The sequence below is a fragment of the Passer montanus genome, unplaced genomic scaffold (genome assembly GCF_014805655.1).
Source record: "Passer montanus isolate IOZ18808 unplaced genomic scaffold, ASM1480565v1 scaffold113, whole genome shotgun sequence".
NCBI classification, from domain to species: Eukaryota; Metazoa; Chordata; class Aves; order Passeriformes; family Passeridae; genus Passer; species Passer montanus.
Genome location: NW_024357947.1, coordinates 1 through 141,672, shown reverse-complemented (window position 1 = coordinate 141,672; position 141,672 = coordinate 1). Strand labels below are relative to the sequence as shown.

The following is a 141,672-nucleotide window of genomic DNA, read 5'->3' as shown; positions in this document are numbered from 1 at the left end:
AAGCCACACGACAGCTGCGGCACTGGCGGGAGGCGGCCACGCTGCTGCTGGCGGCGGGCACGCCGGGCCGGCCGCCGCGCTCGCCGCTCGGCCCCTTCGACTACGAGCTGCTGCTGCTGCGCCGGAGCTCCCGCAGCGGCTTCATGCCCGGCGCCCACGTGTTCCCGGGCGGGCTGGCGGAACCGGCGGATTTCTCCGCCGAGTGGCTGGGGCTGCTGCCCGCCTCGCCGCACTGCGGGCTGGGCGCCGTGAAGCCGCCGCCGCCCGGCGGCAGCCGCGCCCCGCTCTTCGCCACCGACCGGGAGAGCCTGGGCTCGCAGCTGCCGGGGGAAGTCGCCTTCCGCATCTGCGCTCTCAGGGAGACCTTCGAGGAGGCGGGGATCCTGCTGCTGGTGCCGGGGCACGGGCCGGCCCCGCCGCTGCCCGCCGAGCGCCTGCCGCCCGCCGCCGAGCTCGGCGAGTGGCGGCGCCGGGTGCGGGAGGACGCGTCCTGCTTCCTGCGGCTGTGCCGGCAGCTGGGCTGCGCGCCCAACATCTGGGCGCTGCACGAGTGGAGCAACTGGCTGACGCCCGTGGGCAGGGCCGGCCGCGGCGGCCGCCGCTATGACACGGCTTTCTACCTGTGCTGCCTGCGGGAGCGGCCGCCACACGTCTCGCAGGACGACCAGGAGGTGACAGCCGTCCTGGTAAGAGGGGCCGGGGTGCCCGGGATGCAGCACAGCCCGGCCGGGCGGGTGTCGAGACGGGAGCGGCCGCTCCTGCCCGGCTCCTGGCTCCGCCGAGACTGTGCCCCCACACTTCGAGCAGGCGTAGAATCATAGAATGGTAGGGGTTGGAATGGACCTTAAAGCCCCTCTAGTCCCACCCCCGCCATGGGCAGGACACCTTCCATGAGAACAGGTTGCTCCAGGCCCCAATGTCCAAGCTGGCCTCGCACACTTCCAGGGATCCTGGGGCATCCACAGCTTCTCTGGGTACCCTTTGCAGGGTCTCACCACCCTTATAGTAAAAAAAACCTGCCTTCTAATATCTAATCTGAAAGTCCTCTCTTTCGATTTGTACCCATTGCACTCGTGCAGGGTCTCACTACCCTTACAGTAAAAAAACCTGCCTTCTAATATCTAATCTGGTAGTCTCCTCTTTCGATTTGTACCCATTGCACTCCTTGTCCTGTCACCACAGTTCCTGACAAAGAGTCCCTTTCCAGCTTCCCTGCAATTCCTTTCAGATACTGGAAGGTGCTGTGAGGTCTCCACACAGCTGTCTCTTCTCCAGATCAATCCAAGCCCTCCTGATAAAGCTCCTTGAGACGTGAGGAAAGGGAAGGGAGCCTTTACCTGCGCTGTGCCCATCTGCCCTGCACACCTGGAGCTGCCACCGTCACCAGCGGTGCAGCCGCAGCAGCTGTCAGAGGGTTTTTGTGAGGTTGTTGTACATGATCCGTGTCACATCAGATCCCTTTCACCGTGAATTACTGTCGCTTTCAAAGGCAGTTGACAAATTCTTTACATTCATTCCTGCATATAGCAGGGTTGTCATACCTCCTCAGTATGCTGGGAGAGATCCATGTGCTATATCCAGGTATATTCTAGGACTGCATGAGATGCTAGTAATTTTTTTTTGGAGTTACTTGGAATATTTTAAGTAATATGCAAACTTGTTGAAATAATATAGTAAAAATTTTGATTTTTTACTTTTTTAACCTTTTTTTTTAATTGAGTGTATAAAAGTAACAAAGTTCATGAAGAAGCTCTAAGAGAGCTCAAGGTCGGATACATTAGGGTCCTTAAGTCTTTCTAGCATTTTTAAAAGTTTGATTGCAAGTTAGAAGTAGATGAGAAACAGTTCTGTAAAAGCCTACTTAAAATGTTGGTATTACTGATGCTACTATATTTATTTGTTTAATAAATATAGTAGCATCAGTAATTTAAAAGTACCTGAAACCTTACTTTCAAGAGCTCATGTTGTAATTTTGTTAATAGTAGCATAAATCTACTGCAAACAATTATGCATATATTATTAAATTCAACATGTGAGATGAAATCAAGATTACCTATAGTTTAAATATGCAGAATTATGATGAATAGCTGGGTGTTCATGCTCTGAAAACTGCTTCTAAGAAGCAGATATTTAGAGGTACTTTTAAATCTCAAAGCATCAGTGGCAACCTCTGGTAATAGTGAGTTTAATGTTTTCTCTTGGTTTCAGTAAACTTTCAGTCATGCCCCTAAAACAAATGTTAGTATGGACTCCCTTGCTAAATGATTTTTCAGTTTATTCAGACTTTCTGTCTGCTCCTCAAACTATTATTTCAAGACTTGTTTTCATCTTCTAGTGGTCCTCACCTCCTGAAGCCATTGAACGCTTTAAGTCTCAGGAGATCTGGTTTCCTCCACCTCAGTTTTATGAATTCTGCAGGCTGTGCAACTTCTCTTCCCTGGAGGAGCTGCAGCAGTTCAGCTCTGCACGTGCTCTGGAGGGCTGTGAGCGCTGGATGCCCGTGATGCTGAGTGCTGCAGATGGATTCATCCAGCTGCTGCCAGGTAAGGACAGCTGGAGGCTTCTCCCAATACACAGCATCTCCTGAATGCTGTGCGCTGAAGCCACACGACATAAACCATCCTTAACTGAAAGGGAAATACTCTTCTAAGTCAAGTTACTGCATGCTGTTTCCACCTTGTTTGCTGCAGTTGTGACATGGCTGCAGCAGAGACAAGCCAGGCATCAGACAGCATGGTTATTTCTTAGTTACTCATAATCTCCTGTCTTACCATTGTCATCATATGTGTATTTGTGAAGAAATTCCAGCATTTCAGCTTTTTGTAACCTGAAGGATGTTTTAGAGCTCCTTCCTTTTAGTCCTTTTCAGTGGGAAGTCTCCTTTACTTCAGGTATCACTGTGAGGAGAAGGGAATCAAGCACAGCTGCAGTGTCACACCTCCCAGCTGCAGTGATAAGGCACTGGACTAAAACCATACACTCAGCCATCTTCCTCCTGCCCTTTCTCCTACTTAAGTCTCTCTCATTTCATAATTGTGTACATGCAGCATTAAGAAAAATTGTGTATACTATTTATTCTTTTCTGCTTTTCTTAGTTTTTCATTTTGCATGCTTTCCTTTTTTTTTTTTTGGTCACAATTGGCCTCTAGGATTTCTGTATTTGGGGTTTATTATCAGTCTTGCACAAGAGTATAAGGCCTTGATATAGCTCCTTTTTTTTTTCTTCTGGTTACAATTGACCTCTAGAATTTCTGTATTTGGGGTTTATTATATTTATTATTTATAAGTCTTGCACAAGAGTATAATGCCTTGATATAGGAAAATAATTATTTACTTTAACAAAATAGAACAAAATAAATTTCTTAGTCCTGTCTTTATACACGTGTGCTTATGCTGTGCCACACGTGTTATATACACTCCTGTCTGCTCAGGCTGTCATTACAGCATATTAACAGCATATTATCAGGAGCTCTGGAACATTCAATGTGCACTGCAGTGTCACTGACATACTTCAGAAATGTATGGTTCTGTCTTTAAATCTGAAGATGTTTAGAGGCAATTTACTTTGCATTGCAAAATACATTTCCACTGATTTACATAAACTGATAAATCCTAAAAAGTTGCCTGTGAAAAGGCTGAAAAATAAGGTTGGCTATCTATAACAAAATCTTTTTTTCTACCCCCAGGGGATGAGTTATATCCGGAAGATCCAGATTATACTGGAGAAAAGAAAATTACTATGTCAACAGATAAGAAGGTTGAAGATCTCATGAAAGAGGGTGGGATATTTCACAGGATAGTAATAAAAGACATCAACAATCTTGCTGTCTATGTTAACATTCAAGCAAAATATAAGCATATAAATCCACTGATGATAAAGTGTGATAATTCAGATTACAATAGCAGATTATAATACATCTTTTGTTTAAATCTAGAATATTTTTAATTGCATATATGCTCACTGTGGTTTTGGTGCTTTTTAACTGTTGCCAAATAGTCATGAAAATATTTCTCTGTCCTGCCAAAGCATCATGTCTCTGTGTATGCGTGGTGGCACATCTATGTGTATCTAATCTCTTGAGTCTTTAAAAGCAAAGCAGTTGTGCCACTGTAGGGTCACCAAGGTCCTCTTCTCACTGAAAATTTATATATATATTATGTTCAGAACAAGCAGAGAAGAGTTGAAGGATTCCTTTACTGTGCTTCCCAAAGTTACCCACTAGATAACTGCAATGTGTGTCTAGAAATGAATAAAATCTCTCGTTACATATTTGTTGATATTTCCCACTCTATTCTCTCTTTCTTTTTGGGAATAAGCAATGTATGTATAGATATAGATATATATATAAATTAACTATAATGCACTTTTTAAAGAATATTATAAAGTTAATTTTTATATTTGATACACTTAAATTCTTTCTACGAATGGTAATAATTCAAAACTATAATTTTCAAAGATAGACTTAATTTAAAAGAAAGTCTTCCATGGAATTGAGTGCATTCTTTTTATCAATATATTTTTTTATCTTCAAGTTGTAAGCAATTAAAAAAATAAAAAGTTTAAATTTTTAGCTCCAAAAAGATACCAACTACTTAAGGGAATAATATTCCTCCTTGAAATACTCGCTTTCATATTCTAACATCCCACTTTTTGCTTCTTAACTACTTTACTAATATAACTGAGATTTAAGAACTTCAGAGGAAAGATTGCTGCTTAATTTTTGGTTTGGATTTGTCTTTTGTGCAATAAGTGGAGTCAGTGGAGCAGTTTTGTAAATTATCTGGAAGGAGAATGAATGATGACTTCAGATTAGTGAGTAAAGTTGTTCAGAAAGCTTTGTTCCAGCTTTTGTTCTGTGTTTCAATTAAAACCTGTTGCTACAATTACATTAAATTGGTTTGTAGCATTCATTTGGATTAAAAAAAATACTGGAAAAAAAAGGTGTGTCTTTTTCTTCTCCCTCAGAACATACCCAGGCTGGTGCTGGCTTTGCAGACCTTGTTGAGGTTTGTAAACCTGTGCTGAACAATGACCACGTAAGCAGAGCACTGTGTATTGTGCAGTAGTACACCTGAATTTTTTGTCTAGGTGTGACATTCCCTTTTCTCCAGTCACTGAAGACTTCACGTGCCTGCCCTGACTTCTCAAATGCAATGGAGAGTGCCCTAGGACCCACCCTTGCTAGTTCCCTCAGAACCCTGGGCTGCATCTCATCAAGTCCCAAGGACTTGTCTGTGTTCAGGCTTCTCAGATGGCCTCGAACTTGGTTTTCTCCTACAATGAAAAGTACTTTATTTCCTCACCTTGAAGTTCAGGGACGTGGGAAATGTGGGAAGCATGACTGCAGCAAAAACTGAGCCAAAAAAAATGTCAAAGAAACCCTGTCAGCCCTCCATGTGGATTATCCCTGAAGTATTGGGGGTGGGGGTGTATATTTGTTTAAGTTCTCCTTTTCTAATCAATATACCTCTAGGAGATCTTTATAAATTTTTTTTCCAGATCTCTTGCCACATTCAGCTGCAGCTGAGCCTTAGCTTTCCTGATCCCACTCCTATACACCCAAACACCATCCCTATATTCTCCCCTATGGGTACATACTCCTGCTTCCAGTGCCTGTGCATTTCTTTCTTGCACTTCAGTCAGACCAGAATGGTCTTACTCAGCTTCATTAGTCTCCTGCCTCGTCTGATTTCTTACATGTGAGAATCAAGAGGTTTTGTGTTTCAAGGAAAAGATGCTTAAAGAGCTGCCAGCTTTCTTTTCTCCTGCTCCTTTATCCTTTATCCTCGAGAGCAGTTTCCAGGAGTTCTCATCCAGTAATGCCTTCAACAAGTGACAGTGTGCTCTCCTAAAAGTTTTTTTATTAAACTGGACCATATCCCTTGAGGTGACAAATTCAAATACACAAAAGATCTCTTGTATTGTTCTGCCTTTTATGGTTATTCTACCAGTTTACTTTTATGGTAGAAAGTAAGTATTATGAGAAAATATTTTTGATACATCATTTAGCACCTGGGCACAGCAGGAGTGTGGATATGGGAATGTGGGCCGGGGAGGCATGCAGGGGTGATGCCAGGTGTGTGGAAAAATGCAGTTTTGGCACTTGTGTTAGGTGAGGGTTCTCCCTCTGTCTGGCTGGGGTTTTATCTTCCTGCAGAGCTAGGAACTACACCAAGGATTTACACTAAGTTATTTCAGCACTTCCACAGTGGCAGATCCCTATGAACTCTTTCCACTTGTCCATTTACTTCTTGGTGCTACACCTGTTGTCCCTGTGTTAGTTAAGAACTACCAGTGTTTCCAAAGAACTACCACTATTTCACCATTGCCTCTGCTACAGCGACCTTAAACCTGAAATAAATTCCAAATCCCAAAGATTCATTGTAATAATTTCCCTCAAGTCCCAGTAGACTGTTCTTGATTTCAAGTTGTTTGCAGTAACAAAGGCTTTTATTCTTTCAGTACGAGTTTGGTTTCCATTTTATACAAAAAGCAAGACGATGAACTTCCCTGCGCTTTGTGAGATTTCCTGCAGTGTTTGAGGTGTTTTTTGCACCTATGAACAGTTGGCCGTGCCATGGGCCCCAGCCCGCTCCTGAGGGGCCGGGCGGGGCCGTCCTGGGCTGCGGCCCGCCCCGGGGCGGCTCTGGGGCCGCAGCGCTGGGGCTTCTGGAAGGGTCCGCGGGCAGCGCCTTCTGGAAGCTTCTGCGGGAGGGCGGTGTGTGGAGCTTGGAGCCTGGCAGCGCCGGAGAACGAGGTCAGTGGGCTCGTTTCTACGGGAAACAGCGTGGAGCTGTGGCAGGACAGGGGGAAATGGGGACTGGGGAGAGAGAGTAAAGTGAAGCAAGTGGTTTTTCAGGGCGCTGTGCCGCTCTTCCCTCGCTCGGCGCCCCGGGTGAGCAGGGCTAGGTGGGGCACGGCTGGGCAGGGGGTAACGAGCTGTGTGTGCCGGAGTGTCTGCACACACCGGGAGCGCCGCAGAGGCTCCTTCTGCCTTCTCTCGGTCTGTGTTAATGCAGCGGGCTGGGCGAGGGTTTAGCGATGTACAGCATTTTTACCGGTTGAGTACTGTATAATGGTGGGTGTGGGATTTGAGCGAGCGTTTGTTTCTCGTTCCTAACAAAGCGGGAATGTTACTTGCAGCGGGGTGGGAGAGCTGGTCCTGTGTGTGAGCGTGCTTCATCCATCCACGTTGATGGGCCATTTACTGGGGTTGCATTCATTAACTTGAGACTTCAGCTGAAGTTCCTCACGCCCCTCACGTGTTACTGCTGAAAGAAAACTCCGCTTTAAGTGTTCAAAGCAGCGCTGCTGATCTCTTGGTGCAGTATAACGGTGCAGGGTAAGAAACCGAGTGTGTAACTCCGGAGCCTTCTTTTTGTTAAATGTTCTTGGGTGAAGCTTCTGCAGTCGTTCCAGCTGTTCCATTCTCATGTTAAACTGGGAATGATCACTTACAGCGTGTCGCCGTTCTCGCCCTGTGTCACCTCAGGGTAGCTCTGTTGCTGCTGAACTCTGGCTTGTTCAGCAGTAGCTTTGGAAATGGAAGGACAATGTCTTGATTTTCCTTTTCTGAGATATTTAATTGGGCATCTACTTTAAGTGTTAATTTTCTAAGTTAAGCTAGACCCTGCGGTGATGATACCACGATGTGATTTCGTTTTGTGTCAAAAATGAAATGCCAATTACTTGCTAGAAGTTTCAATTTTCTGTTGTAACTCCTAGGTCTGGTATGTGCCATTGCAGACAGATTTGATACTAATAAAAATGACGTTAAACTTGTTTGCTAAGTCAGGGATTCGTCTTTTGTATGAGGCTGAGGGATTTTTAAAAGTTGTAAATATTCTGCTCTGGTGTTTCTGTTCATTTGATCATGTAGGTAGGTTGTAGCAGCCCTTGTCTGTGATCAGCCTATTTTTGCTGGCCTTTGAATGGAAAAGATGCTGCATGAATGGGAAATCCTAATTAGGCTTTAATGTAGTCCCTCATTAAGAAAGCTGGTTTGAACTCTTTGAAACATGTAAATGATAAGTAATAAGTTGCTTAAACTAGTACTCCTGAAATGAGCAGTAAAAATCTATAGGCTTGCTTTAGGTGTGTGTTCTGCAAATAGGCTTTGAAACAAATGGTGGGGATCAAAATGGTTTATCATATATTTTTCTTTTACAGTAGTGATTAGGGAGACACGGGAGATAAACATGGAAGTCGTGGTATTAAAGGTATGCTGCTTTTTTTTATATCTGAAGGATTGATGTCTGTTGCCATGTGACTTTCTTGAGGTCACATTTACAAAAAATGTTGCCTGTGTATTTCTGTTCACCAGCATTTCTTTGCACTTGTGGAGTCATATTTGGGTTATATATATTTTGTTCATTTTAGGTTTTATTTTATTGTTTTTATTGTAAAATAGGTGAGAAGGTGTGTGAATTAACACAGGCAGGCAGCCAGAAAAATCACAAAACCACAGCTGAAATAAAGGGAGTACATTTATTTAGTTGCCTGGCTAACTGGAGAATTAGGGGCACACTTGGGTGGACACTGGCAGGCTCAGCCCATCCAAGCAGGATTGATCAAGAACCCTGTGAGCTCCCCTGTGCTTTTTATGATCTCTGTGCTTTGATCTTTCTCCTAACACAGAGCTCAGCATGTCCATGAGAGTGCCTCCAGGCCTCTCCAAACACCTGTATTACCTGCACACAAATTCTGCTTCTCAAAACAGAGGATTAACAGCAGTAGGTGTAATAGATGGAATTTCCTACTCTGATGTTCTCCAGGCCTTGGCATTCCCAGCTGGGAGGTCACTTGAGCTATTGTACCACCTTCCTCACCATTTTTACACTTCTAATTCCTTCTTCTCCTGCAGTAGGGATGCAGCTAAAATCTAAAATGGAGGATGTGCAACACACATGTGTTAAATAATGTGTAGTATAGTACTAGATGATCCTGAATTTCACAGGAGATGGTAGAAAATGCAGAATACAGCCAGGACAGGTGACTGAGGGGATATTCCATACTACATGATGTCATGCTGAGCAGTAAAAGCTGCAGGTATGTCTCTGTTCAGCAGCCCTGTGTGTGATGAAGCTCTGTGTTCTGGAAATGGCCGAGCAGCTGCCAGTGGGGAGCAGTGAATCCATTCCTTGTGTTGCTTTGGTTGCACCTGCAGCTCTTGCTTTGCCTAGTCAGCTGCTCTAATGTCAGCCTGTGAGTTTTCTCACCTCTGTCCTTCAGATTGTCTGGTCCTCCTGCTGCAGGGATGTGACCAGGGAGCAGCTGTGTGGGGTTTAGCTGCCTACTGGGATTAAACCACAACAGCTGGGGACCCACATCAGCTGGAGCACTGGAATGGGACAGTTTACAAAGGCTTAGCAGAAAGCTGTCACCCTGTTGTAAAGAAACTGGTTGTCATGCTGACACTCTGAGCAGAAAGAAAAGCCCCTTGGTGAGATTTATCATGTTTTTAGGGTTTTTTTATGTACTTCCTGATGGACTTCATCTGGAAGTAAAAAGCTTTGTCTTTGCACTTTGCCCACTGTTTGGTTTAACCAACTTTCTGGATAATGCTGCTCCCTTCTAGACCCCACATGGTGTTTGTTGCAGTGCTAAAGAGACTTGGAAACTGAGAAGCCATTTCTTGAACTAATGCAGTGAAGGTGAAAGATGTTTCATGTGTTAACATTCTGTGTATCAGTGTCAGTCACCATAATTTTGAAGGTGCCCTGTATAAATCAAGTTTTACATCTACTGTTCAGATACTCTTAAAAGCCAGTAGTGTTTATTCTCTATTCCTTGGCCTAGGTTGAGGATCCAAGTTGCTTTTGGATTGCTGTGAAAGAATGTGTGCCTGGTGTAGTCGGTGAAACTGTGTATGAAAACATGAATGCTGAAATGGACCAGTTTTATAGCAGTTCTAAAGATGCAGAGGAAGTGAAACAAGAGGAGATAAAAAAAGGCCAGGTAAGGTCATTGCTTTACATAGAAATAATCTATTATTTGAATCTGTTTGAGGTGAAGTATCAAATATGTGTTGTTGTTTTATTTTTTTAATTTTACACAGAAAAACAAATAACAGCATCTCTGTGAGTTGTGTTTCCTCATCTGTAAGCCTCCTAACTGTGTAAGCTATAAGGCTTGCATTTTGCAAAGCAAATGGAAAGCTGTGTAATAAATATTGTGTCCTTACCTTTGAAAAGCCTTTGAGTGTAATTGGGGCCATTTGAGGGAACCTGCTGTCTTGTTCTTTGTCGCTTGCTCAGGTTTACGGGGTGTTCAGCGAGGAGCTGAAGTGCTGGTGCAGGGCTCAGGTGGAGTCAGTGCGGTGCCAGGCGGATGGTTACCAGCTCGGCTGTTTCCTCGTGGATTATGCCAAGTACTGCTCTGTTCCAGCAGAGAAGTATGTGCCTTTGTTACTGTGATGGATTTGTTAGTGCATTACATATAACACATTTGTTAATAGATACAGATGCTGTTGATATTTATTTCATCAGTGCTTTGGTTTAATTGAGGTGTAGATTGTGTCCACAAGAAGCTGCTAACCAAATTATACACTTGAAAGAACCTGAGTGCAAAGCAGTCCTTATTTTGTGATAAAGATGCTTTCCATTTTAGGTTTTGCTTTTTTAAAGATTCAGAATAGAAATAATAGTCTGTTGTGATTGAGACGTGTGATTGCCAGTTAAAACTTAACCTTTATATTCTTTTCTTCTTTAATAATTTGGTATATACTAAAAAAATTACGGCCAGTGAAGTTCAGGCACAAAAATCATCTATAGAAGCAGGGTTTCGCTTGCTACAGCAGGTTTTTAGGTCTAAACAGAAATATGTGGGGGTTTTCCCACTGCAGTTGACCAACTTGTTTACTAGGAGCTGCAGTTTGTCTTGTCTTGGTGTCAAAAAAAGGTCCATTTTCACAGGTTCTGAATTCTTGATGAAATGAGTGTAAAACCTTGTGGTTTTAAAATCTTGAAAAATATGTTCTTATGTTTTGGAGCAAGTCAGTCCAGCTCTTAAAGTTTGTCTATTAAAGTATGCAACTTGTAGCACAAGAAACTTCACCATATTGGTTTTGGTAGTATTCCGCAGAATTAGAACTTACTTAAAGTATTTTAAAATAAATAATGTTTTAAGTTGACTGTTGCTTTGTTGGAAAAATGGGTTAAATACCATGAAGATATTTAGAAGATGAGTAGCAAGATGACTTGAAACTGCAGTGGCAAAGGATCAGAAAGATTCCAGTGACTAGGACGTGTATTGATACTAAATGGATAGAACAGCTCTGTCCTGGTCACCAGCTGGTCCTGATGGCACCTCTTAGAGTAAGACAGTGGTTTCAGAGTGGGAGCCAGTGGGATCCAAACTCCTGGAAGAACCGTGTTGTCAAATTCAGGGTAACAGGAGGTAGTTTGTGAGGCCAGTGACTTGTGGAGAAGAAATTCTGCCCTGTAAACTGAGAATTTCTACGTTGTTTTGCAGCATTCGAGTTTTAGCAGGAGCATTTGCAAAGATCCCAGACAGAGCAAAGAAGTGTCGGCTGCACTGCACAAGGCCACTGACACTGCATATTGACTACTGTGAAAACACTGCCAAAATAGGGTAAGGAGAGCTAGTAAATACATTCTGTTTATGCATTTCTGAAGTGTGAGAGTTTAATGTAGAATTTTTTAGAAGGGATTATTATATTTCAAGAAGAAACCTGCAGTATTCAAATAGTGAATGTGGAACACAGAACTGTACCCGTGACTAAGAGGAAAATCAGCTCTATTCCAGCTGAGAGGACAAAGCTCCCCAGGGAAGTGGTGGAGTCCATCCCATCCCTGGAGGGAGCTAAGAGATGCATAGATGTGGCACTAAGGGACATCGTTGAGTGGTGGCCTTGGCAGTAATGAGTTAGGAGGTGTACTCAATGATCATGTGTTTTTCTCCAACATAAATGATTCTATGGTTTCTTCATATTTTATATTTGGTGCAAGCCACGATACCGTGACAAAACATCTTTTAATTTTGATCAGTTGATGATATTGGTGAACTGTAACAATATTACCGAACTAATGTGCTGAGTAATCAGATTCTGCTGGTTTATCTAGTTGGGCACTTCGTAAGAATTTGCATGATTTAGAGCTTTGTGCTTGTATAGAATTTTTTTTTAAACTACCATTTACACATTTGATGAACTGGTTGTGTTTTTTTTCGTAGACCAGCCAAAAGATGGGATACTGCTGCTATCCATCATTTTCGAAAGCTTCTTGAAGGTAAAGCACTTTAGTTTTGGGAAAAAAAAATTATTGGAGAAATGTAGTACTTATGTACAAGTTCATCATACTTGAGTATACCTGATTATATTTATTAATGCTGTTTGTTAAAAACTGTGAGAAAGGAGCTGCCTAAGTATGGAGTGACTAAGGCACAAGTATTTTGGGAGCTGTATTTTCAGTACGCTGGGCTTCCATGCTGCATACATTTTGGTAGTTAAATAGATTGTGTTTAGGCTGGATTAGGCTTACTGAGGGAGCATTTGTGTCACATTAATTTTGAACACTGGAACCATTCTGTGTATTCTGCATGAGACTCTGAATCAGCATCTCTGCTGTCCTGCATTAGCATGAGCAGAGGTGCTTCAGGACTTGGATTGGCTGTTTGCCCAAATGAAAAGTGTAACAAAGCTGTACAGATGTGCAAATACAACTCCTTTCAAGAAAAGGAAATGTCTCACTTGGAAAGCATATGCTGGTGCCCCAAACTGTCAGAGCCCAAGAGAAAATCAAGACTTTCAGTGTAGAACTAAGAGTGGTTTGTCTCAAGGCGTTGTTCATCTGTTTCAGCTCTGTCCTCCTCCAAAAACTAAGGACAGGTTCCTTTTTGGAGCTTTGAAGTTTTTATTGTTAAATTCTTTGTTTCACTTAGGTGAAATAACAAGTGTTACACATTTTTAATTGTGATGCCTGTTTTTGTCTCTCAGTCCAAGTGAAGAATGCTGACAGTGTGATAAGGGTTTAATCGTTTTTCTTGTGTTTCTTACTACATTTAGAGGCTACCGAGGTTAAAGCCACAATACAGACAGTAGAAGATAAAGTGTTAGAGGTGTTTCTTTTTGTGACTATAAGAGATGAAAAGGTAAGATACTTTCATATTTCCAGCTCTATTAATGTATTTTGCTGTTACTTTAAGGTGGAAAGCACGACTCGCAAGTTTTGTAATTTCAATCAGATATAGTAGGAGCTAAATCATTAACTTATTAGAGGTGTTTGTTACAGTGCTGTTCATTGTAAATGTCTGGAGAAATTCCAAGAGGCAGAACTTATATTTTTCTCTGCATGAACTTTTTTTTCTTTTTCATTACTGACAAGCAAGTGAAGTCCAGGCAGTATTTAAGTGGATAACTATATGCATTATTTGGTGTACGTCTTGTGGTATCATATTTGAAGATGTTTCAGTAAGGCAGCTGCATAATACTGTAAAAATAACTAAAATTTCACACTCTTGCATGCAGATGAGTCCTCGAGGAGCTGGAAAAACCATCCAGTCTAGTTCCACTTGCCAAAGTGTGTAACTTGTGTGAAATTTCTTGTGTGAAAGCTACTGCCACACATAAGCAGCTGTATAGTAGATAGAAGAAGTTTTAGGCCTAATACTGTTCTTTTTTTTCTGTCAGATTTTGGTGTATGCTGAATCCAAAAGAAATAAAGAGGCTTCACTGGATTAGAGGGTTCTTTTAGATGTGTAGGGCTCCTAGAAGCAGTTAATTCAGTACAGAATTTTGGCCAGAAACATGGAACTCACTAATTAACAGCTGTTGAAAGAACATGCACGAAGATAGAACTTTTCTTTTTTTAGACTTAATACTTGAATACAGAAAGCATTAATACAAAAAGCATTCACTGGTATTTCTTATGTCTGATATTCTTTTTGGTTGGATTTTGTTTGGGTTTTTTTTATAATTTATAAAAGCACTGCTTTTGTTCAAAGCTTCACATAAATTTTAAGCAAGTATGTGCTGGTGTAGCTTATTGCTTGTTGACACTGGTCAAAAAATATCTTGTTTGGGTTTTTTTATAGATCTGTGTTAATGATGATCTGGTTGCAAAGCACTTTGCTCGTTACAAGGAGGATGAAGGGACAGCAGGGAGTTCTTCAGATGTTTCTGATGATGAAGTGTCCTTCAATGCTGAGTGTGTTCCAGTGGAGTTTGTTGGTCCTACATTTCTTGCCAGGCCAAAACTGCCCTTTGGGGAGGAGGTGTCACCACATCTTGGGCCAGGTGGGACCCACGAGTGGGGAAGACAGTCCTACATGCAGCACTTTGTATGTTTAGTTGGATATGTGGAGTGGGAATGTCCTGTCTTGGGGTGGATCCCAGTGACTGGGACACGTGGTGTCCATCTCTGGCTTTTTATGTGTTCAGATAATCAGAAATTGGTAGCTTCATTTCATTTACCTTTTTAGGTCTTGCTGGTTGTAATTCTGTTCTTGAAAAGCCATCCCGAAGGTCTCATACAGATCTAAATGACAATACTGTGCCTGTAAGTATTACATTTTATATTAAATTGTGAAATACAAGCTAACAAAAACATACATAGGCCAGATTAGAAGTGCTGTAGTCACCCAGCTTGTTGTTCTCAGACAGTTTTCTGAAGCTTGTTTTATCAAAATCATTGCCTTAGTCAAAGAAACTTCGCATTTATAAAAAAATGCTGCAGAATATTTGGAGAATCCCACAGCTGGGTAAGAAAACTACTTTCAACTTTGTGTTTTAAATACTGCTTTTGAACAGTACTTTAGTGCTTAAAATGTATTTTCTTTCCAGGTGGTCAGCATGGTGCCAGGTTTGCCTCCCAAGGAAGATAAAGCAGTTCAGACAGAGAGGTGTGGTGCAGTATGTTAAATATTCAGAATGATTCTGTCATCAGACAGTTGGGAGCTCTAGTGTGTTTGCAGTTCTGTTCTTAGGCCTCTGAAGGGCAGAGGGAAAGGGAAGCCACATGCACATGCTTCTGGGGAAGGAGGGACTTCAAAGCTGCTGATAGTTACCCTGGAAAAATACCAGTTATTTCTAAACAGTAACTTTACCACAGGGGTGTGGTGGGCAGGTGTTTTTCTGCACAATAAGTGTGTTAATTTGCTTTATTTTATTTCTAGTGTGATTGATAAAGTTTTCAGATTTAATGAAATATGACTGGGTCAATTTGTGCAATGCTTTCACTGTGCTGCAGGTCAGTTGATGCATATGTAGTAAACCTCAGGAGTATTTCTTCTTTCAGTTTCTAACTGATACGAAGATGAGTTGTTTTATGTTTTGGAACATTAAAAAGCCTTTTTTTCTGCAGTCCAGTCTATTTTTCTTCTAATGTCAGGGAATTTACCAACTAACTTTGAAAAATATTCTGAAATACTATTTTCAGTAAATTTTGCTGTTCAGGCGGTGGATTTTTATTTCTCCTTTTGTATTGAGGGTTTTTCTCATTGGCATAGATAGATATGTTAGAAATACTTAATTGCTTCATAACACTTGGGAAATACTGGTGGTATTTATAAATGACGTTCTTTTGCATTTATGTTGGATTTAATATCTCTGTTTCTCAGGCTTCCACAGTTCTTAAATTCTAATTTCCTTCAGGCACACACAGTTGAAGATGACCAACAGGTATTTCAAACGTTAATTTCAATTTAACTTCTCTTGTGCAAACATTTTGATTTTGGTAGCATTGGGTCTTTGTGGAAGGAGGTCAGGGATTGACTGCTCCTGCATTGGCCTCTGCAGAGCTGAGCCAGCCAAGTTGGGGATGCCTCTCTGAGTTTAAGAAAGGGCAAAAACACAGGCAAGGGAATAAAAAAAAAGTGAGAAACAGGCAATGCCAGGGTCAGAGGAGTAGAAGGAGCTCCATGCAGGTGTTTCTGAGGGGCTGCAGTCTGTGGAGGACCTGCACTGGAGCAGGGGAGAGAGAAGGAGCGATGGACAGAAATTGCCAGCTGCATTGTGACTGCAGTCCTGCTGCTCCTTGTGGGACTCACTGCCAGCTGTTCACAGAGTATCCACTGCATCTCTTCAGGGGTTTAAGACAGTTAAGACCATCTTTGAAAATCTTTCTTCAGGAACAGCAATAAAGAGTTTTTATCTCGCCCTTGGTCTGTGTAACCTGTAATGTGTAACTCTATGTATGAATTATATTTAAAGTGAATTTAGAATTTGATGCATTTACATCAAAATGCCATTTTTTAAAATACAGTGAATGCTTCTGAGTTTTGTGCAAGCTAAACCTCTTTTGTTAAGCATTGCCATTATCATCTATTTGTCTCATGCTTTCAGACTTTACAGAATGTTGGGAAAGAAAAAAACTTTGTGTTCCTGAGCAAGAAAATTGAACCATCATCACTTTTGGAAACAGCACCTCTTTTTGATGGTCTGAAAAAGGTAGAGGTGATGATACTACATTGATTATCATTTTAAGACAAGTTCCATACCTCAATTTACCACAGTAAATATTACAGTAATACCTCAGTTTGTTTGAGGAATGTGTACAAGGTTGTTCATATAATTGAGTAAATGAAGCTTTGGAGAAGTGCTGTAAGAATTTTACACTTTTTTTGTGGTATATTAGCCACTGCTACAAGTGGATTTGAATTTGAATACAGTAATTTAACAGCTGAGCCCAGAAGGTGGTTTTTCATATTTCCTGTTAAGGACATTTGTTATGTAGTGGGTCACAAGCTTTTAAATCACTCATTGTTATGCATTGTCTTGTTTTGTTGGTGTTCAAGTATGCGGATTTAATGGGAAACTCTTATTTCTGTTTCTGTAGGAACTTGCTTGGAATAAGTTTTCAGGCCCTACCTTCACCCAGTCCTACTGTTGGCCACCAGTAGCTGGGGGATGTGATGTCGTTGCCATCTCCCATCAGGGAAATGATCCCTTATTATATATTCCACCAGTTCTTACCCTTTTGCAGGAAAGTGACTATGAAGCCTTGCCCAGCATGAGTGGGGTATGTATATATGGGACCAGAGAACCTGTTACTGCTCTGAATGTTTGGAATGTATACATTAATGTCATCTCAATGTATCTTCATGATGCCTGCCAGTTTCTCTAAGGCCTCTGCTTAGAGGACTTGGATGGACTCTGAATGGGGCGAATCCCAAACTTAGTTTAAAGCAATCCCTGACAAGTGGTTTATGCCCTGGCACTTAAGAGATACAATGGAGCTTTGTTTCTGCATGAGCAGTATGTACTTAATTAAACTAAATTGGGTATTAACTGTTTCAAATACCACATTGCATTTTCTAGCTTCTATTAGATCATATAATTACTGAGGTTGTAAGGGACCTCTGAAAATGGCCCAGTACAACCTTAGTAAGACAGGATTCTTAAGGTTCTGTACTTCTGTCTAACACATGTTGTTAATTTTTGTACCTGTGTATGTATGTAGCCACTAGCACTGATTTTATGTCCTGGATGGAAGAAGGCACAACTTGTTTTTGACCTGCTGAAAACATACAGGAAAGGCTGCAGACACCTTCATCCAATGCTGATAATCCTTGGGCAGAACAAGGAAGCAGCCAGCCAGATGGAAATCCGAGGTTGTAAGACTACTTTGTCATCTTAGTTGTGCCTCAGGGCAGTGTGGGCTGCCTTGATTGCAGGAGCATGTGAAAGAACAATTTCTGCTTCTCATGTTCTTGGTTTATTTGTTTAAATGGTGATTTACAATTTGCTGTTACAATAAATGCTCAGTACTTTGTGCATCTAACTCAGTAACATGCAGGGGCTGCTCCATAGAGAAGCAGCATAGAAGTAATAAAAAAGCTGTTGGGAGACTTGCCTTGCTTAGATGTATGTACTTTAAACATTTAGGTGTGTTCTGGTTTGATGCCTTTGTTTGCTACCTGCATTTTCAAAAGTGGCTTTTGTTGTGCCAAGGGAGTAAGGACTATGGATAAAACTATGAGGAGTGTGTAAAACTCCATTTCAGCAGTTGGTATTTTTTCATCCATTGTTCATGTTTGAGACTGGTGGGTGAATTCAGACCTTTAAGCAGCAGAGCTGTTGGTTATTTGCAGCAGTGAAGATTGGTGTGGTTTTATTTCTATGTGTAGATAGATACACGTGCACACAGGTCTGAGTAAATTCCTAAGCTACAATGTGTGCTTTTTTCCACTGTTGAAACTCAACTTTCCTGAAATTGCTCTTCATAAATATTTATAAATATTTCCCTTCTGGCTATTTGCTTCTGAAGTTGTTATCTCTGCTTCCAGTACCTTTCTGGAAAATGAGATGACATCCTTCTTTGTAAGCTTGCTAACCTTCAGATATTTCACTGGATTTTAAAATACAAGAACCTCACCCACTTATGTCTTGGAAAACTTGCAGGAGTAGAAAAATACAAACTCCCCAGCTTCGAGTTGATGAATCTGAAATACAAGTGTGACCCTTTTTAAGAGAGCTACTACCGTGTCCTTTGCTGTCACAGTAATTCTCTTCCAAGCAGTAAGTTAATGGTAACAGTATTTGCTTCCATCTTGTAGGTGAAGTAGTAGTGACTACACCACACAACCTCCTGAGGCTGCTGGAACATAACACTGGGCTCTTGTGTAGGCTTTGCCATCTTGTTCTTGATGAGGTCGATGTGCTGTTCTCTGACACTTGTGAGCAGGTAAGTGGCTTCCACACTCACTTGGTAAAATGCTGCTCCAGTTGTGCATGTGTCTGAAACAGTGGCACATGCTGAGGAAAAAACACTGGAAGTGGGTTTATGATGAATGGCCTCTTTTTTTTCCTTCCTTAATTTTTGTTTTTGTGTTTGCAGATTACTGTGTTGGCAGGTTGGGCTTGTTTTCTAGTTATCACCTAGGTTTTGCTGAATGCCTCTGCCCTCTCAGATCTGCTTTGTCTAGGCTTTTTATATTGCAGATTTGAAGAGATCTTTTTCCTGAGATTTCCATCTTCTCTGGACCGAATCCTGCATGCACATGTATATGCTGTTGAATGGCCTCTTTTTTTTCCTTCCTTAATTTTTGTTTTTGTGTTTGCAGATTACTGTGTTGGCAGGTTGGGCTTGTTTTCTAGTTATCACCTAGGTTTTGCTGAATGCCTCTGCCCTCTCAGATCTGCTTTGTTTAGGCTTTTTATATTGCAGATTTAAGAGGTCTGTTTCCTGAGATTTCCATCTTCTCTGGACAGAATCCTGCATGCACATGTATATGCTGCCCTCTTGCTTTCTCTTGCTTCAGAAGTCATGCAAAGAATAGGATAAAAGTGTGCATACCAAACTGTTCTTTTGGGGGGTGAAACTTGTAGTTTGCTGTGGTAGTGGCTTTGTGGCTGGAAAAAACATTGTTCTCAACTCAGTATTTTTCTGAGTTGTCATGAGCTTGCTGGAATATGATGAGAGGAGAGAAAAAACCATATTTTCTTCCTAGGTGTTTACTATACTGGATTGTTACAAGAAAGCCACTGCTCAGGCACAGGGGAATCTACCACATCAGATCATTGCTGTGGGAACTCAGTGGAATAAACATATCACACCCTTGATAAAGGAGTTCATGCATGATCCTCACATTGTGATAACTGTTATTGAAGAAGCTGCCATCTTTGGAAATGTGCAACAGGTAAAACTTTGGAAACTATGTCACTGCTTGGATATGTGGTTGCTGCTGGTTTACTGGAAGCAGGTGGTGCTGCACTGCTGCCTCCCAGTGTGAGCTGAAGTTAGAAATCATGTGCAAGTGAGTCGCTGAAGGAGCTGGAGGTCTCTAACTTTCTTCTGTAGGATTGAGATGAAGACAGTCTCTTGACTATCTCATGGTTAGTGCAAATGAGTCTAAATTTGATGGGATGTATTTGCAAACAATACAGTTCTTGACCAGAATGTTTTTGCAGTTGTTAGCTGTGACTGGGAGAACTATAAGGTAAGCAGTGCCAAGGCAAATCAAGTAAAGCATTTGGTTTGCTGCTTTCACACAGTACCAGACTTTTGACCTCAGATTTCTAGAAGGCCTATTACATATTTTCAGGTATCTTTTCACTTAATTTCCAGTCAATGTAGTATAGTTCTGAGGAATAACACAAAATGGTTTGATTTTAATTACACTGTGTCTCAGTATGGAGTTGTTTCTATGGATTTTAAGTGTTGAGAAATCTCCTAAAGTAGGTACTCTGAGCGTGTAAGGAAACTGAAAAGCCACAAGTTTTTGTGAGAAGCCTTAATGATTGAGCAGAACTGAAAGTGTAAATGTGTGGACACATCAAGGTTAGGATTAGGAAGAATTATATAGTAAAATATGTATGGGTTACATGAATTTCCAGCTCTCTGTTTCATATTTGCTTTTAGGTCGTGCAACCCTGCATGAACAGCAACAGAACTGCTGAGTTACTCAAAATCCTGGACTTCACCCAGAGGAATCATCAGAAAGTGCTGGTTTTTACTGACTCAGCAACTGAAGTAGAGATGATTCATAAGGTAAGAAAGTCTTTAAACTTAGATAAACAGGGTTTTTTGTTTTTTTTTTTAAGTCACAACAAACTAAAATATCTTGGCTTCTGAAAATAAAGGAGGAATGTGAACTTGGAAGTTAATCTTTCCTGCTGAAAATAACCCCAGACTGACTGCCAGTAAATAACTGGCATAGATCATGTGATACTTAAAGGATTAATTTCTGATGTAAATATTAGTGCATCTGGAATGTTTATTCTTTGATTATTAATGGAAGCAAATCTGGTTTGGGGTTGTAACTTTTTAACACAGTTCCCTTGCATATTTGAGGGTTCAAGCATATCAAAACCAACCCTGCCACCACTTTAAAAAAGTGCTTGTTGATGTTAAAATAGGATTGAATATGTTCATAGTAATTCTTGTTGGACAACAATTCTTTGGACACCAAATATTTTACATGGTCTCTGAAAATATTTCAAGGGCTCGTGTGATGAAGAGTGCTTGTTCTGAGAGACTGACACATGAATCTGCATGTTGTTAGCTCATGGAATCAGAGAGGACACATTAACAAGGGGAAAAGCTTGGTGTTTTTATTTTCTTAAATGTCTGTCTAATGTATTAAAACATGAGAACATGAGCTTGTAGTTTTCTTTTTATACAGGAAATTAATGAACCTTATCTCCATTAATACTTCTTTTTTTCATATAAGAAACCTAAATTTCATTAGCTCTTTTGTTGTATCTCTGCAGTAAGATGTGCTAAATTCTAGTAAGAAATGCTGCCTCTTATACTTGATTGGAGCAAGTACTGCAGCATTGCAGGAATGTGTAACTTTTCACTTTGCCATGCAGGCACTGAAGAGCAACTCAATAGTTTCCTTGAAAAAGCATAAAGAGAGCAAGTGTAATGCTAAGTGTGTCTTGGAAAGGTGGAGAAAAATGCACAGTTCTGGCACTCCTGCTGTGTTAGGTGAGGATTCTCTGTCTGGTTGGGATTGTATCTTAATGCAGAGCTAAGATCTGCACCAAGCACTTACACTATGTTACCTCACCACTTCCACAGGGGCAGATCCCTGTCAGTTCTTTCCAGTTCTCTGTTTACTTCTTAATGCTACAGCCCTTTCCTTTTTGGGTTTTTTTCCTTTTCTCCTGTTACTATTTTCCCTGCTTAGTTAGAAGAACTACCAATGTTTTCAAAGATTTTCCATAATTTCACAATTTCCTCTGTTACAGAGGAGATAAAAAGTCTGAAATAATTTCCAAGCGACAGATTTATTGTAATAATTTTCTGTAAGTTCCATTAGGGTTGTTTTTCAATTTTTTTGCAGTAACAAAGGCCTTTATCCATTTTCAAATTCAATTTGTTCTATATGTTATATAAAAACAAGAAGGTGCACTTGCCTTTGCACAGAGCTGTGGGAATTCCTGCACTATTTCAGCGGTCTCCTGTCTTACTCCTGTGAATTACTGAGTGGTGCTCAGTTCTCTGTATTCTGTGGTGCTGACAGGAAGTGGAGAATTCTGTGAGCTTGGCATGAAATGCTGTGTCTGCCATAGGCTGATGAGATTTATTGACTGGAGAAATAAAAACTTAGAGGAATGTACTGGGGGGAAATCCATCTTCATCTTCCAGCTGGGAGAAGGAAATCAGCTGTGGTATGTGTGATGTGATACTTCCTGTGTTTGAGTTACTACAGTTACAGATCTGTGTGAAACATGTGCTTAGTTTTAGCAGATGACTGCCTGCAGTCCTTGGGAATCACAGATGCAACTTGGGTGATCCATTTCAGTTTCCCATCTCCAGCAGTCTTTGGGCAGCGCCTGCAAAGCATGAGTGACAACTTCAACCCTGACATAAAGGTTTGGGTGAACCTTGACTGGGTAATGCTACACTGGGTTATTACTGGTGGATACATAAATGTTTTCTCAAAATATTTCTCATTACTTTTAGGATTCTGCTGTAGATGAGGAAGATCTGAAGGCCAAGTCAGTCATTCTGCTGACAGAGAGCAGTTCCTGTCATGCACCTGGGATTCTCTACTATTTAGAGCATGCAGAAGTTGAAATTCCAGAAGAACTCTATGATTTGACTGCCAGGGTGCAGGAATCTGAGGAAGATGAGACATTTTCAAGGCCTCTGTGTGCTGCTCTTAAAACATTTGGGCTTTGCAGGTAAGGAAATGTCAGGTTTTTGTGCCTTGAATGATGATTGCTGCCGATTCCTTGATGAATTTTCCTGTTGGATGCTTTTATCTGAAACAGGTTTTGGTCGTGATATTTTTTTTTCCCTTTGCCTGTTGCAAGTCACGTAACAGTAGTTTAGATAAAAGCTCTTTGCTTTCACTTGTAAACTTGTTGTGTTTTTTTTTTTTTAATGTAGGAACAGAACAGAGTGTCCAGATCGTCATGAAATTAATTTATCAGTAGACATGGCCCAGAATAGTGCAGCTGAAATGATAGAAACACCTGAACGTGTGACAGTAAGTGAAACAGTTTTCTTTGCGCTTGGTTACCAAGAGGACAGCTCTTAAACAGCTACTTAGCATGTTCCTTTATTTTTTGTTATTCCATTAACCTTACTGCAGTAGGATTAATGTGCTCTCCCTTGCATAAATCAGTGTGCCACATGTTCTTTGTGTTGTGTTTTGTAGGTAATCTTGAGTTTATCTCAGGGGGTTTTTCTGCTTTAAAGACTGACATTTTGTGGAAAGAGGACTTGTGTTCTGTCTATTTGTTCCTTTTATAATTTGAGACTATATATTAAAATTTACAAAGATGGAGGTTTATAGAAATTTCTCGTAGAGGAAGCACAGAGTAATCTGTGGGAGTGAAGAAGTTGAAGATTTTTTTTTAACTGACTGGTTCGTGCAAACTTGCTGAAAACTGAGCATTTTCTGGCCTTGGGATTAAAGAATGTATTTTTGTTTATAGTATGCCCAAGAAATGGGGAGCTCCTTTCTTGTAGGTAGAACGTGTGAGTTATTGCCTTCAAAAATATCAGTGCTTTGGAAGATTTTTGCTATAGAGTGCTGTTTTACGTAGACTTCTTTTTCAGTAGTTCCACATCCATGAAACCTTCACGGCTATAAGGTTGACTGTGCTACAGTGATTCTTTATTTCCTAGTAAGAGTTTGTGTCTCCAGGTCCCTTTGAGACTTGGACTTTATCTGAGGTGCTGTCAAAGCAGCATTTTACCCATTGGTGTGCACAGCTGTGTGTTTGTAGTCTTCTATTTAAGTCCTTTTGGTGCAAAAAAAGCAGTTCTGTCTGTAAGGCTGAGGAGCATTCAGAGTAGAGCTGGAGTGGTGCAGGATGTGTGAGTGGTTAATAGCCTGGCAGGTAATGGGCAGAACTCACTGGTGTTCACTGAGGTGGAATGTCATCACCTGACACCCATCAGCTCCTGTTCCATACATTGCTGTCCACTGCTGCCTGAACTATGGGCAGTTAGGATTGAGAACAACAACTCACTGGTTTCTGAAATATGTGTGTACAACATCTCTCACCTTTTGGGGCTGGAAAGAGTAATGTGATCTATATATAAATTATAGACTTAAATTTAAATGGTTTGAGAAGTCACCCACCCCTCCCTTCTGCTGATGTATTTGATCCCTTCAGATCCTGCCTCTCTTCATTGTACATGCAACAAACTACTTTGGTCGAATAGTCAAGAAACAAAAGGACCAATACACAGTTCTTGCTAGAGAAATGAATGATTACTTCAGGGTACCAGGACACAGGATTTCTGTTAACACTGTGGAGAAGTCAGTGTTCTATGGGTTACGTGAGGGTGCCGTTTGCCACAGGTAAAATTTTGTTGGCTTTTTACTTGATTCATGTGCATGTATTTATACAAAGATTTTTAAAATCTTGACTGTTGGGTAAAGAAAAAAGTCCTCAAAAGCAGCAAAAAAACCCCACTGTTATGCAAATAATGCTTTTAAAAAGCTCTTGCCTACTCTGAGCTCATGAATGGCAAACAAGATGATTCCCCACACACATGCACTTGGTTACAGAGTGGGCTGGGGAAATACCAGTTTTAAAATGAGAGCAGTTTTAAAAAATATCCTGCACACCTGGTTACATGAATAATAATTCTCTGTTTCTTTTCCTGCTATATGAAGGGTTCAGGTGGTAGAGACTCCAGCAAAAGATGAAGAAAATGTCTATAAGGTCACAGTTGAATACATAGATGAAGGCAGGACAAGTCAAGTGAATAGTGATCAGCTGCTTCACCTACCTGTGAAGTTTCAGAGCCTGCCACCTCAGGCTGTGGAAATTATAGTTTGTAGAGTAAAACCCATTGATAATGAAGCTGAATGGAATCCAAAGGTAATAATCAGCTTTTGCATGGTATTTCCTTTATGGTCTTTACCTTCTCTTTCTGTTGTGTATAAGAAAACAGTTATAAACTGTAAACTTGGGTACCAGATTGCATTGCTTACTAGTATTGACACTAAATACCTGCAATTGGGGCAGGTTCTGAGAAGGTCAATTTTCTTTCGTTTTGCTATGAAATAATACAGGGAAATTAATGGGATTTTTTTCTCTGATTTAAATGTCTTTCTTTTAGAATAGGTTCCCACTACTTTGAATTCTGGGGGAGGAGCAGGGGAAGTGTAACCTCTCTGAATTGACCTGTATTTGAGTGATCTTTCATTATCCTTGAAGGCTGGTAGTGTTCTAACTTTGAGTTAAGTTAAAGTGTTGCACTGGTTTACTCAAAATTATATCTGTTGCATACCCTTTTCATTGTTAAGCTCAGAAGGTGTTGTTTCATTGCAGTTAAAATGACTCTAAAGCTGTGTTGGTATCCATACATCTCAAGTGCAGTGATAACTTATTTTTCCTAGGTGACTGATCACATTAATCACAAAATTAAAGGAAAACTTCATCATGCAAAAGTGGTGCATACCTTGGGAAGGACAGTTTGGGTTGACCCAATGGTAGGTATAGAACTGCAGTACTGGGAAGTCTTTGTATGTCTGCACATGGTCCAAGACTATTCCACAAAGTTAGTAATAAAAGTGTTTTTGGGAGGTACTAGTGTCCAGTAGTTTGCCTTGTGAAATCAGCTCTGCAGTTTGTCACGTTCCACTGGAAGAATGAAACTTGGAATCCTCCAAGATGGTTTGCTGATATCCAACAGCTCATGAAATAGGCTTCATTTATTTTGTTTGTAAATTCTTAATTCTGCTCTTACAGCCCTTACACTAGTTTGCTGTTGGTGTTAGTCTAAATTTTTCTGCAAATTAAAAAACTTTGAAACTTTACTCCTTCATTTTCTTGATCAAAACAGGAAAATGGCTGCTCTTGTTCTTGGAGTTTTCTTGTTTTATAGTTTGACATCCATTAGCATCCAGCAGACTCCTTGATTTTGTGGAGTGAGTGAAGTGAAAAATGGATTGGAAAGAGAAAATGGTCTGCAAGTAATTCTTTTCAGTAGCTTCTGTTCCCATATCGTGTTGCTCAAACCTTTCATCAGTTTCTAGGCTTTGGGGTTTTTTATTGTGCCTCCCACCCCCTTAGCTGTTCTTGGGATGTGTGGGACTCACAGTTATTTTTTGCATGAGGTATATTAGGGCTGGCACTGTTTACTTAATTGCCATCCTGGTTCTGTTAGTGCAAACAGTTACTTGAGCCATTATCACAATGTAAATGATGATGGATACTTGGAAAACTACTGATCATGGGGAGGTTCCTATTTGAAAATCAGGAAAACCAAATTGCTTGCAGGCATAAATCAATAGGGCTACGTTTGAGGTTTGACTAAAAGAGCAGCTTTGAGTTGGAGAGAGACCATTGAAGAGCTGTGCTTTCCCTTTATTATGTTGTGTAATTCGAGGTTGGGGTTACCAGTATTCCCACGATGAAGATGTGGATCAATGAGTACAACATTCGATCTGAGATTTTGTCGACGGGTTTGGGAACCGACAATCCTGAACATGTCGGAGAAATTCAGAAGCTGTGCACACAGATACCAGTTTTGGATCATGCAGAGAGCTTGGAGCATTTGTAAGTGTTAGCAGGTTTTTTTCAGCATATAAAGAGAAAAAATTTATTTAACTGAATATGAATAATATTACAGTGATTTAATTAAATGTAGAAACAGTTATATTTGTAATGTGTGTTTACTTCCCATTAACTACTCTTTAGGCCTATAACACCAAGGAAAAGAAAATCCTAATTCTAGAAAATGTTAACCTAGAATTTCATGCAGACAGGCAAGTTACTAACTTGCCTAACTCTAATCCTGACTTACTAAGTCTGTAGTTAATATGGAGTCTGAATTCAGATTCTGTCACAATTTATGATGCTCAGGACCTGGTTTGGATGCTTACCAGCCATTAAACATCTGGTATCTCAGGCATAGCCTGTTTGCATTTATTCCTTTCTCCTGGGAAAGGAAGGTTGGGAACCTCCATGTCATTGCCAAAGCATGTAATGCTAGGGACCAGATCATTTCATTGTGATGCTGTGTGCTGAAATGTGTGTAATGCAACTGCTTGGATCATTTTTTTACAGACCTGCTAAGCCTGAGACTACTGTTGAAAAATTGGGAGCTTCAATACAGTCTTTGTTACTAAGGTACAGATTAAAAGTAGGGGGAGGCAAAGTAAAGTGAAGTTGACTGCCATTTGTGGGGTTTTCTTTTAAAACTGCTTTGTCTTCCGTTCAGAAGCACAAAAGAGGACACAGCTGATCTAGAGGAAGTGTCCAGTCTACAGGATCCATCAATACAGGAAAATTCTGCTGAAAGCTCTAACAGTCCTGTGACTCCTCCAAGCAGTAAGCCTTCAATCCTTTCTGGAAGTTTTCAAACAATTCAAGTTAGGTGCTTGATACCAACCTAGCAGTCATCCTGGCAGCTGCAGGCTGCTCTGGGTACACAGAGCAGCACCGTGTGGCTGATGTTTGCAGCCAGAGCTGCCTTCCAGTGAGCAGTCAGGAGATGCTGAGAGTGACTCTTGCTACTGTAACTCTGTGGCTGTCTGGGGAATGCTCTGTCCTTGAGACGCTTGGAATTCTTTGGCTGTGAGTGGAACATGTGAGCAGGACACCTGTGCTGTAGAGGGGGCAAGAGCTCTGCTGTCCAATGCCACAGGATTGAAGGGAGTTGAAATCTGTTGAAATAAAGTTGTTCTCAGAGAGGGTAATTTTTTTCCCAAGAGTGAGGATGGCAGAAAATGGTGATTACCCCTCTTGCCCATTTCTTTTTCATCTGATTGCAAGGATGTGTTTACTTTTCTGTCAGTAGAGGCTTAGAAATGTTTAGGCACAGCAGGGGGACAGGATTACCTGCTAGCAGCTGACACATAAGTGGAAGGTAAAGAAGTTCTAGCAGATAAAAAGGCTGGAGTGCTTATTGTAGAAGATTTTTTTCCCTCTTAATAGTCACACTAATGCCATGTTTTGAGCTGTGGTGTTGACACCACTATTAATAATTTCATTCCTGAAACTCCCCACTAAGTCCTAAAATTATGTTTTGAAACTGCAGAAAACCTTTACCTGACCTGGAAAACAGCATGTTTGGTTAGGCTTTTTAAAATCTTTTAACACCAACTACAGTATTTTTGCTAATTAAAGTTTTTTATTGAATTATTAACTTTATGAAATCTTTCAGGATAGGAAGTACACAATATAAAGGATAAAGATGGTAATTTGGTGGCTAGCAAGTTATTTTTGTGATGATATAGGGGAATTCTTGGGAATAACCTGGTTTCTGTAGTATAGGGAAGTATAAAAGATGTTTCTGGATGTCTTCTTTTTAGATGATGTCGTTCAAACCAAAGAAGCAGAAGACTCTACTGTGCATCAGCAGAAGGGGTAAGAAAATAGCAATTCATTCCCATCTTGCTTTTATGTGAACTGCCCAACAGGACTGTTCTGTGTCTGTGGTCAGCTGACAAGTTCCTTTTGTCTGTTGGAGGTTGGTTTTGCTGTTAGCTTTTCCTTTGGCACTTTGTGTGCAGACTGTGGTGGCATCCTGAAATGAGGCAGCAGGTGGGATTCCTGTGGGGTACTGAATCAGTGGAGTGTCTCCCCATGGAACTTGTAGATGTGCTCCTCCAGAGATTTGGAATATGGTGCTGGTGTAGGAAGCTCGACAGCTGTCCCATCACCTGCTTTGCTGGCCCTGCTGCTGGTGTCAGGTCTGCATGGCCCAGGCTCCTTGGCCGAGTTGTGACTTCATGGGCAAATTCTGGCTCTGTGTGAGACAGCTTGGCTAAACCTCAGTGGTTTTCTGCTTTGGAAAATACATATTAAATGAACTTTCTTTCAGCTGTCATCCACCAATCAAGTGGTTTCAAGATGATGTGAGTGTGACACTGAAGGTACAAATACTGAGGGCAACTGACAGTAAATGTGAGTTCTCTAGAGAAAAGGTGACTTTCAGGTAGGTTTAAGAAACTTCAGTATAATCAGCAAAATGTCTTTGTTTGAATTTAATGTTTTTAAACTTACTGTATATTGCAGTGCTTATTCAGAAGGCAAACTTTATGTGGCTGACCTGGAGCTCTATCAGTCACTAATTGCAGAGAAATCCACATGTGTGATTAAGGATACAGAGGCTGTGATTTTTCTGGTGAAAGAGAAAAAAGGGACATGGTGCAAATTACTGAAGAACAAGGTGAAGTGAAAATTAATCTTGAGAGTTATTGAATGTACTGAACACGTTTGCTGTGCATCAGAGCAGGTATTTCAAACTCTGTTTTTGTCAGCAGAATGTTCACGTGTCCTTAGATTTTGAACGCTGGGAGGAGTCTGAAGATGAAAGGCCTTTTACAGTTGGTAAGGATTGAGTCTGTGTTTATAGCACATAAAAGGATCAGCATTCTCTCTTTGCATTGGCTTTATCTGAAATACTCATTTATTCCAGCACGTTGCTCAGATTCTCTGAGAAGAGCTGAGGGGACCTCTAGAGCAAACTAGAGGCAGCAGGGCACTTCTCTGTCAGCTTAGCACAGACTAAGGGCACACAGAAGTGGTTCTGAGTCTTTTGGTCTAGTTTGTAGTCAAAAGCATTTGGGGCTTGCTGGTTTGGGTCATTGAATAGTACCATGTATTTGTTCTGGAGCTCATTTTTTCCTGGTTTGTAAATGTTACACCTTGTTAATCACTTGCAGGTTCTGGAAAACTGAGCTACCCTCCTGCAGGATCTGAGGAGTGGGTTGAGTCCTCAGAAGACAGCGATACAGAAAGTGATGAGTAACTCAGAGGAGAAATTCCTTTGCCCTCTGATAAGAATTGTACTATTAATTAAATAGCTGATGTAATTGTTGCGTTGATGTAATTGTGGCTTGTTCATGTAATTAATTAAAAACATCAGTGCCTTTAGAACCTGACTGCAACTGTGCTTAATTATAACCTTCACCTGAGAACAGGTACTGGCAAAGCTGTGCCTGGTGTAACAACATTTAAGAGCTGATCTAATCTGTATTTTGGTCTTGCTCTGTATCCTGATGACAACAGAAGTTACATACTTGAAAAAAACAGCTGTGGAGCACATGTTTTCCTTCACTTTTTCTTTGACTTGTTTAATGCCTAAATACAGTGTAAGGTGTTGGGTTTTTTGGGGGCTGGTAGATTAGTCTCTAGTGGGTTAATTAGGAGGTGTAAGTTACCCCTAGTTTCTGTTCAAAAAACAAGGCCTCTTCTGTGAAGTAGAAGCAAAAAGTGGGTTTAGCCATACGTACATACATACAAAGCACCAGTCTAAAGAACAGCGTAAAAAATAGCACCAGTACGTCCAAGAATATTCATCTGACCTCAAGCAATTTTTGATCAGGGTTTTCATGAGGAAGAGCTTTCCTGGGGCCTTGCATAAGTGCAATTGCATTTTGGAGCATATGTGAGCTTTTAACATTCTCCTGCACTAAGGAATTAGTGAAGTAATTTTCCTGTGTTTTGAAGCCTTCCCTAATGAGGGCATTGAGGGCACCCCTATGTCAGTGGGAGGGAATGAGAGGGTGGAGGAGCAGGTGAGAGAAAGGGCTGTCATGCAGTTTATCAAAAAAGGGAGGTTGTAGCCCCAAAATGCCTGAGAGTTCATAGGAGGGAAAAGTGTAAAAAAAAACCAAAACCAACTAAAGTTTCTATTTTTATGTATATATTTACATATAAATTTATTTCAAAATAGCTCCTCATACATTGTTATATATGTGGGTTTAAAATAGTCAAGGGTTCTTAGATCCATCGAGTTTGAAAGTACAAATATAACTTTTGTACATACACATTAACAACACAACCCGCTTGAAACTGCAAGAAGAAAAGATCCTCTGTGGTAATTAAAGAACCTGCGCTGCGTTTTTGCCGAGTTTTTTCTGAGCGAGTCCCCTACGGCCGAAGCTTCGGCTGTCTCAGAGGCGGCGCTGCCGCGCTGTGCTGCTGCCGGGTACTGCGGCTGCTGCTGCCGGCCCGGGCGGCGTCCCGGGCCCTGGGGCACGGGCCGCTTCGGGGTGCCGCCCCTGGGCACGGCCTGCGCGGCTCCGAGCCTGGGCTGGGGCGGGGCACGGCACGCTTCAGGGCTCCGGGCCTGGGGCACAGCCTGCTCGGCTCCGGGCAGCACCCTCTGGGCAGTCCTCAGGCGGGGCGGGGATCGCGGGGCCGGCGCTCCCGGTACAGGCACAGTTTTATAGAGGGGATGGATACAAACAGCAAACCAAAAGGGAATCCTCAGGGGAGGAGTGAGGGGATTACATCAAGGGTCTGGGGCCACTTGGGGTAGGAGGGTGGAGAGGATGGCTCACGTGGGCCAAAGAGGCTTCCAGGAGTAAGGGCGTTGCAAAGGGATGGTGTAGTCAGGGATTGGCCCAAGGTGAGAATGGCAGAGAAGATTTGGGAGCAAAAGAGGTTGGTTGCCTTGACAGACAGGGAAAGAGCTGGAACAATGGCTGGGGAATGTCCTTTGTTGAGGGGCAGTTTTGAGGGAAGGTAAAACCCAGGGGTAAACCAACTCGGGGAGAACATGAGGGTACAACAGAACGAACCACTTACCAAGGAATCAATAAAATCGAAGCGCAGCAGTGTCCCAAACTGGGGGCACTGTGCGCACACAGAGGGGCAGTGGCGATGTCACAGCAGCCGCTGTGACATCATTACCCGAGGCAGCGTTAGGAGGATGCTGGGTGTCAGCGTGACCTGCAGAGCTGCAGGGGCTGCTGAGGAAGGAGCTTGCCCGGGGCTGCTGAGGGACAAGGCCATTGCAGGGGCTCTGAGGCCTCGCCTGTGTCCTGCTGCTCCCTCTGCATGGGCAGAGGCTCTCCGAGCGCTGCAGCGTCCTGGCCATTTGGCAATGGTGCAGCAGGACCCTGCCTGGGGACGCTCCCCTTGCTCCAGGGCCATGAGGGAGAGCTGCTCCTGCTTTGGGCCCATACGCGCCCGGCACGTCCTGCGGCAGCAGCGGCGGGAGAAGAAGCCCTATAGCCGTCCAGAAATCTACCCCAGGAGCAGCCGTGTGCCAGCCCCAGGGCTGGGCCCCTCTCACCCAGCACAATAAAGTCTTCTCATCTGCACTGGGTGATCCCACTCTCCTTTGCCAGCCATCCTCCTGTGCCTTTCTCGAGGTCAGCACTAGGACATGGCACCAGTGGATTCTCTCCTTCCCTGGGGCTGACTGTGCCTTCCCTGTCCTGGCTGGACTGGGGAGCCTGGCTGGGGGACGTGGCACAGCCTCGGGCTGCTGGGCAGTGCTGCCAGCTCTGGGGTGCGCCCTGGCCTGGGGGAAGGTGCCCGGTTCAGGGATGTCTCGTGGTTTGTGCAGGACTGTTAAGACGTGTCCCTGGGCTTGAGGGTGTTTAGGGGTTAGGAGATTGCCAACAGGTTTTGGGGATGTGCTTGAGTGTGGTGGATGCTGCCAATTAGAGGGGAAACGTCATAGTTTGGGGGTGTTTCTGTGTGCCAGATGGGGGTGCTGCTGGGTGTGGGGTGCGTCTGGTTTTGGGGTTTGTTCCTGGATTTGGGCGATTCAGCCAAGGTCTAAGGGTGGTTTCTGGTTTGGGGTGCTGCTGGGTTGGAAGCTGTGAAAAGCAGGCTGTGGCCCAGGAGAAGGAGTACCTTGGGCTAGTGCTCACCTCACTGTCTGCTCTGCCTCAGCAGATAATGGGGCATTTCTGACCACAGTTCAATGCCCTTAGACCCTCTTTGGAGTCTCTGCTGATGTCTCAGAGCCACTGCCCTGACTTTCCATCCTGCTGCTGCTTTGCTTCTCCAAGTGCAGTTGAAGCTTAGGAAGTTTTCTGCATTGGAGTTCCTGTAGCAGCAGGCAAGGTCTCAGACATTTCCTGGGTTCACCTCAGTTCACCTTTCACTGTCAGCAAGCACTGAATTGGCATATCCTGGGCTCTTGGATCCTCTTGTATCTTGTTTGTAATTTTTTTTTTTAACACTTTAGACACTTTGGAAACCCTCCTGCAGGAGTTATCTCATACATGGCAAAATTGTTTTGAGAATGTGGACCCTGAGGACTAGAAGCAGTCTGACAGCACCCTGTCTCTGCCCTCTGTATTTCAATTCTTTAACAAACCATTTTCATCCATTTTGATTTTCAAAATCCCTTCAGCAGGTGCCCAGCCTACAGTGCAGAATGCTTTGCTTTATGACACATTTCTCTTTGAAGATGGTAGTTTACAGTACAAAGGAACATATTCAGGGAAAAAAACCATACAACTTCATTTACAAACCCACCAAGTAATAAAGAAATGACAACAGAGAAATGTCATAATATTTGTTGTATATTATCAGAATTTCTCCCCTCCTCTCAAACACCCTAATGCACTTAGGGTTACCAATTAACACAACCAGACTTAAGACTACCACAAGTTTTCATGTAACTATTGAGAAGAGCTGTCAGGGTTTATCTGAGACCATTTTCTGCTTTCCATCTGCTTTCACGAGTGCAGCTTGCAGTTGGGCAGTAGTGTCACAGCAGCCTCAGCTGTGTGTTCAGAGTTTGGCTTCACTACCCACTGACAACACAAAACCCTGTCAAGTCTGAGGCTGGAGCAGTCTTGAGACAAAATCAGGTAACATAGCATGGGATGTGCTTGTCAGCTCCATATCCTGGTGAATTGGTAGCATCCTAGTGAATTTTCTTTACTACTACAAAGAAAAACAATATTTCTGTTAAATTCTGCAAAAATACTTTGGTGGTGTTTTTATTTTTCCATGGGCTAGCTGCTGAATTATGTCAAGGAAAGCAAGACTTATTAAAGTCAGAGAAGTTAGTGCAGTATGGACTGCAGTAAACTTATTTTTAAATACTCTGAAAAATCTTGACCTGATTCTGATTTTGCTATTAGCAATTGACATAGTGACATTTCACTTGTAAGGGATTTGAATCCACCTTGTATTTTCAAATAATTTAAGTAATGCTTTTGCATCAAGTACCATAGGTCATTCTAGACCCTCTTGTTTCCCTTTGGATCACTGTGCACAATTATCTGTTGATCTTGCTTTTCTTTCCATCTCTGTCTGAATCTCTGTGATGCCAATAAAGCACATCACATCTGGTTTGCAGTCAGAACTTTGTTTCCTTGGTAAGACTGTGGGAATTCTTCCCCTATGCATGTTACTTACAATTCAGTGGCCTATTTTATGGACCTCCAGCTAATTTTTGTTCTGCCTCAAAATCAATTTGAATTTGGTAAGAGGCTGACCACTACAGTCATTTACATTCCTCATATTTACTGATCCTGTAATTCAGTAGCAAAAAACCCAGTCACAGTTGCCTAATCTACTAACTTAATTTAAAGATGATCTAAAAAGAAAAAAAAAAGCATTTATGGAAGTGCAAATTAATGGCTGCATTGGACTTCATGTCAGCTGGTACATGATGACCTGGAAAACACAGTGCATTGGTATGTCTCTATCAGAGAAAAAAATTTCCAATGCCTAGAATATCCTGTTGGCACCAAGTAGCTGGACTTTCAAAAGGGCTTAATTATTGAGTGTTGAACACTGTGGACCTTGGGTCTTGGGTGTGAATATACTCCTTAAAACCTGGTCTTGAATTCCCTTGAAAGTCTTGCTTTGACTGCACACAATGTTTGATTTAAGGTGTTGACCTTTCCTTACTGAATATTCTCTGGGTTTAAAGAGTGTCCAAAGGGAGAGTTACTTCCAAAAATAGTCTGTGCTTGTGCAGCCTTTTAAAATGAAAAATAGATCTTTTAAGAGTAATGGTTAACAATGTGCTCTCATTACTCATTTCTAAATTGCTTTTCTTGGCACAAACATTTCTATGCTGGACCCCTTTTCCATAGATGGAGAGAATCCAGCCTTTTAACTCTTTGATCAAAATCATAAAACTCTTCACAATTATTCTGTCTTTGATGGTAACAAGAAACTCCCAAAGTATATTAATAAATATCTCCAAACACACACTTTTGTAGCCCAAAGCTACACACAATCCTCTAATGGGGATCCTCTGATGCAATATTCAGGGAGTACTTGGAATACTCAAATGTAGCACGTAAGAGTATTAAAAAGCAGATCTCAGCCCTCTCAGCTAAAGATCATATTCCTGAATGTTTTTCACATGATTCATTAGCTCCTAACGTCAAGTGTCATCCCTCTGGGAGATGAGCTTGGTAAGGCACTATTTAATTTTTCCTCAATAAAAGTCAGCTGTGTCTTGATCTACAGAAGAATGAGGACCCAGCCCTGTTTCCTAACACAAGAGGGAAGTAGAGCTGCCTGTGAGTGTAAATACTCTGCCAAGCAGGGTGGTGGCAAGAAGCAGAGGTAAGAGAAGCAGGGGTTCTTCACTGCAGTGAAGTTTGTTGCATCATGACAAAAAAATAAAGGTATTAAAATTACCTTTTAATACTATCTGATTGACGTGGAAGCTAAGGGAAACTTGTGATCAATTTTCTTTCCTATTTTTTTGGTATGACCACAAAACCAGACAACCCATTCTTCACCCAGCTCTACTAATGAGCTTCTTTCTCCCAGGTTTTGTACCCTGCATAATGAAGAACATCTGTACCTTGAGTACAGATGACATTGAGTAAAGAACATCTGTACCTTGAGTAAAGCTTGACATTTCCCTGCCTATTCACCAAAGGCCTTTTTCTCTTCTTTCAATGCAACACTACAAACTCAGTGCCTGGGAAAGAAACCTGGTGGAGTCTCCAGAACATTCTATTCTGATCACCTTCCATCAATATTTCATCAGAATTACCCCATTCATATGGTAATAATTTCCTTCTAATCAGTGTTTCCTATGTAACCTTGTTTACTCACTCCTACTTATTCCCACTTGCCAAGAAAGCCAGATGAGACTATTGGGGGCATCTGTCTTTCAGGACACTAAGAACAGATTAATCATGCTGACAGCATGCTAACAAAAGGATGGGTTTCATTAATTAGCACTTATAAATAATTTGTTAAAGGTTACAGAGTGCTTAATGTATTCCTTAGTAAACAGTTATAACATGGACCAGCCAACCAATAAATTGCTTATAGCTAGAAAAAGCTTTTCTGTTGGGCTTAGAGTACTTCTCAACCTTTCTGAAAACCAAGGGCCACCTACTATCCTGAGCAAAATGCTGATTACCATTGTGGAAATGGAGTATTTTGTACCTCATTGCTTAATGTGTTTCATGTGAGGTTATTATATTTTTATTATTCATAGTAACATATCTGTTTATTTTGCCTTGATTGTTTGGTCATATGCATAGCATTGATTTTTTGAAAGGGGAGAGACCATTTTGCAGTCTGCTTGGTGGTGTCTGGCAAACCATCAGAGTCCAGGTTGAGGTGTAGTGATCTGTGGTATGCACTGCTCAGGTAGGGTGCTATTAGCAACTTCTTCATTAACTCTTCCTAGAAGTGTCCTCGTGGGCTTAGGCTGTAGTCATTAACATTACTGAGCAGCTGCATATGCACACATGGGAGCAGGTACAGTTCTGACATTCTGAAACTGTCTGATTTTATTTTAACACTAGCAGAATTTCGAGTTTCATAGGGCATCTAATGAAGACTGAAAAATCTGGATTTAAAATTTTGAAAAAAGGCAGCAAAACTTATCTCTGGTGGGCAAGGAATACATCAAGTCTTCTACTGCCCCTGGTATGTTAGCAAGATCCAGTGGATGCTACTTAATTACCATATATTGGCAAATATATTTAATTTTTTAATATATAAAAATATAATTCTGTGCAGGTAAAATTCTGAGAAGGTTTATATGCTTATAAAATTTCTATGAGCTTGTTGTCTTCCCTTAATCACAGTGTCTCTACAGCAGAGGATAGAAAGGGAAGCTGAAGATGGTTTCTTTGTTACCTGTCTCTGATCTCAAGAGTTCCATGTGCATTCCACGATTCTGCAATGTAATAATGAGGGCTGATCCCAAAAACTCAGCTGGATTCTCCACAAGAACCATTCACTGTCACAGGGTTGTTTTTATTGCCAGTCTCAAGATGATAAATGTTTTCGTACAGGATCACCCAGAAAGTGGTTTTTTTAAAAATGAGATTTTTATCTGATAATTTTATACCTTGTAGAGAATGTCCATGAAATGGCTCACATTTGTTATAATGAGTACACCAGCAAAATAACCCCTGAAAATGTAGTCCTGTGCCAGTCACATAAGGTGTGGAATTTGTGGTAAATTTTCAGTTTGACTGTAGCTGTAGGGATGTGCTGAGATACTGACTTACTTCAGACAAATCAGAGGTTAAGCAGCCATACAGACTTTTAATCATGTACAAATTTTTTTACCCCAACCATAGCAAATGCTGGTAGATTTTGAAAGAAAATTGCATATATTTGGGCTCTTTTTGCTGCTCTATTTCAACTCAGGAGTAAATGAGAGAATTCAGAATCAGGTTATTTACAAATACATTAAATGATGGAAAATTAATTTAAACACTACACATTGCAGATGCCTGGAGTAGTTAGATCTTATAGAGCTTTTGGGCTGTATTATACAGCAGGGATCCAAATTTTATCCTGTGGCCTGTAAGTACAATAGTACAAAAAAGTACCCTTCTTGAATCCTCAAGAAAAGTCCTAGGAAAGAATGGCCTTCACATGGGTGCATAAGCTGTCAAAAATACTACAACAATTAAATAATGGTAATTGAAGATTTATTGCATATTTTAACAAAATCTTGCAGGCTTAATAGATAAGAAACAGCAATTATCCTCCAAGCAGCAATATATTTAAATATTTAAAAGAAAGAGAAACTGCTATTTATGACATGAAGGCAAATCTCTATTGTGAAGTTCTGAACACCAAAACAGCCAACACATTTTACTTAATTTTCAAATGCCAGGTGTTAAATTGGAATATTTGTATGTGGTCTGGCCACACTCTGCTGTTCCCCTGGGGTGTGCTGCCCTTCCCATGGGAGAGGAGGGAATGCTGTACCAGAAAGGATCTCCTGTTTCTCTCCCGGAGCTTTCCAGAGCTCCCTGTGAATGGCAGAGCCTGTCTGAGCCTGCAGGAGACAAGGCTTAGCAAGGCTTCACACAGCAGAGCGTGATCCAGTCCCAGGCTGCTTTCTTCTATGGGAATGTTCCAAATGACATCTAATATTTAACCATAATTGAGACATTTAGAGGCAAACATGTCTAGACTAACTGATGTTTTAAAAGTGCTACTCCCCCTTTTTCTAGCAGTGTATCACTGTGAACTGCATGTAGTTAAATAATTAACACAGATTTTTCTGTTTCATTCAGCATTCTTAACCCATAGGTAAAACTCTTGCCCACAGATTATTTCAGTTAGACTCTGTAAAGGATTATTGTTGTTTTTCACAGGAGCTCACATAATCCCGAAGTCCCTCTTAAACTTTGGAACAGAGAGGATCCCTTCTGCTCATACTGTAAAGCAGCAGTATTTTCTAATTAAAGTATAGAAATAGGAGGTGAAATCCAGTAACCCAAGGTCAGGCTGAAGTAATGTGTCAAAATATGACACAATATAGGCCAAAACATAATATATATCCTGTACATAATGAGAGTACTCACTAAACATTTTTAGCATATGAATAGAAAATAAATTAACAGAGAAAACTTGTATTTCAGGAAAGAGTGAGTTCAAGGCAGGAGAAGGATAGTTTTAACTCACCACTCTGTAAGTGGGAGGGGTTACTAAGCAAAAATGTGTGTTGATAACCCAAAACATGGCAGTGGTCTTTTGTGTGTAATTATGGGATCAGGAATTCACAAACGTATCTCTTGGCAGTGCGGCAGACTTCATCCACCCACTTGCCCTGGGCTGACTGGGACAGGAAGACACAGTTTTCCCTCTTGCCCCCGTTGGGCTGGGCACGGTCCCAGTTGGAGTACTGCAGAGCCATGCCATTGACATCCACAAACCTCCCTTCGTTGACCATGTCGGTGATACCCAGCCAAAACTCGGACGCGCTGGGCACGCTTTTCTTGCCGTAATCTCGAAGGATGTTGGTCTCCTCGCTGTTCCTTGGGATAGCCAAGGTCCCCCCCTTGGCTATGCAGTCCTCATTGGCCTCGTGGAAGTGCTTGGTGCCTTCTGACATGAGGTAGCACTTCTTGTGGGCCTTGGTGCCGCGAAGACACACTGTGAACAGACAGGATTTTGCACGGTCAGCACAAGCGTGGGCCTCAGCTTTCAGTAATGCTTCTGCAAATGATAATTTTCCAAAAGCACCTTGAAACTTGAGCAGACAAATCCTTCAGCAAGTGAAAGGCTTTTGACTCAAGGTGGGCCTGAAATTTGGAGTAAGGTCAGGCTTACCTGCTGGTGCTCCAGTTCATGTAGGACCCTGTGTGCAGCCACAGGGGAGCAGACTGCTGAAATATAACCCAGGCCTGTTCTCAGTGCTCCTTTTACCAAATAGTGCTGCTTTTATGTTTCCTACCTTATTTCAGCAGTCCTGAAATGATGGAATGGATGAAGTTTGTTTTGTTGCCAGATGTAAGCTGGTTATCAGGAAATCTGTATTTGGCTTTATAGTAGAGACAGATCTAAATGCCTTTTAATATTGGTGATATTTAAGAAAAGTAAATTTTCACGTCTTATCTAAGCTCAGTTTCCAGCAAGCAAAGGCAGGACAGAAATGTGCTGTATTAAATGTGTCCTGCTCACCAGGAAAATATTGATTTGAAATTCATAATACAAATCTCTGAATGATTACTAAAAGTGTAATTCTACTTGTAGAAAATTGCATATTCACCTGCCTTGGAATTAATTTATTTTCTTTCCAGCAAAGTCTCCCTTTTCAAACTCTAACTCCAAATGAGGTAAAGTGACTTAAACCTATAACTGCATTAAAAAAGTGCACACTTACTACTGAGCTTACAGGACAGTCTTGACCCAATCTTCTAACCATTTGAATTTATAAATCTGTTTGCTTTTCCTTCTGCTGGGGAAGTCTTGATGTAAAGTCCGAACGGACCAGAGGGTTAATTTGGCAGCTGCTCTGTCACTGGAATTTCCTTGCAGAGCTGCTGCAGGGGTCCTGCAAACCTGAGGTCCCTGGGGGCAGGAACACAGGAGGGAATCCTTAAACTTTGCCTTCCAGATCTCCTAATGCAGATTAGTGAAAAACTGATTCTTCCAAGAAAAATAATGATGGCAAGATGAACCCTCCCTGGTGGAGTGTTTCTTCTGAGCTGAGGAAGGTACCAAAGCCTGGAATAGACTCCTGTAGCAATTATTTTTAGAATCCTGCATGTTATTACTTGCAGATTATTTCATTTATTGCTTAAGCTCATCTTGTACTTATTTACATCTTCTGTCTTGGTGTTTTCTATAATCTGTTTTTAATTCCTGTCACCTGTTCTTGTAAAAAAATAATAATGTCTCTGATCAATAGGCTATCAAAGTCATTTTGGACCACATCCTATGTCTCAACTTTTAGTATTTCCAGCTGTAGTATTCACTGTATTCCTTAGCTGCATTTTCAGATTCATAATTTTCTGTTAGGGTTTAACCTTCAATTTTTAACCCTTTCAATGGCCTAAGTAATGCACCTATTTATTAAATGTGGAACTCTTTAACAAATTGCTATTTATGGGAAAGATCAGAGAGACTTCAGCAATGCTGCAGCAATGATAAGGTCTGGATGTCTTTAGGGAAGGAGTATGTGCTGCAAAATGGTGTGTGGCAGCATTTCACATTTCACTCTGTGTAGAAAGGAGGCCCAGGAAGTTCAAGCAAAAGAAGAAATCAGATTTTTATGGTGTGTCTTGGAAATGTCCATAAGCTAAAAATGGAGCTTTTCAGTTGTTACAAGGACATTAACAAAGACAGTCAGAGCTAGGGGGGTGATAGGTGTCCTTTTGCCAGATTTGGATTCCAGTTGCACAGTGTGGGTTATAAATTTAGACTAAAGCTCAAAATAAGTTTTGAGGAGAGAAAGTCTCCCAGTTCTGGTTTCATTTCTAAGCCACTGCATGCTTCCTCTCAAGCTCCTTCTGGAAGCAACACAAGAATTACTTTTAAACAAGAGTTACTTGTCTAGAACAGGCTCCCTCTTTTAAGAAACTTCTAAAGCCTTCTTATAAGACATTTGAAATAAAAATATTTTGTAAAGCCCCAAAAGCTCTGTGTAACCCAAGACATAAAACTGAACAACCCAGATATTACCATCCCTAAGGAAAATACATTCTGTTTCATGAGAATGATGTAATTTCCTCTGTAATGTCCTCTTGTACATGTTTAAATGCCAGGTTTTGTGTCAACAGCTGTGAAAAAGCACAACTGTCTAGTAGGTGCATGTGTATTTATCCTTCTTATTTTGTCTGGAAATTTCCATCTGGTTATTGAAATACTTAAAGGACTCTGCACGTTGGTCCTGAATATTTCTGAACTCCCAGTGGATATCACTTTGAAGTTTTATGGCAACATTCACATTTGAATATATGTTCATATCAAAGCTGGGCACTGAACTTGCTGACCACCTAAACTCAGACCCAGGAACCCTCACTGTGCTGCCTTTGATGACACAGAGCTCAGAGCTTGAAGTTGTGCAAAGACAAAAGCAGTTATTGCTCTCAGTGAAGAATCACCACTCATTCCCCAGTAGCTGAGACCTGATTTTACTTGAATGCTTCCTTCAACATTTGTCTGGTAAAGCTATGGCACACCATGGAGCTGGACTCCTCAGTCATAAAATCCCATTAAAGAGAGGGGTGGAAGTGAAGAAGAGAGGCAGTGAGAACTTTTGGAAGCCACTGACCAGCATAAGCTGCTTTACCTGTCTGGAGTGCTTGTATTTCCTTCAGAGCATTTACTTCTCGCCACAGTTTGTCAATCTGGGTCTTCAGGTCATCTTTTTCTTATACAAAAAGAATATATAGAAATGAACAAATATGCACACAGTGAAAAGAAAATTACATGTTAAAAGCTATTTCAAAATATCATGGTTTGCATTTTGAGATGCATTGCTGAGATGCATTTTGATTATTTTAAAAGATTTGTGCTCAATGAAAACATGCCTCTAGGATTCCTATAAAAAACATGAGGAACCCACCTTTACCTTTCCTTCTGCTATTTTATCATGGATATTGTCCTAAAAACAGTTTGAAAATCATGGATTGTTGCAGCTAATCATTATTTGGTGAGCTGGTATCTAATTTCCAGAAAATGTCCTTTTTTCTTTTGAAACTACACTCTGATGCATGGACATGACATACAAAAAATAACAGGACACAAGTTGTGTTTCTTCAAAGAAATGTTATTTCTGTGAGCATGAAATTTTCACACAATTCTTGCTTTAGCACAGGGAGGAACAACAAATAAAGAGTCTGAATGTTGCAGGTGTGCTTGCTGAGCTGCAATCTCTACTTCCCAGGATTAGCCTTCCGTGGTCCCTCAGTACAGAGAGGGCCTGGGGACTTGTGTCACACAAAATCACTCTGAATCAGCATTTTGTAGCACTTAAAAAAGCACCAAGAATATGATGGGACAAGAAAATAAGATAATTTGCCCATAACTCCATTTTCATGTCCTTTTTTTTTTTTTTTTTTTTTTTAAATCACCATAACATTTTTCAGGGCTCCCTGCTTCCCCAAGGCAGAATTCTCTGTTTTCCAATCAGTGCTACTCTGTGCTGGCACAAAAAATGTATAAGCAGCCTGTCCTTAGGACACCTAAGCTTAAAACCCTCGAGATCCCAAAGGGGAAGAAGTGTCTACAATTGTGTGGCTCCAGAGCAGCTCAATCTTCTTGCACAATGACTTTATCAAAGCCACATGTTAAAAAAATTAAATAGGAGTTCCAATACTTGCCATCAGTGAGCCTCCATCATACCTGCTTTTATTAGAAATACATCTTTAAATTAAATACACAGACATTTCTAAAGAAGATTCTGTGGTTTTGTATTTACTCTTAAGCTTTGCTGTGGGAACTGATGCTTTAGAATCTGCTAATTCATTGATGTTGACCTGCTAATTAGTTTGACTTGCCATTTCACAGTGTTTTTCATACAAGTGGAGTAATATTCCACAAAGAGTACACAAGCAGCAGACAGTGGACATGCAATCTGTTAAAATTAGGAAATGGTACAAAAATCTGAACAATAATCCTTGCAGCCTGAATACTTTTGCTTGTTTCCCCATATATACAAATTTCCATTTTTCTGATCTTAGTCAATATAGCTACATAACTAGGAATGATCAGCCAGAGTCCTCTCTCAGCTGTACCTGTGAGTGCTAAATAAAGTTGACAGAGATGAACAGCCAGAACAGAGCAATATATTTGCAGCTGTTATACAGCTCTATTTTCATAATTCATTCTGGCACCTTATTTGTGGCTTTGCTAACTCACATAAAAATTATTTAAAAGACATATATAATATAGACTCAAGTGCCCTTTCTAAATAAACATTTGTGTAATGTTAGTTTCTGGTTCATGCAGTGCTGTTTAAAGTACACAGTGAATTTGCACAGTCTATAAGGTTCTATCCCTCCTCCCAGTTCAGACCCAGTACCTTTCACTCTACGTTTGCTGTGCTTCCTGGCTTTGAATTTGGAAGCCTGGCTGATGGTCTGATCCAGCAGTAGTAAGCTTACGAGTAGAAAAATCATAATTCCAGTTTGTGCCATGTCTCCTTGAAAGACCCTAAGAGGGAGCTTGAAGAGATTCCCTGTAGCAGCTCTGAGAGAGGTCACCCAGAGCCATCTCAGCAGGGGCTGCCTGAGCCCAGCTTTATAAGGTGTGCTGGCAGCTGGGCTGGGCTCCTTGCTTACGAAATGTTTAGTGCTCGAGCTGGCTGTAGCATAAGAAACCCCCTTGTTCTCCCATCCCATCTGCAAGTGCTGTTTCCATTCTGAGCTCAGCTGTCCCAGCCCTGATCACTGCCCTGATTGCCCCACCCGTGAGCTCAACACCGGAGCCAAAACCTGGGGAAAAGCAGACGGGTGCTTGTGCTCTGCCAGCCTCCAGGAGGGGCAGCCAGAGGATTCCCACAAGTGCCAGAGGCTCGCCCAGCACGGCTCTGCCCCAGGCTGGTCAAGTCAGGACAGTGGCCACCACCTTCCACTGAAGCACAACCAGGATGCTGCTTCCTCAAGAAATGCAAGCATTGCAACTACAGACCCACACAGGGGATAAAACACTGAAATCACATTATGTGAGGAGAACATTTATTGGTTTATGAAGAGTTAATAAACGCTTGATAGATATGACTGCATTACTGGTTGAGAACAGCAATCATCAGGGTCTAGTTAGGGGAATAAAAGGTAGCAGTGCTCTCCCAAAGGGTCCCAAATTCTGATTGTAGAGTCAAAGGAAAACACAAAGTGCTGAAGCAGGACAGTGCCTCCCTGGAGTCTGGAGAACTCTCTGAATGTTAATCTCTTTCATTTGTCCTTGGGCTCTGTGGACTTCTGTGGGGATGCCTTTAATTAGGATCGTTATATCAAGTAGAACCTCTCCCTGAGAGGTTCATTTGTCTACCTCTACCTTGGTAGACAAATGAAATTGTCACAAAAATATTCCCATCCATCACACTTTTTCTTTTTTCCTTTTCTTTTCCCCCCATTAAAAGAGGGTTTAATTAAAATGTGGGCACCAGAGCCATTGCTGGGTGTTGGCTGGTGCAGTTCATGTTCTTCAGAGCTGTTCTTCCTGACATCCCTTTGCCATCTCTGCCTTGATTACATTCTGCTCACATTGCTGGCATTATTTTTATCAGGACTGTAGTCAAGGGACTTACTACTTTATTTTAAAAAAGTTGAGATTTAGGAACATGCTGGTGTACTGCATGAATACTTACTGGCTTTTTCTAACCCCCACTGAGGCATTTCAGGACTTTCAGTGCAAACCACACCTGCCCTGTCTGTTCTGGACACCTTTAAACAACTCCCTGTATTCTCATAGTCTGTAACTAGCAAACATCTCTTAGCCATTAGCTAAGAAACTTTCCATAAATGCATCCTGATATGATCAAACTTAGTCCCAGTGGTCCTGCTCCAAAATATTGAAGTATTAACACAGATTGTATAGGGAAACTTCTGGATCAACATTGCTCAGCCCTCAGAGCTGTTTTGGAGCACAGCACATCAGAGATGGCTGTTGTGGGTCCCACCCACCCACAACTGCCCAAAACATCTCACACAGCTGCAAATTTCAGTCCATGGTAAATGTGGAAAGGGCTGGCATTCCAACTAGCACCCCAGAACTGAAAAGTGAGCTGGCAGAGAGGAAAATCAGGAGCTTTGCAAGACCCTAGTTCAAGATTTAATCTGTCCTTTAGAACAAGCCCTAAGTTCAGGCTTGATCCATACTTTATCCCAATGGTATTGGGGCATCATATCACTTAATTAAGGGCTGAATCAATAACTGCCTCCAGTTAGTTTTTCACTTGGTGTCTTCTCAGATATTGTGGAATTGCCCATGAAGCTGCTCCTGAACCAGTGCAGCTTTCAACCTGACAAATTAAACTGTGCTAATTTCAGGTTGCCTTGATGAGGGAGCTGCAAAGCCCTGGAGCTGTTTGATGTGGAGCTTAGCTGTCCCCCAGGCTTTGGGAGAGGCTGGAGCAGTAGCTGGGTCAACAGGCCCTTTAGTGTGTGTGCTCAAGGTCTCAGTACCAGAATGGATTTGTTCCTGCCCCAAGGAACCTGAGCTTGCTAACACAGGCTCCTTTTCTTCCTGAAACGGGCCTGACAGAGAAAGATTTGTACTCTACTGGGGCAGCACACAAGTCACTAGAAACAGAGGGATAAAGAAAACACAGATTTGGTATTCTGACAGGTCCTGGCCAAGAGCCTGGGTGAAAAACTGCTTTTTGGAGTACACCGTGTAATGTCCGTGGAAGAACAGAGTTGAAATTCTGTTTTGAAAGCTTAATCCCCCTCCTTCAGTATTTTCTCTGAGCATTTTTCCAGTCTGCAAGTAGCTCAACTGGACTTCACTCTTAAAAAGTGAATCACAAAGCTGCCCTCGCAGCTGCTGGGATAGACCACAAGGATATAGGGGCTAGAATTCCTCTGGAGTACCCAAGAACAGTTTCCACATTTATGACTAACCTGTAGCAACTGGGGAAGCAGGTTTTAACTTCCTGGGTATGGTGTGTGAGCAGGAGAGCCAGAGAACAGTCAAAAAATATGTTGCTGTGAAGATGTAACCTTGCAGGGCTACTGTGAGGAAGCAGGAAATGGAGCCACACAGGAGTGACACACTCCCTGAAGTGAGTACCTGGGCTGTGTATGGGGTTGAAATCAGCATAATAATGTCATTTAGAAGTGGAATTTTTCTTTTACTCACGCAGTTACAGTAATATAATATAGCCCAGGGAGTGAACACAATTATACACTGATAGAAGTCATTTTTCCTGAAACAAATGATTCCACTGTCCTTCTCAGAATATACTGTATAAATATAAATATCCTCATTGCTTTAGAGATGCATCCAGACTAGGATGGGGGTGTGGTTTTTTAATTTTATTTACACCACTACAGTAGAACTTGTGCATGCAGACAGAATTGTGGTTTCTCTTGAAGTGCTTAGCTCACTTCGAGGCACCCTTGAAATGCTCTGTCTGATAAGAAACATCTTGCAAAAGCCAGAGCTGCTGTGCTGCAGTGGCACTGGGGTTTTGGCTCCCATCTCTCCACCTCATTCCATTTGCTGTCAGACAACCAGACCATTCAGAGCACAAACATCCTTTGGTAAAAGGCTTTTTTCAGTTTCTCCACAGAGACTCTTCAAGGTAAAACCCTGTTTCCTTCAGAGACAGTTCTACCTTTATGTGCTCCTCTGAACTGGCTCAGGAAAAGCCTTCATACAGCTGTATTTTCCTGTCCATTCTCAGTCATCCCTGGGTTACGGAAAGAACATGCAATGGGGCACAGAGTATGAGAAGCCAGTGTGAGATGAGGACTGGATGCTGAGCTCCTGAAATAGGTCTGGCTGCAGATGTACAAGAGCACTTGTAAAAAAATAGCTTTAAAAAGATTTAGTGCTGCAGTCTGTTGGGAAGTGAACTGCCCACACATCGCCAGTAGATTGTCTGTGTTTTACTGAGACCAACAGTCCCCTTGTGCTCCAGAGCTAAGTGTGCTGTGGGATATTTCACCAAATGGGAACTTAATGGGCTCTATCTGCTCCTGGAATCAGAGCAAACTCTGTTCTTCTTGCAGCACTTCAGTTCTAGAAAATTCAGCTCAGCTTCAGGACAATGAAGCCATTTATTTGGAGAGTGGGTGAGTAATTATTTGCCCCTTCTACTGAGAGTATAAAGAGAAAATGAAAACTGATCTGAGCTGTTGCCAGACTAAGGAATTGCAAGTGAGGCAATCTGAAGAGCCAGGATGGTCAATAAAAGCAGATAACAGAAAGGACAGTAAAAGGTTTAACACAAAGGTTAGTAAAAGGCTTATCACCTCCAATACATCAGGTTTTATGACTGTCTTGGGTAAATGGGACCTACTGGTTTATTTTTATTTGTTTCAATTTAAGGTAATAAATTTTGCAAACTCTCCTAGTCAAGCATTATGTCGTGCTTGGAAAATTACTGTGTGCTTGGCTTCTTTGGCCTTGAAAAGTCTTGCAAAGTCTTTCTTAAGGATTTCATCTCAGTCCTAAGAGGCATGAGGCAGGAGCATGGCTGACATCCCAACACCAAAGTTATTTTGGGGAAATCTGTACAAACAAACTGTGTTTAGAGAAGCAAAGGGCTAGCCTTAGGGTATGTGAGGTTTTTTGAAACTTATTAAAGATATTTTGGAGTTTTGCCATTGATTTGAGTTTTTTTCTGTCATGCTAATTTGGTGTTTTGAAAGGAAATTTGCTGGGTACAAGTGATCTGCTCTGACAGAATTAAAGGTGGTTCCAGGTTTATTGCAGAACCAGGCTGCCCACCAGTGACCTGCACTGAGTGTCAGTGAGTTGAAATGAGGACAGTCATGTCTTCTTTAGATATGTGGTTCTGCTCTCCCAATCACATGCCTCACCTTGGCACTGTGGACTGTTCCTGACTGATCAATAAATCTGCTTCTCAATGTGGTATTTGAGCTGTTACTGCCTACAGGTCCAGTGCTTTTCAATTCCCATGTTGTAAATACAAGCATAAAAAAAAAGGAGATATAATAGTGTAAGTGAACTGAAAAGATGAATCAGGGGAGTATTTTGAGCTTCTGGAATAAGTGCTTTTTGTATCTCTTATTTTGGGATCTTTGACACAAAGCATCTCACAGCTGGGTCTCAGCAAGGAGAGAGGAGGGGAAATGGTTTGCAAAATACAACAGAAAGGCTTGTCTTACATCTACCACACATATTTAAGACAAATAGCATCATCTTGTCTATGTGACCAAATCATCTCACCTGTATTCCTGTCCCTCTCCTGCCGTGGCACTGGGTATGGATTACAGGTTGTAAAGCAGAGAAAACAGCTGATCCAGGCCAGAGAGATCAGAATGCAGAACAGATTCACCAAACACACACAAAGCAAGGAGGGAAAAACCACTGAGCTCTTCTTTAGTTTCCTGTCCAATGCACTCTGCACTGGCACAGGTCCTTTCTTAAGGTGTTCACGTATCTCAAAGGAATGACAGAGTTGACAAATCTTTTTTTCCTTCAGGCCTTTAGCTGCAAAGATAAGAAGGTGCACAGTGTTTTTCTGCCTGACATTGTCTGGATTTTTAGTCAGGAAGGACCCCAAAGAAATAGGTGCTTATTAGAGATAAATGTTTTGCTGGATATGTGCAGAGAGCAAACCGTTAGAGATAAATGTTTTGCTGGATATGTGCAATGTGCAGAGAGCAAACCACAATCCCTCTCAAAAAGGGGACCTTTTACAGATCAGCTCACTCTGGCATCTCTAAAGATAAGGGAGTCTAGGAGAAAATTTAAATCAGTTTCTTTGCAGTCCAGGTGCAAACAGAAGAGTTGAATGGTGTCTTTTAAAATGCTACTCCTGTGGACTTGGCAAAGTTTCCATGCTGGAAATTCCTGGCATCAGCTCAGCTCTTTTAGCCCTCAGGATATGTATGAGAATGTAACTCTTTCTCTTTTGTAAACACAAATTACCTGTTGTGCTATTTTTTCTCCTGTAATGTATGCTGCCTTTTTACCTTCCTGGAAATGACCTGAATACATCTCGGGCATTTAATTTCTCCCTTTAAATATTTTGGTTTTGATCATCATAGCTGCTCTAATATGAGGTTTTCCAGCCTCACATGAACATGACCTCAGCAGGTTCTGCTCATCCTTATGAGTGCCAGACAAACTGATTTGGACAAAGCCTTGGTTTTGGCACTGTGAGACTCTCCAGACAGCCTGAGTTGCACATCCACAGGCTCACAGCAGGTTTCCAGCAGTGCAGCTCTGCACTACCAGGAGGGCTGGGCAGAGCAGGGATTATATTTTGGGGTGTGTAGAGTTTGTTGAATTTTCCTCACAAGGATGGAAATTCAGACTTGTCAGGAGTGTGATCATGTCTGCCTTTGGTGGCTGCACATAACCAAGGACTTGGAGGTTCTTCTCAAAGGCTGAGGCTTTCTGCCTTGCCAAACCAAAGCTTGAGTCACAGGATCTGCAAGCAGCTGACCCTGCTTCACTGTGTTTTAGGAGCAGCACTGTCCCCATGCACAGGCATAATCAGCTCCTGTGCCAGGCCCCAGGCTTGGAAAACTTGGGATGTAGCCCAAATAAACCACCATTCTTTAGAATGGAAGCAGTTTTTAGCTGCCTTGTCAGGAAGGAAAAGTAATACCTAAATGTAACTGCCTGGGAGATGCCTGCTTGTCTCTGCAGGCAAACTCAAGCAGTGGGAATTAGCCCTGGTTTGCTGGAGGCTGGGGAAGAGGGAGAACAAATCCTGCACCAAGCCCTGCCTTCCTGCTCTGTGAATGTCCCTGCCCACGTGCTGGGATGGAAGTGAAAACCCACATCAGCAGCTGGATGATGCTCACACAGGGATGCTGAGAGTGCAAAAGAAACACTGACCTGTATAGGTGTAATTTTCACTATTGACCCAGTCTGTCCAGTCAGACTGGGCATTGTCTCTGGGAGGGTAGAGGAAAGGGAATCCCACTGGGAAAGGTCCTGGGTGTAACAACACGATTTGTATGAAATGGGTTTGTAATCAAGATTGGTATGTAAAGATAGAAAGAGATTTGTGTGCTTTTTTGTATCCAGCTACAAACAGCTTACATCCATTTAAAGCTGGAAACGTGACCTAGACCTCTGGGCCAGCACATGATGCTACATATTGTCTATATGTGTCTGTGGCATAACCTCACACATCAGGGATGAAGAGAATTCAGAGACTGCAGACTTGCAGGTGTTAGAAACTGAAATGTTATTCCTCAGTGGCAACAAGAACAGCGGGAATTAACAGGTTATTTATTCAAATATTTTCGAATAATACTTTCAAATGGAAAATATTGTAGCATTTGCTGAGCAATTTAGGCACTGTGTAAATAGAAACTTCTCAGAAATGTTCCTTATTCATTCTGTCATACACATTCTTACTGCAGTTATTCCCATTTCCAGCAGGTGTCTTCAGTGCCTTAGGAATGATCAGGATATCTCTGATTTTATATTGCTTCTCCAACAGGCTAAAAGAGAAAAGAGCAGCCTCTCCTCTGCCTGTTTAATGCTCAGGGTAGATCCCCTTTGCTGTACAGCCTCATACCTCTGTTACCCAGTAAAGCATCAGGCTCAGGCTCATTTTACATTTTCTAGGTGCTTCTACTCTTGGAAGAGCAGCTGCAGACAGACACCCATCAGCTCGATCATGTCTGTACAGCTGGGGGTTCAGTGTTACAGAAATGTTCTAGGGCATAGTTTGTCTTGCTTTTGTCAATAGTACTTTCTATAGTACTATGGGCTCTGCATGGAATAAATATAACATGTAACAAACTGACAAGTTACATCCCCAGCTGGTCCATCCCAGAGCACAAACCCACATCTGAGGTCCTCTGACAGCAAGGATTTTCCATTTTAGATCATTTATTTGCACCAGTGGCTCAAAACCTCCCAGTATAAACCAATACTGCATCCTCAAGATAATTTGGTTTAGCAATGTGTATTTTTAGATGGAGAGTTGAGCAAGGATTTAAAAAAGAATCCTGTAGGTTTTCTCCCCACCAAATAAGATACAGCAGGGACATAAATATTACTTGCTGAATTTTTAATGCTGCAGCTATGACTGGATTCATTTAGAGGACTAATCAGCTTGATGCTGTCCCTATCAAAGCCAGTGGGATGAGACCTGTGAGATTCCAGCCTGAGTTGAGCTTGACATCCTAATGAAAATAAGGAAGGAAGCTTGCAACAATTACCCTTTTCTTTTCCTGTTTTGCTGGTTGATTAGTGAACAGAACACTGTAATGACTTTATCCACAGCTGACATGTTGAACAAAACACAGATCTAAGATGTCACATGAACCATATTATGTATTCTCTATGAAGTTAAACCACAACCTCAGGGAATGTGCTGCAAGAAATACAGATTGAAATTGAGACATTAGGCAAGAGCAGGTGTGGTGCAGGACTGGGTGAGGGGTTCCAGACTGATAATTCAAGCGAGACCTTAAAGACAATCCCCTCTGTAAATCCTGTGCTGAGCCTGGCACTGCCCTCTCTAGTGCCCCCCTGCACAAACACACCCTGCTCTGTGGGTTCAGCATCCCTTGGCTGTCAGACTTCAGGATGGCACTTGTTTTACAGCCCTCTCTGCAATTCCATTTCCCAGCTGATCCTCAGATGGAGCAAACTCATCTTTACTCACCAGGGGAGGATCAGCCAAAGGGCTGGAGCTGCAGCCTCCTCTGCATCCAGGCACTTGCTGGGTTTGGGAGATCACCCTTTCCCTGGGGTGCCCTCACCAGAGGCATCCTGATGAGCATGGAGAGAATGATCAAGAAACTGGCATAAAATTCTTTTAATGGCCACATTCAGTGTTGGTTTGTGCTCTGAGTTATCTGATGGGAAAGCAAGGAAAATTTTGATTATTGTCCCTCAAACCCCTATATTTTTATGGAGTTTCCTGACTGGGCCCTAGCAAAGGGCATTCAGAACATGATTTTCTGCACCTCCATTGCTTTGGAGCTGGTGTGATTTGTGACATAGCTGTGAGCCACGCAGGCAAATCTTCCAGCACAGCTGCTGTTAATTTGAGTTCCTTTGGTAAATGGAGAATAAAATGCCAAAGAAGCATAAGTCCTTAAACCAAACGGCAGTATTATGGCATTGGGCAAATAATTTCATTTTTCCTTTCTACAGCAGAAATGGTTCAGAAACTCAAAGGGATGTTTTTGTACAATCAAAGAGATACATGGTGAGTTGCAGGAGACTTCATTTTTTTTTACAGAGGGAAAATATTTCTAATACGAAATGCACACACTAGAAGGAAAAAAAAACCAGCAGCTGAGAAACAGAAAAATAATCTGCCAAAGCAAAATGACTTAGAAAAACACTTCACTTATCATTACCATCTCTTCTGCGTTAGCAACAAAAGAAATGTTTTCTCCTAGAAGCCTCTGGAAAACATCACTGATCTAACAGGGCTCCAGGCCACAGGATGCCTGTCACAACAGAAGACACAGCAGTCACTGCTCAGCAAACCTGGCACACCAGCCTTTACAAATATTTGGTTATTAGCTTATCACCTGGCCAGCCAAGGAGAGAAATCCTTACACAGATAATGCATCCAGCATCTCTGCCATCTCACTGTGCTCTTCCAGGGCAGGAAGATGCTGCATCACGTCCTGCTGCATGACACAGTGAGCCCCAGCTCTCATGGAAACACATTTCCACAGATTCAGGCACAACAGCATTTCTACTGCAACCTGCAGCTTCTCAGGGAGAGGATGTTTGGCAGGGACACAGCCAGTGGCTGGCAGAGCATGGCACATCTCCAGCTCTGGCAGAGGCAAAGGCAGAGGTGCTTCCAGCAGGGAGCTGGAGGCTGATGGAGCAGGACTGGCAGAGCTCCTGGGCTGGCCAGGAGGGGCAGACTGCAGGAGCTGTGGGCATGGGAGGGCCATGGGAGGTGCTTCACCCCTGTGGATCTAAGAGCAAACCTGCCCCAGAGAAATGCTCAACTTCCACTCCCCAGCCCCTCAGCACTCACAATAAAACAGGATTTCCTTCAGAACTTCTCCCACTCCTTTTGGGCTAATTGTAACATCTCAGCCTGGTCACTGTGCAAGGAAAAAAAAAACTCTTCCAGACAGATCAAAGCCCTCTTAATCTCTGAAGGAAAAGAAGCAAGTCCCCACCCCTGCAGCCCTCCCTCAGTCACAGACCCCATCCCCTTTTCAGTACCTGGGAGCTGCTGGTCCTAAACTAACAAGTGCCAGTGGCATCTCTTAATTGAATCCCATTCAATCCCTGAGTGCCCAGGTTGATTGCTGGCATCAAGCATTAATCATCATGAGGCTTCAGAAACTGAAAGTCTTCCTTTCATTTTTTAGATTGTGTTTCATTTGAGATGGTTTTAAAGCTTTTACCAACTGTACAGGCTGTTCCTTCCTAAATGAAAGGTGATCTTACATGATGGCAGGTGTAGGAGTTTTAAGAGACAGGACAATCACTATGAGGGCTGTCAATGCTTGTTCCTTCCCTTTTTTTCTCATCCTGCCCAAAATACCTGCAGTTCCCATAATTGAGAAGAAAGGTTTCCCTGCGTGAAGGGTTAATCCATGTGTGTTGTGTCCACCTGGAGTTTCTGTGTCCCTCTCTGTGGGGGATGGAAGAGGATGTGACCCACACTCTTCAGAAGGTAAAAAAAATAATTTTCCTGAAGTGCAACCAGAGAGCAACCATTATGATTGAGTATGGCATGGACTGTGGAACCCCTTCAGAGAAAGGCTGGGACCCCCTCCAAGCACACACGTGAATCAACAGAAAACATGCTTCAAACCCTCCTCCCTGGTTACTCTAGGGCAGAGCACACAATTCATTTTTCCCCACTGTTTTTCTCACTCTTCCTCACTCTTCCTCACTGTTCCCCCAGCTCCTGCAGAGTACGTGAATCAACAGAAAACATGCTTCAAACCCTCCTCCCTGGTTACTCTTGGGCAGAGCACACAATTCATTTTTCCCTCTCACTCTTCCTCACTGTTCCCCAGTGCCTTGCAGCTCCTGCAGAGTGCTGGTGGGAGCTGGCAGAGCCGTGCCAGGCAAACCAGGAGCAGAGCTTGGGCAGGGCCAGCTGGGCACCCTGAGCCCGCAGGGAGCAGAGGGAGCAGCGCTGCCGTTCGTGCTCCGAGCTGCGCTCCGGCAGGAGAACACCGGGGTGTTTGCCTGTCACAAGTTACCTGGGAGAAAGGTGCTTTGCTCCACATAGCTGTTGGAGTGTGTGCTCTGATTTGGCTCTTTCTGCAGCGGAACAAAGCACTGGGTCACATCAAGGGACCCCAGTGCTGCCAGGGGACAAACTCCTGCACAGCTCTCCCGGTGCTGGGGGCTGTGCTGGCAATCGTGGCCAAACTGGGAGAACCTTTCCTGACCAACCCAATCAGGAGGAACCACTGAGCTCCCAGAAAATGAGAGGGGAAGCACCAGATGGAGGGTGAGGTGAGAACCAGGGGTGGATTTTTGCATTTCATGCAGATGCTGCACAAAGGCAACCTGCCACATCCTGCTCTGTGGTAGAGTGTGACAGGGCACTGCAGATGGCCCAGTGGGAAAGGCAGAGCTTTGGGGTAATCACAGAGAATTTGCAAAAGGCTACGGCTGTTTGCTTTCAGCCTCATCCTGACCCCGTGATTATGGATGCACTGAGCATTACTGCCTTATTAAAGCTTAAAAACAGAGGGCAGAAATTTACTCTTCACACTCAGCACTGCTCCTATGAGCTTTGAGATTATAGAGGGGATTTGGTAACTACTGAAGTGAGATTTTCCAGGGACATCACAGGCTTTGGAATGTGTCCTGTGTGACTAAAATGAACCAAAGCCAACACTCCCTCTTTGTTTAGATATCAAACTGAAGTTCATTCACTTCTTTGCCTCGTGTAGGGAGCCCTTTAAAGCCATGTACTCCAGTACAGGCTGGAGATGACTGTAGGGCTTGGTAACCACCACCAGTTCTTCCAAAGACACAGAGCCCTGGGTTGAAACCAAGGCCCAGGAGAGTGGGATTCAAAACTCAGGCATGTCCTCCTGCTTTCTATAAGCTCATCTGGTGATGACTGCTTTTGGATTTTATTTTAAGATTATTCCATTAGGGAGTTCTAATTTCTGACAGGAGCTATCTCTCTGAGGGTAACTTTTGTGACAGTCTGAGACGTAGTTTCTCTTTGAATCAAAATACACTTCCCTAAACACTTAGTAAAAGGCGTCCATATAATGTTTTGAATTTCTTAGACTGTGACATTCAAAATTTTATATCTACATTGTTAATGGTCTGTAAAGCAGCACACAGCAGTTTTAATAACCTCGATTTACTCTGTAATAGTCAAAATAAATTATTTGTATATCCCACAGTGACCAAAATGGAAAATAAAACCCCCCTCACATTTTCCTCTTAAGCAGTTCCAAGTCAGTTCCCTAAAGTGGCCATAATACTAGAATAAAACATAGAGCCAAGGATAATGCTATGCTCAACATTTTATTTATATTTTTGTGTAAACATAATTTGCTTTGTAGGCACAATATAACAAAAGCTCTAAAGCAACAAATACAATTAAACAGTGTTTCAGTTCACTTCAATCAGGCTTAAGTTAAAGAAGCTTTCACAGTTCCTTTAAGGCAAATTGAGAAATAATTTGTTTCACTTGAAGAAACTATCCAATTGTCTCAGAGTTGTTTAAACAACACTGTCAGTAGTAATCACAACCCTTCACTTCTGCTACAGTAAGACTTGGTCAGTGACAAGCCTTGGCTTCACCAGTTTGACCAGCACAGCCTCCACCCCTGCCAGCGTGACACTACTGCTTGTGGTCTCCTGAAAGGTACTTAGGGCTTGTGGGCCAAATTCTGCTAGCACACATCCTGCTTCCAGAATGGATGCCTGGAGAACTTCCATTAATACCAGCAGCAACCTCCCTCATGCTCTGCTGATAGCAGTAAAACACAGAGCAGAGTTGAGCTTGCTGATGGTCACACGCAGCTGCGTCGCACTCAGGTACTTCCAGCAGCACTCCTTTGTACTCACTGCAATTACCTGATGTTCTGCTGATCAGAAAATGGCCCTAAAATTGGTATGAATTAGCATGAAGAGTATTTTTTGCCTTGCTAACAAAACCAGAAAGAACTAGCCAAAATTATGTGGTTGTTGTCCCTGTGGTGTCTGTGGCCATGACCAAGATCACCCATATTTGTCTTGCAGGGTAATTTAGAAGCAGAGCCCACCAGACTGTGGTTTAGAACAGAAGAATGGGTTTGCTATTCTGCTTGCCCTACTAATTTAAGGCCTTGAGAATGCCACTTACTGCCAGCTCGAAGGTCACCAGCAATATTGCTCACTTTGGCGTCAAATCAAAATTCCTAGTTATGTTAAGGTCTGTGGCAGGACAACATCATTACACTAGCTGCAAAACAAAATTGGGCATGTTTCCTACTGCTGTCAGCTGATGAGTCATGAAAACCTAATGGCCCTTCTTAAAAGTCCAACTGGCAAGCCAAATAAATGGAAAACTCTCACTGAATACATATTTTTTTCTGTGGATAAAGTCCCTGTTTGGGCCCAAAATAGCACTGGAAGTATAGGAAAGTCCAGCTCGAAAATAAACTCAACTATAATGAAGTGAAGAGAAAAATGAAGTTCTGGTTGGATCAATAGTTCAACAGCTTTTTGGCATTTTCCCCCACGGTTATTTCTTGCTGTTATTTTTGAATTTGTTTGACCCAAGGGGAACTCCTTCAGAATGAACCATCTGCACAATTATGTGACAGCAACTTCATGAGTACAGTGTAAAGAGATGGACATTAATACTCAGGCAGCAAAACCAAACAAACAGAAAAAACCTAATGAGACTCTTCTAAAACCACAGATAAAAGTCATCCAGACCCAGAAGTCCTCTCACACTGAGAAAAGCCTGAGAAGCCCCCACATTTTATTTTTCTGTATTAATTTTTAACTTCTGTCATAACATGCTACTTGTAGATTTGGGCGAACAATACCTTCTTTTGAAAAAACAAATATTAATTTGAAGCTGTAGGCATTATGCAAGGTCTCTGCCAGTCCTTCAGCATTTCTACTATACGTGATCACAGTAATTTTAAAATAACTGTTTTAAGAAGACAGTTGAGGACCTGAGTAGCTGCTGTTTGGATAGGGGAAGGACGTGGAAAAAATATTTACTTTTTTCATGTTTAGATATAGTTTCCACTAGTGGGAGGTAGATAAGACTAGCTGGTCTTTGAATACTTGATCCTGTAAATAATTATAAATGTAACTGTACATAAGGAGCAGATCTTTTGATAGAACAATTCACCTAGATAGAAGTTATCCCTGTACATGATTTGTGGTGGAATTAAGGCCTAAACCTCATTTTTACAGGGTTAACTTCTGCAGGAGTTCAGCTCCAGCCTGACAGTTCACCACACATTAGCGATTTCAGAGCAATAAACTCCATCACCAAATTTCTTTCCACATCCTGATAAGTGATCCTTACCAATGCAATTTAAAAATTAAATTTAAAATTGGTTTGAATTTGACATATGAGTCAGTATGTCCTTACCAGAAGATGTTGATCAAAGCCCCTCAATTAATGATTTCTTGCACAATTTCAGATTCCATGATTCTGGATGAGGTACTTTTGAAAATGAAGACAGGATTGCTTATGAAATGATGAAGTATGACTGAGGAAAATAAAAAGTAATCTTTGTGCAACTTTTATTTGTGGTTCATTAAAGGAAAACTATTTTAACACTGAAAATTCAGAAACAGAAAATTATCCCTCCAGTTACTAGAATCTTTCAGACAGCAAGTAGGGATTTTTTTTTTTTTTTACTGTTTCCAACTTACAAAAAAAGCCTATACCTCCCAAATAACTTTATGCAAGATGTTGGAATTTGCATGAGAAAGATGCCCATCTAAAATTACACAGTAAGTTAATAAGGCTTTCAAACAAGAACAGAAAAATCCATGGGACTCCTACAGGGAAACTGGGTATTACACAGAAATGTGGTAATACTGCACTGGATGAGAATGGCACTTGAGTTCAAAACAACAATGATCAACAGCTCATAGCTCAGCTGACTGCAAACAAATACAACACACACTGTACTACAGCATTTGTTCACTGATGCACAGAAGAGATTTCCCAGTCTTGCTCCCTTCTCCTTCCCGGCTCCTGCTGCCCCGCGCTCCGGCGCTACTGGATGAAGGGCATGCGCTCCTTGTTCTCGTTGTCCCCTTCGTGGTCCTCCTCCTCCTCCCCAGCCTCGCTCGTCTCCGTGCTGTCGTTGGCCATCTGCACCAGGAAAGACCAAGGACATCACAGCACCTTCCTCACCCTTTGACTCCCCCTCATTTCAGTTTGATTCACTGGGTAAGGTGACTTTGGAAACCCAAGAAGACAGGGCTGCCACAGGAAAATGAACGTTCTGCCTGTGCACAGCCTCTGCTGGCTCTGCACCACTCCCAGCTAAACCTGCAGGCTGCTCCCCCACGGCTCACAGCTCTGTTTCCTAACAGAAGGCTGCCTGTGGGACAGCTGCACACGAGGGCTCTGCTCTGTGCGCTTGTAGTAAACCGATAGTAAGGATCTTGGGTAGGAAATTCAGCTGTGTAGGAAGTTTACAGAACGTGGGACCTCTGGGTTACAGCTCCTGTATCTGCTCTAATGGATGGCCCCATCTGAGGCCCACTGTGAAAACTCAGGGGGCAATTTCCTTTCTTTTATATATTAGAAACCCAATGAAACTTTACAGATATAGATGCTGGCAGGATACACCCACGGCAGAGTGCAAATCCCAGATCATACAGGAGTGGGAAGAAACTGCATTTTCATATTTTACTGAATATGCCTGCACAGGCAGTAGGCAATTGCAGGAATCTGTAGTTCAGCATTTGAGGAGGACACTGTGTTTTTTTCATGAAAATATTTATTACAAGCTGTGCAAAGGTGCAGGACCCTCCAGCACTTCACCCTGCCAGCGTGACAGGTCTGTGGAGGCACAAGAGCCTGGTTCACTGGATGGGGGTAGTGTTTAACAGCACACATTGGTGTGACTGGATGCTCTTATACACCCACATTACCTCTCTTAGGACACAAGAAGATTCTTGTATTAGCTTGTAACTACTTCAAAACCAAATAAACAAGGGACCCATTTACTTTTATTTTATTTTACAAAGAGAAATGTAATGATGTTCCTTCCCTGATTGATTATTAGCCTCTGGTGGAAATAAAAATCTCACACACAACCTGATTTTAATGCAGAAAAAACATAGCTCTGAAGTTACCCATACTTTTGAGTTAACACCCTTTGATGAAAGTGTATTGTCCCACATGTGAGGTCCTCAAAGCCTTCCTTTTCCTTGCAGAGGCTGTATGAGATTGAGGGGCAGTTTTGGAGTGAGTAACAGCTTAATTCTAGGTCTAGGTTCTTTTCTTTTGGAACAGGAGATTTCTCAGGTCTGAATGCAAACTTCACACATCAGTACTGATTTAAAGTCAGGTTTGCATTGCCTTCTTTACTGCTCTTTCCTACACCATCAGTGAATGCTCAGGAGTGAGCCTGGCTTTCATTTACCACTGCTCTCTGAAAGGTTTGTCTCTGGATCATCCTAAGTGCTCCAAATCTAGTGGACCAGAGCTCCATCACTACTATCTTCCTTCAGGATTGTTCTGGAAATATTTCCGTGTTATACTTCATATATTACACAAACCAGTAAACCAAATTCCTACCAAAAGTATACTCTAACCTTACTATGGGAATCAGAAAGCACTTTTATGTTTGCCCACTGCAGCAATATTGACTGGGTTTTTTCCTGTTCAATCCACTTATTAATAGAGGATTTTTTTAGTTTGAGAAAAGTCTGTTTGTTTTCCATCACAGGGGCAGAAAGACACGTGGCAGTTTTACCCCAGTCCGACACTTGCTGCCACATTTTTGGAGAAGCAGGTAGTGATTCAGTAGAGAGAAGCAACTGCTGGCACTTCAGCAAGTACATTTCACTTGGGTTAATACAGAAATTATGGCTACTGGTGGTATTTGGGTGCTACAGATTTAGAAGAAATCAATGTCAAAAGGAGCATGAGCCCAGAAGTCACTGCCAGGCTGTACCATGCCAGGCTGTACATCATGTCTGTGCTTTGCACTCACCAGGGGAGTGGGTGCTTTCTCCACATCCAAAATGAGTTTTCCTATATTTCCTCGGTCATGGATTCTCTGCATGGCCTCCTTCACCTGAAAGAAAGATCATTATTGATAATTTTCAGTCTCACCCTAGGAGAGCCCTGAGTCCTTCCCTTCCAAAGCCAGGAAAACATTTAAGGTGTGCTCTGTGCAAGGTCACTAAAAGAGCTGCTTGAGAAAAGACCAAGAGTTAAACATTTTTTAGTGAATTTGTAAGGCCTGGCTTTTGCATTGTGCTTGCCAAAATGGGATGTGAGTCCTGAGGACAGTCTCTGAATAGCAAAACACATCCATAAGGTTAATGCAGAACCAAAGTGATGGATAGCTGAGGTGCAGGGAGAAACACAGGCTCAGGGAGGTAATTCTAAAAGGTTCATTGCATTCCATATTGCAGAATATTTATCAAGACATCCTACTTTCACTAAAAGTATGAAACATTTTCCTAATTGACCTATGATATTTTTCAATTTCTTATGGGTTACCACAAAGGAAATGCCATGCCCAGGCTATGGCTGGGATTGATGCAATACTGTGGATCTTGCTCTCTAGGCAAACATTTATTTCCTTTTTTTTTGTCACTTTCCCCCCTTATTTTTAAAATAAAAATGTTAAATAACTGGTGTCCTACCATATCACCAAAACCATCTGTTTAACAGCTGGCTGCAATTAGTGCATGTGAGAAAGGCACAAGAACCTCTTCTTACAAGTGCACTGGAGAGAAGCTTATTTTGATGTATGAAGTTTTCCAGCTCAGGAGAGATCATTGTTGACAAATTGAATTTGTGAGTGTGTTGCACTGAATGTTTAATGTGCAGCACACAGATCACTGTTGAGGCCCTGGCACAGGGTGCCCAGAGCAGCTGGGGCTGCCCCTGGATCCCTGGCAGTGCCCAAGGCCAGGCTGGACCCTGGGGCTGGGAGCAGCCTGGGACAGTGCAAGGTGTCCCTGCCATGGCAGGGGGTTGGAATGAGGTGAGCTTTAAGGTCTCTTCCAATCTATGGTTCTATAAATCACTAAAAATTGGAAGATGTCAAGAGTTTCCTCACTTTCACCATGGGAAACTTCAGGAACTGAAAATGTGCCCATAAAGGCTGTCCCATATCCTCATCACACTGCTCTCTGCCAGCATAACAGGGTCAGTTGAGACAAAAATGATTTTGTGTTAATAGGATTTAGCACCTGTGACATAGTTCTATTGAATATTTTAGGAATAATGGCATATATGTTTGAAAGAAAATGCTGAGCTGGGACCTGACAGGTCCCACAGTACATTTAAAAGCCTGAATTGGGGTCCAGGCCCCCAAAATATTCCCTGAATGTCTAATACAGAAGGAGGTATGTGATTTTTAAAGATTATACAGCATTCAACTTCCAATTAAATTGAATGGATGCTGGGCACAGCACAAAATGTCTTTCCCATCTGTCAGCCTTACTTGGGAAGCTGACTGCAGTGAACTCAGAATTGCTCCTTGAATTTTAGAGGTGTTCCTTCAATTATTAAATACCAGACTCAAGAAAAATTCTATTAGAACAAAAGAAAAATTGCCCTGCAAATGTAATGGCTTTCTAATTTAGGGCATTATTGTAAATTCACCTCAGAAAACACAATTTTATGAATCCCACTGGGTAGCAGGCTGACCTCCAGTGTAGTCCACAAAATCACAATATCTTTTATGAAGCTACCTTAGAGCATAAACAACACTCAACTATCCTGTCAGACTGGCTCTGCACTGTGGATATTATTCCTTTATACAACCATGATGCTGGAGAAGCAGCAGCTGTATAATTTTTATGTCTGTTATTACCCAAATCAAGCTTTTAGGAGGTTACAGCACAGGATAAGTAACAGAATTGGAGAAATCAGCAAACACACTTGCCCGTCCACTGAAATTTATAACCAGAACATCATGTGGAAAGCAGGGCATGCAACATTTATTTTAATTTGTACCATATCGTATTTAGCAAGGCAAATTTGAGAAAATGTGCTCTCCCTGCTTTTTTCACAATATCAAATTTAAGCCCCTGGAGAAAGGCTCAGGAGCTGTTTCCAAGACACTTGTAAGTAACTTGCAAATGCAAACAGCAGGCAGAGGCAGAGGGAACAATAAAACTTGTAACAATAATAGTGGCTATGGAATCCAGATGGAGCTATTAAAATATATAAAAACATTGAAAAGAATTTGAAAAGCTGATACAACATCTGTGCCTTTTAGTGCTATTTGCAACTTACCTACCCAGCCAGTCCAGCTCTGTCCTAGTGCAGTGCCTTTCAGCACACAGTGTCTGAGTTAAGAGACCATGAGCTATTTTGAAATGACTAATTTTATATTTATGGCTGCTAACAGTCCACTTGTTCAACCAAGACTGCAACTACTTGTTTCCCAAGGTGCCTCTTAAAACCATTCCCTCTTCTCCTATAGGGGACAGAGAGGATTAAAAACCTTCTTTGCTGTGCAGGTATGGTTAAGTTGTTCTGCACAGACTATATGGAAACTTTTCATTTTTTTCTGTGCCTTTCAGAGAGGAAGGAGCTTCTGTGAGTTTGTGTCCCAGTGTTTGCATATTCCTAATGAAGACAGGGATGAAGACATCCCTCTGTACTTGGTTAAAACCAGACCCAGCCTTAATTGGTTTTAAAAGGAGGCATGCAGAAGTTCTGGAATTTACTGGAGGTTCCCTGAAGTGGCTGAAGTTTGATTCAAAATAAACATCCAGCAGAAAAGAATGACAAGGTTTCCCTCTTCTTACAGCATTCTGTAGGAAGAATCCCTAAATCCCTTTTCACCAATTATCCCATATTGGTTGCTATATTGTTTGCAGCTCAAAGCCAAGTAAATGGATTTTATTTTGTTTATGTGCATGAGTGAATTGAAATTATCCTTGTGCAGTATCATCATCAGAGGGCTCTTGGACTGGAAAGAATGCAAAGAGGTGTTTACTGATATGAAGAGTTTCCACTGGAATAAAGCACAGAACTCCACTGTCCTGTGCTTGCTTTCAGGATGGCTCAGCCCTGAGAGGCTCTGTGTCTGAACCAGTGCCAAACTACAGATTTCAGCCTTGAGAGCCCCCAGATGGACACCACTGCTATCCAAGCTCTGCAATGGAACCAGAACTACTGCACATTAGTGGATCACTGGTCCTGGCAGCAATGATACACTGAACTGATACATTTTCTCTCAAGAAAACCCACATTTCAATTTCTCTTTAGTTAATGATTTGCAAAGTTTTTATTTCTTTCAAAGCAAAAGTGAATCCTCTACAGTAAGAGTCATAAATTATTTTCCACTACTGAACACAGCACCTGTGTCTGCCTGGGAGCATGGTATGATTTTATTGCAGTTATTCTGTCTTTAGTGAGCTGACAGCAATTTTCCTTCAAAGTAAAATAAAAGCTTTCATAGAAAAAAGAGAATAATAATAATCTCAGTTTCTTCCTTCTACATAGTAAAGTACTAATAATAGCAGATAGTGAAGCACTACTACTGCAAGTAAGAAACCAGCTTTCAGGAATCACAATATACCCACAAACGACTTAGAGAAGTTTACTGAAGTCTCTGTGTCAGTGCTCCTGATTAATTTGCAATACACTTCTCTTTGAGAAATGCAGGTTACAAAAGCTCCAAATTAAATATGTTATTACTGTAACCACTCTGACCAGAAAAAAAGGATTTTCGTGTTGAAATTAAAAATAGCAGGCACTACACAATTGTTACTCAAACAGTACCTGCAATGCTAAAACAATGAAAACCAAGGCATATTCCAAACAGAACAGCTAATATAACATGCTGGCATTGTATTTGTATATTTGCAGCCAGCTTCTGATTACTCTGCTTTTCCACAGCTTCTGATGTCAGGGTGTAAAACCAGTTCATTTAAAATCAATTAAAAGATTCTTTTTCCCCTGAAATACATATTGTACACCTGCCTTAATTCTCCTTTTCCCCCTATGTTCTCCTTGGATTTTTCTTGTTTGTTTTTAGCTTGCCCCAGGTGGAATCAGTAACTGGGACAGATTTCTTGTCTGGCTTTTCATCTTAAGACTTTCATGTCAGGTCTCCACCTCTGCTGTCCTGGTTCCTTTTCCTTTGGAAAGTTCCTGAATAGAGACACTTCCCTGGGTGCAAATCTGATCCTCTATAAATAACACATGCCTGAAACAAACAATTATGCTCCAACTCTGTGTTGCTACAGTCAAGCCCCCACTTACTTACCCATTTTACTACCAAACTAATTTGTTGTCTGCTTGCATTCAAAATCAAGAGCCAACAGTAATCTCTACTGACGGATTCATAAATTCTTGCTGACATTCAGTTGGCTCTGGAACTTCATTTTGCTGTTAGAACATAGCAAGAGCAGTCTACTGCTTTATAAATACAGGGAAATGTGAATGGAAAATGTATTACTAATTATCTGCTGCACCATTTCGCAGTGTGAAAGAGAAATGCAGCCTACCTAAGAAATGGATGCTATTTTCAAGCCTTCGGATATTATTTTAAACACAATGATCCATTTCTGTATTTGGCTCTTACAAGGAACCAGTCTCAGGAGTGAAATGAAAGAGACTGGGAAGCTGGATCATGAAACCACTCAATCTGCCAGCACAACACACTGGGGGCTTCAGGCCCACGTCAGTAATGGGGTTTAGGAGGGAGAAACAATGAAGGCAACATGCCATGGAAAAGCTTCCTAGTGGAAATGTCACAACACAATGTTTTCATCATCCTACATGAAGCTGTTTAGCTCAGTAATGTGATTAATTTTATTGATTTGTTTTTTTAGTGAAGTTCTACATTTACTTCAGAAAAAAAAAAGGCACTGAAAGACACTGGTGCAGGAGAAGAGTGGATTTTCTTTAGCTGCATGAGGTTGGATGCAGTCTGTTGCACAAACTCCCATCTACAGATTACAGTTCCATTTTTGCAGACAACTTCTTTACCCCCTCACTGTCAGCTAAGGGAGGTTTATTGGATGGTGACAGAGGGCTTTGCCTTTTTTTTTTCTTTAGGCTCTCTGATGACAGTGTTTTTCCCTGAGGTATTTGAAAGGATTTCCACTTAAATTAAAGGAATCCTTCACTCCCCTTTTTGATAAATCAGGCCACGGTATGAAAGGCTAAAGAATCTTATGCCAAGATTACAAATTTAATCCAAACCAGGAGTGATATTAATTCAATTATCTCAGTGTAATCTGTAAAACTCCCCAGTCATTCTAACACTGTATCATCATGAGCTGTCAAAAAGGTTATCAGCACCCAAAGGAAACATCCCTTCAGTACCAGATGGGCACAGTGAAGCAGAGCATCAGTCCAGGTTATGATCTACAGCTGCAATTTTCCCTCTCATTAGTTCCACACCTTTAGGTTCAAGATTGCTGTTTATTTTTATACATCATCTCAAAGAATCACCTTTCATCCTCTGCTTACACACTGAAAATGTCCAAGCCTTCCAGCACGTCATGACTGTTCCCCTCTAGCCATGAAATAATCCCCTCATAAATTTTAAGCTGTGCTGCACACATCAGCCTAAAGCCCTGCTTTTCCAGCTACACCCCCACCCCTCTTTAATCCTTCAGCTCACTCTTCAGACCAAAAGGAGCAACATTTATTTAAGCTGTGCTGCACACATCAGCCTAAAGCCCTGCTTTTCCAGCTACACCCCCCTCTTTAATCCTTCAGCTGATTCTTCAGACCAAAAGGAGCAACATTTGCTCCCTGCATCTGGTCACAACCCAAGTCCCTTCTGCCCACACCCCCTCCTGTGGGCACTTCTGCCCAGTATTATTTTTAAACATCCATTTTTTGGTGTTTTTTTTTTTTCACATAAGAGAGTGTCCAACACAGACATCTCCAAAGCTGCTGCTCCAGTGATTCTTTACAGCAGCTCCCCAAATGCCAGTGTCACTGCATGTCCCAAACCCAGTGACACCGTTCTCCTGCTGCCTCACCCATTCACATCCTGGCTCTGGGGCAGTTCCTGAGGCTGGACTGTGTCTCCTTGAGGGGTGTATGCCATGTCTACAGAGCCCCAGCTGATCCTGCTCCAGCCTGCTCATCACAGCTGTAGCACCAGAAATAGTAACAGCCCCTTTTGACCTGCTGTCGTCATCCAGCCCATTCCTAATTAAGTAAAAGAGGTGGAACAAAGCATTTCACCTCAGCAAAATGACTTTATCTTCAGGCTGGCTGACTTCTGTTCTCCAAAGAATATGGGGAGGAAGGAGGGAGCACCCTTTAGCCTGCTTAACCTTCAGAAACAGAACTATATCTATTATCAAAAGGTTTGTGTGGCCTTTGGTTTGGTATTGTGCAAAGCAGATCCAAAATCCACTTCACAGTCCCTTTGTGAGGTTCATCAGAGGTCAGAATGGAAAGCACAGCATGACAGCTACTTTTGGAGGAGAACTTTGAATATCCTATATACACAGACAGATTTCAGCCCCTGCCCTGCTGGTGTAATTTCCCTGACATCGCTAGATCACACACAAATGAGGGAGAGCAGGTACTGGGAGGAGAAAAAAGGAATACCTGCAGTGTTCCATAGCCTTCAATCACTCAAACAAATGTTCTGTAAATGAATATTATCATTTTACACAGATCAGCACTCTCTGACCACTCCTCCCAGTCTGGACATGAACTTTCCATCAGGAGAACTCGGTGTTTGCCTTAGGACAGCCCAGAGAGCTCCCTCCTGTTACCCTGCCCTGCTCCTCTCTGTGCAGCTACAACAAAGGACAAATCTAGCTGGTGTTTGAGTGCAGGCTCTGTCTGCCAGGGCAGAGCTGTCTGCACGAGCATTGCTCACCAACAATTAATTCCTCTCTGAGCTGCCTGCAACTGCATCATGCCTGCGAAATCACAGGGACAGGGTCTCCATGGTGACAGTGCCATGAGCTGTGCAAACATCAGCTGGCTAGTCAAGGTTACTTTGGCAACCCAAGTGTCACAGGTAATGATCCAAATCTCCTTCACATTTATGAAAATATAATCTGAATTAAAAACATGCCCATTTTTCATTCTAGGGCTGACTCTGTTCTGTTGCTGCTCATAACTGGCACTATTGCAATGAGCCCAGAGCTACCTCCATTAGAATTACAAACAATAATAGCAAGAATAATTATTTAAGCATTATTTCTAGACAGTAATGAAGAAAAAAAGATGCATACTGCAGTTGATTCTTGCTGAGATCCCACATAAGCCAAGCTTTAATACTATAGCTTTCATTAGTGCTATAGAGAAAATAATTTTTATCAGGCTCCCTGCTGTGTTCTATTACAAAGCCATGCTGTCTTTAATATGGATTGAGAGCTGCATTCTCATTGCAGATGCATTTCTCAGACCAGGAGAAGAGTTTTCTTTCATGTTTTTCCTATATATGGCTTTTAAAACTAACACTGCAGTTGCTGCAAAGAAAAACCACATCTCCTGACTTCTGGATTATGTCTGTCTGGTCTGTGGAAGGGAAGAAACTCAAGCAACAAGGGTAGCAGCTCCTGAACCTGCTGGCAGCTCTGAGGGAACCTGTGGTGCTCTGCTCCCTGCAGCCCCTGGCAGGGGAAGATCTGAGCAGAGGAAATGTCCCTTTGCAGCCACCCAGCCCTGTTGGGGTGGCTTGGGCTCAGTGAAGGGACAGCCAAGGCTCCCTGGGCAGCCAGGACACACATGGCTGCTCTCACTGGCTGCTTGCTCACAGCTGCCCTTCTCCTCCCAAAAGAGGCATCTGTCAAAATTTAGTCCTGCTGTTTTGCTGCTGTATTTTCTCTTTGATGATCTTGAAATTTCTCTCTCATGTTTATACAATATGATGTTGTGGGGTAATATTTCACTGAAAAACATGCTGGTTTTTTTCAAAGCTTTTTTGTTTTCATTTTTTTTAAAGTGAGTTTGCAATACTTCCCTTTCTCAGGCTGCCTTCTGTACAAGCTTTTGTAAAAAACCTGTTTTCCTGTGTGATTAGTGACAGTTATCCTACCAGACACAGTTATTTGGACAAAGCCATCCTTTGCTGGGGGGGATTATTTCCCTTGAGAGCAATGGAATAACCTGTATTCAGCACAGCACACTTCCCTGGGAATGATCTGCATTCGTGATAGGAATATTTCCCTTGCACTGTGCAGCAGAATAGCCAGCAGAGAAGTGCTTCTAGTGTTAAATTGCCTTATCTGCCGTGACAAAATCCTTCAATTACCTGTTTGTGTGGGAGCTGGGTGTATGGGAGGCTGGCAAACCCACATCTGCAGCCAGCCTGGATCCTCCTGTCTCACCTACACCATTAATTCTGAAGAGACCTCCCAGGCTCTCAGTCCTCCTGGAGGCTGAGGGTATGCAGCAGCTTGTATGGCAGATGGAAAAGCAGCATAATATTTACAGGATTTTGAATAGGCTCTATTCCTGCCTGTGGTTAATGCAGCCAGCTCTTAAGATGCAGAAATTGAGCACTGAGCATATGTAAGAAGACACATCAAACTCAGGGTATGTGGGGCCCAGTTTTCATAAACGCCTACATGGGCATGGAGAAAACGTGTATACAATCAAAATGTAAAAATTCAGTATCACTAGCAATGATTTTGAGCTGGTTGGAGTATTTTTCCTACAGGAAAAACTTGGATCATGAAGCCTGTTTCCAGTCAAGTCACATCATGCAGTGTCCTGCCCTGCTCGGAGCCATCTGAAAGCAGAAATTATTTTATCCAGCACCACTGCTTATGCCCCGTCACACTGAACTTTTGCACCAATGGTTTTGCCTGCACACGTGCAAACAGAAAATACTTTCTGTATGCCTTTCATCCCTCCAGTGCTATTTGCAGCTGCAAACAGCAGCAATGGCCTCTATTCCCTTCTGCTGCCTGTCAGTGAGGAGAGACCTTTTCTCTGGAGTACCTTTTAGCCTCTCTGTATGTTGCCATGGCAGCAAGACTAAAACCAGACCCAAGATGAGAAAAATGTCAAAGGAATAAAAACTGATGCTACAGGCAAACTGAGAGTCCTCCCTTGGCTGCTGAAGATGCCTATTAAGTGATACATCTTCTGGATGGAGAGCTGCAGCTGCAGAACTGGGCTGTTTTCTCTCCTTCCTTATTCCTACAAGCTCCTGCTGACGTCAATGAGTATTTGTTTTGTCTCAGTAAAATTCACAGAAAAAGAGATTTAAAGCCTTGTAATTACAGAATAACTGAGCCAAATCTTGCCAGCCTTTACTTACAGAGTCAACAGGGATAAAGAAGAAAAAAAAGGCAGAATCAACAACAAATTAAATATTTAGAAGTACTAAAGAGCAGTGCTTACATTATCAGTTTGGTGGGAGCTTTTCTACATGATAAAAGAGGAGAAGAGCCTGAAATTTGATCCATCAACACAGGGAATTCCAGCAGGTTAGGACAGCTCAGGGGCATTCAGCAGTGACAGCTAAAGACAAACCTTTGGCTGCAGCAAAGTGCTATAGAATTTCTGCGAGGATGTGCATTATCTCAGAACCTGCACAGAGCCAGAATGGACACTCATTTTGATTTAAACTGGCATATCTTTTCTCAGCAACACTTTTTACTAAGATAAGCTTGAAGAAAGTAATATTTTTCCTGCATTACTATAGAAAATTATTACCTTATTCCTTTCAGAGTCAAAAGTTGTTTCTGTGGGGTAGAAATTTGGTGATGAAATCCCTGGAACACATTTAAGCTTGAGAGAAGACACATTCAGTGAATCAGAATGCAGCTTTAGGGTCCCCCTAATGGTATTTCTTTTAGAGCAGCAACAAAGCCAGAACTCCTACTCTATTCCTGTGAGCCACTGGCTCCCCAGGACTGGCTGAACCTTTGGAAGTGATGGTAGAAATTACAAAAGCATGGTCCCAATGCTAGGAAAATGGTTTTGAGCACATCAAAGCCACAAGTAGAGGAGTTCAGAACTGGTCCCCTTCATGGTACCTTTCTGGCATTAATCTTGTAGCAAATTGCAGCCAGGTGTGCACACCTGGGATCACATCCAGCCAGGGATGCCCCAGACACCCCTGAAGTTTGGGGTATTCAGAGAGGCTGGTCTGCAGCAGCAGCTCTTATGGTGAGCAAGATTCCTTTAGCTGCAGATGAATTTTGGCAGCCACAGGGAAAAGAGACCCTCTGTACTCTGTTAGGGTGCAGCAGTCTGCTGCCTAAATTGAATTAATACTTGATGCTCAGTTTGCTGTATTCCTGTACTCCATCACAATCTGCTATAACAAATTATGGCAGGAAATAAACTTTATTAAATTCATTACTATGCAGTTTAAAAAAAAAAAAGAAGGACATCTTATTCTGTTATTACTATCAAGCTTCATGCCATCAGTTTTTAAACTCTTCCCTCAGCAATGTTGCCCTGTGATCTCTTCAAAAATCATCTGGAGAAAAACTGCACCAACCCACAAGATGATCTTATTTGTTCTCTTGCCCTCAGCTCCAGTAGTTGTGAGTGTCATTAAACTCTCCTGCTCCTCCACCCCCAGAACATGCAGACCTAATCCTAAACCCTCTGCTTCTTGTGGTGCTGTTTGCTTTGAATTGCAGTGCCTGCACTCTGGAAGGGCAGTGCTGCTGCTCTCCCCTTGCAGCCTTGCAGCAGCAATCCTGCCTGGCTACCTCCCTGTGGGAATCCAGCAGAGCCCTCTCCACTCCAGGGAAAGCTCCTCCAGCCTTTCTGGAGCTCCACAGGATTATTGTTGTGTGCCAGCAGGGCTCAGGGCCCTCCCCACCACACCCCTGCCTTAGTGTTCAGGCTATTACAGCTTCCAGTTCTGGGGTCAAATAACATAAGGGATGCCACAGAACTCAGAGGGCCCCTTCCACATGCTGCTTCTTTTCTTGTCCCTCTCAAACCAGCAGTCCTTGTCCTCCCAGAAGCTGCACAGTGGTGTGGATGAAACCCTGAGGTTCTGAACTCCTTGTGATGCAGATCTACCCATGGCTTTGGGCTTGTGTCTGTAAGCATGAGATAATTGTACTATCAATGCCTTGCTACTATGGTGTAAAAAGGTATTTCTTTTTAGTTTTATGTTCAGACCAAAAGCCCTTCCAAGCCCCTTCTGGATAAACAAAACCAAAACTCTGCAGGTGATTACTTTCTTGCTGCTTCCCAAGCTTTCATCAGCATCTGTCTACTCAAATTTCTGTCTATTCACAACAAAAGTTTATTTTATATAGAGGAGGTATTTAATTGCGTGTACTTCAATAGAGAGGATGTTCTTTCTTTCAGGAAGATGCAAAACTACAGAAAACCTTCCACAAGCCATGTCCTTTTATATCTCCTATTATCTTACCAGCACTCCATGCTGATGGCTGGCATTAGTTCCACCTGATTTGTCTGTCAGCCTTGTTCCAGTTCTGTGATTCACTAGAACCACTATCCAATAACTGGATCGTCACACAAAACTCATTTCTACAGTCTAGCAGAGGTTTTTCCATCTCTTACCAGCACCAACAATTTTTTTCCATTTCTCATCAACACTTTTGAAGCCACAGTTCAAGCACTCAACCTGCATGAGAGTAGTTTCCCTTTTTTCTCCCTTTACTTAATTTCTTCTACGTGGCCTATGAACACATGAACTTGTGCTGCACATTTCCCAAATGACAGGTGAATTTTTTTGGAAGTCAGGCACAAAACCTGTGACCAGCATGGCTTCTTACTTTCTAAAGTCTTACTTGCATCTTACTTTCTAAATTATTCAAATGAGTCAAGTATTTTTCTCCCAAAGACCTTCCATACTTATTCCTAAGACTCCTCCTTAAGCTCTCTTTTGAGCTACTTATTTCAAAATATGGGATATTAAAATCATTATTAAAAGAATGAGAAAATCCTTTATGACTTATCTACTTATTCCAAAGAACTCTAAATCTTCCTTTATTACTACTAAGGAGCAGAAATTGTGCCTTATTCCAGAATCACTATTCCAAAACTATGGGAACTAAACTTAGTGATTACAAAATACAGTAAATAGTCTTCCAGATGGTAATCAGTAAAAAGTCTTGACACTCTAATTTCTAAAGTCTGAGAAGCTTCATGTAAAAATCCACCTACTGGGATCAGATTAGCAGAACACATTAACATTGTGACATTGAAAACTGCCTCCATTTTATCTTGTAACAATGGCTTATCTTCAGTAAAATCCATCCCCAGTCAGTAAACTAATTATGTAAATCCTTGAAACTCATCAAGGTAAATACCAAAGGTCCCTAATGATACAAATAAGAAAATACTTCTCTTTTGATTTCCTTGTGGAATTTTTTTTGTTTCAGAAAGTAGTGCCATGAGGATTGCAAACCTAATTCTTTGTAAGTTATCACAGTATTTTTCAATCATTCAAAAAGCTTTCCAAGTCAAATTTTACCATTGGGTGCCACTCTGTAACTTCATTAAAACTAAACAAAACCAAACCCCTCTGTTATATTAAACTGTAATAAAGTTGTTATGACAGAGAGTGTGATTCATGCTTATCCTCAGTTTGAGCTACATCACAGCAAGATTGAAATAATTCATCCAGGCGAGATGAAAGGTATTTGAATTTATCTTGTTTGCAGGTTGACAGTTTTACAATATATATTGCAGTCCTATTTGCTTTATTACTTAATATTTCTCCTGGCACTGTTACAAAATGTCTCACTTTAAGCCTATATTAAAGACCTTAACTTCCTGCTAGCATTGTACCAGTGTGACTGCAATAAAATTGATTTAGTTTACAACAAGTTTAGTGCTGGAGTGTGAGCACGGATTCAGCTCAGCATTTCATTCTCCTGACCCAGCTCAGAATGGGCAGCACAGAGCTGAAGCACAAGTGTCCATGTGAGAGAGCACCCCTGCTGCAGCCCAGGCAGCCTCTCCTCTAATTCTGTGGAATTTGCAGGCGTGGATGTACCCTGACCCCCAAAGGCTTCTGCCTGAGCCCCAGCAATGCAGGGAAAAAGGCAGAACCTCAGTAAGACACATTTTGCTTAACTGCAAACAGGTTTAACTGCAGGAACTCTGAGAATTATGCTGGGTGTTTCCTTCAGATTGAAGGGAAAGATGCAGGATTGTGTTACTTCTGCTAAAGAACCCAAAGGTCACGCCATCCTTGCTCAGGAAAGTTTAGGATCTTTAAGATATTTTAGCCAGGACATAATCACAGCATATAACAGAAAAAGCCCTCAGGTTCTTCTCAAGGTTGTGGATATTTGGTGGTGGTCAGGAATTCACTTTTACACAGTCTCTATTCTACTCAACTGAATTCATTTAAACAAAGATTTGGAGCTGCCTGTGCTGTGTGAGGCTTCGCTTCTTACAGGTATGGCCTCACATTTTCAGATGTGTGTGCTGTAACACCACCTTCAGAGCCCAAGCTTTGATACTCAAACTATCATTTCCTTACAATCAAAACTTGTTGAGTAACAAACAACACAGACTCTCCAGAAGGCTGGTTTGTACAGTTTGAAATGCTCTTTTTTATACATCGTTTTGTTACAGATAGACTAGACTGGTCAATTAATCAATACATTTGGTTAATTAACCAAACACCTTTTTATAAAAAAATCTTTGAGAAATTTTTTATACATTGTTTTGTTACAGATAGACTAGACTGGTCAATTAATCAGTACATTTTATTCGATTGGTTAATTAACAAAACGCCTTTTTTATAAAAAAATCTTTGAGAAGAACAGGAAAATAGAGAGCAGGAAAACAACACTTGCAGGTTGTTTATAATAACAAGCTATCATTATCTTCAACTCTCTAAAGTCTCACAAGCTGATTTTGGAAAAACTTATCTAGTTTTCTCTCTCTCTGACTAGGTTGTTACATGTACAAAAACTCTGGAAAATCAGTGCTCATTTGAAACTCTTAAATTGCATTGCTTCCTATCAGTATTGTTTTCTCAAAGTCAGTGCTCACAGAGTTTTTCCCTACAAAATGCCTTTGTGTTCAATCATTCCCAACAGGTTAATATATATTTAGGAGTCTTTTACTATCAACAATATATCTGCTTCTCTGCCTCAGTGTAAATTGAAATCATTATCTGTAATCAGCAATAATATTATTACTAAGCTGCAATACCACATGGAACTCTCAATTATCACATTAAATTTAGATTATATTATGCTAAGAGATATCTTTATGCCTAAGAGTTAATTTTGCTTTTAAAATTCATCTGTGTTTAAAATGACTGAAAAGAATATATGAGCCATTATCATTACGTGAGAACAATTATCTTGATTAACAATTGTTATGCACTAAAATGAAGTGTTATTTTGATAGTTTTGATTTTTGATGCCTTTTTTTGGATCTTTGCAAAGTTGTGTGAAACAGAACACAAAACCTATGTTTTCTTTGCAATAAAGGCAATTTAGTAACCTAATCAGAACACTAGTACCAAAGAAAAAATAAATTAAAATAACCCTGGAGAGTAATTTTGTGCTACTGCTCAAGAGATTTCCAAAATTTCTAGCAGTCTGCCAAAACCAGTCATCAACATGAGCAGCTGCTGAGAGACAGAATTGGCTTTGCTGATGGAACTAATAATTTACTTTTTCTTTGGCCACTGTTACACAGATACACCCATAAGCTGATCCCAGGAAATGAGCTAGAATGCTCTCCTTAGAAAGGCATTTCTAAAACCAAAAAGGCCCATTTAATTTAATTTACTGCACCAGAGTTCAGTATCTATTCACATCTAAACATCCTTCACTGCAGCTAAAAGCCCATGTCAATGTTCTCTCTTTAGAGGCCAAGCACCCAAAATTCCTCAAAGCAGAAAAACATGAATTTACAGCAGAAATGCTCAAGGCACAGCCTCTGCTGCTGTTTCTCACCCCAGTAATGCAGCAGGGTATGAAAGCTGCCCTTTTCCTTCTCTCTGTTAACCTTTCTGCTCCCTGGCAGCCAACAGAAATGGCCTCAGAGATGATGCTGCCAGTGCAGAATTATTTAGACAAAATGAACCCATCAGATTTAAATATATGGAGATATTTTCATTATTCTTATCTCCCACTTCCCTTCTGATTTTTTTCAGCAACTTCTTAAGTGGATTTCTGGGCATTCATTGATTAATGAAGCAAGAGACTCATAAATTACAGCCAGAAAAACAATGTCAAGAAAAAATCAGTCTGATTTTTTTTCTTTTTCAAATCAAGAAAGCATCAGTCTGAAAATGGAAATATTTCAAAGTCAGGAGGAATCCAAATTATTTGTAATCTCTGTTGTGCCAGACATATAAGATGACACCTCTCAACTTTCTCAGCCAAGTAGACTTCATTATTATTTCTCTCTCTTTTTTTTTTTTTTTTAATCCTTAGCATCTCTGAAAATAGGTTTTTCTTTAATTTGAATGCAAACTAAAAGAAGTTTCTCAGAGAATCTAAACAATCAGGAGGAACTGTTAACACAAACCTCAGATTTCTGGTTCACGCCATCCCTAGGGAAAAGCTGAATTTCTCACATCAGCACTCCCTGCCAGCCTAACTTGACTGACCAAGAGCTTCCTTCCCAAACCACCCAACTAATTAACAAAGAAGCATGAATGGAATTTTTTGACAGAGGGAAATCCAAGGTTCTGTTCACAGGCTCTGTGGCTGAAACTACACACACTGGCAGAGCCCAGCACAAGAGTGAGAGAGCATCTAAATGTGGCTTTGAAAACTTTGTTTCCAATATTTTCCCTCTAGTACCTGCTATTTTTCAGTGAGTCTCACTCACAGCATCCAGCAATTATTTCTGAGTGACAGAAAACACTCATTGTTCCAACCCTTAAGAATTTCTTGCCAATTAGTGGTACTACCAGCTCTGTGGAGCAGGAGACACAGTGAACTTTCTCTGAAATTCATTTTAAACTATTTCTGCTGGTGGATGCAATAATGTATTGGCATATATTTCATCCACATGCAAGACTGGAAGATGATAGGCAGATATTTCCTTGCATTATCAGGTAGAAATAAAAAGGAATGGATTGGAGAACACTTGGATCAGGGGTATAAAAACAAGCAGCTTTTGTTCTCTGATACTTCAGGAAGAGTGTAGAAATTGTTTTTGAATAGGGAAATGATCCCATGACACCCTGTTTTCCTGTCTCTTGAGAAGTGCTTACATGTTACAACACAGACAGCAAAAAAGAAGTGTAAAACAACTGTGTTAGAGCCAAATATACAAAATAAAGACAGGAGGAATACACTCTATCCTCAGAGGCTATGCACAAATGTTGGTGTCACTGATATCCACAGTCAAGCTTTCCCTAACCAGGTCTCTGTTCATTTCCTTGCAGGAGAGCAGCATCACCGGATCAGCTCCATGCATAAGGAATGTGTGCCAATTTATTACTTAGAAGCCAGCTAATATATTTCAGAAGGCAGACTAGTCCTGTAAAATACTGCTTCTTCACAGCAATTAATCAGCAGCTTGCTCAATATAACAGCTTTGTCCTTATTTTTCTAATAAATGGCAAAGCAGCTCTCCCCATATAGCCTCCTGTTGCTAATTTAATTAACTGGAAGCATGTGACTAGTTTATCTTTAATAGTGCACACTTTTTCTTCAGAGGAATCCATCAATGCTTCCTGTATCATTTTCCTGCCTATTTCCCCCTGCCCTTGCAGTATCCATCAGGAACCAAATTTACTTTTTATTCCCTTTTCCCTGCAGCTCCAGAAGCTGCTGAGGCACCAAGGGCAAGCAGCAGTGGCAGCCTGGCCTGCCCCAGAAACACAACCATGACTCACCAGTGCACTTTTGGCCTCCAGTGTCTCATGCCTTCCACCGAGTGTTTTCTGCCTCTGAGTCTCCACAACTAATTAATTCTTAGCAGAGTGCTTACTAAGTAGATCAGGAAAGAGCTGTGGCTGCAGGCTGTATTTATGCAAATGGAGAGGTTCAGTCTCAGGCTGGTCAGCTTCTAACCTTTGCAACAGCAAATCCCAGCACAGGATCAGTGCTCATCAGAAGGACTGCCAAAACACATTTCTGTGTTTGCCACTTCATTCCAGTACAAGAAAACCGCTCCCTGACCTTTGGTAGAACTCACACCTCAGTGCATCAGAGCTTCCTTGAAGGCACAAAAGGCTCCTGGAGATGCTGAGACACAGCCCAGGGCTATGGCTGGGAGAGGCCAGAACTGGCAACCAGAGATTTTCAGGCTGATCCCTGATCTTTCCACTACTGTGCTGCAGGGCACCAGGCAGGTAATGACATCCACCACCTCTTTCAGTCACCTACTAAATGGGTTTTATAGCACAGACATGCTCACTGTGCATAAAGGAACATTCTGAAGACTCTAGGTTGTTGTTTAAATAAAGGTATTTAACTGGCAGGCTACAGAAAACAAGCTGAATTTCAGAGGCTGTAAAAAATATGCTAGAAAGCATAGAGCAGAAATAAATTACTTGTCTAATTAAATTCCTTTCATGTAGCTTGAATTGCATACAGTGTTTATGAATAATATATAGCAATTGAAAAGAATTGACTTCTGCTTACATACTTAACAAGTCTGAGTTTCCTAAAACAGCTCATTTACCCAATCAGATTTTGTGGTAATCACAGTTAATGTCGTGTATCTGAGACCTTATTACAGAGCCACCGTGCCTATATCAAAGTCTTGTCTTGTTTCTGTTCCAGGCTTTTAATGAAACCATAACCATTGCCATCAACAGTGTGTGAATCTAAAAAGACTACTGGGTTATGCCATTGCTTCCTGGTAGTGGCTGGAAGGGTAGAATGAATTATGAAGTAACATGAAGTCCTGTTAAACAGAATTAAATGCATAAGAAAATAAAATGAAATTTTATAGGCACTTTGTAGGAACTTAATAATTCACCCAAGAGCAGCAAAGTTCCCATAGTCAGGTATACAAAATGTTGTAGAGGGAAAAAAAAATTGCAATACCTAATTAATCTCCAGTACTTCCAAGACATGTTTCATTCATCTAAGCATACCCCAACAAAATAATTTGGAGTTTTAATTAATATTTATTTCAGATAGACATCTTGGGAAAAAAATCTTTGCCAAGCCTAAATTAAAGATCACCTTACTCATGGCCCAGTTTTCATTCCTTTAGAACTTGTGTTCATTATATTTAATGTTAGCAAGGTAAAATTCAAGTGGAATAGCTTTCCCCTTAGCCTGGAGAAGGCTCCAGGGACAGCTCAGAGCCTCTTCCAGTGCTTAAAGGGGCTCCAAGAGAGCTGGAGAGGGACTTGGGAGAAGGGCTGGAGGGACAGGACACAGGGAATGGCTCCCAGTGCCAGAGGGCAGGGCTGGATGGGGATTGGGAATGAGGAATTGTTCCCTGTGAGGGTGGGCAGGCCCTGGCACAGGGTGCCCAGAGCAGCTGTGGCTGCCCCTGGATCCCTGGCAGTGCCCAAGGCCAGGCTGGACACTGGGGCTGGGAGCAGCCTGGGACAGTGCAAGGTGTCCCTGCCATGGCAGGAGGTGAAGTGAGATGAACTTTAAGGTCTTCTTCAACCCAAACCTTTCCATGAGTCTGAGATCCCCCGCATTTGAAAGATAGGGTCTTTCTTTCAAATAGATTTGAAAGATATTTGGCCTCTGTGTATAACTTGTTTGTGAACACAGAATCAAGCTGCCCTGAATGATTCAAGTTTTGTTCCTCAGCCTGCTTTCCCCACATCTCCATTTTCAAACCTGTTACATCAGAAAGACCCAGCTCCTTGCATTTTTGTGTGCTTTGATATCTTCTATTAAGCTTGTGTTTGACCTGTGTGTATACAAGGAAACAATAGTGATGAACAGATAAAGCATTTAAATTTACTTTGAACCTCAAGTATTTATTTCATCCAGTCAGAGGAACAGAATCCCCAGACAGGAAGAACACAGAGAGTTCCAAGGCAGTATCAGAGGACAGGATACCTGCAGAGTTAACACCTGTCCATCAGGAAAGCTGCTCATGAACAACTGCAAAGAAGTTGTTCTGTCAAAGAAATACTCAAAACCAGCAGAGCCTGCTCTGTGGTGCTGGAAGAGCAATCACAGCACAGAAACACTGAGAAGCTTGTGGGAGGATTCACAGAATGAGCTGCACTTCCCTCTTTAGACACCATTTGACTGCAAAGTAAATCATTTTATGCTTATGAAAAAATTAATCTTTTCTGTATTTCAGAGTGGGTTATTATTTTGGTTATAAATTTACTTCCACTTTTAATCTGGAACTCTGTTATTTTGTATACCCTGAAGAATAAACACTGTAGAAGTCCTTGACTCCAAAAAAAGCATTATTTGTTCTGCTGGAGAATGTTTTCATCAAGCAGAAAAGACAAAAAAAAACCTGCACACATTATTATGACATTGTAACTATTAAAAAAAAATACCTGAGATGGTATTTAGTATTCCTAACAAGATACCAGCCCAATCTGGTATTATTAGATTGCCCTCTTTCTACATTAAAAGTAACTAATGGGTCAATTTTCTCTAGGTTTCACTCCAGTGATACATGACAGGCTTTTTGCCCTGAAGCCAAGATCACAGAAATGCATAAACAGCTTTTGATGAAATTAAAGTCTCTCCTTTAGGGGGTCCACTGTTATTATTCTGCTATCATGGCTTTGAGATTTCCCATCCCTCTGCCTCACAAATAATGATATTGCTGATATTTAACAGCCTGCACTGAGATGGTAATTTACAGGAGAGGATGAGTTCACTGGAAAAACACAGGTTTACAGTACCTGAATCCTTTGAAGCCAGTGAGCAGTGCTAAAAGCAGACATATTGTGATTGCTTTGCCCTCCCCAAAACATGCCATGAATTCTGTATGGGAAATGTTCCTTCACCCAGGTCTTGGAAGGAACATTATTGACTGGGACTCAATAAGGCTGTAATCTTCAAGTAGGGTTCCTACTCTTTTCCCTTGCCTGCTAACAACACTGATAGCTAATGCAGAGAACAAAGAGTGTGAGAAGAGCAACCTATGATGAAATGTGCCTTTTACAGGAAAGTTTTGCATCAGCAGGTACTCTATAATATCACTGGAATATGATCAGTTGCTCTGCGTTCCTTTAGCTTCAGGTCTTAAACACAGCTTGGGTTTCCTTAGCAAATACCAGGGAAAAGCTCTGGCTTCAAGAGCAGGAAATCTCACTTAGATAATAACTATATTTACAGCTAGACCTACTGATATAGTAATTCCTTTAAAAGGCACATTTTCTCATATGTTGCTGTTCTCACATATATCTGTTCTCTGCATTATCTATCAGTGTTATTTGCACACAAGGAAAAAATAATACAAACCTTACAGGAAGATCTCTCCTAATTATTCAGCCAAAAAAACCCCAGTGACTCAGTGCACTGCTCATTACAAACTAAATTAAGGTGCAGGGCTCTTTCCAGTTAAAAATATTCTATGTACTGACCACAAGGCACAGTCACTAGAGCTCTCTGATAGTCATATCACGATCTGTAATATTTAGTGCCTGGATTCCTGATTTAGTGCCTGATTTTGAGTGCCATGGTGCATTCCTGGGTCTGAGCTGCGGCTTTTGCATGACTATTCACTAAGTGAGGTGCTGCTAAAGGCATTATTGCCTTAGCACTACACCTGGTGACATGCACACTTTGTGCCAGCCAGGACATGATCACATTACCCTCTTCCTTCTTAAGAGAGAGTAACAATTCTATTGCACAGGTTTCAGTATCTCATCACCCTTACTGACCCCAGGGCAGCAGGAGCCCTTGGTACCATTATTGCTCCATAGCAGGCACTGCTTTAAACCCTCTGGGAGAGAGGAATGCAGTGAATCCTTTGGGATGGGACACAGACCTGGAGTCAGGATGTTTTTCCATAATCTCATTTGTCACCCACATGGATCAAAATGCCCAAGTCTGAAAACTTTCTGGCTGCTGAGAGTCCCTTTTGAAACAAGCAGCTCCAGGTAAAGGGAAAGGTGCCCCGGATATTTTGATGACTTTGACCATGACTGGCAGTTCCTGTGCAAGAATTTGTGAGGTTTGTTTTACACATGCTCAGTGCTAGCTTTGACTGCTGTAAATTACCAAAGAAGGCACATATAACTTCTGTGTCAATCTACCTCGAACATAAATTTTCTTTTGTAACTATAAAGAGATTAAAACCACAGAATTTTAATAGAAAAGTGCAACGTGCATGCTTTTATTCAACACACTAGATTTTTTTGAGAATTGTCAGTTTTCATCCTGCTTACTAATTGACTACTGTGTAAAGCCAAATACTCACAGACCCTCAGGAGAATGCTAATGCATAAATGCACAGTACAAATTAATCAGAATGAAGATGAGTGGTAAATAGGCACTAACCAAGAAACAACTAAAAGGATCAAAAAATATTCGCTGAATACAAATTGTGTTTTAAACTCTGCTATTTGTAATGAAATGCAATCCTAACAGACAATCAGCTTTTTACTACAGAGCAGCATTTTAAGCATGTGCCACTACAAATCATCTCATCTTTTAAACACTTGAATGCATAAACAAATAGTTGCAAAGCAGCAAGATATCTCACCAGCAGCTAATTTATTGTATGACTTCATTCATCTCATGATGAGCAATTCCCAAGTTTATTTCCATTTTAAAGTATCTGTGGATTTTGTTACTGTCTCTTTTAGTTAAATCCTTCTTACTTTTCCACAATAAAGTGGTTCTAATTGCCTACTTGAGACAAGACTTGGCTTTACTGGGATTTATGGATGTAAGTTTGAGATTAAAATTACCCTTCCCAAACAAAAAGCAGCAGCTAACACAGCAATACAAATAGTTTGCTCCACAGCAGCAGTCAAGAGTCTGGATCTCCCTTCTGTCAGCAGTAATCTGATGCATTGAAGAAAACTGAGTCACTTCTAAGTTCCTCTTTTCAGTCAGCTGGCAAATTTGTTTAAGCAGCCTGCACTGAAGAGGCAGGGCAATGCTCATCCTGAAACAAAGGCCAGTGCAACCAGGAATCCTTCCACAGATTTGAAAGCAGCCCTAAAGCAGAGGAAGGAGGACACTTGAAGGGTTTATATCCTAATTAGAATGATCTCATGGACACTCGGGCACACCTTCATGGTTCAACAGGAACAGTATCAAATTAAGTCCATCTAATAATTTCTGAGCAGTTCTAGCTATAAAATAATATGACGATCAGCTGGACATCATTAACACAGACTGCATAATAGGCCAATGGGAATCTAATAACTTTCTCTAAGTTCTATATTATTGCCACTTGAAATTGCCATTAAAATATTCTCTCATCAGTGTATTCTTTAAAATTCTAACTGTGTGCTCCTGCAGAAATTATTAAGAAATAAATGCTGTTCAGGGAACCATACCAGGCTTTTAGAAGAATGAAGTATTTTTTTTACACTTCATGAAGACTGATGTAAACTGACACAAAGCCTGTCTCTGGCTGTTCTCACATGCACTGGAACATAAAGCCCTCAGTTTTGGGGTCATCATGCAAGGAAACCAGCCTTGAGCAGCAAAGGGGAGCACCACTGTGCATATAACTCATTGTCCTCTGCTCTGAAGCTGATACAGGACTGAAAAGAGCAGCATTTGTACTGTAATGCAGCTTTGAAACAAAACCAGGAGTCTTCCATGTTGGCTTTAGAGAGTCTGCATTAATTTGTGAATTGATATTTTCACAAAGGAATACATGAAAACAAATGCAGATGCAGAGTGAGTAAAGAGAACGGAAGGGATGTGCTGGGGATATGCCTTTCATACAGACATCAAACCTATTATGAATGTGATGATACATTCAGGTATTTAAAACAAAACATTTGGAAAGGTGTTCCATGGTGAAGGCTCCTTTGAGAATTTTCCTTACAATATTTTCATTTTGAATGTCTCTGACTGGATTCAAGATAATCTCTAGGGTGGAATTACTAGACAGAGGACACATGAATTCCCCCATGAGGCTCTGAAAAAGGCAATATTCCTCCATAGAAAACTAATCAGCCATTCATTTTCAAATGCCATGTAGGGAGTCTCCCTTTCTGCCACTCTCTGGTTAATGCACATTCTCAGTTTCCTTAGGAAACCTGGTAAAAGCTGGTCATATTTTGGTTTAGTCTCCACTAAAGCCTGCTGGTAGAGAGCAAATGAAAGTGGACATTTGGAGCTCATCAAGCTTATCCAGCAGGAAGTGAAAACCAATCAAATGTCCACCTGTGAAAGGAGATGTTCAAGCTCTGAAATTAAAAATGAAAACCTACCAAAACAGAACAGAAATGCACCAACCTTTCTTCAGTCTAGTTCTATTTAGCTATGACACATTCTCTGTGTATCATATTAATTTGAGAGTCAGCCCTACATTATTTTTATGCCCACAAAAATGTACCCCAAAAATGATAATGCCCTGGATGAGCAATATTTCAGTAACACTTTGCAATCAAATAAAGAACTCTTGCATCCCTTAAGGTACAGCCAGGCAGCTCCTCTGCCAATTCTCAGACAGCTCATGGAAAGCCAGCAGGTGTGACAAATGAGCTGGAGCTTTCTAGACTGTGCTTTACAACAGATGTATTTACACATATCACAATCTACTGGTGGGGATGGTGCATGCTACTGCCAAATGTTAGATGAAATGTTAACAAACAGAAGTCTCCCACCAAATTCCCATCATGCTGACTATTGAGATCAGCCTGCCATGTGTAATTTCTCATGTTATGGCATGTCCTCAATCAAGTATTGTTTAAGCTATTGTTACTATTTTAATTATCCTTCTCTTACTCACCAGTACATGAAAAGTATGTATTTTACATGAACAAAGAAATTGCAGAATGACTGTCTAGAGACCTGTGCCACTTACATTTTTAAGCTTACTTAATAATTAAATTCCAAAAGATATATCAAAACCATAAGTCTGATCCACTCCTGGTTCTCTGCAGAGGGCTCTCCCTTTCAGGATTTGGTCTTGCCTGAGCAGCTGCTCTTTATCACAACATCTGGCATTCCTGGAGCAGGTGGATGCCCAGAAGAGCAGCCCCAGGTGTCCCTGGGGGCTCCTGGTGACACTGTGGCCTCAGGCAGGCCTTTCAGAGGAAAAGAAGGGGGTTCCTGGGGAGGCTGTCACCACGGAGGAGCCCACAGGGGCTGGCCCCTTCACACCTCTGCCACATGAAGCGGCACCTTGGGATGCACTGGGGCACTTGCAGGGACAGCACGGGACATGCTGGCTCAGGAAACAGCTCACAGGCAGCCACAATCTCAGTAAAACACAGCACTACTCGTGGATTGAGCCTGGTGCAGGTTACTACTCCCTCATGGTAACACCACCTACGGCGTTCCAGCACTGAGAGGATTTTGTTGCAGCACCCTCTGAAGAGTGAAACAAAACACTGCAGACACAACCCCACTCAGCAGAGCTATCACAGACACACATCCCAAGGGATGTGCCAGGCTCAGTGCACAGACACACAAACCGTGAGTATTAATCTGGTGGTGCTCTATGATTGTGTTGTTTCTTCATATGGTAATGTCTGTTCACACCTCCAAAAATACTTCTCTTCCTTCACCAGCATCTTAGCTATAAATGTCTCAACCAGCACTTTGAACAAGGGCTTTGTGACTGCCCGGGCTGTCAGCAAGTTGGATTCTTTGCATGTCTTTAAGGAGAGCTGAGCAATTAGAGGAATTTAAAAAAGAAACACAAGAAAGCCACAGAGCACAATTGCAACATTTCAAGTGAGTTCTGATTTCTTGGTCTTTGACACATTTTCAATAACTGCCAGAAAACCTGCAGACTTCCAAGGTTTGCTAGTACAACTGTGGCACTGGAACTAAAGCTTGTGTATTAAAATGCATTCTGAGGGAAAAAAATCTAACTTGTTTACAATTCCATTGTTTGCATTTTACTCTGCACTTGTTAGTCACATGTTTCATGCACTTGGGAAAAAGAAAGTTTTCTAAGATTGAAAAAACACATTTATTATTAGCATTTTCCATTAATATCTACTTAGTAGAAAAATATGTAGATAACTCTGGATCTTGGCTTTACAAATAGCAGGGGCTCTAGAGACAACTTAGGCACAAACTAAAAAGCAGAACACGTTAATAACTAGAAAACATGTTTAAATATGTTTTTACCTCTAAAAGTGCATATTTTTACAACATTTCAAAATGAGGACTCCTACCTCTTCCAAAGCCCATAATGAGTCAACCACAGGCTTGATCTTCTTACTGTTATATAGATTTAGGAGTTTGTCCATCACACCCTTGACCAGGCCACCTCGATTCTGTTTGAAAAGTAGATTCAACAGGGAAAATCCAGCAATGACTTTGTTCTCCTCATACAGCTTGATAGGATTTACTTTCTCAACTTGCCACCACTGGAAACCAATAAACAAGAGCATGGTTAGAAAAACCATTTTTCAAGAATTGTACAGGAAAGTTCACAAGCAAGCTGTCTGTGCAGATGTGATGAAGGACTCATCTGCCAGGTCTGATGCAGCAGCCAAGAAAAGCAGCAAGGATTTGATTTAAGGATGAGGAAAGAAAGTGTGCAGCTGACTGACAAGCAGGAATAAAACAAACTCGTGTTGGAGGAGGTCAGGTGAACACATCTGGGTATGGAAGAGGGTCTGGCAGCAAGGAGTTTGGATTTCCTTGCCCCCTCTGCTCTCCTGCTCTCTCCAGACAGCCACTGAAGTGCCCAGATGTTCACTGGCAGCTCCTGGCCATGGCTCTGCTCAAACCAAGGGAACCAGGCACTGCCTATCAGCTGCCAGTTCTCTACATCCATGATTATGTTTATGACACTTGAGCATGCCTCAGAGTATCTGATGAAAGGATTTTATTTCATGTAGCCCAAGAGCATCACTGAGAGTGAGAGATGCCACTTCCCTGCAAATTTCATTTGAACGGGTAAATTTTTAATTAGAATTTTCATACAATTTTTATGAGTTAATTTTGCAGCACAATTACACAAAGAAACCAGTTATATTTGTATACAAAATTTGTATGTTTTTTTATTCCTTCAGTCTATTAATATTTATTCCATCAATAAATACCAATACTATCTGAAAAATACTTCAGCTGAAATTTGTTCCATTGGGCCAAAATACCCTACACATTATATGCATCTGGATATTCTTACATTACCAGTAAAAAGGTTTCATAGCAATAATTATCTTGTTTTTGGTCACAAGTGTGTGACAGTGACAAGGATCCTCCCACTACAACCATTAAGACAATGTAGGAAGCAAAGAACAGCTCCTTGCTACAGTCTCTGACTTTCAGCTACACAGAGAATTTTGAAGCCAATTCCTCCTGGGAAGGGGGTGTTGCTGGAAGCTCTAAATGAGATTTTGGCAAAAAAGATCATAGGACAGATGTTCAGAAAAGATTTTTCCCTATGTTTTTCCTGTATGAAGGAATTGCTTTCACTCCTGGTTAACTTATTTCTTGCTGGCAGTTTATATGATTTATTTGTCCTACTTTTGATCTCTAGGATTTCTGCAAAGATTTCTGTTATAGTAAGCTGAAGAAAAAAAAAAAAACCAGAACATTTGAACTTTGAATTTCTTGACATCATCAATTAGGAAACAAATGCCACATCATCATCTCTTTGATGTCACTTGAACATGGAGAATTGAAAAATGCTTTTCTGTATACAAGAAATCTCTGAAAAGCTGAAATTGAGTGGACACAGGCCCCAATTAAGAGATACATCTCCTTTAATTCACTGCATGGTCCTGACAGTGTTTTCAGAGACAAGAAACCTTCAGGGTGCAGTTAATAATATCCATGGATGTGATGTTTTGCCACAAATAAATAAATAATGCAGTTTAAACTTAGCTGTGTAAGAGACCTGTGTCTCACAGACAATTTCAGTGGCAATGTGAAATGCACACAGATCCAATTCTGGTCTAGCTGTGCTGCCAGAAGAAAACATGGCACAAAACCACAACATCAGAAGTAACTCAGCAGAGATAAATGAAAATTATGAAGATGAGAAAGCTACAGAAAAGACCAAAGTTAGAGGAAAGAGCATCATCACAGAGACACTTACTGATTTTGCAAAACTGAAGAAGCTTTTTGTCTCCCCAGTAACCATGTTAGATGAACCTGCAAAAGATGAGCACATTCACACACAACCTATTATTACAAGCTACAGCAGACCATTTAGTACATGTAAAATCATCTCTATGATTCATATTTAAGAAAAAAACAACATGCCCAGGTTTAAAAGAGATTAGTAAAAATCCTTTGAGAGTAAAAAATAACAAAGAAGCCAAGGCAACCAAGCCCTCCAGGCTTACAGGAATTCTGAGACAACCCTGGCAATCCATCAAACTGTCAGGGGCAGGTTGGGTTGTGTTGGGCACCTGCCCATAAATACAGGAATCCCTTCAGCTGTGCCCTCCAACAGGAGCTTCCCCACCCTGCAGGGCAGCCTGGCACAGCAGCAGGGGAGATGGGTCTGCTCCATGTGAGGAGCAGTCCACAAACAGCAGTGGAAATTTGTGGACAGAAGCCTGGGTTGGATTCCTCAAAGTCATGTTAAATAAACCCAACAGCATTCTTCCTGAAATGCTTCCTTCAAGCTTCTCTCTCACAAAAACTACACTGAAGTTTCCTTGGCCACACAATGATTCCCAGAATGAGAGATCCAAACTTTCTCCCATGCTTCTCCTGTATCACCCAGTGATGTTTAACAATCTGTAGTGTAGCTTCCCTTTCCATTTTGGATTTACTTTTCTAAATATTTTTTAAACATTTTTTTATATTACCATTTATTTATCAATCATTTAATCCATGGTAAGCTTCATTAAAACTGTTGACTGGAAATGATCAAACTGAGCAAGCATAGCTTGTGAATCACCAGCTCTGGAAGAAGGGGCATGGATGCTTTTAAGCTCTGCAAAGCTTTAGTTTTGAAATGTGCACCTGCTTTTCCCCACTCACCATACAAAATGTAAGTCCCAAGTGGTTTGAGAAGACTGAGGCCTTTCCCAGTATTTTCTCCACAAAGACAGTCCAAAACAATATCTACTCCATCTGCTGAGATTCTAAAACAAGGAAAAATCTCTTACTTTGCAGTAAGATACACAGGGCTGGTCAGCTGGTTGTTAACCAAATGCTAACATTTTCCAGGTTCTTTAGAAAGGCTCTAAGGCTGAGACTTTGCCTGTGAAAACTTTACCCTCATCAAAATACATTTCAGACCCATCCAGTGGCACAGTGCAAGTTTTTCAGGCTAGCCAACCCATCCCTCTTAGGCATCTTACTTCCCCTTTTTCAGGGCTTTCAGGAAAATTATATTAGCAAAAGACAGGCAAGAGATAAAAAGTTATTTTTGACTGCATGCAAATATCAGCAAATGCTTGTCTTGTGAATAGAGAAAAAGGATATTTTTCTTATTCACATCTAATATTATTTTTCTGAATTTGTAAGGAAAAAGATCTTATCCTAATTTCTTTTCAGACAAAATTACTTGTAAAGTTATTTGCAGAGTCTTCTTCAGATATTTTATCAACTAGATATCAGCTAAGACTTAAATCAAGCTTAAAGAGAAGTCACCAAGAGGTAGAAATCCAGCACAAGTGTTACAATCAGGCCATTTTGTACTGTTTCAATAAACAGTTTACATATTTATAACTTTGCAACAGCTCTGTCAATGCAATGTCAATATGATGCTGAAGAATTAAAAAAAAATACACTGAATATCCTGATTTGGCCTTGTAATGCATCTTTCAGCTTCCTCACAAACAAAGGTGAGACCCATTGGTTACAAACAGCAGCAAAACCAGGCAACTTCACTCCCTGGTACTGCTGCCACATTTGGGACAATAAATTGCTTCTATTCAGGCCACTGGATGAGCCTCCACTGTAGAGGAATAACAATTTTACAACGAAATAGCTTTTGGTGGCTTCCCTGGTTAAATGATTCCTCATCCCCTATGAACGTTTCCAATTCATAACATCCCTTATGGATTTTTTTAGGTTTTTTTTCATTTGCTTGGAGTCATTGGTGGTTGCTTTGGTTTTGTTCTGTTTTTTGAGTTTTCTCCCTGCTGAATGCCCCCGTGACCTACAATAAAGCAGGTTCCTGCCTCTGTCCTTTCTCCATCACAGCTCCATCCTGTTCTGCTCACAGACTTTGAAGAGGTGAACACTTTGAGCAGAACACAGTACACAGCCAATAGCCATCAAACCAAACAACTGCCCCATTCCCTCACTGCTGCTGCTGCCAAGAGACAATTTGTCAAGGCAGCACTCAGAATTACTGCTGTAGGTTTATTAAAGATCTTTTCAATGCAAAGGGAAAATGGAAGGATCTGAGTAACAAATCAGAGTACTGGAACATTCTACAGGGTGCCACTTCTGTCTTGCAATCAGGACTACTCGCTGAGCTGACGTTAAACACCTCTGTGCCAGGAAAGAAGCACAGATTGTTTGTTACACCCATGGTTTTTCATCTCTTGTAGCCACCCTGATTTCTCCTGCAATACCAGCCTGCAGTGCTAACAGCCCAGAGAAGTTCTGCCACCTCCACCAACAACAGGATCAACAGTTAGACAAACTGAAAACCAAAGTGTTTGAAAGCACATAAACAGAAACACACATGATGACTTCAAAAGGCAACAGGATGATTTCAATCTGAATGTAAACAAACAAAATCTAAGGATCTGAAATTAAAGCAGACATTATGTGCTCTGATATCAATCCCTGGCAGAGGATAAAAACCCAGGCAGATAAAAGCACACCAGAGAACTCCAAAACCTGGATACCTTACAAATCCACTGAAAATATCTTATTTGGAGCATTACAGTAAGCAAGTACATATGCAAATGAAGGCAAAGCACATCCTTCTGTTAAGACCTTTAGTTTCTTTCACTTAATTTACTTTGCTCACAACAGATGACCCAATAAGGACAGGGATTGAAAAATTTCATGTTGCTTATCAAGACACAGGGAGAAGCTTGCTATCCTGTCCCTAGTGGACAGATGGAATAACTGGAATAAACTACAGCTCCCAAACTCACAAATGTAATATCCTCCCATAAATATGATCAGCCTGGTGCCTTTCATAGTATTTTGCCACATACTATACAGATCTGACTCAGGAAAACACAGGATTACCTTTTTACTTCTTGAACATAGTCTGCGTTCCTGTCAAACAGGTGAGTTACCGAGTTTTTGATTGCTTCATGTTTGAAAGATGAAGCTGTTCCAAAAACAGTAACATTGGGAATGGTTGAACAGAGCTGAGCAACAGCTTGACCCTGCAAATACATTATTATGTTAGTTCACTGGCATGGAAATTGGTTGACAGAGTTTGCAGCTGCCCATTCACTCCTGACGCAGCAAAACCCGAGACCAAGCGTGGGCAAGCACTTCCCAAACCAGTTTATTTCCACTGAAATGCAGTTCAGCCACAGGAAAAAAGACACTAAATCACAAGGATGTTCTGAAGACAAAGCAGGATCCTAATACAGTAGGATCATGTCTCCTTATGGTCTCAGTGGAGACAGCAAGTTGCTGTAACAAGCGCTGCATAATAAAGAAAATCTGCTTTACCTCTTATTGATAACAATAGTAATTACTGATTATTCAAAATGCAGGAACAGCCTGCTATGAGAGATCTGCTGAAGCACGGCCCCAGGCTCAAAACTGATCAACAGCAAAAAGGATAAAACAGCCCAGAGCACATCCAGGACAATTATTCTTCCTCCTGGTCTGGGCAGGAGCCCAGTGGGGTCCATCAGATGCTGGTAGCACTTGGGGCATTGAAGAATTTGTGCAATCAGATGTCTGTACTTTGAGTTTCCAGTTTTGGGCCCCAGAAGGCCTTTATAGAATTTTAACCTCTGATTTCATGAAGCTGAGAGAAGGGAAGCTTAACAGCTGAGCCATCTAGATTTCAAAAACCATCCTAAAAGGTCATCTTTCTACAAACCCAGGTTTTGTTTTATTCTTAACACACCAACAAAAGAAAACCAGACTTTTGGTAGCCACACCCTACTTTCCCTTGCAACCACATTTTTCCACTGGAGCCAGCACAGGCACATGGATATATCCAGAAGTTTAAAAAAAGGCACTGTCATTCTAAAAAAAAAAATCAGATGGAATTCAGCAGACTCTTACTTACAGCTACAGCCTAAAGATTGTCTTTTGTAAACTGTGTGCATGATAGTAAAACCACCCAGGGACAAACACATTTCTGTTCACTCCAGCCAGAAACCCTGATTATTAGTTGTACATCCCAGTAATTAGCACTTGGGTTTTATTTAGAGCAGGATAATTAGCTAGCCCTGCATAGCCTGGAGGTCTTGGCATCCTCATGGATTCTGCTGAATGTAACTCCAAGCTGAGCATCACCAGAGAGGGCAAGGTTATGGTTTACACGTGGTGGCACCCAGGAATTTCAGAGCGGTTTCCTGCTGGGCTACTCAGTAAATGCCTGCTCAGCAAGGCACAGCTTAGGAGATCTTTAGACAGGCAAGCACACACAGAAAAGAGAGCAAGAGAAGGGATCATTCTCATTCCTACTTTGCAGATGAGGGATGGAACACCACAGCAGGCTGAACAGCTTATCCAGCAGCTCAGAGAAGCTCACAGGTAACAATGCTTACTCCTGGCATGGTAAATCCAACCCCAAATCAAAAATGACCTCTTATTTTTAAAAGTATCCATTATTTTCCTGGGCTGAAATCCCTAATCTCTCAAAAATCATAAGAAAATCCATTCCTGAAGGGTCTCATCTTGAAAGATGTAATGTTTTCAGGGAGCAGAAAATGTTTCACTATTCTGATATTTCATTTCTCTATTACTTACCATCTCATTCTAAACCCTTCCCAGATTTTAGCCTCCACAAAGAATGTAATATAAAATTAAAATAAAAAATTAGGGGATTTTGTAGCTGTTCTTTTCTTAGCAATTTTCCTAAGCAATTGTCTTTTCTCACTTCTGTGTCTCACAGAAACCCAACACCCACAGTGATTTAGATAAATCAGTAATTTATAATGCATGGTAGTTGAATGAAATTCTGACATTATTGATCTATTCTCTAATTAGTTTTCTGCATTTTCAATCTAACTTGGGCAGAGAAGGGCTAATGAGTATATCCTGAATCAAAACCACTGAATGTTTAAAAGGTCAAATATTCAAGAAGAAAGCATGTTGATTTTTATCCTTCAGAAGACGATTAACATTTAACAAACCGACAGTGAGATGAATAGGAGAAATGCACAAAAACATTGGGATGTGAATAACCTATTTTCCTCCTGACTCAAACTCTGTAGTACACCTTTCCCTCCCCCCAGAGATAAGCTTATCTAAAATCCCAGATCAGCTGGGAATACCTTCCAGCTTTCTGTAGATATTTGAAGTCTACAACTGACGCATATGACCAGCTCTTTTATAATTGGATGAAGTGTTTTGAAGCAATTCCACAAAACACTCTTCTACAGTTTTCTGAAATCTTAATTTGAAGTTGACTCTTACTTATGTCTGTGCAAAGTATTTTTAGTAGCTCTATCAGAAATGTAGGAATAAAGGCTGATATTGGACTTTTCATGCTTTCCCCATCAAAACAGGGGAACTGAACTCAACCATTTCCCTAATTTCTGTGGAATTCAGCTAAGCTCCAAAACAGCACCGTGGCTATGTAAGTCACTCTTAAGTCTCCTTTTAATCCCTCAAATCACGCAGCTGCCTCTGGATTAGTCACCACTGTTCAGCAGGCTACGCATTTTAATTGCAAATACTGAGACCAGTGCTCAGAATACCCACGATTCACAAATGGACCATCACAAAGGGTTTTGCTGCTGAAGCCCTGTGCTGTCACTTGGATCCTGACAACTGCTCTGTGGCAAACAGGGGCAAGAGGCTTTTCTGTCTCCTCCCTGCCCAGGCAGAACCACATCAACTCTGCTAGCAGCCTCTCTGGCTTTGGAATCAAGAACCATGTTAGCAGAAACAGTGTATGAACTCCAAAACCTTCCAAGAGGGTGCTAAACTATACAAGCATGGGTTGAAAAATAATCTTCACCTATTTAATTTTTTCATATACAATGCCAATTTCTACACAGCAGTACTGACCAGATTCTTGCTTTCTGAACCCAGGAAAACTAGAAAGTTTTAATGGCAAAAAAGAATTATCACTTGGACAATTAATGCTACCTTTAATGGAAATTAGCAGTCTTTGGGAATAGAAAAAAATCAGGCAATTCTCTGAAGGGATAGACATGGTTACACAATATTCCCTTAAAGTGGAATCAATCTCCTTTAATATACTCATATATTTTATACACTACTTATCACAGAATCATGGAGTCATTCTGGATGGAAAAGACCCCTGAGACCATCAAGTCCAGCCACCAGCTCAGCACCATCACCATGTTTTATCACTAAGTTGTCCTGAAGTGCCACATCCACACATTTTTTGAACACTTCCAGTGAGGCAGAACATCATGTGGTGAAACCTTAGAGAAATTAATGGCTTGGATTGAGTAGCTTAGATTAAAGAAATTAATAGCTTGTGGAATGAAAGATGTCTGCTAATGCTGGATGTGTCTCCCCAGCTTCACAGTCTGCTTGATGGATTCCTCTTCAAGATATCCTGTGAATTCATAAAACCAGTATGTTGAACCTAATCTACACATATGATTACAGAAATTAATATAAATTTATAGCTTTACAGTAGTTTTAGATCCAGAAAAAAAAAATCTCCATATTTCATTGCTTTAAAACCTAAGTCTAAGCCTGCAGAATTGGAAACTTCTCATACCAAGATATTCATCTAAAAGAATGGAAAAGTAGTTTTCTAGGAAGTAACAATGAAATAGACTGTTAAGTGCATTTCAACAATTTCAAAGAAAAAAAGTAATCAATATTTAAAAGTCAATATAGAAAGCATGAATAGAATGAAACTCACTAATCTAATTACCTTGTTAACACAAACGTAATGCTGGATGAAATATAAATAAGGTGTACAGGTGAGTGGCTTTCAGAAGGGTCTGACCTAATGCCACCAGCCTGACATGCCAGCTGCACACTGAATTACAGCAGATGTGGGGCACAATCCTTCCAAGAAAGCATCTTTTTGCTACTGTGCAAACTGAGGGCAGCCTGATAGCAGGAGAGAATAAACCATGTAAAAGATACCACTCTGCAAAACTGTATCAGTAAAGAATTACCATTTCTATGATATATTTCTGCAGGCTAAAGGTGCTACAGCATTTTTAAAAGAACATTCAGACTTAATATTGCACAAGAAACTTGTCTGGAAGTGGATGTGAGAAGAATCCAAGTTCCAAAATGCTTTGATTCCACCTAAGCACACCTGAAGGTGCTGTGCAGTACCCAAACACAGTAAGAAAACTGCAAGGGGAATCATCTACTGATCTTGTGGTGTCAGGAAAACTCTTCTCTGGCCTTGGGTGAAGTCTGATACACAACATTTCATCTCCTGAAGGTGTCATTTCCCAATTACAGCAGAGGAAATTGGAAACCAAACACTGGGTGAACATTGCAGAGTGGACAAACTAAAATGTGATTATTGGACAAGCATAAGGCAGCATCTGCTACACTCAGCTCACCACAAATGAGTTTTGGAGTGGAGGCAGGGGGACAGTGACCCTGAGATAATGATCTCTCTCACCCTCACAACATTTTCTGCGACAATTAGCCGGGTGTGTTTTTCTTACCCCTTTGCAAAACCGTGCAGCTGAGCTGCATCAAAAACTCAGGGCTGAATCTCCACCTGGCACAAATCCTCTGCAGCTCAGTGGAGCCAGCCCAGCAAAACTCTGCCAGGGGAACAAACTCCCCCTGGAAAGGCAGAGCAGCCAGGGGAGAGCTGAGCTCTGCAGTGGCTGGGGACAGGACATGTCCTCTGGGGAGTGCAGGGCTGCGAGAGGCAGAAGGAAACGGCCTTCAGAGGCTGCAGCTGCTTTGGTCAGGGAAATTGCTCTCTGTGCACGGCTGGCTGGGCTTTCGTGTTTGATGAGCAGATCCTGCTCTGAGGCAGTGTCTGGAAATGGGCTGGGCCCTGGCACCAGCACTCCCTGGTGCTGCTGAGGGAGCAGAGCCATGGCTTCAGAAGCCTTCACTGCCCCACTGCCCTCCTGGCTCCCACAGCTGGGCACTTAGAGCAGCCCAGACTGGGTGGCACAGCGTGTGAGCTGATTTATCCTTGGCTGCTGGAGATGAAACAAGAGGAAAGCCCTTCATCACATGCAGAACAGCCGTGAACTGCCAGTATGAAAACAGCAAGTGCAGCCCTGGTAGCAGGTGAAGGTGCCAGCAGAGTGGGCTGGAGGAATGCCCTGGCAAGGGGCTGGCCAGCACCAGCACAGGAGAAGAGTCAATTCTAATTATTCACATTCAGGGAGTCCTGACTCAACCACAGGAGTGCTGTTTAATGTGCTCCTCCAAGTGCAGACAGAGCAGCCAGTCTACCCATGCAATATTTAAAAGGATCAGGAATGCTGTGAGATCTGTTTTAACAGGATCTGGCTTTCCTACCATCTTGCTGCTGCTGTGCTCCCAGCCAGCTCAGAGCCCAGGAAACGCATCCACACCTGCTGGAGCAGGACCTGCCTGGAGGATGACCAGGAAAGAGACACCTAACCTTACAAAAACAAGGTGTGAGCAAACAAACCTGCCTTCAGACTGAAAAATACAGGCCAAGGAGAGATTTCATGCTGAGCTTGTTGTGGCTGTGAACATATATATCCTACCAAAAAGATCTAAAAAAAGTGCTCCAAGAAGAAAGAGGACCTAATTTTAATTAATAGACAACATCATTAAATAGAAGATACATTAACTCTAAAAGATGCATTTACTGGCCATGAATAAAGTCTGCAAAGTTTCTCACTGGGTAAAACAGAGTGGAGAGAATCTGAACAGATAAACACAGGTGTTTTTTGAGGAAGAAGTTAGATCATTCCCTTGCAAGAGTTTCTATATGCTGTCTGTGATAGCAGGTGACTGGATTCACTAAGGAATGCCAGTTCTTTGTCAGATAAAATGTCACCACTTCAGTGATTCAGCCGGGAACACATCCTCAAATATTTGCAATATATGCAGGGGAGACAAAATAAAAAAGAGGGCTCCTGCCAAGCAGTAACAAATCCTGCCAGGATGGCCTAAATCTGTTGCCAAGTCAGATTTACCCTTCAAATTCAAACATGAGAACTGCATCTGTAACTTACTCTGCTTGCACCTCCTTTGCTGCTGAGCCTGAAAGGGAAGGTCAGACAACAGCTTCAGGAGAAGCAATCAATGCTTCTCCTGGGAAGGCAGCTTATTTTTAGCATCTGCAAGATCAAAATGCTAAAGAATTGGCTAATAATTCTGCCTTGAGTCTGAGGAGTTAAGTGATGAGAATGGTGTTTACAAAATCTTGGTAAATAACCAAAGCTTTGTGCTCTAAATATTCAGAAGAGGAAGTACATGAAGAACAAACAAACAAGCAAATGGACATAATGGCTCTCTCACAAATATAAAGCCCTGGAGGAATTAATTTTGCAGGTAGATATCACAGAAATAGGGACTGGATTTATTGAAGCTGAAGGAGAAAATCATAATGCTTTTTACGATTTTTTTTTACTACAACAGTCCTGTATTTATACTAATTCAACAGTTTACATAAATAATTGTGAACAAAACTTTATACAGCTTTATACCTCATACAAGCCTGTGCTGTGACTTGCACTGAATGCACTGACTTGGACAGTTTTTATTTTAAAGAACTAATTGCCTCTTAGGGCAGACCAGTCCCAGCAGGGTGCACACGACTGCTCAGTTTTCTTGGGGTGTTCTCCTCAGTTGTCACATTGCTTCACTTTAAAGAGATGGGGGAGTGTTTTTTGTGAAAGGAGCTACTCTTCCGTTGTCTTGCAGTCATTTCAAACATTAATTGCAGTGTTGTACAGTTAAGAGAGACCAATATCTGTCCTACAGTAAGTAATATGTTCTTGCAAAGTCATTATTTTCAGCATTAATGTCTATTTATGGTGTTTAGTGTTATCTGGCTTTCTCCCTGATTTAGCAACCAGTTCAGAAGGACACTAGAATATTTCTGTAGCTTAAAGTATTTAAACTCTATTTGTATGAGACAATTCTATTTTTTGTTAATTATTGAACTGCCCTGATACTCACTTAGACAGTTTAATCAGAAGTTCTAAGTGTCCTGCCAAGCAGAGGCCTAAAGGGGAGCAAATGGCAACTTTGTTAGATTTTAGTCAGCAGCAGGACTCAAAAAATGTTCATCTTTTGTCAGAGCCTGAGGGAACCATGGAATGCAACTGTGAGCCTGCTCTGTGCTTTCTGAGAAGGCTCCTGAAATATCTTCAGCCTCCTTCCCTGCCCAGGGTGGGAGCTGAGAGTCACTCTCTCTTCACTGCCCCTGTCCCAAGGATGAAAAAAGAGCCAGGAAAGCCAAAGCAGCCCCTTTTCCAGGCAATCAAAATCAACAAGCTGAAAAACTTGAAAACCAAATGAAAAGCAAACCCTGTGAAAACCAAACGTCACCTCTCCCTCCAGTCCCCTTGTAAGCACTGCAGCAGCTCCTCCTCCCCGAGGGAAGGGTGCAATATCCCACGGGCCAGAAGCAGAGTTTGGGGCTGTCCCCCTGTCCCCCGGCTCAGGGACACCAGGTGCTTCCCTACGAGTGGCCACTGCCCTTCCAGGACCAGGGAAGTTGGCAGGATGCCCTGCACTCCAGGGAGTGCGGGCAGGGAAGGCACTGGTTTGGTACATGGAGACACAGAGACAGCTGTGTGAGACCTTTCCCAAGACAGGTTATCTTGGTGTGCTTCCTTTTTCTCTTCCTAATCTTCTGATGCTCCCTGGAACTTCTGGAATAAATAACCTGACTTATCTAAAGCATCCTGTCAGACATTAAAGCTACTAATCACACTCCAGGCACAGATGGGAAGACAATTGCTATAGTTACCTCACTACCAAAAGTATCTCCCAACAAAAGAAGGCCACATAAATAAACTGAGGCAATACACAAGAGTAAAGGTCCTAGAGAATTTTGCCTGTCTCCACTTACTGAAAAAGCTGCAGGATCCTCCTAAAGAGGACTGAGTAGCCAGAACAAAGAACCTCACAAACATTTTTGAAGCAACAAGTTCTTTTTAATAAACTGCCTGAAGCAGCTAAAATAATGATCTTGCATAATGAGAAATGAACAATTAGAAACTTCTAGTCCCACAGGGAGCCTATTGTCTCATTAAAGTGTTCTGGAATTTCCCTGACATTTAGAAACAAACTGGACAGATTTGCTGAAAGTGGGGAAGGGCATTCTATCTATTAAAGCAACAGCACAAAAATAGCTCTTTCTATAGCATCTTCAGTGCCAGTTTTCTGTTCATTATCAAAGACCTTTGTGAGAATGATGTGTTCGATCTGAAACTGTCAGATTTTTCAAAGGATTAACAGACACATTATTAGAGTAACACAGACCCCTCTGAAATCTTTATGTCTGCTTAGCAGAAAGAAAAAAAAATCCACACATCTTCAGTGATATTTTACCTAGAAAACTTATCAAGCAATGGGAAAATTTCCAATTCTTGCTCTCTATGCTCTTCCCTTACAAGAAACAAGGGGCTGTGTGAGGCCCTCTCCCCTGGGACAGTGATCAGCATCCTGGCTTGCAGGCTGGCCAGCCCTGTGTTCCTCTTCCTTGCAGTCCCCCCGGATCCTACACAGCCCTCCATCCCTTACTGCCAGCCTGGCTGCTCTTCCTGCACGTCTGGCCTTTCCCTTGCAAACTCTGCTTTAGTTAACTACTTAGCAAGCGATGGATCTGATTTCTCCTTGTTCTCCTGGCAGCCAAACAGGACCCATTCTTCCTTTAGCTTGTCTCAGAGAAGGTTTGGAGCAGCCACAGCAGAGGACCAGCCAAAAGTGCCCATTGAACAGCTGGGATGAGAGAGGAAGCCAGCAGCTCCTTCCAGGAACAGCCCAGCACAGAGGCACTAGAGCAGAAGCATTACCAGTCCTTCAGGAAAAGAAGGAGGAAATAACAGAGGCTAGTGAGATCAGAAAGAGAAAGAAACACAGGAATCTGAAAAAGGAGGAGGGGTTCAACTTCTCTAGATGCACAGGTACGTGCAGGGATTGCTTTGGGGCTAATTCTGTACGCTCAGCCCACAAAGGGGCTGTACAGTGCCAGGTGGGCAAATGGCCTTAGAGCTGCAGCTGGGACTTTGATTCCTGTAGAATATTCCCCTGCATGTGTGGCCTCATGTTGCTTTAGCAGCCCTGAATTCCACATGAAGAGAGTGAGCACTACAGAACAATGGTCAGCCCCAGCACTGGGGGCCGGGCTGTGCCCCAGCATAATACGATTATAAATTCCATTCATTTACTCCTCTATTCCAACAGCACCGACCCTTCGCTGCCACTGGGATTATGGCTGGCTAAAAATACCTTGTACAGAGAACTCATGAATTTATTCCTTTGATTACAGCCTTCATTTATATGAGAGCCTGAAAGAAGGGCTAAGGGCGCAGAATTAAGGACAGCGTGTTTGGGGCTGCCCACCAGACCTCAGCAGAAAACAGAACATTATTTTAGCATAAATAAGGCATAACAAGAACTTAGAAAAGGTACTCGAGTTTCAAAGGCTGCTATCTGCTAACGGTCTCAGCTTATAAAATCTGTCTTATGAAAAAGGACTGCATAATTTCAAATGTAAACAGTCCCCAGTCAATATCACAATGTTTTGCACAAAACTTTAATACTTTCAAAAGAAAGAGATTTTTCCTGAAACATACTTCAGGAAAGGAACTTCAAGGGCCACAAAATGCTGACTCTTTATTTCACTGTGTGGCTTGGTATTCCCACAAATTCACCCTTTGCCTGTGCCACACAATGCTCCCTCAGGAATGATCCAAACTACAACATGCAGCAGCCACCACTGGCTACAATTTCAAATTTGTACCTTTTCCTCAGGGCTCTCTTAAGATTTTTCACTGCTTTCAATCCCTCTACACAAAGGGGAAAAGGAAATCTTTCACAGTGAAAGCACCACACACACTCACACATTATATGTGCAGGAGTATTCTGAGAGGGACATTTACTGTAAAGAGGATTACGGTTACATACAAATACCTTTTGCAGGGAGCTTATTCTTTTCACTACACCCTTCTTTAACGTATAAGTACAACATGTGTAAGTTCAGGAATGCAATATTTGAGACAATGGTTGATCCTTGATCTGCTGACAACCAATTAGGGGTTTTTCCATGAGATTTTTTTTCATAGAGTCTAGATCCATAACATTTTTATTTCACCAAAAGCTCCTGCCAGCCATTCACATCAGCATTTTGATGGGAAAACAGATGCAGTCCCTCCTGGTGCAATCCCTCACACAGAGGAATATCCCACCAAACTGCAGGTTCTGGTCATTTCAGGAATGAAGATGCATCAGACTTTCAGTTACTCAGTGACAGGAAAGGAAGAGAAGTTCCAACTTACCACCCCACCTCCTGCCGAGTGAACCAGCACAGACATGCCCTCTCTCAGGTTAGCAACCTCAAAGAGCATCATGTAGGCAGTTACAAAGTTCATGGGAAATGCAGCAGCCTCGGAAAAATTCATGTCATCTGGGATCTTGTAGACAAATTCTACTGGGGTACACACGACTTCAGCCCAGGCATTGTAGTTTACAAAAGCCATGACTCTGTCTCCAATCTACAAACAAGGAAGAAAACAACTTTGAGGATCTGACTGCAATTGAGACTGTAGGGAGCAACCTGTGAGACCTGCAAGTCTCCTGTTCAAGGTCTGGCTCACTGCCTGACTGTGAGGGAAATGATGCTCCTCATCTTTGGAAAAATAGCAGTTAAGCTGTTCAGCTTTGGGCTTTTACTGTTTTTAATGTCAACAAAAATAACCAAAAGAAGTTAAAGACACCACCTCTTCCTTTTTTTTTTTTTTGCTCCACTCTTCTCTGATAGAGCAGTTTTCTATCATCACTAGTACAGATCATCTTCTGCTAGCAGAGCTCCCAAATAACAAATGTAAAGAATGAAAACAGCATTCTTAGCAATAACCAGGAATTTTGCTGAAGAGAAAGAGATGAGGGGGAAAGGTTATAATTACATTGATGAGAAGCATGGAATAAAGAAAATTATACCTAGGATAATTTTCACTTTAGAGCTACTTTTCCCCTCTGTGGATTGAGAAGGGAAGGCCTTGTGCTCTGGTAGATGGAGCACACGAAAGGGTTGCAAAAGCTCTCATTCAGAAGATAACACCATCTGTACCCACTCTCTATTTTTACCATCTTATTAACTGATTCAACCAAGATATATCCATGATTGTAATCTCCACAGCCATGTGTCAGAGCAGAATTTAGTTCTACAACTTCAAATAAGCCACCTTAAACATCAAAAATATACCTTTGGATTTTAAGGCACTGTTAAATCTACAAAATGAATTTGACAAGATTTAAAAGAGCAATGAAATATTATCTTCCAATGCAACATTTCTCTGATCAGTTTCTTCTGAAAAGCACAGAAGATGAAAGCACAATTTACTATGGAGAAAAAAAGCCTTTCTGTAAATATTAGATACAGTTGGCTGCTCCTAGGAACCCTTCAGGGGTCCAGGCACATCAAGCTCAACTGTTTGTGTTTGGCCTTCATTGCAGCTTCAGGTTTTTAAAGCAGAGACACTGACTCTTCTCAGATGGACAGGAGTAACAACAAGGCACAACAGACTTGGACAGCAACACTGACCTGAAAGCAGAAATTGGGCTGCTCGTCTACAAGGGACAGCGACACTGAGCAAATGTTTGCCCAGTGTGTATTAAAATCTTCACAGGCACAGCTCTTACAAACTCCCAATAATTCCTCGTCACCAGCAACCCCATGGCATCTTTTACCTTGCCTTAGACCCTTTGCCTTTCTAGGACACACCAGCCAAAACAACAACTGAACCATGAAAGGAGCTCAGCAAAGGAGCTACCTTGCCTTAGACCCTTTGCCTTTCTAGGACACACCAGCCAAAACAACAACCTGAACCATGAAAGGAGCTCTGCAATGGAGACACAGGATAAGACAGGAATAGCATCAAACTCCAGGCCTTTGTGTTTTAACTAAAACTAACAGCAGCTCTCCCTCTAAAATAACTTTGCTTATCTGCCTGATACTCTCTTACATTCTACCATGCTCTCTAATGCTTTAGGAACTACAGGTATGGAGTAAAGCACAACACTTTTGCCTTCAGGCAAACATTTACAGCACAAGCACATTTTGGTCTCCTGAGTCATCACTTTTGCTTTGGGATATTGCAGGTTTGCTCGAAGCTAAGGGGCTGCTGACAGTTCTGAAGGGTTGTCTCTTTTAGAATGAGAATGCTGAAACAGAGCTGTCATTCCAATTTCATTGAAATGCCTCCTCCTTTTGAAATACATTCAAATTAACAATGCCTCACTGGTAATCACTCTGTGGTTCCCTTTTGCTCTTAGAGAAGCATCTAAAATAGAAAGTCTGCTAGGACTAATTAGTGCAGATGTTAATATGCCCTATATCCTTGCCATAAATCATAAATTATTACCAAAAAGAATGCAGAGAAGTCCCTCTTGGTGATTACCAGGGCATTTCTTGGTAACATTAAATACCACATTTTACCACAGACACTATTCAGAGCCTGGTCAGATTACATGTCTTTTCTTGAGAATCATCCCCAAAACTGGAGAGAGATCAGGCCTGATACAGCTGTCATCATCAGAAAGCAGCTTTTTCTTTTAATGGGAGAAGGAGTAGGCATTACACCTATTTTAGGAGGGCTTGAACTGGAAGAGATTTACCCAGGGAAAGGAGGTCAGAAGATACAGGGTGCAGTCTTTGCCATTGCTGTGGACAGAGGTGACAACATATGTCGAGGAGACAGCAAGCATGTGCTGTGCCCCTGCTCTGTGCAAGGATTCCATAAAGTGACCAACAGAACCTTCTTCCATCATCCTCAGGGCATGTTCTCCTGCTGATGGATTTATACCCGTGCACAGCTGCCACTCTGAGTGTGGGCCCTTTTCTAGATCACTCCAACACAGCCATGGCTATGAAGGCTATGTGTAAAAAATAAAATACAGCTTGTTTCAGTGACAGGAGTGCACCAGTGCACAAGCGTGCTCCACAGTCAGAACAAAGATGTCACTTTAAAAAGAGACACAGTATATTCAGTCAGGTGCAGTGTTGTTCAAACAAGCACCATATGCTGTAGCCTTATGATGCCCTTTAAAAATAGCAAGAACTTCAAAAATGAGAGTGCTGATCTGGAGCAGAGGCTTTCTAGACAATAGTCTCCTTTCAGAGAATATTCTTTGATATGGAGCACAGCTAGGAAGTACAGATGCTAGAGCAGATCTACTGAAGCAGAAAAGGTTTTCAAACGGCAAAATTATCATTCAGCTGTTTGTAACAAAATACATTGAAAGATTGCAACTTGTTTCAAGGCAGAGATGGGGCAGGAAGGGAACTGAGACAAATCCCCTAAGATTTCACCACTGAAACCATAGTTGAAACTAAACTGGCCATTATCTTCATCCAACTGACAAATTTTAGATGTTTGAGAAGAGAAAAATTGTGTCTTTAGATAAAAATATTTATATCTTCTTAAGATCCAGCTATAGTAAGAATTCGGAATTAGGATTACCTTTTGACATGGCTGACTCTGCAAATAACTAAGATAGGATTGACTTGTGTTAACTCAGGATTTATTTCCACAATTTTCAACCTGCTTAGGCAATAAAATGAAAGTTTGCAGTGAATATAGATGTTTAATATCAATAACAGGATAGGAGGCAGGACAAGATGCTGCTTTTATGCCATAAGAGATACCAAAGAGTCCATAACTACTTATGACAACTTTACTATATACATCAAATATCTGTCATTTATCACAACCTGTCAGGTGAAATAGATATTTTTCCTGAGCAATCAGACTAAGTCCTATATCCAGAATCAGAATCTAATTTAATCTGCACCTCATTAATGCACACAGTTGTAAGAAGCAATGCTTACTGTAAACAGGGCTCTGTTAACTCGAGTTCAAAAGCTGGAACCAGAATCAGCAGCACCTGGGCTTTGAGTAAAAGAGCAGTGATGACAGGAAACAGGGCCAAGAAAGGAAACTTAACAAGTTAACTTAATTTCTTTCATTTTATTAAAGGACATCACTCATGCTTTCCAGTGCCTATTTAGCCATCAGGATGTGCACATGGCACAAGTGACTTTCAGGAAGGATTTGAAGGAGATGACAGTGGTGGATTCAGAAACTAATTCAAGAGGTCATTCTCACGCTTGGGAAGCAGCAAGGAAAAATTGACCTTTCAAATCTCAGCAGGGTGGTGAAGGCTGCTGTCACTGGCAGAGCAGAAGGGATTAGAAACTGGTGATTATTTATATGGGACTTATAACTATCACTTTGGAAAAAAAAAAAAAAAATTACCTCAAATCCTTTCACGCTGTCTCCAAGAGCTTCTACAATTCCAGAACATTCAAACCCAGGAACAAGCGGAGTCTTAGGAGGGTTGTCAATATTCCCCTGTCGCACCATCAAATCAATAAAGTTCAAACCACTGTAAAACACAGGAAAAATTAAAATCAAGACTATTACCACAGATCAAAGTAGAGGAGGAAAACTTGACCCGAACGAAGGCACAGCCAGAAAACTCCAGGACAGCATTAAAAAGCTGGGCTCTGCAGGGTCACTGGGAGCCAGCAGACATTCCCACTCTTGGGATGCTGAGCCTTGGGCAGAGGGTGCATGTGCCAGCACAGCAGAGCTGCCAGCAGCCCCAGACTGCTCAGCAGTCACACAGGGCATTGAGGAATTCAATGCAGTGAAACACTGTGATTGCTACAAATGCACTACTAGTGGGCATGTAAAGCCAGGTCAGTTTAAGAAGAAAACCCCAAGCCTCACACATTATAGTTATTTGGGGCTAGGAGCCCAATGATCTAACATGATCTAACTGTCCTAACCTTTGATGTGACCCCAGGAATGCATCTTGTATTTGTCTCAGGCAGGAGTCCAAACTCTGGCATGAACTTACTAAGTACCAGATAGGCTTTTGTTTTAAAACTGTTCCTTCCTGGATCATGACTGTACATTTTTTCAAAAGTTATTAAGGTCTTTGAAGTCCTCAGGTTAGATGCTCAGAAAAAAATACAGGTCTTTCCCTGCAGTCTCAGCTTTGCAAAAATCCTAAAGCACATTTGCGTTGTCTTTTGTACGCAATTTTATTAAGGAAAATTTTGTGGTTTTCTAGGCAGCCACAGGAAAAAATTAAAAAAGGAAAAAAAAAAGAAGAAGAATAAAGGCACCACTTATCTACTATGTGCATATATTGATTACTGGCCTTAATGCCATAGTTAAAACTTTAAAACTCTTCCAAAACACAGCCCTATTTTTATGGTTAGCCAAGGACACAGCCAGTCCTACTCACACATGATACCAGCAACTGCCTGGATACACCACATTACTGATGGGCACAAGGATTTATTAGATGCAGCCTTAGTCAGATACTAATCAAGACACAGACAGACTGAACAGACCCAACAAATTAACAGACAGAGCAGACACCAGCCCTAGCACAAGAACAGCATGGCATTCATGGGATGTAGGTCACTGGGGAGGGGGAAGGAAATCCCACCAAATGTAAGCACTCATAATTGTGGTGGAGGGCTTAGGAGCAACCCGAACCCACACCTTTCAAAATACTCATACACAAAGCTTATAATATCAACCATATGGAAGGTTAAGAGGGGCTTTCACACAGTTTAGCCGGCAAATTTGAAATTATTTTGGAGCGATCCAGTGGGCAAGACCACCTCCTACATCTTGACATGAAAGAGAAATTCCAAATAGCAAAATGCCTGCAAGGCAGCCATTGTTTCGAGAAGAGAAACAAACAAACAGGCAAAAATTCCAAAACAAACCACAAACCCAGAAACTCCACGGCACTGATGATGGCAATCACTGTCTGTGTACATTAATTTCAGCAATGGTCTTTTAAAAGCATCTTTCATCTTGTAAATGCAAGCATTTTACAAAAAGTTAACTTTCCCCTACATTCCTGCTAGAAAAGGCAGCTGGAGGCAGGACTGTGGTGAGGGAACCTGGGCAGGAACACACCCCATGGTGTCATAAATTGTAGGCAAGAAGGAGACAGGTGGATATGCAAAGGCCATTGCTCTTTGCTCATGACAATGATCACAAACAGATTCTCTCTCATGAAGTAAATTGTCAGACAGTTTTTGAGAAGGTACATGTTCAGTTCTGCATCTAATGACATAATACTGGCAGCTCAGTTCTGTCCTAGTTCCATTTCTTTTTCATCTGTATTTTCCCCAAAGGGGGACAAAGGGCAGCAAAATTATATTGGGAGTTCATCTCTATTACAATGAACTTACAAGACCTCACACTACATAAGGTAAACAATGATCAAGTCATGTGTTCTTATTGTTTTAATTTATTTTATTATTTTATTATTATTATTTTATTAATTTAACTAGTTGAACCATGGAGTGTTGACTAGGCTTTCTATTAATTTCTTGTCACTTTCATAGAGAGTTTCTTCTTCATTCACTTTCATCTCCTTTACTCTTACATGCTGTGGCATCCCTGCTTCTCTCATGCATGCCATTATTCCTATCCTTCTCCATTTTGAAGGAAGGACAGAAGTTTTATTTTACCTGAGAAATTTGAAGATCAGTAAATCTGAAAGCATGATTATGGTGTATTGGTCAACTCAGCATTAAAAAAGGATGTTTGTTTGTTTGGGGGGGTTTTTTGTGTTTTTTGGGGTTTTTTTTGTTTGGTTTTTTTTTTGTTTTTTTCTTTCTTTAGAATAACCAAGAGGGCCTAAAAATGGACGGCAAGTTTTGTAACTACACCCAAGACACTCAGCTCTTTCATTGGGATTCAATCAACAGCACACTCAGGAAAAGTTTGACTGCACAGAACATCACAAGAAAATATGTTTCATGAAGAGTGGTAGGTTTAGAGATTAAGCACAATTTATTTCTTGTACCGCTGCAAACCAGGATAGCCTGCTCTGGTGTGCAGCCAGAGAAAGTGACTGCTGAACTTTAAGTAAGGGCATATGCAGAGGGAGAAGTGTAAATGCAAAGCAATCCGGTGACAAACAGTACACAGCATTTTTTAAAATCCTAAATCAAGAGCTGGATGCAAATGAAAATAGGGAAGGATATGAATTATCCAGATCAATACATTGACATAGCAGGGATGTGACAGAGCAGGGATGTCTCTGTGATCTGCACAGACTGGATTAACTGTGCATTACTGGAGGCAGACTTTATCAAACATGGAATTATCCTTGAATCTGAATCTGACTTTCTCATTCTGCAATGCTCTACCTTAACACCAGGTCCTTTAACATTATTCTCTACACTTGTGGTTTAGTTTTGCTGCATTTTTATTTCCCTTTTCTTAAGTGTGGAAAGCAACAGTAAATTTGTTTCTCCTTGTTCCACACACTTGAGGATGCCCAATGCCTTCCATTTCAAAATCCCAAATCATGCAGAACACTCCATGACATGGTTTGGAGAGGTGCTGCTTTTGATCTTTCTTATTTCACTGTAAAAATCCACTAAAATTAATTACTGAAATTAATGAAAAGCCACAGATCAAACAAGAGGACCATCGAGTTTTGCATTCTTAAAATCCTTCCTCTTAACCACAGCCAGCAAACTGCCCAATCTTAAAAGAAAACCCACAAACAAAACAAAAAAACCCCCAACAAGAACAACCATGTCTATACATAAAGGAAAGGTTTAAAATTATCAGGTCTCATGCTTTTTATGCAGAAACCAACACCACAAGAACAGACTGCCTTTAGGAGCAACACTGATTCTCTTCCGCTGCTCTGTTACACTTAGGATTTCTTTTATCTGCTCCAGTTTTTTAAAGTGCCTTTATCTCACAGTCACAGAGTCAGAAGGGTCACTTCTGCTCATTCCTCATAATACACATGTACAGCAGTACAAGGAATAAATAATTTTAAGAGAAAAAAGAACAATAGAGGGAGGTAATCATAGGACACCATTGCTAATTCACACAACCCGTCTGAAATACGGCTTCTGTTCATTCCAGCTACTTGTGTCATCCTTTAAACACTCTGTATCCCAACGTTCTGCTGCCTGCAAATTACAATACAAACAAACACAGGAGTTTCAACTGCTTCATCATTATCAATCAAAAATTATTTCAGGAAATATGCAGGAGCTGTGACTCAGCTTGGACATCGATGGCTGTTCCATTTCTTAGTCATTGAATGAGCCTAACACATGACTCATCTCAGCTGACACATTTTCAATTGGATCACTGATATTCCAGACCTTCAAAAGAATTATTCATCTGGCTTAGTGCTAATAGCAGCATATCCTCCATCTCCTCCATTCCTAGTACCATACTACGAAGTGTATACATACAACTTAAGGGGTTTAAACATGTGATTCAATTAGTTTTATCCACAGGGAATTCAGAGACCACACAGAACTTGTTCTTCTACTCGTGTACACTATTTATCAAGCATGTGCATATCCTTCTTAAAATAAAGCTTATTTTCTTCCATCAATTTGTTGAGTCAAAATAATACTTATCTCTAGTGGAGGTCAACTACAAGACTGATTCAACAGAATTACATGTTTTGTAAGAAGTATTGATGACTGGAACAACCCATCTTGTGTGTGTTCAGCACTGCCCACATCAACATGTGCACGCTGCCCTGGGCAAACCCAACCCCTTTCTCACTCAATCTCCCAAGTCCATCATCATCCCAATCAATCCTCTGCATTTACAGGCTTGGGTCAAGAGGATCAGCAAATTGATTTTGCCTTGCCTGGAAGCACACTTTGGTGACCTGGTGACATTTCAGCCCTGTGGCCTTTTCCAGTCAGGAATGACAAGCAGATGCTCTCCAGCCTGCAGGCTCCTCCACAGGAAGGGAAGCTCCCAAAACACAGGGGGCATTGTGCAACCTGGCAGTCACCTGTGGAGCAGCTGAGCAGGTCTGCTGATGTCAAACAGCACGCTTGCAACTCACACAGCCCTGCAGACACTGCAGCCCTGGAGAGCAGCTGCAGCTGTGGCTGCACCATTCTATTTTACAGCCAAGTGCTCCTGTGCAGGTACTTTGCTATTTGTGATACATACACAGCTACTGGTTGGTTTCGTGAAAGTGGAATTCATACAGGTACTGGAAAATGTAAATCTCTGATGCATTTAGAGAACTATATCCATGTGTTAATAACATTTTTAGTTTTGCATGTTAACTTTTGTTAACCCAATGGCTGGGAAAAAAAACACTTGGGAAACAAGAACCATTAGCTCTATTCATTTAGCACAGAATTTCTTGCATTTTCCATTGTGGCTAGTAGAGAGAGAAAAAAAAAACAAAAACCCAATACCAAATGTGAATGCAAAAAATTCCAGCCCATTATTTACTGGTATTCATGCAGATTAATGGATATCACTATTTTTCATAGACAAGACCTTGGTAGAGGGAATACTCACAATGCTCTTATGAGTTATGAGCCCCATTAAGAACAGGATGGAAAGCATCTGAACAGGTCAAGACACTCAGCTACATTAACCTACCAGGATATTCCAAATCTGAAGAAGATCCACTGATATGTGATTCAAAACAAGCTCACACCCCCATACCAGTAACATTTTTAACAGAAGTTCCTTCTAAAGTAAACAACTTGGCCTTCACCTTGGAATTTATCTTCCAGAAGCACCATGTTTTCATATAGCAGAAAAGGACAACAGAAGATAAATCCTAGGCAAAATTAATTCAGTCTTTGGTAAACATCAAGTTGTGCAGTAAGATCCTAATGTGGCTTCTGCCACTCAAAAAAAAAAAAAAAAAAAAAAAATCCTATTTTCACGAAGGAACATGTGCACTAAGAACTAAGCAATCTAGGAAGAACAGTAAAAAAAAAAAAGGAAAGGAAAACAAACAGAAAAAGAAAAAAAAAAGCCATCTAGGAAAACTCGTTGCAGGTGGACACTTGTCACCTGGACACAGGGACTAACACTGGGAAATTATCCCGAGCTCCGGCCACGCTGCCACAGCAGCTCCGATGAAAAAGGATGCTGACTTAAGTAAGTGATTCCCAGGAGAAAAACAACAGCCAGTGTGTCAGAAGGGAGAAAGAGACAGGTGCTGAGCAACACGCACAATCTGGCATCCACATTTCTCACAGAAACCCAAACCCCGAACGCACTCGGCCAGGCTTTCCCTGGCTGGCAGCGCCAAGTACCGCCGTCAATCCTCTTCCCCCAGCACCCAGCCGAGCGCACCCGAGCCCCGCTGCCCGCCCTGACCGCGGAGCCCGGAGCCGGGGAAGGGACGGGGGAGCGGGGCTCCCCGGGGGAAGCCACAGGTGAGGGAAGTCGGCTCCGGAGCGGGGGCAGCGGGGCTCGCCCGGCGCGCCCGGAGCGCAGCGCTGCCCGGCCCCGCGGGTCCGCACCCGCCCGGCCCGGGGCAAGGGGAGGGCGAGGGGCGATACTGGACCAGGCTTTGACGCGGATCTTCAGCTCGCCCTCCTGCGGCTCCGGCATGGCTTTCTTGGACACGCGGAGCTTGTTGAGCCCCCCGAAGGCGGACAGCACCACGGCTCGCATCTCCTTGGCGTCCCCGGCGCGCAGGCTGCCGCCCGCGCCGCCCTCGGCCGCCTCCCTGCCGCCCTCCTTGTCGATCATCTGCTCCGTCTCCTCGGCTCGCTGCGCTCCCTCCTTGGCCATGGCGGGGCTGCGGCGGCTCCCGCGGTGCCGCCGTGCGAGGCCGGTGCCGCCGTGCGGAATGGCCGCGGAGCCGCCGGGGCCCGCCCGCCGCACTGCACCGGCTGCGCAGCGCCCTCCGCCCCGCGCCGCCCCCGCAGAGCCCCGCAGAGCCCCGGCAGGAATCGCGGAGCCGCGCCGCTTGAAAGCACCTCTGCGATCACACAGTTCACCCTTGTGACCCATCTCCACCTTGTCACCCAGAGCAAGGCGCTGGGAGCCACGTCCAGTCCTTAAACACCTCCAGGGATGGGGGCTCCGCTACCTCCCCGGTCAGTCCATTCCAATGTCTAATCACCTTTCTGTGAAGAAATGCTTCCCAATGTCCAGCCTCAACTTCCCCTCGTGCAGCTTTAGTAAGTCCTGTCACTTGTTACCTGGGAGAAGAGCCCGATCCCCAGATCCCCACCTGGCTCCACCCTCCTTACAGGTAGTTAAAGACAGGCATAAGATCACTCCTGACTGAGCCTCTTCTTCTCCAGGCTGAAGAGCCCTACTGTCACCCTAGGCCAGTGCAGAGCCTGAAGGCCGCTGAGCTGAGTCTGAGGCCAGGCTGTCTGGAGCAGCCACCCTCTGTGCCCCAGAGCTCATGGCATTGTGGATTAAATCTCCACTCAAGATGCCTGGGTCTTGATCCTCACCGAGGAGCCCAGTGTGCAGAGTCACACCTTCCCTGCTCCTTGTCCTGAAGCTCTTCTCGGGCCCAGCTCAGTGAGCACTCTCGGTGTCACAAGAACCATGCGGGCGGGCAGCTGCCTCAAGACTGGCACACACCTTTGCAGCAAGAAACACAAGCTTGAGACTCTGCTGTAGAGCACTTTTAAGCCTTTATACAACAGATCTTTACCTGGTGATCAGTGCTGGTGTTCGCTGGTTCCTGTGGGAAGCTAAATCCTTTAATATGAGCACAGGGTGTCCTGCAAGGCACCCAGCCAGCAGAGCTCCCTGGGGCTGTCCTGGTTTGAAGAGGCTTGGACAGGAGCCACTTATCTGTGTGTTAATGAGGGTCAGTGCCTGCAGCCTCCCCTGGGGCAGCTGGGCGTGGATTTGGGGAATCACTAGTTGTGGCTTCATGGATGTTGGTGGAGTGTCTGTTGAGTTCAGTATTGGATCCCTGCACCAATTTGTGGATGGCCCCATGGTTTGAGTAAATCAGCCTAAAATGACGCATGTATTTATGGAGTTCCAAAATTCATTGCAGCATGCTGTGTGTACGGTGAGTGGTCCTGAGGGTACCCTGTGGGTACAGTTCTTCCATCAAATCACCCCCACCTGCAGCAGCTGAGTCCTTAAGAAGCTTCAGGACCCCTCTGTCATCTGTTGGGGCTTATGACCCCCCTCTCTTTAGGCTGTGGAGTTGTAGTGGTCTGAGTTCATCAATACCCCTTAATTTCACAATGTGCTTTTCTTTCATCTCGGGTCATGTATTCAATGTTCAAGTATTTGAAGGAAGCCAAAAATGTTGGAAATATCTTAGCTATAACAGGTAATGGGATAAAAGCATTTTCATTAACAATAAAGTGAGATAGTGGAGGAATGGAGAGAATTTTCATATTCCTTTGAAATTTTGGAGGTTTTTTTCTCTGTAGTATGTGAAAACTTTTAGATAACATATTTTTAAAAGGCCATTTCTGAGAATTTGTCATCTCAGCCTGCCATAAATGAAGCAGTAAATAAATACATGTTAGGAGCAAAGGAGAAATAGTACTAGCCTCAGGGAAGCTTCACTACGACCATTACCTCAAGAAGTTCAAGCAGATTTTATCAAAACTGAAGTCTGATGCCTCAAACACCACTTATGTTGTCCTGAAGATATGTTTTGACAAAGACTCAGAACCAGCTCATTAACACCATCAAGAATTTTATGTGTGACATATTAAAGCAATGCCATTCACTTCCTTCCAAGTATCAGTATGTCAAAAGCTCCAGCTGTTTTAAAGACCAGGAACCTTTTTTCCTCCCTGGTAATACCATGAATATCCCCTCCCTGTTCCCTGCACTTGGCTAATTCAGTGCTGTAATGGGGAATACAAGGTTCTGTCACTTTAGATCTGGCCATTTGAATGCATGACCAGGCAGGCAGCAGCTGAATAAAGAATAACATGCACTTGTCTCCAAATGATTCACTCTGCTGGCATCTTGTTACAGCTCTAACTCAAATGAATGGCAAAGCAGAGAGTGACGGGGGAAAGTAAAGCAGGTAACATATTGCAACAAAGTGACATCCAGAATGATGAAGAGATTAGGGGATCGCTCACTCGCATCACTCCAGCAGTCCGCAGCAGCCAAAGAAGTGCATCTGGGCCTTCAAACTGCATTTGTTTTGCAATGGTTCTGATTAAGCCTCCCCATACTGATTTAAAGCTATCTCTATTACCCCTTGGTCCTGAACCAAAAGTAAATTATCCTAAATACCTTAACTGTACTGTCTGCAAGTCAAAATGTCGAAGGATGGCCATTTTGTAGAAACATGATGTGTGGTAGTACCAGTAATTGCACAGGTCAGTTGTGGCAACCGAAGTAAGGTATAGCAGATAGTTTGCATAATCATGATTCCATTAGTTTGATTTAATTCCTGAGCACTTCTTTAAGAATATTCGATGATGCAGTACAGAAGCACACACTGATGTAAAAGCAGGATTTATTCTGACAGTTGACTGTAAATTTAACTACCCAAGAAAGAGTCTGCAGGATGGCCATTCATATCACTTAAGCCTTCAGTAAAAGCATTCCAATGGTGGCTTTCCACTGGCTTCAGCAGCTGGTAGATTGGACTTGCAAAAGTGAAAATACAGAACTTGATTTGATGAATATAGACAAGCAGTGACAATATTAATGAACATTTGAGAACAAACTGAGCAGAAGGGAATTAAGAGTTCTTTCACCACCTCCTGTACCTGCTGGTCAAGTTGGGGATGTCTATTCTTTGAGAGAGTGATGTTTAAAATGCAGTGCAGAAAGGAAGGGAAATGGATCAGTGTACTTGTGGATAAATGCTGGCAGTCACAGTCAACACTTCCTCCCAATTCAGATCTTTTACTTTCAGAACATAAAGTTCCTTTGTTCAGCAAAGGAACCTATAGATGTTTGAGGGTTCAGGCCTGAATTTCATGGTGTGGAGCAGTCATTGAGGATAAATCTGACTAGAGGAAGTTAGAGGAAGAATTTGAAGTTGCTACTTCAAATTCTTCCTCTAACAGTGGAAGAGGAAGTGGAAGTGGAAACACAGTGGAAGGCTGATCAAAAACTGAAGTAGATGAGTTAAATGCAAGGTTTGATGCTGTGTGGAGCTGAAACCAAATCAAAGCAAACTAAAGCAAACCAAACAACTCTTGGACCACTGTACAAAAGAAATATCCCCCACTAGATACTCCTGACGTACTTGACACCACTTCATTTTGGAAGAACAATGAAGTTTGTGTTCAAGAAGGACTTGATGTCTTTGTATCAGTTTCCATCCTTAACAAGAACAACAAGACCTGAATAAGGACTAATCACTTTGCTCAAAGAAGTAACACATAAATGGCAAAAACAAATCCTCCGTTAGAATGCAATTTTTATCTCAGTAATTTTCTCTGGAGCATAAATCATGTTTTGTCTTTAGAATAAAGTATTATAAACATTTTTGTTAGGTTAAATTATTTATTTTTCTAGTAGTTATAAATTAAATTAGAAAATCATAGTGATGTATGTTCTGGCTGCTTTAATGCATTATCTAGGCAGTTTTTAATACATTGAGTTCCAAAACATTGGGTTTTTTACAGTCTATTGTCACTGAATTCTGTCTAGTGCCGAAAAGAAATCTGAAAGAAATGATGTTTTGAAAACATGTTCAGAACACCTATTTAAGCTGTTGTGATGCCCTATAGTCCACAACATGTCTTATTAATAGGAAAATTGGTTTAGTGTCTTTTCCCACCTGTATCCCTGTGTAGAATGTATTAACAAAGATATTTCCAAAGGAATCTCAAAGAGTACAGGATGCTAGATTTATTTGTTTGGGCTTTTTAAAAACGAGAGACCTCCATTTCCTAAGGTTGATTTACATTAAGATAATTGTATTATTTTATTTTATCTTAGCCAGGGGCTTTCTCTTGCTGGTGAAGCTCTGTATGAATCATAGCAGCAATGAAGCAATTCTCTGATCATAGGCACTAAAAAGAACTGTACAGTTCCCTTCAGCAGATGCAGTTTAGAGCTCCTTGGCATCATCAGAAGTAATGAAAATGTGTTGCATTTTAAACCAAAGAGGAAAAGAAATGAAAGCACTCAGAGGACTTGGCAAAGCCAATATATGATTTATCCTGTTGGCTGCTCAGTTATTGTAGCCCTTTGCTACTTTACCATTTGTCTTGTTCAGAGATTGTGCTCAGATAATTCAGTGATGAGTACAACAGAAATTAAATAAATCATAGCTGTTGATAAAATAATACAACTTAGGAAAATTTAAATAGATTGAGAAGTATTTACATCATGGTGATGACAGTTATCACATAGAGACCAAAATAAACCCTTTTATCAAAACTTCATTTATATCCTTGCTCCTCAAGCCCTACTATCCATTTATTTAGCTGATGTAGTATAATGTAAAAATACTGTTCAATATCTTGTACTGTTTCGACATTCCAACACTTCTGTTGTGTTTTCTAAAAGCTCTGCATATTTTTTATTTTGAAAAAAGTACACATTATTTTGGTAGTAACATTGAAGTTCTGTGTTTTCTTTTGGTACTCAACTGAGGAAATATAGAAAAAAAAAGACAGAAAAAATTGCAGAGGTGGATAGTAGATCACAAGGAGCAAAGTTACAGGAGATGAGTACATTACTACTGCCCTGCTTAAGAGCATCTCTCATAAAAAGCAGACTGGCTACACTTCCTAGCTCCATAATTTCAACTCTCCATGACTTGTTTCCTGCTTTGTAAAGCTGAGTTTAGCCACTTTTAATATGAATAAAAACTAGTAATACACACTTACAGTTCTCTTGTATTACTGCAACAGCACTAGGTACCCTTAGAAATTTTTAGGGTATTGCAATGCCATCCCTGAATTTAAACAGATTCAAGATATTATTTGTAGCTTATTCTTTTAGGTAATTTGTAGCAAAAGTAAAAAATGATTGCACGTGTTGAATGTCACTTTGTAAGTAGAATGGTCAGTAACTGGGCAGTTATGTGTATGGGATGCACATGATGATTTATGTACTTCATTCTGCTTTATTCTGTGTGACTCCAGGCTTTGAGAAAGAGTAATCCCACTTGGCATTTTGACTCAATTTGGTCTCAGTAATTATGGATCCAGAGTAACTTGTTAGAAGCTTGTGAAAAAAAGGTCTCTGAAGTTTACAGCAGAGATGAAGTGTACAGAAGAATGAGAATTCAATGAATAATTCAATGAATACTAAGTTTGAAAAGCACACCCAGTTATCCTACTGGCTATGTTCAATTGTTATCCACTGTTACAGTACAGGGCCCAAGATCACCAGGAACATTGTGAATGTCATCTTCAGACTATTAGCACATTTTATTTTAGATCAAAGTCACTTTCTACAAATTACCAAGCTGTTTTGCCTTTTTGAGGCTCCTGGTTTTTTCGTGTTCAGTATTTACATGTATAATACAGGTGGCTCCTGAATCTGCTCAAGGAAACCAAAGAGAGCTTTTAGGTTTTGTAAGCTGAGGTCTGTTTTGCCTCTTTCTGAAGCTGCAGTCCAAGAGTAGTGACAGAAAGGTTGCTGCTCTGGGAACAGGAATGCTTCTAGCTTGAATTTAATCCTGAAGGCATTGTACCAATTTAAAGCTCTTGCAAGAGCTCTGACACTGCACAGAATTTCCACAGGCATTACAACACAAAGAACTCTCTTTCCCCTACAAGCTCTTGATGCAGCTTTCTGTACCACCCTGGTTATGCCCTCTGTGATAGACCTTTTGCAGAAAGGACAAGGATACTCTTTAGCATAACTGTGTTTTCTATGGAGTGTTTTATCATGGTCTATTAATATTTTCTTTTCCTCAGTTCCATAGCTACTTACTGCTTTCCAACTCATTGATTTTAATAAACCAACCGAGCATGCTGCTGTATTCTCTTCTACTCTCCCTGTATTTTTTCTACTATCCTTATGGAGGAAAAAAAATACCCATAAAACCAAATATAAACACCAGCTTATTAGGAGATTGGTTTCCTCTGAGCACTCTTAAGATGCTAATGGAACTGTTCATTACATAGCTTCTAGATTGCATCTCACTTGGGCTGGTCAAAACAGGGATTTTCACTGAATAAATGCGTTTGAGCTTGCAGGCAAGGTTCAGAACCTGCATTCTGTTTTACTGCAATGGAGTTATTTTTCTTCACAGAGGCTGGTGTGATGCCATGTTTTGGATTTACAACCTTAACGATGCTGATACCACACCAGTGTTTTTGTTATTGCTGAGCAGTGTTTACACAGTGCCAAGGTCTTTTCTGCTTCTCCCACCACCCCAGCAGCAAGGAGGTGCACAGGAAGCTGGGAGAGGACACAGCTGGGACACCCCACCAGATGGAAGGTGAATCCTATTCCACATGGCCTCTTGCTGAGCAAGCACTGCTGGGAGAAAGAAGGAAGAAAGGGGGAGTTATATTTGGAGTTATGGCTGAGGCCCTACTTTCCTGGAAATGGCCAAACATCTGCCCACCTAGGAAGCAGAGAATAAATTCATTATTTTGCTTTGCTTGCGCATAAAGCTTTGCTTCACTTACGAATCTGTCTTTATCTGAACCCACGAGTTTTGTCAGTGTTGTTCTTCTGACTCTCTGCCCCACCCCACTGCAGAGGAGAGATGAGAAAGTGCGTGGAGTTTACCTGCTTGTTAGAGTTAACCCACAGCAAAACCAAAACCACATCTCTCTTTTTATACTGATTTTAATAAGTAAACTCATAAATTAGGAAATGGGCCTGAAAAATCTTAATGTCATGTTCACCTAGAGAAGTAGTTCCTTATTTTATAGTTAAGCATACTAGTGAAGTTCTTTGGGTGAGCTTGTACTATTGATAATGGCACAGTATGAAATATTTATAATAACACTAGGATAAGTGTTGCAGTTTTATAACTTTAGGAAAGCTGAGAGAATTAAGATTATTCAGTCTGGAGAAGAGAAGCTTCAGGGCTACCCAAGTGGATCTTACCAGTACCTGAAGGAGCTTCAACAAAGATGGAGAGAGACTGTTTGTGAGAGCCTGGAGTGACAAGACAAGGGGGAATGGCTTCAAACTGACAGAGAGTAGATTTAGAATTCATATTAGGAATAAATCCTTTACTGAGGCCCTGGCACAGGTTGCCCAGAGAAGCTGTGGCTGCCCCACCCTGGAAGTTTCCAAGGTCAGGTTGGACGGGGCTTGGAGTGCCTTGGGATAGTGGGAGATGTCTCTGCCCATGGCAGGAGGTTGGAATGAGGTAACCTTCAAAGCCCCTTCCAACCCAAACATTCTATGATTCTGTGATTCTATGTACTTATTCCATCTCTAGCTGTAGTTCACCGTACTGGAAGATAATGAAAAAAAAAGGCACTGTAGTCTGAAATTGGACCATTTGCTGACAGCAGTGTAACTACACGAGAGGACTGACTGTGCCATTCTCTCACCCCAGTGTGGGCTCGCTGCCCAGTGCACGCTGCCAATTCACACACCAAGGCACAAGGCAAGGTATTTCTACTTTCTGCTCTAGTTTGTGCAAAGCAGGGAGCTGGAGTGTAAGCCACAAGAGGCTGGCTCTCTGACCATCAAAACTTCACGCCATTTTAGTAAACAAAGGTATCGGCATTCACTGGCTAAAAGCTACCTGGTTCTCTTATTACCTGGTATTCTGCCTTTGATTGGTTAAATGATTCTTTGGCTTCCCATGCTAATCAGTCCCATGCTCAGTCTTTCTCTTTTCAGACAGTGGGTTTCTTGGGCTGTGAGCTAGTGGCTGCAATACTCCCCTGGCTGAACTGCCTTCTACCCAGTTGGAGATGATTTTGTCATGGTTGCTGAGTTGACTTTGTTAGTTTCCTCCTTATCTTGGGAGTTCTGCAAAGTGTCCTTGTGGCCTGTAAATTCTGCATTCTCTGTGCCTGCTATCAGAATCACATCCTTCTTCCCAAGCTTTGCTAACCTCCCCCAGCTCTGAGATCATTGAAGCCTGTCAAGCCCTAGACTTAACAAAGCAATTCTACCAAAAAGTAATTTATGTTTCTAACACCTGGACATAATTTAGGGACTTTGAAGAAGAATTAGAATAATTTTGGATGTGCTTTTCAACATTAATCAGCTAAATGTTAGATAAAGGTGATTTCTGGAGACAAAATTAATGTAAAAGCTGCATAGCAAACCTTTCAGGCTGCAACCAAGAAAAATGATTCTTCAGTGCTCCAATCTTTTGAGAAATCAGGTCTGGTCAAATAAACTCCAGGGTTTGCCAGTGTGTTTGGAAATTCTGAGGGGAAAAGGTCAGGAGATGAGAGCCCGTAGAGCATTCTCAGACTTCTTTCATTGTGGCAAACAAATCTTGTTGTATAGGGGCAGCATTCTTATTCGTCTCCCTCTAGAAATTGTGCAGATTGATTAGAATATTGCTAAGTTGTCATGAACAAGTGATCAGTGAAGGTATTTAAAGATGAATGACAGAACTTGGCCACATAAGACTTTGAAGTCCCAGTTAAGGGGTGAAAATGAGGTCTGCTTACTGCCACAATGTCCTGACACTGCCTGATTGTGATCTTTGTGTGTTTCAAGAGTTTCTGTCTTTTTGAGACACTAGCTTTAAAGTCATTTAAAGTCCTCATGAAATGAGGACTCTGTGGGAGTTTAGATTACACCTGCTATCCCCCTGTATGACATAACACACTTGGGTACCAATGTAAACTATCATTTGCTTGATATTTTTTATCCAGTGTAAGAAAACCTGCAAGAAAACTTGGGCACTCTGGATAAATCTTTTTTTTCTTTCAGGGTAAAATGGAAGGGCCACAACTACTTCCTGAGCATGTATTTTGATTTCCCCTTACTTTGAGGTAATTAAAAAGTATAGCTATATCTAAAGTCTAGCTGGTCAATTTATCAGATTATTTAAATTAAAAGTTAGAAACCACTTTAGGCAAGAATTTGGAATTCAGCAAGAGTGTCTTTGTAAAATCACAGTACAAGTGCTGGCATTTGCTTTAGTCTTTGAAGAAATAATTCAAAATGCAGTTTATATCTACAGCCAAAAATAAAAGTTAGGAAGAAGTAACATGAGATGTGAAGTCAGGACAAAGGAAACTGAGGTTTCTAGGGGTATTGGTATTTTGCACTACAAAAAGAGATTTTTTTTTCCCACATAAGAAAAAGATATAGAAACCTTCTGGCTGATATTTTAATAATGAGCTAAGCAATGTCCTTTCATGGCAGGTAATGAGCCAGCATCTCTCTTCAAACATGGAGATGCTGACTAGTATCTGGAATCTCAGCTGGAGAAGGGGGATTGTGTTACTAGATCTGATCCAAATACCAACACTATCTTGTTTGAGCTGCAGCATCAGAATTATTTCTGCTGAATGTCACCCAAGTTTCCCCAGAGACCTTGAAATCAGTGGGACAGTCGAGCATGTGTAGTCCAAAAAGGAATTTCTGCACTAAGAGGCTGGATCTCTAATCACCTTGAAGTCACCCCCATAGGAGGAAGATGGAAGAGGCTTATTCTACTTTCAAATCTTTAATTCAAGCATTTAATTTCTTCAGTTTGGAAAAGTTAAATTTACTGTTGGGTTAATCAAGTTAAAAGAGAAGCTTAATTATAAGCTAGAAAAAGCTGAACAGTGTTCCAGAAAGTCAACATTGTGGGTTATTTCTTTTATTTTAACAAGGTGGTGGTGGCAGGGGTGTTGAACCTTCTCTATTTTGAGAGAGAAGCGTGGTAGGAACATGAAGAAAGGAAGACAAAATGCAGTGCCCTACAAACATACCTAAAGAAAAGAATCTGGTATCAGTTCATGGGAAGCAAGCACATCAAAAAAGAAATCCATGTGAAGCTGTTCAAAAAGGCTTGTGAGCTGCTTTTGAAAGTGTGTGCCCTATCCAAATAAAACATTCCTTCAGGACAGGCAAGAAATCTTTTAAGTGTTCAGTGGTCTGAGGTACTGTGGGCAAAAAGCATCAGGGCCACAGAACACACTTCCTGCAGTCATGCTCCAGCTTCAGGGCTGGGGAGACTGAGGCCTGCAGGAGACTTCAAAAGCTCTACAGAAACCACTGAACAGCACAACCATCAGACAGCTCCCTGGATGAGCAGGCAGATGTGAACCAGAGCACCTCAGCCCTCCTCAGATAAACACAGAGCCAAGTCTTGCTGAGTTTTAGAGGGAGCTGCCAAGAATTCTATCAAAGATTCTCATAGACAGGTACAGTGATCACATCCCCTGCTGCTGGCAAGCAACATCAGAAAGGGAACAACTGAAGTTAAAAGGGAGGAGGTAACCTTAAATCATTAAAGCAAGAGAAAATTGAGGCCTTTAATTGGGAAACTGTGGCACAGACACATCAGTCTCCAAACCAATGACAGCATATTACCCTGTGTGAGGAGCCAATTTACTTGTGGTTTGTCTCAACCCTAGTTGTTCAGAGGCACATGGGGAAAGAAGGGGTCATACGTGTGCCACGTCCAGGAGGCACTGAGGAGAAGATGGAGGAAAGCCTTGTCTCTGGGGACACTTTGCCTGGCAGCCAGTTCATGTGCCACACGGGACAGGCTGTCAGCAGGCACTGTACCCCAGAGACACTCTGCAATCCATGGCAAAAGGTCTCTGCTGAGGGACTGCACTGGGACATTGGACTGGCACAGTGGTCTCCTGCCAGCAGGCAGGCCTTGGGAGGAGACAGGGGCATAAAAATAACTGCAACACAACCCGTGGGGTTTTTTCAAAACTTGCTTTTTGAGTGAGGGCAAGCTTTGGAGACTGCGCTTTTTGCTTTTTGGGGGGCTTTGAGACTTGCATTTTGAGTCGGAGGGCCTTTTATGTCTTATTTCTGCTTTGACTCCAGCCTGCTGAGGCCCTTGCTGGATCTTGCTTGCCCTCACATCTGTCCCATCTCCCTGCATCCCTGACTGATGTCCTGCCTGCTTCACCTCTGTGTCCCTGAGCTACCTGTGTCCCTGAGCCACCTGTGTCCAGCCCTCCCTGCCTCCAAGCCAGGCCTCTGTCTCTCTCCCCCCACAAATTCCTTTCCCATTTCTCTTCTTCTTGCTCTGTCTTTTCTAGCCATCTTTAGTAGAGAAACTATTTTTTTTTTTGTTACCAATAAATGTTTGTCTCAGCTGACTTAATTTCGTTCCTGACCATGTAATTCTAGAAGAGCTGCTCGCAGTTTCCCTCAGTGTAAGGCAACACCCCCCTCATGCAATACTGTAGTGCAAGAGCGGGTTCCTGCCAGGCTCTGATTGCTCTGCTCAAACACCTCAGCCAGCAGCTGGGAACAGAGAGATTCCTCCATCACGAAAAAGCCATTTTGAGAGGGTTAGTCCAGTCTAGTGGCAGTGTAACCCTATCCTGGACACGAGTGCAGGGAGGTCACACAGTGCTCTGCCCCCCAGGGAAGGCTCCTGCGGAGTTTCCTGAGCTGGAAGAGTCTCTGCCTCTCTCTGCAGCAGACAATGCCATCGTGCGGCAGCTCCTGCTTCCTCGGCTGACCCATCCAGGCTAAAAACTGCTGCTTCTATCCCGGAGATAATAAGCAAATTCCTCTCTCCTGCTGAACTGTTTCCATAGCATGAGGACACCCCTTAGCAGGATGCAGGCAGGCCCCATACAGATCTTTCTCCAATTTCCAACTGCAGGATTTAAAGGAAAAGCCATTTCTGGGAAAGGGTTAAACCAAGCCCCTGGGAAGCTCATGACCTGCAGTCTCTTTGGGACTTCTGAGACCCTTTGGGACTCAGCAGAGGCTGAGGGGTTCCAGTGGCAGCAGCTTGAGGTGGGATGTGTGACCAAGACTATGTGCCACAGTAGCAGATGGCCTGGCTCCTCCTCAATCCCGCAGCAGTTTTCAGTTCTCCAGAGTATGCATGACCACATCTCATGTAAAACACACATCTCAGATTAAATACACTGCAGACAAGCAGCTGGAGCAGCCAAGGGGTGCGGAGAGGATTTGTCTTTTCTGTAAAGAAACCCAAGTGCTTACTTCTCTGGCCCATGTAGTAAAGGGTCATCTTCCCTCATCCCCTCAGAGGAACACCAGTGGCTATTTCTTCTTAATATAATAAATAAGCACATGCACACTGGGAAGGTTATGGTGTTCCAGCACCAACACTGAACCAACCAGAACGAAATTCAAACAATCCAAACACCACATAGAACAAACGCCTTACATTTTTTAACCTAACAACCTTTTGGCTTCAGCAAAATGGCACAATTGTCTCTCACAATCCACCCTTCCCTTTTATTAGCCTTTCATTGCTGAAGCCCTTGATTTAATGACCCTGTCTGGTCAGCACAAACTAGCTCCTTCGTGAAGTAGTTATAAATAAGATTAATCAGTCTTTTATTAGGTCGGTGTTAAATTCAATCATTTAAAAGTTCCTGATTTGTCAGTTCACATTGCTGTCCACAGTTCTCCTCCAAGTCAAGTCAAGTAGGATGCAGATACACTTGTGTGCAGTGCCTCCATCAGCAGTTCCATCCGTGCTTGCTCAGATGATGCAAACCTCAGACTGTAACTGCAGCATCAAAGATTACCTTCCTCGGTATCCACACCTGCTTCCTGGGTTCTGTGCACTAGAACAGCACACTGCAGGGATGTAGAGGTGAAGCACAGACGCCATGACACTCCATCCAGCAATTTCCAGAGTCTTAAAACATCATTTGCTATTCCTCTTTTGTCAAGGTCTGGTTTGCCTTACATTCCCACTGCTCAACACCCGAGGGATGGCAGCCCAGAGTGGAGCAAAAGGCTCTCTGGTGGCAAATACAGAGGTCTGTCCAGTTCTGCCCTTGACTGTTCACTATGAAATCGTCTTTTGAAGATTAACTTTTAAGAGTCACTTCCTTGTACCACTGTCCAAGTTTGGGGAGCAGCTTCCACTGGCCCTTTGACTTGAGAGGTTCTTTTTCTGCAGTCCTGGTAACTGTTCCAGTTGTTAAAAGTACCTGACAGGGACCTTCCCATGCTGCTGTTAAGGTATCATCGTTCCAAGATTTTATTAGAACCCCATCTCCTGGTTTTACCTGGTGTATGTGAAAGGCTAGAGGTGATGTTTAGGGTAACAACTCTTTTCTTCTAAGATCCGTGAGAGTGCAATTGCCTGAAATAATTTCTGAGATAGAAGTCATTAGTTTCAGCCATTGGCAAACCCTCCTTCCTTCCCAGATAAGGTAACCCAAATAACATTTCATAGGGAGAAACTCCTGTGACCTTTCTTGGAGCAGTTCTGATCCGTAATAATGCTGATCTGGTTTCAATCATTAATTTGGTAATATGGTTCTTAAGGATAGCATTCATTCTCTCCACACATCCAGAGCTTTGAGGGTGCCACGTGGTATGTAATTTCCAATGTCTAATACAACACATCTAGAATATAAAATTTTTGAAGTAAAGTGTGTTCCCTTATCTGAGTCTATTCTTTCAATTTTCCCATATGGGAATGGTTTGTTCTAATAGTATCTTAGCCACTTTGGAGGCAGTTGCAGTTGAGGTAGGAAAGGCTTCTACCCAGTGGGTGAGGTGATCAACTATTACAAGAAGGTATTTTCATCTCTGTATTCTGGGGAACTCAGTGTAATCTATTTGCATTTTGAAAGGGTCTAAGGGCTAGGCTCTTTCCTCACTAGGGTGTTTTCTCATCACTTTCTTATTTATCTTTTAACAAATTGAGCATCGTCCAGTCTCTATTTGGTTCCTGTATAGACTCCCTCACAGCAATAAGTTCTTCAGAACTGATCACACAGTGCTTGAGCTCTCCAGTGTATTCCTTGGTGTAGCTTAATTAAAATTTCTCTAGCAATTACTTTATTCATAATCTCCCTCCATTCCCTGCCCAGCTGCGACCAGAACTACAGCAAAAGGGAAGTGCCTGCAGCCAAGGGAGGGCTGTGGTTGCGGATCTGGTTCTTTTTGTTGTTGCTGCCACTGTTGTTTTTGTTTGCCTTGTTATACATACTAGTAAAGGACTGCTACTCCTTTCCCATATCTTTGCCTGAGAGCCCGTTAATTTCAGTTATAATAATTTGGAGGGAAGAGGGTCACATTCTCCATTCCAGAGAGGCCCCACAGACACCTGTCTTTCCAACCAAGACAAGCTGACAATTATTATTGCCATTGTTTAATTAACAATTAACTAACAGTTAGTTAGTTAACTTAGGTAACAGAAGTGTTCACTGGAGCTTGGAAGGGTAGCTGCAGAGGTGTCTGGTGAAGGGTGGGAGACCATCAGCAGCAGAAGGCACGATGTTGCTGTCTCCTTCCAGATGCTCCAGCTGGCACCAGTGCTGTCACTCAGGTGCTGGTTTCCAGTGCACCTTCTTCTTGGGTCTCGGGCCATCCTCTCTCCGCCGTAACGCAGAGCGTTTCGGTTTACCAAAACTCTTCTTCTCCCGGGCTCTGCCTTTCAAAATCACCCGCACTTTCTTCTGAGTTGGCCTCAGGTTAGGAATCCTAGGAAGAAGGGGACTGGTATTAGCCAGAGGAACATTTCCAGCCAGCTGCTTTTCTGTCTCCTTGCAGAGCACACAGTGTTGCATCCTCTCTCTGTGCAAGCAGCGAGCAGCAGATTAAACAACTGCACTTGCTGCATGGAGGCTGCAGAGGTGCAAGGGCAGGAATGTGATCAGTTAAGTGCCTGGGAACCAACTACAGCACACAGGGTTCCATGTAGAGAAGCAGGCCTTGCTTGTCCCAAAAGCAAGCAGAGCTAGGGACAGGCTGGTTCCCAGATCTCTCGTTTCAGATTTGCAACCCTCCAGGAGCTTGATGTTTCACACAGTGTCTTTCCCCAGTGTCTCCCTACCAAGGCCAGATGATGATCCTTCTGTGCTCCTGTGGGTGTTTCTGCTGCCTCTCTGGGGCTGCCTGACTCCAGGCCCACCTCCCCATCCCAGTCAGAGGGACTGAAGGGAGGGTGTTAGGGGCTGAACCAGGCTGTGCTTGGTGATGCCCAGCAACAGGACAAGAGGCAATGGGCGGAACCTGAACAGGGAATTCCACCTGAACTGAGGAAGAACATCTTTCCTGTATAGGTGACAGCTTGCCCAGAGAGGGTGTGGAGTGTCCCTCACTGGAATTATTCCAGAGCTCTCTGGACACAACCCTGTGCTCTGGGATGACCCCACCTGAGCAGGGAAGTGGGACCAGATGACCTACTGTGGTCCCTTCCACCCTGCCCCACCCTGTGATTCAGTGATACCCATCGGTAGCATGAGCTGGCGGAGACGCTTCCCACCTGCACAGCATGGTGGTCTCAAACTTCCCCGCGCACTTCGGGGCGAACCGCACGTGGAAGGTCTGCTTCTGGCCAGGAGCAAGGGTGCCACGGTAGGGGTCGATGGAGAACAGTGCCAGGTCATCAGTGAAATCTGGGAAGATTTCCATGGAGGAAGTGACGTGCTTCAGAGAGAGGTGCTTTTCCTTTGAGCGGCGTCGCTTCTTGGAAGGGACTGGCTTCTTGGGCTGCTGCTGCTGCTCAGGCTGCTGCTCGGGCTGCTCAGGCTGCTCAGAGGGCTGCTGCTCGGGCTGCTGCTCAGGCTGCTGCTCGGGCTGCTCAGGCTGCTCAGAGGGCTGCTGCTCGGGCTGCTGCTCAGGCTGCTGCTCGGGCTGCTCAGGCTGCTCAGAGGGCTGCTGCTCGGGCTGCTGCTCAGGCTGCTGCTCGGGCTGCTCAGGCTGCTCAGAGGGCTGCTGCTCGGGCTGTTGGGATTGCGGCTGCTGATGCTGCTGGGGGTGCTGCTGCTCAGAGAGGTGCCGTTCCTTGGAGTGGCTCTGCTTCTTGGAACCCTTCTTCTGCTTGGAATCCAGCTGCTCCTCCTCAGAAGACTGCTGCTTCTGCTGCTCAGAGGGCTGCTGCAGCTGTTGGTGAGAGAGGTGCTGTTCCTTGGCGTGGCTCTGCTTCTTGGAACCCTTCTTCTGCTTGGAATCCAGCTGCTCCTCCTCAGAAGACTGCTGCTTCTGCAGCTCAGAGGGCTGCTGCTGCTCAGAGACGTGCTGTTCCTTGGAGTGGCTCTGCTTCTTGGAACCCTTCTTCTGCTTGGAATCCAGTTGCTCCTCCTCAGAAGACTGCTGCTGCTTGGAACCCTGCTGCTGCTGCTGCTCGGAATCCTGCTGCTGCTGCTTCTTGGAACCCTTCTTCCGCTTCTTGGAACCGTCCTGATCCTCAGAACCCTCCTGCACTTTAGAACCCATCAGCTCCTTGGGATCCACCCCTATCAGCCGGCACCACCACCGCATAAACAGCTCATTCTTGTCAGGCCGCCGCTCCTGCGGCTGCACTTTAGGACGCATCCTGGAAAGACGGGCCAGGTACCGCCAGTAACGACGCAGCAGCTTTCTGCGATTCTTCACAGTTTCATAGGAGAGGAACCGACCTGCAGGGAGCAAGAGGACACCTATGTTCCCAGCAACTCTGCCTCCTGCTCCACCTGTAGGTGGAAGGGGGGAGCTGGGATGCACTTGGATCATCTCTGGCCAAGTACTTTATTCTAGCAGGAAACAGAGTGTCTGGGAGCAGGTGTCTGCAGCACGCATTCCTGTGCCAAAGCAGGAGAGCTGCATTTAGACAGTGACTTTGCATTTGCCCTGGAGTGGGAACTGCACACAGACAGTGGCTGCAAGGCAGCTCACTCATTACACGACTATTTTTCCCAGTCTCAGACTTCTCAAAGAGATGACCTGATGTCCCCCTTCCCAGTCCTGACCCAGCACGTGGCCGTCCCCAGAGCCTGGCTCAGTCCTCTGCAGAGCACAAGTGGCAGAGCAAGAACAGAAAAGGCTGAAAAGCAGAGAGGGACAAGGAGAAAACTCTCCAGCTGAAGCTGGGAAGATGTTGATGAAAGTGGACGTGTGGACAAGGATGAAAAAGCAGTTCATGTTTTGGGGTGAAATGCCCTTACGCATCAGAGTGATTGAGTATGGCTTCTTCACTGGTTTATCTGCAGGTTCCTCCCAGTAATATTCCAGGGTTGTATTCCCTGTGTTGTGCATGCTGAAACTGAAAAGCAAGAAGGAGGAATTTAAAAAAAAAAGTCCAATAAATATAAAGCAAATAGTACAGCAACATTGTCTGATGGACTCCTGGTACCACTTTCTTCTGAGGAGCAGCTTCTTCCCCAGGCAACCCTGCCATGCTCAGACTGCTGTGCTGGGTGGCCCAAAAACATTCAGACTTGGAAATACTGTTAAGAGGAAAGGGCCAACATGGTGCCCAGGACACTGAAGCTAAGGGGCTTACTCTGGACTTTAGGTCTTGGTTTCACTGCAAACTTATTCTTGAGCAGATGAGGAAAGGTGACATGCAGTGAAAGCAAACCCATGGCTGCTCTCAGCAGAAAGGTCTGGCAGCATTGAACCTCTCCTGACCACCCCACCTGCTTGGCTTTGTGTGCATGTAAATGGGGCTGTGCTGGTTTGGGCTGGGGCAGAGTTCTGGGAAGCAGGCACTGGGCCAGCCCTGGGCAAAGGCAGGCCTCCAGCACTCACGTGGCTGTCCTTGTGTGGAAGGGCAATGTATCCTTGAACTGAACCACCACCGTGTTCAGCTTCAACTCTGTGTAGCCAACAACAGCACTGAGGTACACCTCGACCTCCTGGCTGCTCTCCTCCACCACAGTGTGGACCGGTTCCGGGTCTATCTTGACCACCTGCAAACAGAGGAGGGAGGAATCACTGAGCAGAGCCCAGAAGGTCAGGCTGAGAAGGGGATCTTCTGGCCTCCAAGATCAGCCTCATACAGGGACTAGAAAGCACCATCCTCTTTTACTTCTCTGGAAAGATGACACAATTGGGACTGTTCTGCTACAGCAGATTCTTCTACCCACCGATCAAAGCAGCCACTACCACAGCTGTTAATATCCCCAGGGAGACTATAGCTGTGTTCCAGTCCCTGTACTTCAGTCTTGTAGAGGGACTGACTCTTTCCTGGTCCCCTATAAATCCAGCAGGTCTCAAAATTTGGTTTAAGTTCCCCTGCTGGAGCTCTGTGGATGAAGAACCCCAAGAGTGAAGAGTTCTAGAAAGCACCTTTTTCTTCTTGTCTTAGGAGAAAGTGCTCTCCAGATGTCTTGTGTGGACCAACAGCCACACTGCTGGGAGCTGGGAAAGGCAGGCCTCCAGCACTCACGTGGCTGTCCTTGTGTGGAAGGGCAATGTATCCTTGAACTGAACCACCACCGTGTTCAGCTTCAACTCTGTGTAGCCAACAACAGCACTGAGGTACACCTCGACCTCCTGGCTGCTCTCCTCCACCACAGTGTGGACCGGTTCCGGGTCTATCTTGACCACCTGCAAACAGAGGAGGGAGGAATCACTGAGCAGAGCCCAGAAGGTCAGGCTGAGAAGGGGATCTTCTGGCCTCCAAGATCAGCCTCATACAGGGACTAGAAAGCACCATCCTCTTTTACTTCTCTGGAAAGATGACACAATTGGGACTGTTCTGCTACAGCAGATTCTTCTACCCACCGATCAAAGCAGCCACTACCACAGCTGTTAATATCCCCAGGGAGACTATAGCTGTGTTCCAGTCCCTGTACTTCAGTCTTGTAGAGGGACTGACTCTTTCCTGGTCCCCTATAAATCCAGCAGGTCTCAAAATTTGGTTTAAGTTCCCCTGCTGGAGCTCTGTGGATGAAGAACCCCAAGAGTGAAGAGTTCTAGAAAGCACCTTTTTCTTCTTGTCTTAGGAGAAAGTGCTCTCCAGATGTCTTGTGTGGACCAACAGCCACACTGCTGGGAGCTGGGGATGGGCATTTTGGGATGTGAAACATCTTACTAAGAAAGTCTTCAACTGCAGATGTTCTGATAGAAAAGAGAATGATTTAAAAGCCTTTAAATGGTCCAGAAACTCAGAAAAAAACTTCACCCAAGATGAGTGTGCGTGGCAATAATGACAATAAAGACAAGAGTCTCTGGAGATGATCCTTCTCTGGACTCCTCCATACTGACATACAGTGCCATATCCTACACCAGAGACCACAACCAAATTCTCTGGGATCCATGCAGATAAAACTTGGGAGTTCACCAGCACATGCAGGAGAAGTGGATTTCTCTCCGCTTCAAGAAAAGAGACAGAGTGCAGCAGACTTAACTCCTTGTTGGTGAAAAGGCATCAAATGAGATGAAGAGATTTCTAACACCATAAAATGGGATAAAATCATAAAACATTGTCTCCCATTCAACACAGGCTGTAAGACTTGTGCTTGTGGCACAGACTGATGGTTTGTGTGTGGCCAAAGGTCTCTTGTCAAAAGGCTTCCCCTCTTGTGTGAGTGTGTCTGGTCACTGTGCATCCACCTGGAATGCACTGCTGGTGAACCTCACGGCTGTCCAACGTCAGAGGAAGCAGGAGCTGCTCAGCCAGCAGTGATGGTGTTATGGTGGTTCTTTTTGTAAAAGCTGGGTTGGCTTTTTTTTACCATTTTTCTTCTTACCCTCTCTATTTTAGGGGATTTGTCTGCTGAGTCTTTGCTGGGGGTACTCCTCCATGATATAATGATCTTTTGGTCATCCCAGTCAGGAACCTTCCTTGGTGGCAGCTCAAAGTTGATCTTGGTCACCTTACATTTCACAAGGTGCCTCCTGAAGGTGGCTGGGACATCTGATTTCAAGGTCACCGTGATCTCCTTGGCACGGCGAGGACGGAGGTGTCCCACCTAGGGAGAATCAGGGAGTCAAGACCAAACTGAAAGCAGTGCCAAGGGTAGGACTGACAGCAAAAGGGACTGATGTGAGCAGCAGTGCCAGGAATCTGCACCCCAGAGTGGATTTGTGTGAAGTTTGATAGACAAAAGTATGAACAGAAGGCGCCACCTCCCACCACATGAAGCCTTTTCTTCAAGGTTGGCAGCCTTGGCCCATCCAAGCCAGGGACTGCATCTCCTACATGGCACTGGAATGGGCTCTCAGTGGTATGTGAGGACTCCTGCCAGCTCCTGGGAACACCAGGGCAGGGCTTGAGCGATGGGGAAAGGCAGAGCAGTCCACGCTCACCTTGGGGGAGAACCGGAATGGGCCGTCTGCCTCCCACTCAAAGCGCATGAACTGGTGACGGGTGAGGTTGCTCATGGTGAAGGTCCTGCGGCAGGGCTTCCCGACAGGACAGTCCCCAAACTGCATGTGGTTCACTCTGACAGCTGTTAAGGAGGAGAGCAAGGGATCTCAGCATGCAGGGAGCTCCACCCGCCCCCTCACGTGCACAGACACCTGCACGTTCAATGCTTCCTTGCTCCAAGCCTTCCTCCGTCTGGAGGGAGCTCCCCTGGCAGTTCCCCATCCCACCACTTCCAGGGAAACACCCTGACACATCCCTAAGCCAGCGATGTGCAGCACAGCACACACTGCTCTGCTTGCATGGCTGCCACCCCCACAGGCCACCAAGGCCCGTGGGTGACAGCCCAGGCCTGGCTGGAGAGAGGACACACGTGATTGGACATTTTCCTCTTCCTTGTCCACCTTGGCAGCCTCTCCTCTCTTACCATCAATGATGTCTTTGTTCAGACTGCTCTTAGCATTCCTCTCCTGGGTGTCTTCCTCTAGTCCAACGAGGGTGAATTTGTCCTTGTGGCCTTCACCCACCAGCTCTACTAGGATCTTGTTAGAGTAGATGTTCCCCACCAACAGACGAATCTTCCCTTCCAGACGTTGAGCCAGGGTGGGTTTGAAAATGACATCAAACTCTGTCGATTGCCCACAACGCAGAAGGAAGAAAGGCTTCGTGGGCTTTCTCTCTGCACAACAGTGGAAATCAGAGTTAAGTGATACAGCTGTAGAGAGGAAATATTTCCAGAGGATATATGAGGAATAAGAGGTTGAAACCAGCTGCCTTCTAAGCACAGGTTCTACCCCCAGTGGTTCCAGACCCTCTTGCTATGTTCACAAGACTGCCACCTCCAGACACAGCACCACTTAAGCAGCTTAACCTCAGGCTGATGTCCAGCCCTCATTCCATCTGCTTCCAGCCAGCTCCAGCCATATGCAAAGCTAAGCCAGAGTGCTTTTGGCTTCTGCTGGCTGGCTGTGGGCTCAAGGGCTGTGTCTGTTCAGGTTGGTACCTTCCTACATGCAGCAAATACCTCAGAGGGTCCACTGAGGTAGTGATAGTCCCCCACAAGTCAACCCACCATGTCTAGAAGAACAGAAGAACTGCCTACAACTTGCTAGGAGGAAACCCTGCAAAAAGGCCCAGGAAAAGCTTGGGGCACAGAGAGCCCAAGGAACAAAACTGTACCTAACATCTGGCTGTGGCTCAGAGAAGCCAAGAGCAGAGCACACATTTTCCCTCTGTGCATGATCATACTTCATGGTTAATGAATTTACCGTTTCCAGTGGAGTCCTCTTCCACATCTTCAGTGTGGAATACCTTGAGTGTGGAGTTCCTGCCTTTCAAGAAGAACGCTCCGTACTCGTGTTCCAGGCGTAACATAAACTGAGAAAGGGGAACCCAGAGCACAATGATGCTGGTGTGAGTACAGGATGGCACAGGGACTGACACCACAGTGCTGCTGGTCCCACACGGCCACCCAGCGCCTCTCCCACTACTAACAGCACTTAGCACAAAAGTCAAATCAGCTGAGAAAAAAGGGTGTTCAAAGGCATCTGGATAGAACTGACATAGAACCAAGCAGGACAGAAAGTGATGAGCAGAATGTAATTAAACCACATCTAAGTCTACTTAAAATGTAGTAAACTGGGATCAAATACAATCTAATGGAACTGGGAAATCACACATGTCTATGAGAACAAAAGGTGACCTGAGATATATATATATATAGTCACCTTTCTTGTGTTCAACTTAAAGAAGACAGACTGGACAGAAAATTTCCAAGAACTCCCTTCTTGGAGAACAGATGTCAGTCACTTGCTTAAAAAGAATTTCTGACACCTCTTTCCAGGTCTGCCATGTTTTTTGGGACCCTTGCCCTGTGCCACAAGCACTTGTTCCCAAAGCAGACCACTCCTCGAGCAGGTCCTCCTCACCTTGAGAGGAGTGATGCCGTCGTTACGGACGACCAGGGGCAGCACCTCGGAGCGCCCCACCCGGAGCCTCTGGAAGCGCAGCACGGCCGTTCCCCGCTTGCTGCGGGCGCTTGGGCACACGACCGTCAGCTGCGGCTCGTGCGCCTGCCCGCTGATGGTGAAGGTCAGCGTTTGGGGCTTCATTTTCACAGAGCTGCAGGAGAGGCACAGAAACAATTTCAGCTGGCACTAACCCATTTCTCACCGGGTGAGCAAAGCACTGAGGGCCACCCACAGTGTTTTCCCTGCCTGGTGCTCCTGCACCCCACAACACAGCCCCCCACCAGCCTCTTCCCAGTCCACTCAGGGCCATTCACAAGAGGAACCTGCTCCAAAGAGCCAGAGACTTCCACAATAACAGTTAAAAATAATTTTACTTGAATCACACAGTATAGCAGGTAAATAATGAGGCACCAGATGAGGTATGGCAAATCCCCTGGCTGCAGTGAGATGAGACTCATGCAACAAGCAAACGCATAGCATGAAAGCAGTACAAAAGCAAGAAGGCAAAAACACATCATCATCACCATCAGTAAAGATCATTTCCAAGAACAGTAAAAAAAGCAATTGCTTATTAGCCATTAGACTTCTCTCATTCCAATTCAGCCACTAAAGAGTTGAGGAAGGGCAGGTCAAAGCCCCAGCACACAGGTCCCAGGGCAGAGGAACCAGGCTCCTCTTTCACATCAGCTCCAATCACTCACATAAAACAGCTTAACAAATGTCAGGGAGTTCCAGAGGATCACCTAATTTTACAGAAACAAAGAGGAAATTGTGACTGCTGACTTGCTGGTACAGAAACTGGTTCATCCAAGCCTTTGTCCTTGGAAACCCTCAGCTCAGCTGTAGCACATCTCAGTAACTTCCAGTTGGCTAGCTAATATTTGCCTGTAGTTCCTCATGCAGGCTAAACCATCAGCCTCATTTTTCTGCCCTATCTCAGAGTTACTGCCTCTCAAGATCATCTCATGCCAAGTACTCTGCCTAAGGCTACTGAAAGCATTAGAGCTAACAAGAGGGCTGTGCCTTCCCAGGGGAGAGGCAGCTATCAGTGAGGCCTCCCCAGTATTTCACAGGGTCAGTTACCCTTTTGGGATGACAAGGGAAGCCTTGAAGGTGCAGTTGTAATTCTGCTCATCTGGTGGGGTGAAGGTCACTGTAGCAACAGCACAGGATGAGCCAGGAACGGACATCTTGACTGGATCCAACTTGAAAATGTTTTTGATAGGGATTTGTTCCTTGGGAGAACCCAGAGAGCAGTGTTAGGAGAAAACACCTTTCAAGATGACACAGCTTTATCATAAATGCATTACTGAGAACAGCCCCAGACAGTGTGTCTTCCTTCCTGCTTCCCTGGGCAGGATCCCATCCTCCCAGGGAATGCTCACCTTGTGCTAAAGCATTGGGTGTTTTGAATGCTGGAAGCTGCCCCAGCCTATATGGGAGGTGGGCACTGCATGGAAGACCCTGAAAATAACCTAGAACTGGCCTTCAAAGAGGAGGAAAAGCCAGGGAGCCTGACGAAATGCTCTGCTTTGAGCCCTGGCATGTCAGTTTATAACAGCCCCTCTCTGCATGTGCTTCCAAGAGAGGTTCAGAAGGACTCACTTCTCCCATCAAAGACACACAGGTGTGAGCCAAAACCTGGCCCAAGACATGCAGAATTCCACACAACTGTTCCCTGGCTCTGCTGCTTTTCCCAGCAGTTTGACCTGCACTGACCTAGACTAGTCTGGGCCACAGGCAGCAATGCATCTGGAGAACAAAACAGGCTCTCACATGGCCCTCAGAGGGCAGCCACCACCTTGGCCTCCTGTTCTTACCTTTCCAGGCAGGGGTTTGATGGAGAGGACCACGTCACATGGCAGACTGCTTGCACTGTAGATACTGAAATGAGCTTCAGCCTCTTGCCCAACCAGAACCTTGTTGAAGATGAATTTGTTCTCATCTCTGATGAACAGGCCCAGGCCTTTCACCGACTGCAGCTTGCGGCTGAGGTCGGTGCTGCTGCAGATCGGGTACTCCTCGAAGATTAACATGACATCCTCAGCAAATCCTGTGGACACACCAGAGGGGTGAGCATGGAGAAGCCTCCCTGATGAGTTTATCTGAACCCTGCTGGCCTCTCAGAAGGCTTGATAAGCCCTTTCTGCCCAGGTGACTGCTAAACCCAGCCTTGGGTGGGGGAGCTGGCTGGGAGGATGGAGCCCAGTCAGCCTCAGTCTTAGAGAGCATTGCTTTCCTTTTATCCTTCCATGCATCCCTCTCAGCCTGGGGGGGATGAGTCCACTGGTGGACTTGAAGAGGGCTGGAACCTCTGAGGATTTTAAGGTGGGACATCAGGGCGAGTGTGCCTCTCTATCCAAGCAGCAAGTTTAGGTGCTGATCAGCAGCAAGTGTGACCAAGGGCACTGTGGGCAGTATGTACCTGGGAGGCAGGACTCGGCAGTCAGGGTGAAGGGAATGCCGAGGGGATTGTCCCTGGGGTCTCTGCCCGGGATGTCAATGTAGAGCTGCTCCTCACATGTCCCCTCCTGCCCTGCGAGGCATTCCACTGTGATCTTCTGCTGGCCCCACGGACTGATGGAGCCGGAGCAGGGGGACACCGTGAACATGCCAAGACTGAGGTGACTCTGCAGAAAAAGGTCCAGGAGAGGCTGACGGCTAACAGCTGTGCCTTGAGCACCCCAGCAAAGAGTATGTCCTGCCTGGCCCAAGCACCCAGTCCCAGAGCAAGGAAGGATGACTTCATGGCCCAAAAGCAGCCCCAGACTGAGAGCAGCAAGACAAGAGGAGCTGCAAATCTGTCCCAAGGGGCAGAGAGAAAGGAATTTGAGAGTAAAGAATGAAGGTGGTAGCTGTGATCCTTCAATCTCCGTAGGTAACAGAGGAGAGCAGAAATAGCTGTGAGAAATCACAGGAGAGAGATAGGGGACTGCAAAGAAGAAAAAGCAGTGTTGTCTGAGCTCTGTGGACTGGGAGTTCAGTGGGCATGCTTTTGCTTCTGAGGTGTTCACAGACCTATGCTGGCTAGCAACTACCAAACACAGGACCTGCTCCCCTCTGTTGACCCCACAGCTCCAGGTCAGAGCCAGAGTACAGGACTGTCAGTGGGACTGAGCAGATACTGGTCTTGCAGACCACATCCCACCTTGTGACGATGAGCCCCCAGCCTGGGCACAGCAGCATCTTCTCACATCCCCTGCAGCAGCATTGCTGGGGAGCAGGAGTCACCCACCTGTGTCAAGGAGCTTGGTTTCCTTGCTGTTGATTGCTTTGTAGCCAGTGGAGCAGATTCCCCTTGCTTTGAACTGAGAGGAGAAAGCAGAGGTATCTGTCATGCTGAGCTCCCCTGCCTTTCTCCGAGGCCAAAGCTGGCCTTCCTCCTCTGAGAGGAAAGCCTTTCTGCTCCTGATGGCTCCCAGAGAGCAGCCAGCAGCTCCCATTGCTGGACTGAGCAGTTCTATCACCAGCTTCATACTACACATGCAGATACCGAGGCCTTTTTCAGCCCCCTCTCCCCAAGCCAGGGATGCAAATGGATGATAGTCCAGGTCTCCTGGCTGCCTGCCACATACCAGCCGTGGGGTGGTGCCTCCTCAGACAGGAAGGGTGGTCAGGGCTTCTCATACCTCTTGCTTTCTGATGTAGATGTCTCCTCGGGTACTTGGCGGATGTAGAATTTGAAGTTGAGCATGCCTTTGTTCTCCAGCACAACAGTCTGGGTCTTCTTGGTGCCCTTGATCATGGCTCCAAAGTTGATGGGTGAGGCAGGCTCAATGCTGTACTTGCTGTACACAGCTTTTGCTGACACATTCACTGGGATGATGGCGACAGCCTGGCCTCCTTCACCTGAGCTGGCATCTATCACCTGTGTCCACAGAAAAGGTGGTAAACAATAAAGAGGCCAGCCTCTACCCCAGTCCCCAGCCTCCTCCAGTTTACCCCTCCCTGTTTAAGCCCCTCCTCCAGAGTCAGATTCTCAGCTCCACTTAGGAAGCCTCCCAAATGGTATTGAAAGACTTTGTTTGTGTATGTTGGAGAGAGGATTCTCCAGTAAAGCCCTTGTTCCATGAGACACTTATCCTGTTTACGCTCCCAAAACACCGCGTGATAACTCAGCCTGGCCCAGGCAGCTCACCTGGCAGTACAGGATGGGCTTGTTCTTGAGGAGCATCTCACTTGTGGGGTGGAAGAGGATCTCAACATTCACACCAGGCTGGGAGGCAATCAGGACGCCTGACTGAGGTGCAACAGTGAAGTGGGATGCCACATCTCGTGTCCTGGGACCTGCACCCTTCAGGGTGAAACTGGGGGGAAAGGGAAGGAATGGAGATCTCTGCAGTTAAACGTACAGGTGCCACCAGCACAGCCAGGACTTTGCACAAGACCACCAAAAAAAAAGGGAGAATCCAGCTCTGCTCAGGGAGTCCTGGATCTTGACAGAGAGTGCAGACAATCACAAGGTTACTGCAAGAAACCTTGACATTGAAATTTTTCATTCACTTCTTTACAGAGTCTCAGAAAAATAAAGAAAGTGAACATCAAAGAAAGGCAATGAATCTCAGCATTTCAGTGGCTGAAATTTCTGGGGCTCTGCTTTGGGCTCTTGCTGAGCTGTGAAGAACTGCTGGTTTGTGGCTGGATTCTCTGGTAGAATAATTAAGATTAGAGAGCCCAGGTTTTGTATTTCCCATGAGGTAGCCAGCATGGAAACAGGTTCTAGCCATTGACAAAGAATACAAAAGAATCCCAGACAAAGGCCTGGGAACCTGAGGAAATGCTCACTGCCGAGTTGCTGTCCGAGTTTTTCTCTGCTCCCCCGGGCTGGGGAGGAGGCTGCACCGGCCGAGCTGTGGCACAGCAGCTGGCAGCCGGGCGGCACTGCCCGGATGCGCCGGGGGCGTCCGGGGCGCGCCTCAGCAGGAGGCAGCAGCCATCAGCAGGAAGGCGAAGTAGAAAAGAGGGACTGGACTCGGGGGCAAAGTCCAGAGTTTTAATGTCTCCAGGGGAAGCCAGCCGGGTCGGGACCACGAGGTGGGGGCACAGCCGATTATAAAGGGGACGGAACATACAACATTTCAACCAATGAGGGAGAACTTGGGAGGGAACAAACTCGTGACAAACATGCCGGCTAGCCAATAGGGAATGTGACAGGGAGGGACCCTTGTTCCCGATCCAATCACCCACCGAGGACGGGAGAACTTTCTGGAAAGAGGGAAGGGGACAGTGTGTGATGGGCAGGAACTCAGGGAGGGATTGACAGAGGGTAACCAGGGGAACAGGGGTGGAGACAAAAAACTGACACTCTCAACATTGTACTATTTCTCAGTCTGCCTTCCAGTGTCATCTATGAGCCTGGGCACGAGGCTGGAAGGTTTCAGTGGGCCTTTTGAGTTCTCCTGCACACAGGGACAGAAAACCTTTTCCTTTTCTGTTTGTGGAAGCAAACTGCCCCGTGCTCCCATCAACCAGAGCTCTGGTTCTGAGCACTGGCATTGTGAGAGATGATGAATGCCTGGTGTCTGCACAGTGCAAAAACCCCTTCTCATCTTGGAGTAAACCCCAGGATAATCCCAACCTCTGCTTTCTTTCAAAACAGCTTGACTAATATTTGTATTTCAAGGAAGGGGATCATGTTCCCTTCTTGGTTACTCCTATGGCCCGTCTAAGGCCCAGAGCCAGCAGTGCACAGTGGCAGTTACATCCCGCTGCAGCTGACAGCAGCATGATGTGACCAAGAGCTTGTGTAGGAATATTGTGGAGAGTGGGAGCTGATCAGCTGAGCACTGAGAGCTTCCAGCGCTGTGTTGAGCTGGGTTTGGAGTGTTTCCTTGGCTCCTTGTGTTAGCTGCTGCAGAACACAACAGGCCACAAGCTACATGGAGGTCTTGGTGCAAAACCCTTTCCAGCAAGTTTCCTTTCTTGAAAGTGCTTTCCAGCTACTTGTCTTCCCTTTCTCTTCTCACTCAAAATATCTGCAGGCTTAGTAGCTAAGGAGCTCAGTTTCCATTTCCTCATTTCCAAGCACAAATCCAATTACTTTATATGCTGTGCTGAGCCTGTGGGGGCTGCCAACTGCCTGTTCACATCACTGTTGTTTCAAAGCCCCCCAATCCAATCTGCATGTGAAGCTGCACGCTTCAAAGTTCAGAGGGGAGAGACTTAAGGCTAAGTCAGTTCCCTGACAATGCTATATTTCATGCAGGTTGCAGGGTACGTGCTTTATGTATCCATGCCATCCTTGTATTCCATCTCATCACATTGCATCGCATCCCATTGCATCCCATCCCATGCCATCCTTGTATTCCATGCCATGCCATGCCATGCCATGCCATGCCATGCCATGCCATGCCATCCCATCCCATCGGCTGCCCACCTCCCAAGGCAATGCAGTGCACCTGGACTGCTTTGTTTGGGAGCATCCACTGACCTTCAGGCATGTCGATGCTCAGAGAGACATCATAGACCTCTGCAGAGACTTTGATGTTTTCAGCCTGGACAATCCCCAGGATGTTTTCTGTATCTGAAACCTGAGGCAGCAAGGAACAAACACTGTTCAGATTATTCTTTTGGTAGACAGCCTGAAAGTCCTTGTCTCTGCTGGCTGCTTCCTCTATGGCCTCCCTGGCTTCACAAGCATGGACTCCCAAGGTTTGCTAACCTGTTCCTCTCATGGGCTGCCCCAGTGGGATTCTGCTGCAGTAAACAACCCTATCAGCCCAATTCTGCACTCCTACAGCAGGGAATGTTGCTGCTAAAGCACCCTTGAGAGGCACAGGGGTGTAAGAACAACCACAGGAAGTGCGAGGTGCCTCAGAGCAGGTGGCATTGACAACCATCTCCAGTCACCCAGTGCCCTGTCTGAAACACAGCCCCTAAACCAGGGGGAACAAAATCCCAGGGGGAGAGTTTGTTGCACTATGCAAGAGCTTCAGACAAAGGCCAGGAGGAATGTAGAGATCACGCTGCAGTCTGAACAACCTTCAACTATTTACAGGGACAAGGTGGTTGTGGTACAGGCTCAGGATGCAGTGTCTGGTTATCTGGGGGGATGTGGATGCACTGCATGTTCTGGCAAACTCTGTGTGGAGGCAGAAGTTGGGGTCACAGCACCCTTGTGTCTGTCAGGTGCAGCTCTTCCTGACTCTGTCTCTAGGAGCACACAGCTGCTCACTGTGCCCTGCTCTGCCAGGCAGGGCACAGGCCCTCTCACCTCTAGTCGGAGGGTCTTCTCAATGCTGCCAATCTGCCCAGCCTTGAATTGCAGTGTCACTTCAAACTCTGAGTGGGGATCAATGGTGCCATTATTTTGTGACAAGGAGAAGTCCTCAACAAGGTCATCCAGCCCATTGAGCTGCCAGGCCATGGGCAGCAGGGTGTTGTTTCTCAGGACCAAGGTCCTGCTGTCAGTCCTGCAGAGACAGGAAGGCACTTGGCATCAGCTGCTGGATGGTCACACCAGCCTCGCCACTGAATGCAACTTGGAGCAGCTCCATCCATGCCCTGGAAACCAGAGCCAAACATTTTCTCTTTGTCACATGTCTTGGAGTGCTTTTGGGATGACTGACCTGTGCAGAAGCAGCTTGTCAAAATACAGCTGCCGGGGGCTGACTTCCAGCTTCACGTGCACCCCATGGCAGCACAGGCTGAAGACCACTGGGTCTGGGTTCTTCCCAATACAGCAGATGAGCTTGTCTTCCAGGAAGCCAGGGGAAGTGGGGTATGCCCAAATGGTCAGCTTCTGGACACGGCCCCACAGGAAGAAATCAAAAGAGCTCTGTGTGTGAGCAGGAGGAGCAGCCCCTGGGCGCTTCTACAGCGCCTGCTCTACCTGTCCTTCTCCTACCTGCTTCTCCTTTGGTTTCAGTGTCATGCTGGGAGGGTCCAAAATGAATGTCTTCCCATCATTCTTAAAGGAGAACTTGACCTTTACGTCCATGGGGGAGTTGTTGAGGATGGTGATATTCTCTGAGTTGTTGGGACAGTTCTGGGCCTTGTACCTGTCCACAAAAGGGGAAGAGGCTGCAGAGGAGATTGTTGCCTTTGTTACACACCGAGGAGAGCACTGTGTGCACCCAAGGAAGCGGTGCTGGGAGACTCTGCTCTAACAAACAAGTGAGGGAAATGGATCCCAGACAGGGGCATGGGCGTGTGCTCATCCTTGCCTTACTCTGATGCCTTCCCCTGGACTTGGTGCCTCCAGCCCAGAAGCCTGATGATGCTCAGGCCACTTCAAGAGTTTTTATTACAACATAAATTCAAAGGTGCCTAGAAAAATAACAGTACACCAGGCACATGGGTTCTTTCCCCTTCTTGGGGTGTCTTCCTTGCAGGGTATAAAGAAAGGCTTTCGGAAAAAGAGTTTAGCTAATCTCTTTCATAAAAGTCATGAAACTTCTTTGGATTTCATGGGTTAGCTCAAAGTCTGAGAAAGAAATATAAAGCATCAATTTCAAAGAGGAATGTAAAAAGATAACAAATGACCTTTCTTTAAGGTGTGGAAATGACTTTAGAGTGAAAGGGTTAAACAGGCAAACATAAATCCCAGACCATCCATCAACCTGGCTAAAGATTGTCTATTTTTTAAAGTATTTCAATTTCATTTCCTTGGGGTGTCAAAATAG

At 43.0% G+C, this 141,672-nt stretch overlaps 5 protein-coding genes and 1 long non-coding RNA gene across 8 annotated transcripts in view; 2 read left to right on the top strand and 4 right to left on the bottom strand.

The window, feature by feature from the left end:
- NUDT19 (nudix hydrolase 19) overlaps window positions 1-4,941 on the top strand; it is a 5,744-nt gene extending 803 nt beyond the window's left edge. Inside the window, exons 2-4 of the mRNA XM_039696535.1 lie at window positions 4-686; window positions 2,336-2,543; window positions 3,687-4,941. Of these exons, the coding sequence (XP_039552469.1) occupies window positions 4-686; window positions 2,336-2,543; window positions 3,687-3,913 (1,118 nt within the window). The 3' untranslated portion in view covers window positions 3,914-4,941. The remainder of the gene's footprint in view (window positions 1-3; window positions 687-2,335; window positions 2,544-3,686) is intronic.
- A 1,723-nt stretch (window positions 4,942-6,664) lies between these two features.
- TDRD12 (tudor domain containing 12) lies at window positions 6,665-29,749 on the top strand. Of its 3 annotated transcripts, XM_039696415.1 has the most exons (33): window positions 6,668-6,758; window positions 7,145-7,343; window positions 8,171-8,220; window positions 9,800-9,958; window positions 10,258-10,394; window positions 11,474-11,593; window positions 12,194-12,249; window positions 13,026-13,111; window positions 14,054-14,255; window positions 14,441-14,517; window positions 14,802-14,860; window positions 15,578-15,638; window positions 16,302-16,406; window positions 16,795-16,977; window positions 17,419-17,569; window positions 18,515-18,642; window positions 19,409-19,597; window positions 20,320-20,448; window positions 21,273-21,390; window positions 22,147-22,280; window positions 22,372-22,592; window positions 22,801-22,900; window positions 24,039-24,226; window positions 24,545-24,752; window positions 25,274-25,366; window positions 26,266-26,435; window positions 26,946-27,008; window positions 27,100-27,209; window positions 28,193-28,247; window positions 28,705-28,818; window positions 28,899-29,052; window positions 29,147-29,213; window positions 29,549-29,749. In XM_039696415.1, the coding sequence occupies exons 3-33, from the start codon at window positions 8,200-8,202 to the stop codon at window positions 29,632-29,634; spliced, it is 3,744 nt and encodes a 1,247-aa protein (XP_039552349.1). In that variant the 5' UTR covers window positions 6,668-6,758; window positions 7,145-7,343; window positions 8,171-8,199; the 3' UTR covers window positions 29,635-29,749. The 3 variants fall into 3 exon arrangements, with proteins under 3 accessions (XP_039552341.1, XP_039552349.1, XP_039552358.1); XM_039696407.1 differs by lacking the exon at window positions 7,145-7,343 and having other exon boundaries at window positions 6,665-6,758; XM_039696424.1 differs by lacking the exons at window positions 6,668-6,758; window positions 7,145-7,343 and adding an exon at window positions 6,985-7,004.
- Window positions 29,750-38,467: 8,718 nt separating this feature from the next.
- CLEC3A (C-type lectin domain family 3 member A) lies at window positions 38,468-43,459 on the bottom strand. Its single transcript, XM_039696569.1, has 3 exons — window positions 43,345-43,459; window positions 41,611-41,691; window positions 38,468-38,969 (listed from the first exon to the last, which is right to left on the bottom strand). The coding sequence occupies exons 1-3, from the start codon at window positions 43,457-43,459 to the stop codon at window positions 38,578-38,580; spliced, it is 588 nt and encodes a 195-aa protein (XP_039552503.1). The 3' UTR covers window positions 38,468-38,577.
- Window positions 43,460-55,402: 11,943 nt separating this feature from the next.
- On the bottom strand, window positions 55,403-110,929 carry VAT1L (vesicle amine transport 1 like). The gene is made up of 9 exons (XM_039696624.1): window positions 110,580-110,929; window positions 104,483-104,612; window positions 100,505-100,720; window positions 90,150-90,292; window positions 87,972-88,075; window positions 87,076-87,131; window positions 85,199-85,393; window positions 60,086-60,169; window positions 55,403-58,230 (listed from the first exon to the last, which is right to left on the bottom strand). The coding sequence occupies exons 1-9, from the start codon at window positions 110,807-110,809 to the stop codon at window positions 58,132-58,134; spliced, it is 1,257 nt and encodes a 418-aa protein (XP_039552558.1). The 5' UTR covers window positions 110,810-110,929; the 3' UTR covers window positions 55,403-58,131.
- Window positions 110,930-125,322: 14,393 nt separating this feature from the next.
- On the bottom strand, window positions 125,323-138,118 carry LOC120496187 (hydrocephalus-inducing protein homolog). The gene is made up of 16 exons (XM_039696379.1): window positions 137,834-138,118; window positions 137,187-137,384; window positions 136,678-136,916; window positions 136,284-136,356; window positions 135,474-135,678; window positions 134,869-135,101; window positions 134,132-134,283; window positions 133,007-133,199; window positions 132,347-132,455; window positions 131,506-131,757; window positions 131,021-131,163; window positions 130,462-130,683; window positions 129,156-129,316; window positions 127,930-128,027; window positions 126,699-127,404; window positions 125,323-125,485 (listed from the first exon to the last, which is right to left on the bottom strand). The coding sequence occupies exons 1-16, from the start codon at window positions 138,116-138,118 to the stop codon at window positions 125,323-125,325; spliced, it is 3,432 nt and encodes a 1,143-aa protein (XP_039552313.1).
- Window positions 138,119-139,475: 1,357 nt separating this feature from the next.
- Window positions 139,476-140,925, bottom strand: LOC120496316. The gene is made up of 3 exons (XR_005626271.1): window positions 140,617-140,925; window positions 140,262-140,460; window positions 139,476-139,578 (listed from the first exon to the last, which is right to left on the bottom strand). It is a non-coding gene; the product is annotated as an uncharacterized LOC120496316 (long non-coding RNA).
- Between the last annotated feature and the right edge of the window lie 747 nt (window positions 140,926-141,672).

Bases quoted from the DNA above. Each gene is read 5' to 3' on its own strand.
- VAT1L (XM_039696624.1), bottom strand. From the start codon at position 110,809: ATGGCCAAGGAGGGAGCGCAGCGAGCCGAGGAGACGGAGCAGATGATC. The intron at 90,293-100,504 runs GTAAGTTGGAAC...ATGTATTTGCAG, and splicing joins ACTCGGCAGGAGGTGGGGTG to GGTCAAGCTGTTGCTCAGCT. The intron at 85,394-87,075 runs GTAAGTGTCTCT...ATTGGTTTCCAG, and splicing joins TCTTCAGTTTTGCAAAATCA to TGGTGGCAAGTTGAGAAAGT.
- LOC120496187 (XM_039696379.1), bottom strand. From the start codon at position 138,118: ATGTTCCGTCCCCTTTATAATCGGCTGTGCCCCCACCTCGTGGTCCCG. The intron at 131,758-132,346 runs GTAAATTCATTA...ACTGTTGTGCAG, and splicing joins AGAGGACTCCACTGGAAACG to AGAGAAAGCCCACGAAGCCT. The intron at 129,317-130,461 runs GTAAGAAGAAAA...CTCTGTTTGCAG, and splicing joins AATCCCCTAAAATAGAGAGG to GTGGTCAAGATAGACCCGGA.
- TDRD12 (XM_039696407.1), top strand. From the start codon at position 8,200: ATGGAAGTCGTGGTATTAAAG. The intron at 8,221-9,799 runs GTATGCTGCTTT...TCCTTGGCCTAG, and splicing joins TGGAAGTCGTGGTATTAAAG to GTTGAGGATCCAAGTTGCTT. The intron at 24,227-24,544 runs GTAAAATTTTGT...TGCTATATGAAG, and splicing joins GAGGGTGCCGTTTGCCACAG to GGTTCAGGTGGTAGAGACTC.
- CLEC3A (XM_039696569.1), bottom strand. From the start codon at position 43,459: ATGGCACAAACTGGAATTATGATTTTTCTACTCGTAAGCTTACTACTG. The intron at 41,692-43,344 runs GTACTGGGTCTG...TTTTTGTATAAG, and splicing joins CAGCAAACGTAGAGTGAAAG to AAAAAGATGACCTGAAGACC. The intron at 38,970-41,610 runs GTAAAGCAGCTT...GTCTGTTCACAG, and splicing joins AATACAAGCACTCCAGACAG to TGTGTCTTCGCGGCACCAAG.